Source organism: Vulpes lagopus, chromosome 8 (assembly GCF_018345385.1).
Source record: "Vulpes lagopus strain Blue_001 chromosome 8, ASM1834538v1, whole genome shotgun sequence".
Taxonomy (NCBI): domain Eukaryota; kingdom Metazoa; phylum Chordata; class Mammalia; order Carnivora; family Canidae; genus Vulpes; species Vulpes lagopus.
Genome location: NC_054831.1, coordinates 130109238 through 130248994, shown reverse-complemented (window position 1 = coordinate 130248994; position 139757 = coordinate 130109238). Strand labels below are relative to the sequence as shown.

At 55.0% G+C, this 139757-nt stretch overlaps 2 protein-coding genes across 5 annotated transcripts; both read left to right on the top strand.

Moving 5' to 3' along the window:
• Window positions 1–26767: 26767 nt before the first annotated feature.
• Window positions 26768–97887, top strand: PADI1 (peptidyl arginine deiminase 1). Of its 4 annotated transcripts, XM_041767995.1 has the most exons (17): window positions 26768–27272; window positions 33370–33449; window positions 76112–76292; window positions 77485–77557; window positions 78168–78229; window positions 79513–79630; window positions 79758–79883; window positions 82257–82429; window positions 82580–82683; window positions 83604–83727; window positions 84126–84233; window positions 85540–85691; window positions 89495–89639; window positions 90507–90600; window positions 92169–92248; window positions 93046–93171; window positions 95822–97887. In XM_041767995.1, the coding sequence occupies exons 1-17, from the start codon at window positions 27219–27221 to the stop codon at window positions 96053–96055; spliced, it is 2034 nt and encodes a 677-aa protein (XP_041623929.1). In that variant the 5' UTR covers window positions 26768–27218; the 3' UTR covers window positions 96056–97887. The 4 variants fall into 4 exon arrangements, with proteins under 4 accessions (XP_041623929.1, XP_041623933.1, XP_041623932.1 ...); XM_041767999.1 differs by lacking the exon at window positions 33370–33449 and having other exon boundaries at window positions 26781–27272; XM_041767998.1 differs by lacking the exons at window positions 26768–27272; window positions 33370–33449 and adding an exon at window positions 35366–36159.
• A 2143-nt stretch (window positions 97888–100030) lies between these two features.
• On the top strand, window positions 100031–127188 carry PADI3 (peptidyl arginine deiminase 3). Its single transcript, XM_041768000.1, has 16 exons — window positions 100031–100134; window positions 107677–107857; window positions 110133–110205; window positions 111589–111650; window positions 112644–112761; window positions 113774–113899; window positions 115426–115604; window positions 115815–115918; window positions 116034–116145; window positions 117908–118015; window positions 119111–119262; window positions 120823–120967; window positions 121076–121178; window positions 123198–123277; window positions 125248–125373; window positions 126844–127188. The coding sequence occupies exons 1-16, from the start codon at window positions 100043–100045 to the stop codon at window positions 127075–127077; spliced, it is 1995 nt and encodes a 664-aa protein (XP_041623934.1). The 5' UTR covers window positions 100031–100042; the 3' UTR covers window positions 127078–127188.
• The last annotated feature ends 12569 nt before the right edge of the window (window positions 127189–139757 follow it).

Sequence of the window (139757 nt, the reverse complement as noted above, 5' to 3'; positions counted from 1 at the left end):
GGGATCACAGCCTGAGCCAAAGACAGGCACTTAGCCGCTAAGCCACCCGGGCTGCCCAAATCGAGCAACTTTTAAAATAACTTTTTGAAATTACCTTTAAAAATGATGAGTGTTTGTTTATAATCTTGGTTAAAACATACGTAAACACTTTAAGCGGAATATATAAGCTTAATATATTCAATTTCTGTTTAAAATACTTCACTTGCCTTAATGACAAACAAAACTTTCTTAAGCGCTTAAATAGTTCTTGGAAATCTAATAATTTATGTTAATAAATATGGTGAGTTTAAACTCTCAACACTACTCTGATGCTGTTGACAAACTCGGTTAGATTTCAATTTAAAAATCCTAAGTCTAAATCAATCTATGATTCGTTTGCACATTTTCAATTAGAACCTTAAGGCTGATCCGTTATACCCATAGAGCATATTCTCTTAAATATTATAAATACTCAGAATTCTAAACATGCACCCATTATTTCTTAACGTTTCTATGCCACTGCTATATGTTTGATTCCCTTAAATATCTTTTTACTCGATTCTTATCAAGCTTAAGAAAAAAGTGGGCTCAGGAGACTATGATTTTGTCACTCCAACAAGTATTGGGGTTAACTTCCCAAGCCATTTTGGGGTTATCTCTTCTAGGTTCTCTTTCTTTCTTTCTTTCTTTCTTTCTTTCTTTCTTTCTTTCTTTCTTTCTTTCTTTTTCTTTCTCTTTCTTTCTTCTTTCTTTCTAGATTTTATTCATTTATTCATGAGAGACACAGAGAGAGGCAGAGACACAGGCCAAGGGAGAAGCAGGCTCCCTGCAGGGAGTCCGATGTGGGACTCGATCCCAGGACCTGGGATCACGACCTGACCCAAAGGCAGATGCTCAACCACTGAGCTCCCCCAGGTGCCCTCTGCTCTAAGATTTCTTAATATCCACAGAAATCGCAGGCTTAGATGTAGATTTTTGCCCATGACCTCGATGGGACATGAGTCCTGTGTGTGTCACTTGAACAGGATTTCCCATGACCTGAAGGGGAGTGGTCCTGTAGCCTGGTTCCTGTGGGTCCCATCTGCATATTCTCAAGTCATATTTGAGGTTAAGTGTTTGCGTTTGGGTTTTGGTTCAACTTGATTTACTGCCTGAATCTATTCTGAACCCCGTTCGAGGACTTCCTCTTAGGGCCACCCTGTTACAAATATTTAAATGACACTCAGCTGAATCTTTCTGCTTTTGTTTGGCTCCTAGGGACAATTCTAAGGTGTTTTACAGTGACACTGAGTTGAGGTTTAAGAAACCTGCGTGCAACTGAGGGAACGGGGTGTGGGTGGGGGGCAGAGGTGGGGCCCGGGGCGGGGCTTCCTCTTCATCCTGGCCTCAGCTTCTCTGACCTTTCTGGCTAAAGTAGACACCCCCCACCCCATCACGGTCTAGGATGCCCATCACCCTAGCTTATCTTCTTAGATGATTTGTCGCCGGCTGAAAATTTCTTTTGTGAACAAATGAAAACCCAAGAGTCAGTTAGATGTGGATTTCAGATAAACGACGGATAATGATCCCAGGTTCCAAATATTGCGAGGGGCATCGAAAACTATCCGAAAACTATTGTTTATTTGAAATTCACATTTAACTGGGATCCTGAGGTTCACCCGATGAGCCCACCCTACTTTCGTGTTGATAATTGCCTGTTCGATACCCTCTCCCCAACTAACACTGTAAGCCTGTGAGCGTTCAGTCTGTCTTTTTTTTTTTTTTTTAGATTTTATTTATTTATTTGAGAGAAAGAGAGAGAGAGAACGAGTAGGGTGAGGGGCAGGGGGAGAAGCAGACTCTCCATGGAGCAGGGAGCCCAATGCGGGACTTGATCCCAGGACCCTGGGATCACAAGCCGAGCCGAAGGCAGACGCCTAACCAACTGAGCCACCCAGGGGCCCTCAGTCTGTCTGTCTTGTTCACTGCTGTATTCCTGGGACCCAGCACGGGACCCAACTTATGGTCTCCCCTTTTTGGGGAGGTTGCCCTTGGTGATCCCTTGAGAAATCAGAAATGAGCCTCCAGGCTGAGTTCAAACCCGGCTGGGTTCATCCTAGACCAATTTTTTGAGTGTGCTGTTTGGGTGTCTGTCCTGTGATGGAGTTTGGAGCTGGGAGTGTCAGTGTTCCTGCCGCTCCTCTCGGCTGGGACCCGTCGGGGACCTGGGGCAGGTGCCTCTGAGCCCCGGTGATGTACCTGGTCCACCGGTCCACCGGTCTGAGGCCAGGGGATGGCTGCCTACAGCAAAGCTGAGCGGAGGGGTGAGCCACTCACTGGTCCCACTTGTCCCCTTCCCAGGGCCTGCTCTGTGTGCCCGAGAGAGAGAGCGGGGGTCCAACATGTGGCCTGCAGGAATGTGCTCTCCTGGGCCTGGTGGTGACCTTCCTGCCCTCACAGCCCTTGGGGGCTCCAAGGAGGGGCCCCGGGGTCCCCAGAACCTCTCTCACTCCAACCGGGATGGGAGGGGTCAAAGCCTCAGCCTCTGTCCCCTTGAACCAGACTCCTGGTCTCAGGACGGATGTGCTGACCCTTGCTCTGACCCAGACGAGCTCGTGTGCACACACTCAAACACGTGCACACCCGGGAGCTCATCCTGCTTTGATCTCATGGACCCGGCACGTGTCAGCTCCCCAGAAGCCTCCCTGGGACCCTGCCCCCTCTTGGGGGGCATGCCTCACCCTGAGTGGCAGTGAGGGGCTGGGAGGTCTGCCCTCGGCGTTCAGGGACCTCTAATTCATCTCGGTGTCTGGCGCCTGGCCCAGGGCTTGGAAGTGCTCAGTAACCACTTATGGAAGGGCCCGAGCACAGGCCTGGGCCCCGCCCAGCAACAAAATTAAGCACTGAGACATGCTTCAAGCCAGGCACTGCTCTAAGCTCTTTAGCTCAGTGCTTAGAATTCTCTGAGTGCTCTCAGTGAGCTTACGAGGCGGGTACTACCCTGACCCTCACATTTCTGAAGGGGAAACTGAGGCACAGCAATTCAGTGAAGCCAGTGGTGAATTCATCTGAGCCTGTGAGCCCGACAACTGTGAAGGTTGAGACCCCCACACACACCTAGTAACTCCCCTTATCCACATGACTTAGCTAAGGCTCACAGATGTCCCCTGGTTCCCCTAGGACCAGGCCAGAGCAAACCCTCCAAACTCCCATCCTTTACCGGGTCAATGATTAGCCTAACTGCTTGTCCTCACCGAGCCATCGATCAGAACAAGGCGTGTACTGGCCACGCTGCTTTCCTTCCTGCGCTTCTGGCCCACGGTCAGCACGGGCCAGCTACAGGCCCCCTGGAAACAGTCTGGCTCTGGGGCACAACCGGTCTACCTTCCTGTCACCCATGGTCCACCCCACTTGCCACCCCGATTCCTCTTGCCTCATTAAGCCCTTTTTGCCTGCCTCTTAGGATGCTTGTAGAACATTCCACAGAGCTCTACCTACTGCCAGCGGACCCCCGCCCATGAAATCGTCCCTTCCTGCCCCGCAATAACTGGTATTGAAGGCCGCTCCCTGCAAAAGCTGGGCTTGTCGGATTTTATTTGGCAGTAACTCGCCCAAGCTCACATGGCTAGCAAGGGGCAGAGCCAGGGGCAGAGCCAGGCCTTCTGCTCTGGGAGCTGGGAGCTGGGAGCTGGGAGCTGGGCTCCAGATGCTCCATTCATTGGCCTGTGGTGGCTGCTGCACCCTCCGTACCTCTGCAGCTACACACACACACACACACACACACACACACACACACGTGAAGCTCACCTCCATCACCCCCTTCCTGCACGCAGGCTCACATACGCACCCACCCTCACCCACCCTCACCCAGGCATGTACACCCCCCACGTGCATGTGTGCACGCACCCATCCTCACACAGGTCTGTACACCACCGCCCATGTGAATGGGTGCACGTGCTTACTTCATACAGGCATGTACTCCCCGCATGTGCATGTGCACATGTGCTCATCCTCACACAAGCGTGTATCCCCCCATGTGCATGTAAGCACGCGCTCATCCTCACACAGGTGTGTACCCCACCCCCGTGCATGTGCGCACACGCTCAGCCTTACATAGGTGTACCTCCCCCACATGCACGCACACTCTCACTCTCCACATCTCCCCCGCGCACCACTGCGGTTCTTTGTGCCAGGAAAGGAAGGTGAGTCTGTGGAAAAGCTTATCGCAGGCTTTGGCTGTGACCCCCCTCTCCCTGCATCCCTCCGCGGCCTGCTGGGATCTCCTGAACCGGACCCCTACCACCATGCTCTCCCAAGGCACCTGCCAGGCTCATGGCATGTTACTCTCCACCTGCTGTGATTCAGGCACCTGCAGGGAGGGAGCTCGAGCAGGTGGAAGATCCAGTAGATGGATAATGGAACTGGGGTAACGTGGGCCCCGGCACTCAGGAGCTGGCTGGCAGATGTCGAAGGAAGCCTGGAGCCGCACACATGGAGGCGTGCCTCCCTGCCCCTCCCTCTGAGAGGAGCCTCTGCTCCGGGTTTGCTTCTGGGTTTGAATCTTTGCTGCCTGCCAGCTGGATGGCCCTGGACAAGTTACTTAACCTCTCTGAGCTTCAGTATTTTTATCTGTTACATGAGGGCAGAGAGGACAATTCAATGAGATGAGCTAACACTGTGTGCCAAACACTGGGCTAGGGAAGTTAGGCGGGTTAATTTATATGATCTTCTCAGTAACCTGCCAGGTTAGACCTTAGGTCAAACCCTGCGAAATTGCCATTTTTATAGGTCAAAAATAGTCAAATGCTGACAGATGTATTGAGTATAGCCTTTCGCTATCATCCCTGTGTTACAGGTGAGGAAATGGAGACTCAGAGAGGGGACAGGACCTGCCCAGGATCACACGGCCTCAGAGCTGGGGTTTGGACACTGGTCCACCTGGTTCTTTTTTTTAAGATTTTATTTATTTATTCATGAGAGACACGGAGAGAGGCAGAGACACAGGCAGAGGGAGAAGCAGGCTCCCTGCAGTAGGGGGGGAGGGCTGATGCGGGACTCGATTCCAGGACCTGGGACCACACCCTGAGCTGAAGGCAGACACTCAACCACTGAGCCACCGGGTGTCCCCCACCTGGTTCTTCTGTTAAATGTTAATGCTGGGCCTTGGTGAGGACCAAACCAGCCCAGGTCAAGTGCTTGGCATGGCACCAGGCACGCAGTGAGTGCTCAGTAAATACACTGTTTCTTTCCTTGTTCCTGGGGTGACTTCTCAGCTAAAATCTGAACCCCTCATCAGGCTAGATGACTGACTCCCCCATTCCTACCCCAACCCCTCCCTCTGGCCTGTCACTCACTCCAGTGCTGGAGTGAAATCATGTGCTGGCCTCACCCACGCTTGACCCTTGTCCTTCATCATCATCTAAATGCTTTCTGGCAAAGGCAACCCATCTTCTTTCAGGGAGTCTTCCTGGATGGGCACCTCCCTGCCAGGTGCACACTCCCCTTCTTCCTGGGCTCAGGTTCAACACCGCGTTCAACTGGTTCTGCATTTGCCTGTGGAGGCTGTGTGCCTGCAGTGCTCAGCAGGGCTCTGGAGCCGGAGGGGCCCCCCCTCCCCCGAGATCACCTGATAATGTTATGTGTGGGGCGCTAGGCTAAGTGTTTTTTGTGTTCTCCAATTTTGTTCCCATAGCAACCCTTCAAGAGGGAATACTTTTTTATTCTTTCTATTTTGCAGTTGTTGAGACTGGGGCTTTCAGAAATAAAGTGACTTTCAGGCTTGAGGTGACTCTGAGATGGAGGGGCTGTGACTTCTGCCCAGGGGAACTGAGGGGAACCGAGGGGTACCTCCTGGTGGAGGTGACATTTGGGAAGTCCCTTGACAAGGGGCTAGCCTGGCAACAGGCAGGCAGGGGTGGGGAGGTGAGAAGAGAGGAAAAGATGAGCCGGGAGGAGGAGACCATGTGAGCCAGGGTTGAAGACACAAGCAACCCTGGGTGTCTTCAGGGAGTCAATCCTGGGGTGGGCGGGAAGCAGGGTGGGTTGCGGGGGCTCATAGCATGACCGGATGGATGGTGAGACTCTTGGGATTGAGGTCAGGCAGGAAGAGGAAGGCTGCTGGGGCTGGGAGGGGAGTCATGGCCCAGGTAAGAAGTGGGTCCTGACCGTCTAGGAGGTCCCTCCACCCAGGACACTCTGATATTCCACCGTCCCAAACGTCTGCGGTTCTCATCTACCGCAGGCTGATGAGGCCACCTTTTTTGGTGTTTGTTACTTTTAACAAGTAGCATCCTGAGAGTCCCTAATCTTGACATTTTAATTGTCTAAGGTCATGCGTTTCTTCCATCTAAGCTTCTACTAAAGCAAGAGCTTAAAAGCTTGGAGAGTCTATAATTCATACCTGCTGAGGAGCCCTTTGCATCTCAGATCCAGTGATTTGTAGATTCTATGATTAATTTCAGGAAGATGCTGAGCGTGTGGGTGGGGAAGGCAGGGACAGGCCTGGTGCATAAGCATCAACCCCTTCCTTGAGTGTCAAGTTCCCAAGGGCTGGGTACAGAAGAGGAATCAGGAAATATTTACAGAATGAATGTTTGGGTGAGAAAGGACAAGGCCAGCTCAGGGGTGGGGGCTTGGGTGGTTCTGGGCCGGGGACGGGGCTGGCGTTGGTGCAATTAGGAGGAAAGGGCCAAGTGCATTTGTGGGAAGTGCACACGAAGTTGCAGATAAGGGTTGAGCATTTGAACTTGTGTTTGAGACGGGAACCGTGCCAACACTGGCACGTAGTGAAGTCAGATTTGCAGCGCGGCCCCATGGCTGCTGTGAAGCCACGATAAAGCCAAAATGGGGGTGGGCCAACCTTTTTCCTAGATGGCCAGCTAGTAAGTATTTTAGGTGCTTTGGACCAAGATATGGTATTGTTTTCTTTTAGCACAGATAGAGTGTCGTTGCATAAGTACGCCTTGTCCCCAAATTCAATAGCAAAATAATACACACGCTCCCCTGTGCCGTAAAGTGTGACATCTGACCATCCGCAGTTGGAGGGATCATCATGTTGTAGTAAACACACATGTTGGAATACTATTCAGCCTTAAAAAGGAAGGGAATTCCAGCATCTGCTGCAGCATGGATGGAACCTCCAGGACATTCATCCAAGTGAAATAAGCCAGTCACAGAAGGACAAATGCCCTATGATTCCACTTATACGAGGTCCCTAGAGTAGCCAGATCCACAGAGACAGGAAATTGAATGGCGGTGGCGAGGGGCTGGGGTCGGGGTAGGAGGGCATGAGGAGTTCGTGTTTAGTGGATGCAGAGTTGCACTTTTACAAAACGGAAAGTTCTAGAGGTGGATGGAGGTGGTTGCACAACAGTGTAAGCGTATTTAGTGCCACTGAACCGTACACTCTGAAAATGGTTAAGACGGTTAAATTTATGTTGGGTGTATTTTATCACAATAAAAAAAATTTTGCAGCATTCAAAAAGTCTCCTTTTTTTTCCATGTTTTGACATGATCGGAATGTACCAGTTAAAAAAAAAAAAAAGAAGGAGTGTGCTGTGGCCATACGCACGCTGCCGCCTTCTCAGCTGTGTCACTGTGATCTGTCATGCTCTGAGCGGCCACCCACGGCGAAGAGCGGCAAGGCGGTGCCACGACTCAGCTCCCAGGTCGTGGGGCGCAAGCACCATGGACAGCGTGTAGCGAACAGGCTCGATTGTGTTTGGATGATTGTGTTCGGCTGAAACTATTTATGGACTAAATTTCATTTAGTTTTCATGTGTCATGGAACATTCTTCTCTTGATTCCCGCCCTCCCCCCTCAAGATCAATGTTAAAAAGTATTAAAATCCTTCTTAGCTCCTGGGCTGTAGGAAAATCAGCCGTGGGCCGGATTTGATTTGTGAGTTGTAGTCCGTCAGCCTCTGGTCTGAAGCATTAGATTTCTTCATAATTTGGCCAGAGGCTTCCTTGGAGCATTGATAATATGGTGGATTGACTTTTGGTCTGTTTGCTCGGAGTCACTTGTTCTGCTTCCACGGGCAGGGACGAATTCGGGCCACTTGGAGAGATGGGTGGTAGAAGGAGCTGGTTGGGGGGGTCACTGGGGAGGAGGGCTGGAAAAAGGGCTCAAAGGAAGAACGTGCCACTTTGCCTGACAGCTCGCTCTTGGAGGAGAAGGACTCCGGGTGCCCTAAACATCTGGCTAGGATGCTGTGGTCCAGGTCAGCTCCCTGGGGGAGAAGCTCGGGGGATGAAGTGCGGGGCAGGGTTTCAAGGCTGTGTCCCAGAGAGGAGCCCCGCTACCGTTATGCTCTTGGATGTTGGGCACCGAGGGCTCATTGGTGTCCTCCACCAATATGGTAGCTCTGGGACTCTTGCTTCCAATCCCAGTTACCTCCTCTGTGAAACGGGGTAAGAGGGGATGTCCGCTGTGGGTGGCACTGTCTTCATTGTTAAGCAGAGAGCCTCTTAGGTGGGGGTCAGGATGTACACTCAGCGACGAGCAGGTACCTTGTGGGGCTGAATGTGGCTAAGAGCTAGGGTGGGGATTGGAAGGGCCTGGAGCACCCAGGTAGCTCCCACCTACATCACTGATGACCATTGGCGACACCATCCCCCAAATGGTGGCATGTCTCCTAACTTTGCAATTTTTGCCTTGTCCACAATTTATGACATGATTACTACTTGGATTACCATTTACCTGAATAATTATTTACTTCATCTTTTGTCTTTGTCTCACCTTTTCTTTCTTTCTTTTTTTTTTAAAGATTTTATTTATTTATGAGAGATGGAGAGAGAGGCAGAGACACAGGCAGAGAGAGAAGCAAGCTCCATGCAGGGAGCCCAACGTGGGACTCGATCCGGGGACTCCAGGATCACACCCCAGGCTGAAAGCAGGCGCTAAACCACTGGGCCACTGGAGCTTCCCTCCTTTTTTTTTTTTTTTAACTCACTTTTTCAACATGAAGTTATTTAAGAAGGCCGGTTTATATCGCTGCCGTAAGTAGGAAAGCAGCATGACTTGCCCTCAGTTGATTCCTATAAAATACATATAAGGGAAGTGAAATCATTTTTATTAAGGTCAAGCAGGAGACATTAGCTTGGCATAGGTTCGTGAGCCTGAGACCTGATCCCTTCTTGCCTGAGACAGAGGTTGGCAAGTGGTAAAGACTAGGTAGTGCCAACCCGAGACCCCCTCCTCCACATGACCAGAAGGAATGAAGAGAACTCTAGAAGGAATTCAGTGCTACTTCGTGCTGGGTTCATTTCCCTGCGCCTCCTGAAAAGCATCTGGGCGACCACGAGTGGCATTTTGATCACCTTGGGGAATGGGACAGTAAATCACGGGCCTGCCTTGAATGTGTTACCTCCAGGGCTAGGTAACTCCGGGAGCATTATCAGAACAGGATACTTGAGGGTAAATGATTCTGTTGGTTCCCTCCCCACGGCTGCTGGTAGGGTGAAGGGAGGAGGAGAGATGGGTGGTAGCAGGAGCTGGTTGGGGGGGTCACTGGGGAGGAGGGCTGGAAAAAGGGCTCAAAGGAAGAACGTGTGTGTGGAGGGAATGCATCGGTCGGGAAGCACTGAGTTTGGAGGATCTGCTGCTTCTACAGCAAGCAGAAAAGGAAGCCAGCTTCGTCCTAGGGGTGATCTCCCCTCATCCCCTCAGTTGCTTGCTGCAAACATGAGCCTGAGACATGGCCTGGGTAAGGAGCAATCAGGACGCTGCAGTTTTGGCAGAACCAGCAAGAAGGCAGAGACGCTTCAGGCCCGTGGCCAAGGGCCTCTCCTGAGTGATATGGGTCCGTGTAGATCTCCCCGGGAATGGGGAGAGGGAAGAGGCTTTTTCCATGACAGAATTTCATCTTGCTCTTGAGCTATAGGAGCACTTCAAGTCTGCTTTCCAGGATGACTTTCACTCCCCGGGCCTTTCTGGACACGGCTGATCATCCTTATCAAAACACGCTTGCTCCTTCGGTTGATGAAGGGCTTACTGAGTATCTGCAGTCTGCTGGGCACTGCACTGCCCCTGGAGGTGCACCTACCATGTGCTGGGTGCTGTGCCGGCCATCGTGCGGACCCTGGGAAGGGTCTGAGATCTTACCCTCCCTTTGAGCTAATATGCCACCTGTCATAGTTGCATGGACGCTGGCCTTGGGGCTCCTTAAGGAGTTAAAAACAGGGGCACTAATACAGGTTTCAACCCAGTACCTACCAGAGCAGGAGGTGCCAAGGAAGGAGCAACAGGGGGGGGATTTGGGAAGGCTTCCCAGAGGAGGTGGTATTTGAACCAGGTACTGAAGGTCATGCAAGAGTTTGCCAGGCAGAAGATACAGAAGGGTGTGTCTAGCAGGAGGATGTTGTATGCATCTGGAGATGTGAGCAGTCCAGAATGTTCCAAGGAATGGGTCTGGCACATTGGCCCTGGATCTAGAATCCTGCTCATTTAGCCACTTGCTTATCCTGTTACAGCACCTGTGAGGCAGGAAAGAGCCCAGCAGAGAAGGTTGGAAGCCCCTGTCTTTGAGGATGCCGGAGCTCTGCCCAGCACAGCATTAAATTAACTATTTCTAGGGAGGGGCCAGATGAGGGACAACTGGTTAGGGAACACTGTCCAGAGGGAGTGAGTCACTTTATTTTAAGAACTATTTTAAAAATTATTATTGCATATAAAATGCGTATTTGTTGTAAAAAAAAAATCAAACAATTCTGAACTATATAAAGTAAAAAAGTGAAACCTCACTCTCCCCCACAATCCTCCTCAGAGGTGACCACTTTTAGCCATTTGATGTGAACCTTTCTAGAGTGTCATATATATAAAATGAATTTTTTCCACTAAAAATGGGATCATACTAATATATATCTTATTTTGCAACTTGCTTTTATACACAATCATTATTTATTTGCTCAGTAAATATTTATTGAGCGCCTACTATAGTCCAGGCGATGTAGGCTCTGGAATGAAAGCAAAGATCAGGTCAGGCAAGGTCATTGTTCAGGTTGAGCTAACTTTATACAAAGAGATGAATGATAAACAAGCAAATGTATACATAATTACAGGGGAATTAGAAGTGCGTAAAGGAAATAAGCACAATGCTGTCACAGAGACAACAGAAGAGACCTATTTACGTAGGGTAGCCAGGGAAGGCTTCTTGGAGGAGGTGACGTTTAAAGTGAGACTCACCGGAGGAGCAGGAGAAAGCAGCTGAAAAGCCAGGAAGTGAGATTTAGGCAGAGGGAAGAGAAGCACAAAAGTGTATGACATGTGTCCCCTGAGCCCAAACACGGGGAACTGGCATTACCTGAGTCTTATCACGAGGACGCATCAGATAAAACTGAGGGACAGCAAATGAAGAAACTTTAAGAATGTCAATGTCGGGGATCCCTGGGTGGCTCAGCGGTTTAGCGTGCCTGCCTTTGGCCCAGGGCGTGATCCCGGGGGTCCTGGGATCGAGTCCCACGTCGGGCTCCCTGCATGGAGCCTGCTTCTCCCTCCGCCTGTGTCTCTGCCTCTCTCTGTGTCTCTCATGAATAAAGAAATAAAATCTTTAAAAAAAAAAAAGAATGTCAATGTCATGAAATACAAAACAGGTCTGAGGAGCTGTTTCAGATGAAAGGGAACCAAAGAGACGTGATGACCGGATGCAACATGTGATCTTGGATTTTCTTTTGCCGAAACAGACGTTATTTTGACAATTACTGAAATCCTGGTAAGATCCGTGGATCGGGCAATAACATCATATCAGTGTTAACTTCTTGACTTTGATAATTGTACTGTGGTTATGTAAGAGAATTCTACACTTTTAGGAAACCTGTGAACAAATGTGTACTTACAGTAAGGACATCATGCCTGTACTTATAGTAAAAGGACATCATGCCTGTGGCTTACTACAAAGCAGATTGGGGAAAAATATATATAATATATAGAAAATATGAATATATATAGAGAGGGAGAACACTAACGTAGTAAGATTTTTTTTCTAAGATTTTCTTTATTTGTTCATGAGGGACACAGAGAGAGAGGCAGAGACACAGGCAGAGGGAGAAGCAGGCTCCATGCAGGGAGCCGGATGTGGGACTCGAACCCAGGGCCCCAGGATCATGCCCTGAGCCGAAGGCAGACGCTCCACCGCTGAGCTCCCCCGGTGTCCCAACTAATGTAATAAGATGTTAATATTTCAGGTATGTAGATGATCCAGATGGAGGGTATCTGGGAATTCTTTGTATGATTTTTACAATTTTTCCATAAATCGGAAATCATGTCAATAAGAAAAGCTTAGGACAAAGTATAGGGTTGATCATTCTATTCCATTTTATCTATATATTGATAGATATTGGGAAGACCATACCCTTTATCCTTCTCGCCTGTGGTGGAAGAAAGGGCTTGTCTCCCCTCTCCCCCAACCCATGCTAACACGGAACATCAATAATCTTAAATCTCTGACACTGTGATAGATGTGATAGATGTATCTCATGTGTTTCATTGGGCATCTCTTCTACCTGGGGCTGAGCACCTTTTTCTCTGCGTGCTGCTCATGTGCATTTTTCTTTTGTATAAGTAGGGAAGTGAAGGGGGCCCAGGACCAGAGCTCCGGCCCCTTTGAGGAGGAACAGAGAGGTTGACAGAACCCAGGGAAACCAAGTAACTCAGGAAGCAGGGAGGCCAGCTATGTCCAAGGCTGCTGAGAGGGCTGGTAAGGTGGGGACAGAGGAGTGGCCCCTGGAGGCCGCAGTCTCGGTGGCATGTTGGGATGGAAGCCTAGTCACAGCAGGTGGAGGGGAGAATGAGAGGTGATGTTTTTGGAGACCAGCCACCCCCACATTGCTAAGAAGGTGAGACAGAGAGATGGGGCAGGAGCAGGAGGGGAGATGTAAGGAGGGTGACACTCCTTGTGTTCGCTCATGGGGACATTCAGAAAAGGGGGAGGACTAGTGGCACAAGAATGGGCAGAGAGAGCAGGAGTAATGTCCATCAAAAGAGAGGGGACGTTACATTCCCCTGGGTGACCTCCTAGCCAGACACCAGTGACTCCCAATGGCAGCCCCTCTCTTCACCCTAACTGCTTCCCTGAGCCCCAGGCATGGCCATACACCTGCCTGCTTGATAGCTGACCATGGGTGGCCAGTGGGCATTCAAGTCCAACTGGGCCAGAAAAGAACTCATGACTTTGGGGTGTCTGGGTGGCACAGTCGGTTAAGTGTCCAATTCTTGATTTCAGCTCAGGGTCACGGGGTCGAGTCCCATGTCAGGCTCCCCACTCGGCGGGGAGTCTGCTTGAAGATTCTTTCTGTGTCTCTCCCTCTGCCCCTCCCCCCAGTCTCTCTCTCAAATAAATAAATAAATAAATCTAAAAAAAAAAAAGGAACTCATGACTGGATATGTTTCGTAACTACTCTGGGCTACAGTTTCCTCATCTGTAAAATGGGGATGATAATAGAGCCAACCTCATGGGAATTTGTGGCAATTATTTTTTTTCTATTTATTTTATTTTATTTAAATTCAATTAATTAACATACAGTGTATTATTGGTTTCACAGGTAGAGGTCAGTGATTCATCACTCTTACATAACACCCAGGGCTCATTATATCATGTATCCTCCTTAAGGCCCGCCACCCAGTTACCCCTCTCCCCTCCCTCACCCCTCCAGTGACCCTCACTTTGTTTCCTATGATTAAGAGTCTCTTATGGTTTGTCTCCCTCTATGATTTTGTCCTGTTTTATTTTTTTCCTCTCTTCCCCTATGATCTTCTGTTTTGTTTCTTAAATTCGACATATGCGTGTGATCACATAATTGTCTTTCTCTGATTCACTTATTTCACCCTCTAGTTCCATCCATGTCATTGCAAATGGCAAGATATCATTTTTTTGATGGCTGAGTAGTATTCTGTTGTGTGTGTATATATATATATAATTTTATATAATATATTAATATATAATATATCATAATATAATAAATATATAATATATATTTTATTTATAGAAAATATATTATATATCAATATATTATATAAAATATATTTTTTTATATATATGCATACCACATCTTCTTTTTTTTTTTTTTTACCACATCTTCTTTATCCATCATCTGTCAATGGACATCTGGTCTCTTTCCATAGTTTGACTACTGTGGACATTGCTGCTATGAACATTGGGGTGCAGGTGCTCCTTCGGATCACTACATTTGGATCTTTGGGATAAATACCTAGTAATACAATTGCTGGGTCATAGGGTGGCTCTATTTTTAACTTTTTGAGGAACCTCCATACTGTTTTCCAGAGTGGCTGCACCAGCTTGAGTTCCGACCAGCAGTGTACAAGGGTTCTCTGGGGATTATTTTAATTTATTTTTATTTTTATTTATTTATTAATTTTTATTTATGATAGTCACAGAGAGAGAGAGAGAGAGGCAGAGACACAGACAGAGGGAGAAGCAGGCTCCATTCACCGGGAGCCCGATGTGGGACTCGATCCCGGGTCCCCAGGATCGCGTCTTGGGCCAAAGGCAGGCGCCAAACCGCTGCGCCACCCAGGGATCCCCTCTCTGGGGATTATTATGAGAGAATCCGTGTAGAGCAGCATTAACTAGGAGTGACTTCCCCCTCCCCCGGGGGTCATTCAGCAGTGTCTGGGGACAGTTTTGGTTGTCCACCTGTGTGTGCATGTGTGTCTGGCATCCAGCGGGTAGAGGCTGGGGATGTTGCTAAACATTCTATAATGTGCAAGATGGTCCCATGACAAAGAATGATCGAGAGTACCAAGATTAGGAACCCCTGATGCGAAGCTTGCCAGGCACAAAGGAAAAGCTTGGTAAGTGTAAGATATTACTATTATTTAAAACTTCTGGGGTGCCTGGGTGGCTCAGTCAGTCAAGTGTTAGACTCTTGATTTTGGCTCAGGTCATGTTCTCAGGGTTGTGAGATCGAGCCCAGCATTGGGTGTGGAGCCTGCTTGGGATTCTCTCTTTCTCTCTCCCTCTTCCTCTGCCCACCTCCCCACCCCCCCGCCCCCACCTCACTCGCTCTTGCTCTATCTCTTTCTCTCTAAAAACCAAACCAAACCAAAAAACAAACAAAAACTTCTAGAGTACCCAGCTGGCTCAGTTGGTGGAGCGTGTGACTCTTGATCTTGAGGTGGTGTGTTCAGGCCCCATGTTGGGTGTAGAGATTTCCTTAAAGAAATAAAATCTTTATTTTTTTTTAATATATTTTTTTAATTTTTTAATTTATTTATGATAGAGAGAGAGAGAGAGAGAGAGAGAGAGAGGCAGAGACACAGGCAGAGTGAGAAGCAGGCTCCATGCACCGGGAGCCCGATGTGGGACTCAATCCTGGGTCTCCAGGATCACGCCCTGGGCCAAAGGCAGGCGCCAAACCGCTGAGCCACCCAGGGATCCCCAAAAAATAAAATCTTTAAAGAAACCAAACTTCTGTCTGAACCAGCTTCTGTTCCCACCTTCTGCCATTTTCCCCTTCTAAGAAAAAGCACGACCATCAGCCCAAGAGTGGGGGACCTTGTCTTGTTCACGATGTACCTCCGATGTCTACAACAGTGCCTGACATACAGTAGTTGCTCAATGAATAATTGGTGACTTGATTTTTAAATTATGTGGCTTGTCTTTTCATGACCTTTACCGTTTTTCTTCCAAGTTTTACTCATTTGTAAGAGCTATTTGTTTATGAAGGCTATGAGCACCCTGTCTTTTGATTTCTTAAAAGGTGTTTTCTGGAAATGGTACAAAGTTTTAACTACGGTAGCATGAACTCCAACTAGCTGGATTAACTGTTCCAGCCTCAGAATATACAGAGCAGAAAACCAAACAAAACAAAATCCCACTAATGGACACTTAAGAGTTTGCCAACTCATAGGCAGAATCAAAGGGAGGGACCAGTTCCCCTCCTCGGAATGCTGAGGAGCTTGGACTCCCAGATCCTTGCCCTGACTTAGCGAGTGGCATGAGCAGGTGACTTTTTGGCATGTTTCTTTGCCTGAGTTGAGTCACTCGCAAATTGGGGATAATGATGTTTGTTCCTGGCTCGTCAGCTTGGGGGTGTTTTAAGCTTTTCAGGTAGAAGGGTTTGGTGTTGGATCAGCAGGCCCACAATTATCGAGTGAGTTCCCTCTCTGCACCGCGGCCCTGATTGAATAAGACATAGTTCTGCCTTTGAGGAGCTAAAAGTCCACACAGGGACAGAGACAAGTACGCCAATCACTATAGTGGCTATGGGAAATGGTGTGTGTGTGTATGTGTGTGTGTGGGGTGTGTGTGTGTAGAGCCCCAGACATCATACCCACGAAGTGGGTGGCTGCCTAGAGGGAGGGCAAGAAAGGCTTCCCAAAGGAAAGGGTATCTGAAAGGGCTGGAGGGGATAAATAGGGATTTGTCGGACAGGCAGGGGGCAGGGTGGTCAGAGAGAGGGAAGTGCAGTTGCAGAGGCTTGGAGGTGCACAACAAGACAACGGAGATGGGGACACTGCACCTTGTGGGATTCCTCCTCTCTGGCTGACCCAACACTTCAATTACTTCTTTCCTTTCTGGACTTTGGCCTGAGCCAAGTTGGTCTTGGCGGGCAGGAGGCTGACATGTGACGGCGGCAGTGCCCAGCCCCCCCTGGGGAGGGGGAAGCAGTCCTGTTAGGAGGCTCTGCTTGGGGGAGCAGGCCTTTAGGGGGCTGGTCAAGTCTCCTTTCTCTGCACAACAAGGAAAGAGGCAGAAGGAGGCTCTGACCCATGGCTCTCCCATTTGGCCCGGGAGTCTCAGCTGTCCTAGGGGAGGATTGTTTTCAGAAGCAGAGAAACCACAGGGGTGGGGGCTCTGGGGGGAACTAGAAGATATCGGGCTGAATGGCAGAGCTGGGGAGAGTCTGAGTTACCTTAGTCCGGGGAGGGCAGAGCATTTCACCTCCCTTGGTACCTCTGTCCTTGGTGCTTGGTGGCCGCTGGGAGTGACGTATTTGAGGCTGAGATGTGTTTCAGCAGGAAAGTGTGCTGGGATCCATTAGCAATGTCTGCTCTGGGTGCTGGAATTGCATGTTCCCTGGAAGTTTTTCTGCAAAGGAACAGCCCCCCAGAGGAGGACTTGGAGTGGTGTCTTCTCAGGGAAGCTGTGAGCTGACCTGGGCAGAAAGGCCGAGAGCAGGCTCAGGCAGCAGGCTGCAGGAGAACTGACTTGGCCCTTTTCAAAAAGATTAACTAAAAAATATTAAATAGAACGGAAGGGCCACAGAACCTCAAGTCTGAAAGCCTTCAACAGTTTAGCAGGAAAAAACCAACCAACCAACCAACCAACCAAACCCAGACCTGTGTTCAAACATCAACTCTCTCTCTTTCTAGCTGTGTGACTTTGGGAAAGTGACCTAACCTCTCTGATTCCATTCAGTTTCCTCATCTGTAAAAGACGAGTAATATCATCCCCAGCTCAAAGGTTTAAATGAAATATGCAAGCACATTGCCAGCCCAGCGCCTGACACTGAAAATAGGAGTCCCCATTTTACAAAGTGGAAGAAAAAACAAAAAAAAAAAGAAAGAAAACCCAGCAACTTCAAGTTCCAAAGACACTAGTGTCCCTATTTCCAGCAAGTAGTAGTCTACAATAGGCACATTTTACTGGTCTTCCATGCCTTCCAGGATATGCGGTGCCTTGGCTTCTCCCACAAAGTCACCAGTTGAGAGTGGAGTTCTGGAAGGACCCCAAAGGCCCCAGGGTTCACCCAGCACCTACTACCTGCAAAGGCCTGGCCTAAGTGCTAGGGCCTGATTTTAGTGTAGATGGGAACAGGGAGTGACAGTAGGTGACCAGGGCTTCCACAGGGGTGTCCAGCTCTGCGGCCCGGGCCAAGTTCCTTCCTGCTGGGCCTGTTTCCCCATGTGTGCCTGGGGGATGGGATGTAGGCCTGGACCAGTGGGCCTGCATGGGGAGGGGAAGGAGGGGGTTGGCTGTTGCCGTCGGGGCTCTGGGGATGGGAAGGGGCGAGCGAGGTGCGCCCACCTGGGCTCTGACCCGTGACCCCGGCCCCAGAGTGAGCCCCCCCGCGAGGGTTAGGGAGTCATTAGCCCGGATTAGGGCGGGTGGCCCAGTGACTAAGAGGCATTTGCAACCTGAGCTCCCGCCCTGGGCACCCGAGCGGGGTGGCGGGCACCCTCTCCCTCCCTAGCCCTCCCTGAGATGGCCAGCGTTGGCTGGGGATAGATGGTTGTCCCTCCGCACAGACCCCACCCCAGTCCCGCCCAGCCCTGCTCCTGGCTGAGATCTGCACTTCCCAAAGCCAAGTCTTGCCCCCCAAGTGGAGCCCACTTCTTGGGGTGTCCCAGGCTTCCCATTCGGCGGCAGCCCGCTGTGCTGGGCCCTGAGTTCCAACCCCACCCTTGCAGGTAGCCTTCTCGGTGACCTGGACACGTTAAGGTCCCTGAGCTCCAGGTTCCCTACGGGACTGTGGTAAACTCATTGTTAGGAAAAACCGCAGCGAACACTTAGCAAGAGGCCATGCAGAGCGTGGAAGCTGCTCGCGTGGGCCGTGGACCAGCAGCACCGCACCGCCAGTAAGCTTGGTAGAAATGCAGCGGCTGGACCTCAGGCAGATGCCCAACCTGCTGAGCCAGCCTGCATCCCCCCCCCCCCCAAGATTTTATTTATTTATTCATGAGAGACACACACAGAGAGGCAGAGACACAGGCAGAGGGAGAAGCAGGCTCCATGCAGGAGCCCGATGCGGGACTCGATGCCAGGACCCCGGGATCATGGCCTGGACAGAAGGCAGACGCTCAACTGCTGAACCGCCCAGGCGCCCCTAGCCTGCGTTTAAAATAAAAGAGATTTATTTAATTAATCTATTTGAGAGAGAGAGTTGAGTGAGGAGCCCAAGGTAGACAGATCCAAGACCCCAGGACCTGAGCGGAAATCAAGAATCAGAGGCTCAGGGATGCCTGGGTTGAGCATCTGCCTTCAGCCCAGGGTGTGATCCTGGAGTCCTGGGATCGAGTCCCACATCGGGCTCCCTGCATGGAGCCTGCTTCTCCTTCTGCCCGTGTGTCTGCCTCTCTCTGTGTGTGTCTCTCATGAATAAATAAATTAGAAAAAAAAAAAACCAAAGGAATCAGAGGCTCAGTAGTCTCGGCCCCCCAGGCGCCCCCGGCCTGCATTTTAACAAGATCCACAGGAGATTCCAGTGCGCTCCGGAGTCTGCCCAGCGAGCGGAGGGGGGGGGGGCAGGACCTGCCTGCAGACCCTGTCTGCCTCCTACCACGCACTCACCTTGGGCACGTTACGGGGCGCACTTTCCTCCTCTGTAAACGTCGAGAATAAGAGTGACATAGTGTGCTTCTAGGGACTGTGAGCATCAAACAACTGAAAAATGAAAAAACACTCCTCCCCCCCCAATCACCCCACACGGCAGAGGGCCTGGTACAGAGAAGGACTCCCTCGAGGACAGTCCAGCGTAAGGGGCTCCCGCATCTGGCCTTTGTTGCCTCTCCAGCCTCCGCCACTGTCCCAGAAAGCAGCGCCCTGCCCTGGTACCACCGTCCTTCCAGAGACCCCGTCTCCCTCTCTCCGTGTTCCCCCCGCAGGGAAAGGACACGTGTCCGCCAGTGTCCACCACCCTTAGGGCTTTACACACAGGAGGTCACTAATGAGCACCTGTCCCGCCTGGGCTGACCCGCCCTTGTTGCTCTGTGTGGGGGCAGGGGGGCTTAAAGGGAGTCTAATGACAGCCTGTATTAAGTACTTGCTGTTTCTAATCCTTGCTGCATACTTTACGTGGTTATTCATTTAGTGCTCAAACAGCTCTGAGTGAGGGACACTCTCTTATTATGCCCGTTTTTCTGATGAGGAAGTGAAGGCTCAGGGAGATGAACTCAGTGGTCCAGGTTCCCACCGCTGGCAGGTGGCTGACCTGGGATTTGGCTTTATCTTTCTGCCCTGCACTGTGACACTGTCTCTTCTTTATTTTTTTTTTTTTAATATTTTATTTATTTATTCATGAGAGACAGAGACAGAGAGAGAGAGAGAGAGAGAGAGGCAGAGACACAGACAGAGGGAGAAGCGGGCTCCCTGCATGAAGCCAGAAGGGGGACTCGATCCTGGGACTCCAGGATCAAGTCCTGGGCCGAAGGCAGGCGCTAAACCGCTGAGCCACCCAGGCATCCCCCATCTCTTCTTTATTAAGTCTCGGGGTGGGGGAGGGCCGAGAGCAGTGAAAGGACTGGGGTGAAGGGAATCTAACCTGGGCCTGGACTGAAGTGGGGTCAGAGGTTCTCCTTTGCCTGCCCCGTGGGGAGGGATTTAACCATGGTATGGGGTAGGAGGGAGGGAAGGGAGGAGTGGGAGAGAAAAGGAGGATGTGTATGAATGGGAGTTGGTTATTTCTAGAGCTCTTCTAGCTATTTCTAGAGCTCTTCTTCCCCGTTTTCCAGATGGGGCGAGCGAGGCTAACTGCCTTTCTGGGAGTCCCACGGTCAGAAGCTGAGCCTCCCAGTGTGTTTCCCTCTCCCAAGACTTTGGCTGCACCCGGCATCTGGGCCAGGACCTAGCCCTGCCCCAGTCTCTTCCTGCCCCTCCCAAGACTCTCCCTTAATCCCTTCTGCTTTGGCCTGACCAGGGGAGGTGGCTCAAGATCAAAGGCCCAAAGGAAAGCTGGGGGCGGTGTTCGGCCAACATGCCTCACTCAGGTGGGGAGACAGGCTTCCCAGGCGGCCAGCAGAGGGTGAGCCCCTTGCCCTGCCTGCTCGAGGGGAGACCCCATGTGAGTCTGGATTCGAACCCTGGACTTTGTGATTTTAGGGATGGGCTCCCAACCTCTAGTTCTCCCAGGATTCCAGGGAGGTTGGTCCTGTCACCTATTCCCAATTGGGGAAACTGAGGCTGAGTGTCTGTATTTGTTTCCTGTGGCTGCTGTAACAAATTGCCAGAAAGCTGGTGGTTGAGCAACACGCATTTATTATTTTATAGTCCCGGAGGTCAGCATCCTGACATGAGTCTCACGGGGCTAAAATCAAAGCGTCAACAGGGCTGCATTCCCTTCAGGTAGCTCTAGAGGAGGATCGTTTCCCTGCTCTTTCTAGTTTCTGGAGGCTGCTCACATTCGTTTGTTCCTGCCCTCTTCCCCCAGCTCCAAAGTCAGCAGCGTTGCGTCTCTCTACGCCGAGGAAAGCTTCTCCTCACCCAAGGTCGGCCCACCTGGAGAAAGCAGGTTATCTCCTTATCTCAAAATCCTTAACTATAATCCCATCTGCGAAGTCCCTTCTGCCTTTTTTTATGAGTTCCAGGGATTAGGATGTGGACCCGTTGAGTGTGGGGGTGGGTGTTATTTTGCCTAGAACAGAGGGGTTAAGTGATCTGTCCAAAGCCACACAGCCCAGGAGTGGCAGAGCTAGGACTTGAACCCAAACCCCAAGCCCCGAATCCTGGCGACCTCTCCTGCCACACTCCTCTGCTGCTGTGGTTCTAACCTTATGGATTGGGTGAAGGTTTCCTCAAAAGTGTCAGGAGGCTTCTAAATTAATAAATCACTTTATAAATGAAGATGTCGCAGTAGACAGGTGCTCAGTAGACACCGTTAGTTGGAGGACAGAAATGCCAAAGGTACATGGAGGAGGAATTGTCCCGTCCCCCCCTCTGGTGTCACTGCTGCTCTCGAAGAGTCAGTCTTTCCTCCGAAGCTGGTGAGAAACAGGAGCTTGTTTGTGAGAGACGTGCTTCCTCTCAGATGACAGTAGGAGGGCTGGCCTGGCTCCAACCAGTCTTCCACTGTGGGTGCTTTAGCTCGGCCTCCGGCCTCCGTGCTAATCCGGTTGCCTCTAGGACTTCCCCCTAGATTTGCATCTTGGGGTATAACCATCAGGTTTTCTTTAGGAAAAACTGGGCAATAGGGATGGAGCTGGAGGGGGTGCCTTGCTGGAGATCTAATGATGGGCAAGGCAGATGCGGTCCCTAACCCAAAGGGCCTAGTTTTCCAAGTGTGCGAAGTTGTTGTTACCATTTTGTAAAGATGCTAGTATCAGAGGAGCCTCTGGGACTTTCCCAAGACCACACAGTGGTGGAGCTGGGACTTGAACGTGGAGCCTCCAGCTCTCTCCAGGATGACCCCGGGCCTCTCCCTCCCCACAGTAGCTACCTTCTGGTTAATGGGCCAGACTTCCTTCTGGTGCGCTCAGGAGCCACGTTTGATGTTGCTCTTCCTGGCTCCAGGAGCCGACAGGCCCTCCTCAAATTACCGCTGGTAATTGGGGTGGAGAATTAATCACAGCTTTGAGGTTCCACTTTCCCCTCCGGCAGCCCTGCACTGCTGCCCAGAGAGGGAGGCGGAGCCCCAGCACCGGGTAATGATTTTGTGTTCTGGGATGAAGCCATCGGGAGGAGGGCAGGCCAGCTCTGCTCTGTGTGTGCATATGTGTGTGGGCGCATTTGGGCGTGCAGCGTGTGTGTGTGTGTGTGTGTGTGTGTGTGTGTGGTGGGGGTCTGTGAGTGTTAGAAGTAACCCTGGGCAGGGTTGGGGACTCCCCACTGGAGACCTTGTTCCACCTGTCCCTAGCTGGGTCACCAGGGCCTCAGTTTCTTTAACTGTAAAACAGGAGTGATCCTTGCCTTGGTCCTTCATCTTCCTTAGGAGATGTTTGTGAGCAACGTGTAAGACCACAAGGACAAAACTGCCTGGGGGGAAAGGGAAGGATGCCCTGTAGAGACAGAATGGCCTGTGGTTAGGGTGCAGCCTGCTTCTGTTCAAGTCCCAGATCCCCCGCCTGGGTGGCTCAGGTCATGATCCCAGGGTCCTGGGATCGAGTCCCTTATCAGGCTCCCTGCGTGGAGCCTGCTTCTCCCTCTGCCTGTGTCCCTGCCTCTCTCTCTGCGTCTCTCATGAATAAATAAATAATATCTTTAAAAAAGTCCCAGATCCTCTCTTCACTAGCTGCATGCCCTTGACTTCACCTCTCTTGGCCCATTTCCTCATCTACAAAATGGGGAGAATGTTGGAAGCGACCAAAATTCATCAGATCTAACACTTCCGTAATTGTCCAACACCAGCATATCATGTCCCATAAATCAAGAAAAAAGGCGACCAACTAGGACACAGTGCTTCCTTGCGCTGAGGTTAGATTTTATTTTTCCTGGAAGAGCTCTTTTAGACGACATTCTTTATCATAAGTCAGTCTTGTGGATTCATGACAAGGAATATACACATGAAATATAGGCAAGTCGGTTAAGATATTCCTCAAACATCTTCATATTCAGAGTCCAACTTTCTTGGATCACTTTTCAGCTCAGACTTGCCAGGGAACATGTTTTCCCATGACTTTGTCCTCTGTGCCAGCAGGAGTGTGTGCGGAGGTGTTGGCAGCATCTTTAAAAGAGAGCTTGTCCTACAGTGCAGTTCCTTTCAACCCCTTGACCCTCCTGCATCCCCGGGGGCCCTTTGCCATCAAACTGTGCCACCTTAAGAGGCGGAGAGATTCAGAAGAAAGGTGACAGGTTGCAGCCCCTCTGCCACCTTGACAGGGCACGGTGACTACGGGGATCCGAGAACAGACTGGACATGAGCTGGGAAACAGTAGTTCCCTAAGGAAGATGTGCAGTGGCACTGTGGGGTCATGACAAGGGGACATTGGGCCAGGGCAGCCAAGACTTCACAGCTGGAAACCAGGCAGGGATGCAGGGTCCTCAGGATGGTCAGGAGCCACATGGCATGATGTTCACCTCTGATTCTGCCCAAGTGCTGATGGCCCCAGGTCTGGTCAGCAAAGTTCTAATGTTGTATTTATTATTTTTTTAAAGATTATTTATTTGAGAGAGAGAGAGAGCGTGCACAAGAGAGATCATGAGCAGAGGGAGGGGCAGAGGTACAGGGTGAAGCAGACTCCTCCTTGAGCAGGGACCTGATGCGGTGGCATGATCCCAGGATGTTGGGATCCTGACCTGAGCTGAAGGCAGACACTCAACCAACTGAGCCACCCAGGCGTCCCTATAATGTTATATTTAAGTCATTAACTAGGATTTAAATACTACTAAGAAAGGAGGAAGGGGTGAGGAAAGGGGAGGAATGGAACTCACCCAGATGGATGGAACTCACCCTGATTTGCCCAAAGCAGACAAATCCTAAGTGGCTGAAAATAATCTGATATGACTGAGGTTACCCGTTGGGTGGCTTAGGTTTCCACCAGCAGGAAACAAGGAGCTGGAGACATAAACTCCGTCCAGTTGCAGAAAAACAAAATGTTTCTTGCATATGTGAGTTTGTGTCCTGGGAAATCCACACGCATTGCATGTTCAAACGCACACGCCTACGTATGCAGATGGGTGTTCATGGCCATATTGATACATGCAGGAAAAAGAATCAAAGGAGAGACATCCAAAGGTAACGGGTGTCCTCTGCATGGGGGCCACCTCGGTTTTTAATCCATCGGCACACGGGCTTTGTTGTTGTAACAAAGGCCAGAGAAACTGTAGTTCCCAGGAACGGGTGCAGGACATGGACAGTTCAGGACGGACGTGGGTGCTGGTTGACATTTAAGATCCCAGGCTCCTTCTGACTTGTTGCTCTGCCCTCCCCCATATTTGGCTTCCACCTTAGGACCTCACCTGGCTGCCCAGGTCCTTCCCTCACATCTGCATTCCGCCTGGTGGGAAGGCAGACTGGGATAAGGAGGACAGATTTTGTTCTTTCTTCTTTTTTTTTTTTGTTTGTTTATTTATTATTTATTTATGATAGTCATACAGAGAGAGAGAGAGAGGCAGAGACACAGGCAGAGGGAGAAGCAGGCTCCATGCACTGGGAGCCTGATGTGGGATTCGATCCCGGGTCTCCAGGATCGCGCCCCGGGCCAAAGGCAGGCGCCAAACCGCTGCGCCACCCAGGGATCCCTTTTCTTCTTTTTTTTTTTTTTAAGGGCACAATCCCAAAGTGGCGCATGGCGCTACCTGTCACGGGACTCAGATGTAGCCTGGTCACATGGTCTTGATGGCTACAGGGGATGCTGGGAAATGGAGTCTTTCCTGGGCAGCCACGTGTCTACTCTTCAAAGGATCTGGATGAGGGACATCTAGCAGTCGGCCGCATGGGTGGCCTTCTGTGTTCCTTTCTGTCTTCCACAGTTAGTGAAATCATCCCGCCCTGTACTGCTGATGCCATTTTTACCTGGTTTTTCCTTCCTTGCCTGATGGGAGGCAGTGTGGGGTCTGATCTGGGTTTAAATCCTGGGTTTAAATTTGCCACCATCTGGCTGGGAAACTTAAGACAGGTGCCTTCAACTCCTTGTGGTGGACACTGTTGTGTGCTGCCCAGATGCTCCCTGCCCCTGCAAAACCAAACAAAATCCTGAAGCGCACGTGCCCCAGCTGTGAGGAATATTGGGTGACCGAGGGCTGTCCTGTGGGTCCCTCTCCAGGAATTGCCCTTAGCCAGAGGGAGCTGCCTTGCCCCAGGCTATGCTGCTTTCCTGGGGCAGCCCCCATGCAGTGACATGCCAGTGTGGGGGTACAAGGCCCACCCGTCGCCTCAGTGGAGGACGTCTCTGAAGGACATTCCAGCTGCAGAGCCTCCAGTGGGGTTGGCCGAGGTCTCTGTCGGGGATGCCGTCCAGCCCAGCTTCTCCCTCCACCCAACCCAGCTCTTTGGCCCCCCGCCACCCCACAGGTCCGGGCTGCGACCACCCCTCAGTGAGCTCCCTTTGTGCAAATCTCCATCCCAGAGTCTGCTTCCCCCGGGAGTGACTCTTAAGTCACTCCCTGGATTCCCTGGATCTGTGGAGTTGAAACTATTACTATGAGGTTTTAAGTGAAGCCGCCCGGCACATAGTAGTTGCTCAGTAAAGTATAACACCAGCGAGCACTTCAGTGTCTAGCACGGACTCTGCCAGACTGTGTTCCACATCGTACACGCCATGACGTCATTCACTCTTCCCGACGAGCCTGTGAGAGAGGTACCACGCTTACTCCCACTTTACAGATGTGCAAACAGCCTCAGAGAGGTCAAGTAACATGCTCCAGGCTCCCAGCTTGCGAATATTCAGACGCGGCACTGTCACCGGTCAAGTGGTGGGTCAGGATTTCAAGGCCAGGGCCAGGAGGCCAGGCTCAGTGACACCAGGCAAGGAGTGTCTGCTGTCACCTCAAGGCTCCCTCCCGTGCCACCGAGGATGGAGGTCTCTGCGGGCGGGAGCGCACTGGGCACCGCGGGGGCGGGGGCTCATCTCCCCGTGGCTCTTATTCCCACGAGGACGGCTCCAGTGCGGCCTGTACTCACCGTGTGCCGGGCCCGCATTGAGCCCTCAACAGGCGTCATGTCAGGGACTCCCCCCCCCGCCCCCCGCAAGGCACCCCGGCTGTTCCTGTCTGTTTTATAAATGGGACAGTAGAGGCTCGGGGAGCTTAAGTAAATTGCCTCAGTCCCAGAGCTGGGAGGCGGCACCGTGGGTCCAGCCCAGGTCAGTGTGAGTCTGGACGGTTGTCGCTCCCCGTGAGGCCTTCGTTGGGGTGAGTCCCTGAAGTGACTGCCCTCAAACAGACCCAAATAGAGAGCATAAGTTTACCCGGGCTGGCCAGTGTCCCGGAGTGGGTGGGGGGTGGCGCCCAGGGGTTCCCAGCGCGGGGGGCGGGGGGAGGCGCAAGGCCACCCTGGAGGAAGCCCCCAGTGTGACGGGCAGGCTCGGCTTCTCTCCGGGCAGGGCCGCTAGTCTGAGAGGGGAGGTCCAGGGGGAGCACCTGCCGTGGGGGGAGGCACAGGCCCTGCCTTAGGGGAGGCCCGGTCTGATGAGGAAGGCTCAGGCCCAGCCCTTGGCGTCCGCGCTGGGGAGCTCAGGTGCCAGGGGCCCCCGGAGAGAGACGGTGCCAGGAAGGCGCCGAGGGGGGCTGGAGCAGGAAGCTGGCTGGAGGCCAAGCCCAGGCCAGTCTCCCCCAGGCGCAGGCCGCGCCAGCAGCTGGGCGCCGGTCACGAGGGCATGACGGGGCCTCCTGGAGAAGCCACATGAGCTGGCGCAGCATCTGCTGACTCGACGTGCCCCGGGTCGGGGGTGCTTGCCCGGCTCCAGTGCCCTGGGCCACTTCTTTCCTCCCTGGGCCTCAGTTTCTCTATCTGCCAACGGGTCGGGGGCTTCCCACCCCACCACCCCTCTGTGTGGGAGTGTGGTGCCCTGACCCCTGGGCCCTGGCTCCTGGCCCACTCCCCCGCTCCCGGCTTCTCAGCCCCCCGCCCTGCACGCAGCCGTCCTGAGGACACGCTCGCTGCGGAGCACCTTGGCCTTCGGCTCCCGCCCCGGCCCGGGGTGTGGGGGTGATGTGTGGACGCCCCGCCGCGGCACTCAGCCATCTGCTGCGAGAGCAGTCCCAGGTGCGTGTCCAGGTGCCCCCCCTCCCTGCAGGGGTCCCCGCCCTGTGGGGTAGCTTCCTCGATGCTCACAGCAATTCCCCGTGCTCTGTCCGGAGGTGCTGCTGGCCTTCCCTTCTGCACACTCACGGCTAGTGAGGCCTTCACATTCCCCCGCCCGGGCGTTCGTGCCTGGTCCCCAAAGCCAGGCGCCCCTCAGATGGCGTGAGCCGTAGAGCTGGGATTGCGTGCATGTCTACCCCAGTTCTGGACTCCAGCCCTGGCATGGAGTGGGTGTTCAATACATGCTCCCCCCCCCCCAAATACATATAGTGACTGGATGGTGAGGAAATGCATGAGAGTGTCCACATCTGTACGGTGGGACTGGCTTCTTTATGTATTTGGGAGGAGAAATGAGAAATGCCTGTGGGGGGCTCACCCAGGAAGTGCCCAGTGCGTGTTGACTGTGACCATTATTATCTGGCTATAATTTGGCAGGACCAAGTGATAGGAACTTGCACTTGCCGTCCTGCTAATCTCTTTTAGGCCTCCATTTAGATTCCTGCCCACGGTTCTTTTTTTTTTTTTTTTTAAAGATTTTGTTTATTTATTCATGAGAGACAGAGAGAGAGAGAGAGAGAGAGGCAGAGACACAGGTGGAGGGAAAAGCAGGGAGCCCGACGTGGGACTCGATCCCGCGTCTCTAGGACCAGGCCCTGGGCCGAAGGTGGCGCTAAGCCGCTGAGCCACCAGGGTTGCCCCTGTGGTTCTTTAGAGCAAGTCTAGGCCAGTGTCTGATAGAGCTCAGAACTGCTGAGTCTCAGCCTCCAACTCCTGGGGACTTGTGGGCCCCCCGAACCCCTGTGTTGTTGTTGGCCAGTGCCCGCAGCCGTGACTGGAGGGCAGCCTGTGACCTGCAGGAGGACCCCATTTGAGAGAAGAGAGGCGAGCGAGGCAGGACCCCGCACAGAAGGTGATCCCTGAGGTTGCAGCAGCCTTTGGATCGGTGTCGGACTCTCCGCTGTGCACCTGCTGTGTGCCTCCACCTGGGAGGGTGTGATCTGAGTGAGATGTGGGAGGCAGCAGCTTATTGGGAGCCTGGAGTAATATACTTGGGGTCCAGTCCTAATGGGGCAGTGGTGGAGAAATCCCCTGACCTGTCTGAGCCTTTGTCTGTAGGCTACAAGCTGGCCCTAAAGGCGAAGTGAGCACAGAGCACAGCTTTGGACGGTTCTGCGGCCGGGCGTGGTCCGCACCTGCCCACCTTGTACACCTAATTATAGCACGGGGTCTTGGCCCTTCAGGATCTTACAGTCCAGCTCAGGAGACAGGTGAGAAGCAGGCTGGGAGGTCCAGAATTTCAGCTATGATGTGCGTCCCAAGGGATAAGCATCAAAGGTGGAGACTCACCTGGGTTGGAGAGATCTGGTTGGGCTTTCTGGAGAAGGGGGTCCCTGAGCCAAGCCCCAGGGAGAGACAGGCTGTGGACTGGTGGAGGCGAGAACGGAGGCGTCCGGGCAGGGGAATAAGGTGCAGGGGTCGTGGCGGTGGGTGGAACGGCATTAGGGGTGGCAGTGGTTGGCCTGAGGGCTGCCAAGGACACTTCGGGGTGTAACAAGAGTGGGGTGGGAGGCAGGGCCCATGGTCTTCGGAGAGCAGGAGAGGTTGCTGAGTGGGCCTGTGTAAAGAAAGCTTTTCCCTTTCATCCGTCACAGGGTAAAGAGCTGGTTATAGCAGGTCGGGGAGAGACCAGGGGCTGCAGCCTCTCACATCTTCAGGATCAGGGCAAGCCTCTCAGCCTGGCCCCGCTCCCCCGGGGCCCTGGTGACCTGGCCTCTTCCCATGTCCCCGGCCTGAGCAGCCCCACCCAATCCTCTGGCCCTTTGGAAGCACGCCCCGTCCCTAAACCTCGCCCTGCTTCTGAGGCCTTTGCTCCACTGTCCTCAGCCTGAACTGCCCTTTCCCCCACACCCACTTGGCAAACCCCAGCTAATCCCTTAAGACCTGGCTTCAAAGTCACCTCCTCTGTGAAGCCTTCCTTGAACTGCGCAGGAGGGACAGACTCCTTTCTCCTCTGTGCCCCACAGCACCCCCTGCCTTCGTTCATCACAGCAAATGCATTTTGCTCTGCCAATTAGTGGCCGTGTGACCCTGGGCAAGTTCTTAAATGTCTCAATGCCTCACTCACTGTCCTCCCCAGTAAAATAGGGGCAGTAATAATAGTACCCACCTCGAATGGGTTAACACTTGTAAAGCGTCCAGAACAGTGCCTGGCATTTAGTCAGTAGTAAATGTTACCCATGATTAAAATAATTACTGTTGCCTCATCGGGCTGTTACGAGGATTAGTGAGTTAATGCATGTCAAGTGCTCAGCACGGTGCTGGGCACCCGGTGAGCCCTTAACAAATTGGACCTATCATCCCCATTGTCACTGCCATCCCCCCATCGCCGTCATCATCTGTAGGCCCATCTGCCTCCCCCACACGGAACCCCTGAGGCACTGCCATGACCTGGCCATCTTTGATCCCAGTGGCCAGTTCAGAACCAGTCACACGGTAGGTGTTCAGGAAGTGTGTTAAGTGGCAGCGAGGACAGGGTAGAGATACTCAGAGCTGGATGGAGAGGACTCTGGGGAGCCGTGTTGCCCTCCTTGGAACATATATATATATATACTTTAAGATTTATTTAATTATTTTAGATTGAGAAAGAGAACATGGGCGGGATGGGCAGAGGGAGAGGGACAAGTAGACTCTGCTGAGCACAGAGCCCGACGTGAGGCTCTATCCCATGACCCCGAGATCACCGTCTGAGCTGAAACCAAGAGTCTGACACTTACTGACAGTGCCCCCCAGGCACCCCCCCCGGAATATTTTGTTTTATGTTTATTTTATTTATTTAGTTAAGAGAGTATACAAGCAGGGGGAGGGGCAGAGGGAGAAGGAGAAGCAGGTTCCCCTCTGTGCAGGGAGCCTGGGGCTCCATCCCAGGACCCGGAGATCACGATCTGAGCTGAAGGCAGACGCTTAACCGACTGAGCCACCTGGGTGCCCCTCCTTGGACTATTTTAAAGGTAGTCCCACTCGAGGCTTGGAGACTTCTAAGCTGTGACCTTGCTCCAGGAGGCTGTCCTGTAAGGCTTTAGACCCAGGCTACCCAACTCTGCAAGCTAGCAGCCGTATGGCCTTGGCAAGTCCCCTACCCGCATAGGGCCTCAGGTGCCTTCTCTGCTTAATGGGGTTGGTGACAACCAGGACGGCGTTCCTTGAGGGGCGGCCCCTGCGCTAGTGCTTTACACATAGGGGAAACTGGATCCTCACGGCCACCCGCGAGACGGCTGCTAGTGAACAGAGGCGCAGAGGATTCTGCGTGGTAATGCTGCCCAAGCGTTGGCACGGCGTCTGGCCCTGGGGAGCACTCTGCTCTAGGAGTCGCCAGTGAGGGGCCCCTGGCTGGCTCAGCTGGTAGAGCTAGAGCGTGTGACTCTTGTTCATGCAGGGCCTAGTGCTCATGTAAAAAAAAAAAAAAAAAAAAAGATTAAATCTGCATAAAAAAGAAAGAGAGGGGTCACCTGAGGGGCTCAGTTTTTGAACGTCTGCCTTTGGCTCAGGTTGTGATCCCGGGGTCCTGGGATCGAGTCTCGCATCGGATTCCCCACAGGGAGCCTGCTTCACCCTCTGTCTGTGTCTCTGCCTCTCTCTCTGTGTCTCTCATGAATATATAAATAAAATCTTTTAATGAAAGAAATAAAAAGAAAGAAAAAGAGTTTCCAGTGAAATGGAGGGAAATCTATCCCCCTTGAGGAGAGAGCCCAGGCCCTAGGACCCTCTCTGGATGCTGACTACTAGGACCAAGTCAGGATGGGATGGTCCTCAGAGTTCTGGGCCCTGACACCCGCCTGTGCAAGGGGACGTCGGCACATGCCAGGACTCCCTCTGGAGCCTGGTCAGGCCACCTACCTCTCTCTCTTGCTGTTCCCCCCGGCGGTGGCATGAGTCATGCCGTGCCGCCTCCCTGGCTGTAAGCCTGGCCGGCTACCTACTGTGCATCACGTTTTGATGTCAGGTAATTACAGCCATTACTGTCATTATGAAAAAGTTACGTGATCGTGCAGGTCCAGGAAGCCCCAAAATGCCCCGGGGGAGCTCCTCTCCACGGCTGGACTGCTCCGGAGGAGGATCCTCCTTGCCGGCCAGTTCTGTCTTCCTCCGTTGGACGAGGAGCTCCTTGAGGATAAAGAGGGAATCTCCCTCATGGGGCCGGAGCTCTGGACACAAGATCTAAAAGAATGTTTTAAAATGCATGACTGAGCTGGCAAGAAAGGAAAAGGAGCACTCAAAAGCCAAAAATAGGTTAAAAAAATTAAAGATAAAGTAAGAAAGGCTGTGTACACACATCGAGAGGGGAAGGTGAGCCCCGGACTGGTAAGTCCCCCTGAAGGATGCCTGTAAACCGGGGCTTTGTTAGTTCGTCAGTGGCAGCCAAGTTTACAAAGCAGGACAACTTGCCTCTTTTAGCATCAAGGTCTTTGAATCGTGACAAATGCAAAGACAGTTGAGCCTTGAACGGCATGAGGGTTAGCGATGCCGACCATGCCTCGTCCTGCGCAGTCGAAAATCCCAATATAAATTTTGACTTCCCAAACCCTAGCTACTAAACAGCCTACTGTTGTCCAAAAGCCTTCCTGATAACAGTCAATTAACACACTTGTGTGTGTTCTGTGTACTGCCTACTGCATCCCCACAGTAGAGTCGGCTAGAGAAACGAGAATGTTATGATCATTGTAAGGAACAGAAAATACATTTGCAGTCCTGTTCTGTATTTATCAAAAAGAAATCCAAGTAAAAGTGGACCCACGCAGGGTCCTTCGAGGGTCAACGGTAGTTGTGTCCACATTACCACGGTCAAGATCTACAAGGGTCTTCTCCTCTCAAATCTCCGTGTCCCTCTGTAGTCAACCTGTTTTCTCCTCTCCGGCCCTTGGCAAACTCTGATCTGATTTCTGTCCCTATGGTTTTGCCTTTTTGCAGGATGTCATAGAAATGGAATCCTGTAGTATGTCACCTTTTGTGGGTTGGCTTTTTTTTTTTTTTTTAGCATAAAGCATTTAAGATTGATCATGCAGTTGTGCAACTGGTAGTTTATGTCATCGTATCATGTACCACATTTTGCTTATCCATTTGCTTGTTGAGGGACATCTGGGTGGTTTGGAGTTTCTAGTGATTATAAATAAGGCTGTTACACACATTCACGAACAGGGAACGGTGTGAATGTAGGTTTTCATTTTACTAAGGTAAATAGTTAAGAGTGAGATTGCGGGGTTGTATGGCATGTACATGCTAGACTTTATTTATTTATTTATTTATTTATTTATTTATTTATTTATTTTCATGCTAGACTTTATAAAGGACTGCCGAACTGTTTTCCTAAGTGGCTGTGCCACTTTGCATCCCCTCCATTACCAACACTGTGGAGCTTTATATATATATATATATATAATATATATATATATATCATATATATATATAATTAGCAGCTTTATTTTACGTTCTGTATCAAGTGTTGTTTTTTTTTTTTAAGATTTTTGATTTATTTATTCATGAGACACAGAAAGAGAGAGGCAGAGACACAGGCAGAGGGAGAAGCAGGCTCCATGCAGGGAGCCCGATGTGGGACTTGATCCCGGGTCTCCAGGATCACACTCTGGCCGAAGACGATGCTAAACCACTGAGCCTCCCGGGCTGCCCGCTTTATATATATTTTAAAGATTTTATTTATTTATTTATTTGAGAGAGAGAGAGAGAGAGCAAGCATGTGGGAGTGGGGGGAGGAGCAGAGGGAGAGGGACAAGCAGATTCTGTGCTGAGCACAGAGCCTGACACGGGGCTTGATCCCACAACCCTGAGATCATGACCTGAGCTGAAATCAAGAGTCAGATGCTTAACTGACTGAGCCATCCAGGTGCCCCAGGAGCTTTGCTTTTAATAGATGCACATGGGACAGAAGACGTAGCCCAAGACCTGACCAGGTAGGAAGGGGGATCCGAGATCCCCCATAAAGTCAGAACCTCTGCAGACAACCTCTTCACTGAAAGGGTAAACTTGAAAAGTATCTATCTTCCAGGACATGGAAAGAAAGACGTTAATCTTGGCTTTGACTCACGATGAATGGGAAAATAAACTCTCCTCTGAACCAGCCCTCAGGTAAGACCAGAGCCCAAGTTCCTACTTCTCACTTGGTCCAGAAACTTCCAGCTGTGAATTTTTAAAATTATTTATTTATTTATTCATGAGAGAGACACACAGAGAGAAGCAGAGATATAGGCAGAGAGAGAATCAGGCTCCTCGCAGGGAGCCCGATGTAGGACTCGATCCCTGGACCCTGGGATCACGAGCTGAGCTGAAGGCAGACGCTCAACTGCTGAGCCACTCAGGCATCCCTCCAGCTGAGAATTTAAAATAGTTCCTGGTGGATAATGCTCCCAGGTCTCTAGCAAAAACAAACTAAAATCCTTTCTGGAGGGAAACATGTCAATGAAAGCCTTATAAAATTCCCACAGATAGAGTCCTAATGATCATGAGCTCACAATGAAAAAAATTTAAGAACACACAAAAACCAAGGTTCCATGGACAAGTTTTAATAGAAACAAGAAGCAGCAGAATCAGCTCTGCCAACACTTCAGGGATGGGATCTAGAGCATTCATTTTAGGAAAGAAAGGTGCTAAATAATTTAAACAAGTAGAAGAAAGTATTGAAAGTATAAACAAGGAACAAGAGACTATCATGAATGACCAGGCATGGTTTCTTATAAAATTAAACATATACTTAGCCATATGATCCAGCAATTGTACACCTAGGTATTTGCCAAAGAGAAATGAAAACATGTGGGTGCCTGGGTGGTTCAGCTGGTTAAGCATTTGCCTTTGGCTCAGGTCATGATCCCAGGGTCCTGGGACGGAGCCCCACGAAGGGCTGCCTGCTCCCTGGGGAGCCTGCTTCTCTCTATGCCTGCCACTCCTGGAAAAATTTGTGCATGGGATGCCTTGGTGGCTCAGTGGTTGAGCACCTGCTTTCAGCCCAGAGCGTGATCCTGGATTTCTGGGATCGAGTCCCACGTCAGGCTCCCTGCATGGAGCCTGCTTCTCTCTCTCTGCCTGTGTCTCTGCCTCTCTCTCTCTGTGTCTCTCATGAATAAATGAATAAAATCTTTAAAAAAATTTGTGTGTGAGTGCTCATAACAGTTTCTAATGGCCCCAAACTAAACAACACAAATGTCCATCAACAGGCTGATGGAGAAACAAATTGTTGCTTTTAATAGATGCAACATGGGGATCCCTGGGTGGCGCAGCGGTTTGGCGCCTGCCTTTGGCCCAGGGCGCGATCCTGGAGACCCGGGATTGAATCCCACGTCGGGCTCCCGGTGCATGGAGCCTGCTTCTCCCTCTGCCTGTGTCTCTGCCTCTCTCTCTCTGTCTTTGACTATCATAAATAAATAAAAAATTAAAAAAAAAATAGATGCAACATGTATGTAGTGGATGTAGATGCAACATGTATGTAGCTTTTAATAGATGCAACATGTATGTAGTGGAGTGCTACCTAGCAATAAAAAGGGATAAACTACAGAAACTTTCAACTACCTGAATTCATCTCAAAAACACCATGTAGAGAGAGAGAAGCTAGAAACAATGACACACTGTATGATTTAATTTTTATGAACTTTTCAAAGAGGCAAAGGCTAATCTATAGTGACAGAAGGCTGATTAGTGGTTGCTGGGGGTAGAAAGTAAAGGAGCAAAAGGACACGAGGGCCTTTTTAAAAAAATTTTTTTATAATGGAAAAATTCTGTATCCTGATTGTGGAGGTGGTTACATGAATGTCAAAACTCATCAAACTGTACACATCATATAGATGCTTTTATTGTGTGCAAATTATACAACATAACCGCACCTCGGTAAATTATGCTTCAGTAAAGTTAATTTAAATAAAGCAATAAATTGGGGCACCTGGGTGGCTCAGTTGGTGAAGCGTCCAACTTTTGATTTCAGCTCAAGTCATGACCTCAGGGTCGTGAGACTGAGCCTGGCCTTCCACTCTGCGCTGGTGTGGAGCCTGCTTAAGATTTTCTCTCTTTCTCTCCCTCTACCCCTCCTTGTGGACATGCACGCTCTCGTTCTCAAAAGAAAAAGAATTAAAGCAATAGGCAGGCAGTGTGAAAAAGACTTAATCTGAGCTTCTAGAGATGAGATATACAAAACTGAAACAGAAAATACGACAAATAGGTTGCATAGCAGACTCAGCAGTGAAAAGAGCTGAGAGGAGAATCCATGAACCAGAAGGTTGGTAAATAAACACCCAGCGAGGAAGGACAACGAGGTGGAGACGATGAAGAGATGTGAAGGATGGGGTGAAAGCCTCTGAAACAAATGGGCTCGCTCAGTGTTCTAGAAAGGGACAGCGGTGGAAATAAAGGAGCAACATTTTTCAAAGGGATAAAGGCTGAGAATTTTCCAGATGAACCTTCATACTCAGAAACCCCAGCAGGAAAAATGAAAAGAAATACACATCTTGACGGTTAGATTGAAATTTCAGAATAGTAAGGATAAAGGAAAGACTCCAAGAGCGGTTAGAGCCGTTACATCGCCTACGAAGGGACAGGGACAAGGCTGATAGGCCACCCTTGATCAGAGACAGCAGAAGCCAGAGGCCACGCCCACAGGAGAGCTCAGAGGAAGAACAGATGCTTCGCGAAGCTTTCCTTGTGGAGCCAGAGGGAGTTGAAGGCAGTTTCAGATCCGGAAAAGCTGAGCGTGTGTACAGTTTCAGAGGAGACACATTTGGAGGAGCTCGCCAAGGATGTGCTTCAGAAGGAAAGAACATGATCTTAGAAGGAAGGCTGAGCCTCAGATGGAATTGTGAGTAATAAGCATCTCAGACCCGTGGCTAAATCTAATTAAACACCAAATCTATAATTAGTGCTAATAATGTCTTTTTTGAGGGCTTAAAAAAATAAAGTGAAAATACCAGACAACAGTAGCACATTAAGTCACGAGGGGGTGACGGGATTTAAAGTTGTCTAAGGTTGCTGTCCTGTTTTGGAAGGAAAGTAACTGTAGGGATTTATGTACATAGGCTTCAGGACAGAGGCCTGCAAACTGTGGCCCTTGGGCCAGATCAGGCCCAGCGCCTGTTTTTATACATAAAGTTTTATTGGAACACACCATGTTCATTCCTTTAAGTATCATTTATTGCTGTTTCCAAGCTGCCTATGGCAGCGGAGTGAGTGGTGGCGCCCAGAGAGCTCCGTGCGCAAAGCTCCTACTGGGCGCTTGTAGGATGCGTTGGCCCTCGCCTGCTTCAGGGTAGCTACCGAAAGAAGAGAAACAGAGGCTATGACATTTAAACAGTTGAGGGAAAACAGAATGAGGAGAAAACTCAATTCAAAAAAGAAAAGAAGAAACAAGAAAGATCTAAGATGGGGATCCCTGGGGGGCTCAGTGGTTTAGCATTTGCCTTCGGCCCAGGGCATGATCCTGAAGTCCCGGGATCAAGGCCCACGTCGGGGTCCTGCATGGGGCCTGCTTCTTCCTCTGCCTATGTCTCTACCTCTGTGTCTCTCATGAATAAATAAATAACATCTAAAAAAAGAAAAAAGAAAGATCTGAGAAAATCAAGATAATAGAGAGTGTAAAGCAGGATGTCGGAGTTGGGAGGCCTGGCGGGGGTCAATCTTTAGTCCTCTTCTTAGGCTCATCTGCAACATTTCATGCAACTGATGCTGCCCCTTCCTGAGACACTCTCCCTTCCTGACACAGCCACTCACTCTTGGTTTTCCTCTCCTGCCCTGGCTGCTCCTTCTCGGGCTCCTCTGTTGTCCCCAAGCTCTGGAGGACTGCAGGGCACGGTCCCTGGGCCCCATGTCTCAGTTGTCTACACTCCCAGGAGCGCTCATCCAGCGTCCTGGCTTCGAACCAGCCCTGCAACTCCTACAGTCCTACCTCCAGCCCAGCCTCGCCTCTAGACCCCAGCGAGGCGGCCCACCACGCCTCACCTCGTGGAGGCCTAACTGGCACCTCAGTCTCAACACCTGCAAACCAACCTCCTGATTTCCAGCCCCATGAGCCAGCCCCTCATCCAGGGTCCCCATTTTAGCCAGTAGCAGCCCCGGGCTTCCGTGACCCACACTCAAATGTGGAATCACCTTTGGCTCCTCTCTATCTCTCACACCCCACATTTGATCCATCAGTGAACCCTGTTGTCGGATCTGTCTCCAAAACCAATTTCAATCTGACCACTTTTTACCTGCTCCACTGCTAGTTTCTCATCAGGGTTATCATCACCGTCTCCGACTGGTCTCTCTGCTTCACGCTGGCCTCCCATGAGCTGTAGTCAGCAAGGCAGCCAGAGGGATTCTGTTAGAACCCGGGCCAAGTCATGTCTCCTCTGCTTAAACCCTTCCTGGGGATCCTCCACTCATGAAGATGTGTGAGACCCTTCCTCTGTCTTGAAGGTCAACATGAATCTACCTTCCCCCTTTCTGACCTCATCTCCTAACACCCTGTCCCTTTCCCTGCACCATGCGGCCACACTGGCTTCCCAGCAGGTCCTTGGATGTGTCTTGGGGGCTTTGCACACTCTGTTCCCCTTCCCAGCACTCAGATCCCCCAGATATCCCCCATTGCTTGTTCGCTTGCTTCCTTCCGGTCCCTACTCAAATGTCACTGTCAGAGAGGCTTCCTGGCACCTGTGCAAAACAATCGCCTTGGGGCGCCTAGGTGGCTCAGTCAGTTAAGCATCTGACTCTTGATTTTGGCTCAGGTCGTGATCCCAGGGTTGTGAGATTGAGCCCCACATTGAGCTCTGTGCTGGGCATGGAGCCTGCTTAAGACTCTCTCTCTCCCTCTGCACCTCCCCCTCCCCCCAAAAAAGCCCAAACCAAAACCAAAACCAAAACCAAAACCAAAACCAAAAAAACAGTGGCCTTGCCCTGCTCTGTGGCGTTGAGCACCACGTCTTACCACTGCTGGCGTTAACCTTGATCACCTGGCTAAGGGTGTGTTGGTCAACTTTCTCCACTTGTTATGAGTTGAATTGTATCCCACCCCATTCCCTAAATACATGCACTGAAGTCCTAACCCCCTGGTATCTCAGAATGTGACCTTATCTGGAGATGGGCCTTTACAGAGGGAAGCAAGTCAAAAGAGGTTGTTAGGTGGGCCTGAATCCAGTATGCCTGGTGCCCTCATAATAAAGGGGGTGACTTGGAGACTGACATGTGGGGAGAACGTGGAGGTGGGCCATTTACAAGCCAAGAAAGTGGCCAGGAAAGGTCCTCACAGCTGTCAGAAGAACCACTGTGCAGTCACTCTTTTGTCCCCCTTTTTGTGCTCTGTGCATTGGAAGAAAGTCATTATGTGCAGCCCATAATTAAGCTCTACCTCCCTGAGGTGAGAGTATCTACAGAAGCTGCTTGGAATCCTCATCCATGGACATGGTATGTGTTAGTCGTGCATTTGGTGTCTGTGTCCCTAACCAGCCTCTAGCTCCTAGGGCTTGATACTGGCTCTTTGGTTCACTGCTGTAGCTCAGCCTCTAGAACAGTGCCTGGCACACAGTAGGGACTTGAATATTTGAATGTCCAAAAGCAATGAGTCAGCAATGACAATAATTAGAAATGGACTGTATTATCTACTTTAAAGGCATAGAGGGTCCACGTACTAAAGAAACTCTCCATATATCAAATCACAGGAAGTTTGAAGAGTAGAATGGAAGAAAGACAGATGAAAAGAAATGCCAACCTAAAGGAAGCTGGTATGGCTTTAACAATCTCAGATAAAATGTTAGTTATTAGAGGGGCGCCTGGGGGGCTCAGCCGGTTAAGCATCGAACTCTTGATCTCAGCTCAGGTCTTTTTCTTTTTTTTTTTTTTTCTTCAGCTCAGGTCTTGATCTCAGGGTTATGAGTTTTATTTATTTATAATTTATATTTAGTTATAATAATGTTATTATTTATACCAGAGAATAATTGTAAATAAATAAATAAATGTATAACGAAGGAGGTTGTCCTGTAATGTTAAAAGGTTTGATACTTTGGAAAGCTGGAACAATTCCGAACTTGTATGATCTGATGTAACGAGCTCAAAATATATAAAGCTGAGTTTCCTTTCCTTTCCTTTCCTTTCCTTTCCTTTCCTTTCCTTTCCTTTCCTTTCCTTTCCTTTCCTTTCCTTTCCTTTTCTTTTCTTCTTTTCTTTTCTTTTCTCTTCTTTTCTCTTCTTTTCTTTTTCTTTTCTTTCTTTCTTCTTTTTCTTTTCTTTCTTTCTTTCTTTCTTTCTTTCTTTCTTTCTTTCTTTCTGTCCTTCTTCTTTCTCTCTCTCCTCTCTCTCTTTTTTAAAGATCCTATTTATCTATTATTTGACAGAGAGAGAGAGAGCACAAGCAGGGGGAGCAGTTGAGGGAGAGGGAGAAGCAGACTCCCTGGTGAGTGGGGGAGCCCTGTGTGGGGCTTGATCCCAGCATCATGGGATCATGACCTGAGCCAAAGGCAGATGCTTAACCAACTGAGCCACCCAGGTTCCTCTTTTTTGCCTTTCTTTTGCATATCCCAGACTAGGTACCAGAGAAGGTAGCAACCCACAAACATCAACAGGCGCAGACAAAAAAAAAAAAAAAAAAAAAAAAAGCCCTGCAAAAGTCTGCTTTCTCCAGTCAAAGAAACAGAAAAGAGACAGCTGAGCAACATAGAACAATAAACAGAGTTCCAGTCACACACCAGAGAATGAACTGTCTCTGGTATCATCCCACCAGCAAAATTGAAAAGAATTGAAATCATACACAGTGTGCTTTCTGACCACAATGGAATTACAATGAAAATGAAGAACAGAAAAGTAACACAGAAATCCCCAAACTCCTGGAAACTAAAAAAACACACTTGTCAATGATCCACGGGTCAAAGAGGAAGTCTCAAGAGAAGTAAAAAAAAATATGTTGAACTGGATGAAAATTGGAATATATCATATCAAACTGTGTGGGATGCAGTGAAAGTGGTGCCGGGAGACAAATCTATACTAAATGCTCGTGTAGACAGTAATGTAGAAGTCTCAAATCAATACTCCAAGCTCTGGCCATAAGAAGCTAGAAGAGGGAAAGAAACCCAAAGCAAGCAGAGGGAAGAACCTAATAAAGTTAAGAGTAAAAATCAATGCAGTTGAAAACAGAACAATAGGGAAAAATCAATGAAACAAAAAGCTAGTTCTTTGAGAAGGTCAGTAAAATTGGCAAGTGTTCTAGTCAGACTGACAAAGATGAGAGAGAGAAGGCAGGAATTGTCAACATCAGCAATGGAGCCAGGGATATCCATACAGACCCTGCGGATATTAAGAGTGAAGAAGGGAATGCTACAAACAACTCTACACACCTCACTTTGACAACTGAGATGAAATGGACCACTCTCTTGGAAAACACAACCAAAATTCACCCAGTAAGAGATAGGTGATTTGGCCCTGTAGCTATAAAGAAATTGAATTCATAATTGAAAAACTAAAGAGCGTGCAGCTTTTGGTCTTGGGGTTGTGGGTTTGAGCCCCACGTTGGGTGTAGAGATTACTTAAATAAATAAAACTTAAAATACATACATACATACATACTCCTAAAAAAGAAATCTGGCCCAGGTGGTTTCCTTGGAGAATCCTCATTGAGAGAATTAATTCTGCACAATCTCTTCCACAAACAAATTCTGCACAATCTCTTCCAGAAAACAGAAGAGGAGCAGCCATTTTTCAATTCACTTTAGGAAGCCCGAATCACACCTGAAAATAGAAAACAATAAAAAGATGACACCGTATCAAAATACAAAAAATAGGGATCCCTGGGTGGTGCAGCGGTTTAGCACCTGCCTTTGGCCCAGGGCGCGATCCTGGAGACCCGGGATCGAATCCCACGTCGGGCTCCCGGTGCATGGAGCCTGCTTCTCCCTCTGCCTGTGTCTCTGCCTCTCTCTCTCTCTCTGTGTGACTATCATAAATAAATAAAAGTTAAAAAAAACGAAATACAAAAAATACTAAAATCACAAAAAATATGTGAAGGTAAAATGGATTGAACTCTGAGCATTGGATGGGGGGGGCAGATTTTAACACATCTCATTAATTGATGAGGTAGACAAGAGAGTCGGTAGCCAAGAGAAGGTTTGAGAAGCACAAATAATGGGCTCCATCCACTCAACGGACGTGTAGCACTGCGCATCGATCATGGACAGACACCCATTCTTCTCGAGTGCAGGGAACAGAAGTGACAACTGACCATGTGAGGCCTGTGCAGAAAACAAGGCTCAACGAAATGGAAATAAATTGTATCATCCCGACCACATCCGACTCTAGTGCAATTAACTTAGAACTCAGTAAGGAGAGTAAGAAAAACACATTCGTTTGGAATTTTTAAAAATTTATGTATATTTATTTTACAGAGAGAGAGAGAGCGCGCACGCGCACATGTCAGGGGAAGGGGTGGAGGGAGAGAACCTTCAAGCAGACTCCTTGCTGAGCCCCGAGCGTGGAGCCTGTCTTGCTGCAGCTGTGCTTGGAGGCTGATGTGGAGCTCGATCCCATGGCCCATGAGATCTAGATGACTGAGCCACCCAGGTGCCCCTTGTTTGGAAACTTTTTTTTTGGAAACTTCTAAAAACAGCCTTTTTAAAATAACTTATCAGTCAAATGGAAATTATGAACTGAACACCAGTGAAAAGGCAACATCTGGAAACAAGTGGGCTCAGCGAAATAGAGCAAGATGCGCATCTGAAATGTCGATGGCCGGAAATAAGGAAGGCAGGAAATTAATGAATTAGTCACCCTCAGATTGAGAGGTTAGGAAAACAACAAGATTAACCCAGAGAAAAGAACAAGGAGTAGAAATGTGGGGATTGGTGAAATAATTAGGATTTTAAAAAAATCTGAATTTGGTTCTCGGAAAAGATGAATTCAGTTGGCAAAGTTTGGGCAAGATTCATGAGGATAAAAAGGGAAAGGCATGAATAAAGGGACTTAGAGAGGCTGATGATGTGGAGTAGGGGACCCAAGGAAGCCACGTCAGTGCCTGGAGGGAACAGGCACCGTCTCAGATCTACTGGCTTTGGAAGGACCCCTAGAAGGGGGTCACCCACATCCTGCCATCTTTTGGAGGACGCAAGCCCGTGCCTCTGGGAGCTTCACAGTCCCGCTTGCAAACATGCAGGAGCTTGGGCCTTCAGGGAGGGGCCCGCTTCTTTTCTGACAGAAGCTCCCATGGCAGGAACCCCTTCCTTTGATGGTAGCCAAGGGTCAGATTACCACACAGCTGCCCGCTGATTCCAAAGCAGCTACACCCCCGCCAGGTGTATGAGGGTTCCAGTTTCTCCACATCTTTGCCAACACTTGCTGTTATCTGTTTTTTGGACGGTAGCCATCCTAGTGGGTGTGAGGTGGTCTCTCATTGTGGTTTTGGTTTGCATTTCCCTACTGACCCCCGATGTGGGCATCTTTCATGTGTCCAGTGGCCATCTGGATGTCTTCTCTGGACACATGTCTATTTAAATGCCCGGGGTGCCTGGGTGGTGCAGTTGGTTAAGCATCCCACTCTGGATTTCGGCTCAGGTCAAGGTTGCGGGGTCATGAGATGGAGCCCTGAGTAGGTCTCTGCCCTGGGTGTGGAGCATGCTTAAGATTCTCTCTCTCCTTCTCCCTCTGCTCCATGGGCTCTCTCTATCTCAAAAAACAAAAACAAAAACAAAAACAAACAAAACAAAACAAAAACCGCAGAAAACCTTTGCCCATTTTGTAATTGGGTTGGCTTTTTGCTGTTGAGTCGTGAGAATTCTTGATATATTTTGAATATTAGATGCTCATCAGAGCACAGTTTGCAAATATTCCCCCCCCCCTTCTCTCCATTGTCTCTCACTTTTTGGATATTGTCCTTTGAAGCACCAAAGTTTTAAATTTTTTTAAAAAAGATTTTATTTGTTGTATTGATGAGGGACACACAGAGAGAGGCAGAGACACAGGCAGAGGGAGAAGCAGGCTCTATGCGGGGAGCCTGATGCGATCCCGTCACGGCCTGAGCCAAAGGCAGGTGAGCCACCCGGGTGCCCCAAAAGTTTCAAATTTTGATGAAGCCCAATTTATCTTTCATTAGTTGTTAACATTAAATTTATTTATTTTTTAAAAAGATTTTATTTATTTATGAGAATACACAGAGAGGAGAGAGAGAAACAGAGACACAGGCAGAGGGAGAAGCAGGCCCATGCAGGGAGCCCGACGTGGGACTCGATCCCGGGTCTCCAGGATCAGGCCCTGGGCCGAAGGCGGCGCTAAACCGCTTGAGCCACCCGGGCTGCCCTAAATGAAATGAAAAATATAAGCCTAATAAGTGTGAAAACTCAGATGTAACGGACAGATTTCTAGAAAAATATAACTTATCCGTACACCCCGTGGTGTGCTGGTCAATGCTTCTTTACTGGCTTCCCAAACCGATAAAATACACAGGCGCGCACACAGAACCCCTCTGGTGGTGTTACCAGTCTCCGTGCTGTGACTCTTCCCGCCGTGACCGGGGTCAAGCCACGAGCATGATGTGGCTGAGGGCAGAGGTGCGAAGAGATGCGCACGGTCCGGCCTCCAGCGCCCCGCTGAGCCGCGACACAGGAAAGAGACACCTGCCGTGCCTTCGTGCACGTGAGGCCCCCCAGCCCCCTGCACCCCAGAAGAGCCGCGGGGGCTGCAGCTAGCGAGGGGTGGCTGGCCCGGGAGCTCCCGCCTCTGCTGGCCCAGCTCCCGCTCTGACGGTGGCCGAGCCACGGTCCTGCCTGAGCCTTTGAACCTCACCAGGCGTGTGTAGACTCCTGCATCGCAGAATGCCAGCGACCAGCTTCTGGAAACTGAGGCTCAGAGAGGCCCAGCAACGTGCCCAACGTCACGCAGCAGGACACGGCAGGGTTCGTCTGGGGCCTCAGCCTGCAAACTCCCATCCCGGCTTCGGGACTGTGCAAACTTGGGTGTGGCCCCTCGTGCTGCCTTGCGCCGCCTGGGGGTCCCCATGGGGTCGGAGGGACCCCCAGGTCAGGTGCGGCTCTGGCTGCCCTATTGCCTCGGGCGGGGAGCTCAGGGAGCCCTGGGGGCCGCAGGTCAAGTCTGCGGTGGGGGCGGGAGGCCAGCTGGGAGCCAGACAGGCCCTCTATCCTGCGACGGAGGCCGCAAGCTCTGAGCACTCCCCAGAGGAGGCGGGCAACCCCTGGGACCTTTCTGGAAGCTGCGGGTGCAGAGGAGGAATAAGGCGTGGGCTCCAGAGGCAGACAGCCCGGCTGGCGTTCCGGCTCCCCACACAGGTGCCGCGTGACCTGGGGTGAAGTGTCTCAACATCCTCGAACCTCCATCTCCTCTCGTCAGGGTGCCCAGGCCGCCGTGACGAGCGTGTTCCTGTCCTTCCCCTAGTTTTCTCTTCCCTCCTCAGGGGATGCCGCTGGCTGGCCATGAGGGGCTGGAGGGAGGGGTCATGTGATCCTCCATGCCCCCTGCCCCCCTCCCCGGGCCCGCTCCGCTCGCCCCGGGTCCCCAGAGTCAGGGGTGGGGAAGGGGGCTTCAGCCCCAAGGCTGATCCTCAAATATCCCCAACACAGATCTTTCTGATACGGGCTTGTTCCCACGAGGGCAGATTGGGGTGCAGGGCCGCCCTACTTGGCCCCAGTGCCGGGAGAGTCCGAGGCTCTGGGACTGGGGAGGTGCTGTGTGACCTTGGGCTAGTCCTTGCTCTGCCTCTGGTCCTCACCGTCCCTTTCTGTACAAGGCAGGGGCTCGGGCCAGCTCAGCCCTGGGGTCCCTCTGGCTCTGACCGTTGGAGATTCCTGACATCGGTTCATACAGAAGCCGCGCCCCAGGCTCCCTGGGCCAGACCAATAAACCAGGCTCATAAATGTCTGGCGGGGCCGCAGGCCTCTCTCCAATAAAAACTGTTTCCCAAACAGGATTGAGAAAGGCTAGCTCTGGGCGACCCTGAGTCAGGCCGTCACGGGGGCACTGGTCCCCGGCCAAGGGTACAGGAAGCCAGCTCCCTTAGTCATGTGCCGCTCTTTCCTGCCTCCTTCCTCCCCTCCTTCCCTTTGGAGATAAACTTGGGCTCTCATCCTGCCTCCCTGTGTGGTCTTGGCCCTGTCACTTTTCCTTCTGGGCCTCAGTTTCTTCATCTGTCAAACAGGGAGGCCAGTCCTCGGCTGGCCTTGCTTCTAGATGATGAGAAGGCCCAGGGAAGACAGTTCCTGAAAGCTTTTTGCCAGAAGGAAGCGAATGTGGGATGTAAGAGTGACCCTCACCCTCCTTCCACAGACAGGAACAGAGTTTCTTTAGGTTCTTCCCCCAAACCATAGATTGTTCCAGGACAGAACTGTGCCTCCCCCCTTAGATCAGAGGTTTGATAAAGAGGGAGAGAGGGGCTTTGCCTAACCCTACGAGGCAGGAGCCGTGTTTCCCCCATCAGACTAGCTGATCCGTGTGGTCAGAGGCTGTGCCTCCCCATCAGATTGGAAGCTTCTCAGGGGAAGGGGCTGTGCCTCCCCCATCAGAGACACAGCTCCCGAGGGACAGGCAGTTTGCCTTGTCTCTGCACTCAGTCTGGGGCTCCCGCAGAGCGTGGTCGGTGCCTACCCCTTCCGACTGGGGGCTCCCCCATGGCCTCTGCTTTTCTCCTTGGGGGCCAGCACCCAGGATGACCGTGTCATGGGCGGCTGCTGTGTGGGCGGCTGCCCCCGGGGACCTGGGCTGGAGGTCAGGGGAACGGAGGCCGCCGGTGGACTCAGGGGAAAGCGAGCAGGAAGTAGAGCCAAGCAGGGGCTCAGAACCTGCCAGGCCACGCTGGCACCAGGCTGCCCCAGGGCAGCGGACCAGGGCGGGCTTGGTCCGTCTGGCCCAGTTGGAGCTTCTGGGCTCTCAGACGTGGCCAAACCCTGGCCGGCCTCACTGTGCCTTACCTGGGGGCCCCGTGCGGTGGCGCAGGGCTAGCAAGAGCTGCGTGCCTCACCTGCCCTCCAGTCGGTGCCGGCGGTGCTCTGAGGGGCAGCTGCCCGGTCCACTCGTACAGATGGAAAGACTGAGGTCACGGAGTCGCTGCCTCAAGCCACCCCCCGCCCCGGCCAGTCTGCACACAGCATGTTAGCACCAGATCCTGGGGCTCCTGACTCCTGGCCCAGTGCTCCTTCCACTCCGCCAGCCTGCTTCTTGCAGTTGAGCTCTTAGGGGGCCTCCCCTCCTCTCCCAGGATGAATAGAACCCCCCTCCCCGCACCCCCAGTGTTAGCACTGAGCCTGGATAACTCAGGGGAGAGCACACGGGCCGGTCTGGGAAGACTCGCTGCACCTCTTACCTCTGCTCCCGGCGTCACCCGGCCTCCTTCTCTTTTCCCGTCCCTGGCTCTGCAGCCAGGCCCCTCTTTACAGGAAGCTTTCCCAGACTGACCCTGAGTAAAGGCCCGGGTGGATGCCTCGGGGTGGTGGTGGGGCGCCGGGGTCCCAGACCCCGGGGAAGCCAGCGGTGAGCACAGACTCTCTTTGAAGGCTCCTGCTTAACGTCGTGGCACGTGAGCGTCGAGGCCCACTCGACTTGCCACACGGGGCTGGTGGTTTCTCTTTTGCGTGTTGATTTATAGGCAGGTTTCATACAGGCTGTGAGTCCTTTGTCAGATATGCAGGTTATGAGTATTGTCTCCTCTCTGTGGGACTTTAATTCATGTAGCCACTGGCCATCCAGGAGCCCCCGTGATGACTGGCCAGGCCCTGCCGGTGCCGGGGCCTGGGACTCGCCCCTGCCCTCAAGAGAGCTCCCCTCTGGTGGAGGAGACAGACATGCAGAATGGGAGAAGAGGCAGTTATTGAGAAGCCGGTTCCTCTCGCCAAGCTGACGTGATTTTCTTTACAAACGTTTTACCAGGAGAATGTCTTCCAAACTCAGGTGGCGTGAAAAGAAAGGTTTCCCTGTGTTTGTTTTCTGGGCTGGGTCTTTAAATCCTTTGCAGGGAGCACTGCCTCTAGAAGCTTCCTTGGCTCCACAAGTCCCAGTGGGTGGACATGTGCTCACCTGGTGACCTCTCCACTGGCTTCTGACCTGGTTTGGTGCCTTATGGCTGGACCGACCCATCAGGACATGGTGGGGGAGCCTGAGGACACGCTTAGCTGATGTCGGTGAAAGTTAGGGGTGTCTCTTGTCCGTTCCACATGGGAGTCCGGGTTGGGAGGCAGGGAGGCGGGAGGTGGAGGTGCCCTGGTGAGGGCCTGGCCTCTAGGAGATAGGACAAGTTGGGGGGGGGGGTTCCTGAGCTTCCCTTCCCAGAAAAGACAGCAAGAGGTAAGCAAGGATATGGCAGGGGGTGTTGACAGCTTTTAGGGTATTGGCTACAGGCCATCTGGTAAGACCTGGAACCTGTTTGCCAAACACTTAATGAGATTTACTTTGGTTTTTTTTCACAGCCGGGCAAAGTGGCAGAGGCCCTGGCTTTAAGCTTTGGCTCCGTGGCTGGCTGCTGTGTGACCCGGAGCCAGTCACTTCCCCTCTCTGGGCCTCAGTCTCTCTGTCCCTTGCCCTTCCTCCTGCACCCTGGCAGTGGGGAATCCAGTTTGCTTGGCTGAGTAATCTGATGGCTCCTAGCCTCAGTTTCTTCATCTGCACAGTGGGGATAAACACTATATGGGACAGGTCAGCGGGAGGGGGGGGCATGTCCCCAGCACCAGGGGCAGGTGCAGAAGGCAGGGGGCTTGGGGAAAGAGAGCCCCTGGGGAAGCAGGAGGTTGAGAGGGGACTCTCTGGGCTCTGGGACTCATGGGGCTCCTGGGTTCTCATCTGCCTCGCCCCGGGCCTCTTTCCTGCTCTCCCATCGGTGTCTCTGTGTCTCTTATTCTCTCTTATTTTCTGTCCCTCCCTCTGTCTTTCGATTGTCTTTCTCTGTCCCTGCTGCTGCAGGGTGTCATCCCTGCTATGATGCTCTTCCTCACTTTTGTCCCTTTGTTGTCTGTGTTGGACTCTCTCTGTCTCTGCTTCTTCCTGCCTGTGCCTTCCCCTGTCCCCTCTGCCCCCTACTTCTCTCTGGGGGCCCCTCTGGCTCCACTGGCCAGTGTGGGGAGGAAGCTAGAGCCTGGGTCTGACCACACTGCACGCCCCGAGGCTGCCCGGCCCAGCCCCACGGTCAGGGTGATGGACCCAAGGGCTGCGTCAGGAGCGGCTGGAAGGCCTCCCTGGGGACTGGGGCTGCTGGGTCGTGGTGGGTGGGTGGCTGGAACTGCTCTACCGCTGTGAGTCTTGATTTTTTCATCCAAGCCAAGCTTCCTGATCTCCCAGGGCTGAAGGCCCTGCCACTCCCTGTTCCTGTCCCTCTGAAACAGGCAGTCTTGCCAGAGTGATGAGGGAAGTGGTTTTAAAACAAGTGGTTCCCCAGGGGCAGAGCCTGGATGGGGGTAGGGGGGCTGCTTAGAGAACAGAACATTCCCTGGGAGCCAGAGGCAGGCATGTAGGACGGCTTCCTGGAGGAAGCAGACTGCGAGGGGCCTGGAGGGAGACTAACGTGCATGGAGTGCCCGCCAAGGGCCTGGCCCATGCTGCGTGCTTTGCAAACATGACCTTGGAGTCTTCATCTGCAGAGTGGGGCTGAGCACAGCCACCACCTGGGGGGGTGTCACAGGGAACATGCAGAGCCCAGCACTGGGGTCGAATGTGCACATAATAATTGTGCAGATGAGGCCAAAGCAGTCCTAGAGGCATCAAGTGGCTGCCCGTGGTCACCCAGCCGATGAGTGATGGGCTGGAGCTGGCCTGTCACCTGGACCCATGTTCCGTCTGCTGTCGGTACAGCCTGTCCAACTGCTGACCCCCCTACGCCCCAAATGCTCCTTCTCCCTTCCTTGGAGGGGGAAACAGAAGGGGCTGTGTGTCCTTAGACAACTTGCTGGCCCCCTCTGGGCCTATTAGTGGTGACAAATCGAGCTGGTGGCTTTCTGAGAGGATCTGCAGAGCCCCAGGCTCCTGATCAAGGGCTGCAGGTACTGCTGGGTGGGAAGGGTGAGTGGGTGGGCTTCAGGCCCCTCTGGTGCGTGGTCCTGAGTGTCTACTCTTCTGTCTGTTTTCAGTGTACACCCCTGAACTTCCAGCTTATCTCGAAAGCCTCCTCTTTCCCTGACTTCTTAGCAGTGTATGTGCCCCCCACCGCAGCGCAGCCATCAGAGCACTCCCCAAGGTGGGAGTCTGCCCCTGGGCTTGCCCCCAGCCCCAGGGCTCAGGCCAGGCCAAGGCAAGCAGGGGCCAGATGGCTGGGGCCCGTGTCATGGAAGCTTCCAGATTTGAAGGGGCCAGAAAGACAGAGTTGGGCAGCTGGAATCCATGGTCTTAATGGTGTGAGGCATTTGGGACTCTTGAGTCCTGTCGTCTGGCCTGTGCCAGACATGGGATAGCCTGGCGTCCCCAGGGCGGAAGGTGGGGGTGTGTGTGATGTCACAGGAGGGGCGAGGCCCAGTGGCCCCTGAAGCCAGTAGGCACCACCACCAGCAGAAGGTGGTGCACACGAGCTCCGAGTCCCACGACGGGGCCGCGGCTCTGTTTCCATCCCCATTAGCAGGAGACCTCAGACTAGGTTTCCTCCTCTGCCAAGCAGAGGCAAGAGCAGAGTGCTGCCCAGGTCCGCTCCAAGAGTGCAAGATGGTGCCCCAGAAGTGCAAAGCACCCGGCCGGCACCCTGTAAGTGCTCAGTGAACTCTGGCCCCCGTCATTACCATCCTTCTCTCCACGCATGCGTCCCGGGCCTCAGCACCTGTGCCTACTGGGGCTCTTGGAAAGCTTCCTCGTAACAGCACTTTCACACGCCCATGCTCCCCGATAAGGCAGGCTGGAGCCCGGTCTTGTTCCGCTACTCATGCCCTGGGCCACGGTAGAGGTGCCCGAGAAATCTTTGTTGCACGAGTGAGCGAGTGACGTGCTGGGCTCTTCTGTACAGTGGTTTCTCCACTGGGGGTCTGGGGAGGTGCTGTCTCGCAGAGGTGGTGACAGCTGGGCAGGCCGGATCTAGATGGAGGGTCCCTACTGGACAGGGTTGCCCTATAGGAAAGAAGAGCTTTTCAAGAAACCCTATCAGGTGGCCTGAGAATCCAAGTTCCAACTCTGAGCTTGATTCCTTGTCTTCTACTTCACTTGGCCTCCATGGGGCTGTGTATCTTGAGGCAAGTTGCTCTCCCTTGCTGGGCCTCTCTGTCTCCACGTGCTTGATAAGGCAGGTGGACCACGTTTTCTGGGGTGCCTGCAGAGACATGAAGCGTTAGGTGATGCCCAGCAGAGGTACTGTCCCTCACCCCCTTTCCAGGAATGATTCCCCAGCTCTGAGTGAGCCAGTAGAAGGTGCCAGGCCTCAACTGCAGCCAGGTTGGCCAACACTGGGAGATACTGGACCTCTACTCTAGCAGCTGGGAGGAAGAGCCATCATCAGGAAGGGAACCCCTAAATTCCCCGCTACTCCTCATTTAATCAAAGGCTTGAATAAAGTGAAGAGTATTCACGGAGGAGGGTCTGAAGGGTACCAAGCACATTTTTCATTAGCACCCAACCCCAAAATATGACTTTGGATCAAGCCAGATCCAACCATAAGGATACTGTGGATCATGTAGTTCAAAATCCCACACTTGCCCCATTTGGTAAACTCCACTCAGGGATGGGAGGGGGATGTCCCTTAGTTTTTCAGGGCCCAGAAGAGTTGGGCTTCTCTTCTTCAATTGGTTTAGTTGTATCTTGTGAGCACCATGATTCAAGAAATCGATTCTATTTCCCTCTTCTCGTGGGCCACCAGGGAACTCACAGCTAGATCTACCGACCATACAGATGTCCACCCCTGTCTTTCATTTTCTTTCTCCACCCTTTGACCTAATTTTCTCATTTGAAAAATAATTTTATCCAGGGTGTGTTTTGTAAGCTGTCTCAAACTCTTTCTACTAGGGTGTGGGGTAAAAATCCACAAAAGAAGTAAAAAGGTCGAGTCTTCCCTGGAGTGAGCACTGGAGGCGGGGAGGTGGAAGTAGGGGAGGGCAGGCAGGAAGGCTGGAGATGGGCAGAGCTTTATGGAGGCCCCCCCACGGGTCAGGGAGCAAATCCCCAGCAGGGGCAGTGAGCAAGGGTTAAAGAAATATGATCAAAACAGGGGTCGGGCACCGAGTGAAGAAGCAGTTGTCAGGGGCCTGGTCTGGGGGGGCCCTGAAATGCCAGGCGAAGTTTCTATTTCTTGAGGATCACCTTTCTCCCAGGCACTTTACATACGTCATTTTAAACTTCTCCATTATTCCCGACTTTACGGATTAGGAGACTAAGTCTCAGAGAAGTTAAATCATTTGCCGAGGGCTCTGAAATCTGAGAACTGGCTGAGCCTAGACTGGAACTGCACAGGCACAGTAGGGCCCCAGCGTCTAGACTTTTCCCATCCAGCCACCCTCCTTTATCGGGGGCCACAGGCCGCTGGAGCAGGCTTGTGGGGGGAAGGGTAGATCAGGTGCATGCTTCAGACGGGTCACTACTGGCCGCGGGGCGGAGTGAGGTGAGCCCGGGACTGGGGGAGCTGGAGGCTGCTCAGGGCTTGGCTGGAACTCAGGTGGGGGTGACGGTGAAGGGCAAGAGATGGGGCCAGAAGGGTTTGGGAGGTAGAGCCGATGAGTCAGGTGGGGTGACTGGATGCTGGGGATGAGGGAGGGGAAACTGGAGAGGCACCTGGGAGGGAGGCCGCCCCATTTGCTGAGATAGGGGTGCGGGAGGAGGGGAGAGCCGGCGGGGGGCAGGGAAGGAGGCGCTGTGCCTGGGAGGCTGCTGAGTCGGCCACTTGTGGGGTGGGGCTGAGCGCACCTGACCGCAAGCCCCCTGGGCCCCTAGCGCCGGGCCCAGCCCCGCATGTGATGCCATGAACGCCACGGCCACGTGGAGCCTGGGACGTCCCGGAGCCGAGGAGGGAGTCAGTGATTCCTGAAGGTCCGGTCCGGGGTGCCCAGCAGAGACCTGGGCCTGGCCTTCAGGCTCTCAGGGGACGTGCAGATTGAGTTGGGTGACTCACGGCCCTCGCCACTTCCTGCGATTAGAGCCACCGGCCCCAGGCCCTCTGGCCCTGCGGGAATCAGTGGGTCCCCTGCTTTCTCGCAATAGTTGATTCAGAGCCCCCGAGGCCCACAGGGGGTCCGGGATCCTTCCCTGTCCGGGAAGGGATTGGGGCTCCCTGGGAGATCCCAGAGGGTGAGTCAGTGAAGGAGCCGAGAGGCCTCTACGGGTGGTGAGCTCTGTGACGCCCAGAGCGGCACCTGCATACCAAAGTGCTCAGGACACGTTGTCTTCGATCAATGAAAACCTTGAACCCAGACTTGGCTCCTGTGCCTCTCGTGTGCCGTCTTGCGTAAGTCATAGCTCTGCTCTGAGCCCTGGGTTTCCCGACTGGAAAATTAAGGGGTCCAAGAGGCCCTTCCAGTTTGCAATGGGTGCATCCTGGAAGGCAGCTGGGACTGACCTGAGGAAGGCCACAGGCCACACCCCCAGGGCCATCCTAGGGTAAGCTCAGGCACAGGCGGTGTGGGGGTGCTGAAGAGGGGTCCCCCACATAGAAGAGCTCACAGCTGGTGTTAGCAACCATGGGAACAGCCCAGAACCCATTCTGACTGCCCGGGAGGCCTTGCCACGATCCTGCCAAGCAAGGCTTACCCGGGCCCAGGTAGCTTCCCCTCCTGGGCATCAAATAACTTCCCCAATAACTCATATTGGGATTATCCCTTCCCACCCCTTCCTTATCCACCAGTTTCTAAATCGTCCATGTTGGGCTCTCAACAATGGCCCAAGAGCCAGGTCCGACTTACACGGGAGGCCTGACCTATAGGGTTCTAGTTTTAAGAAATACTCATATTTCATGCATTAGGCAAAGCAGGTTTTGTCCCTTTGCCACAGTCCCACCCCTCCCTTTTATGTTGCACCTGGCAGCTTCCCTCATTTGCGGTCTGCCCAACCCCGGAAGGCATCTGAGTCTGGAAGCTCTGCTCGAGCTCCTCAACCCCGTCTTGGGGATGGGGAGATGGGAGGTGGGGGCTCCCGGGTGAATGCGACCCTAGGTTCCTGAGGTCAGAAGAGCCCTGGAGGGCCCTGAAGTCTGCTCTTGGGATCTCTGCTCCAGCATCATTTCCCCAGCGAGGCCTTCTGTGATCAGCCTACTCGAACAGCACCCCGGGCCCTCTGCCCCTCTACCCTCTACCCTGCCTCACCGTGTCCCATCGCCTCCCGACACCCCAGGCTTGGTCCTACATGTAGTCCCTGCCTCCCTTGCTCCTCTGTACGTCCCATGAGGGCAGGGCCTCGGATTTATTCACGACTCTACCAGCAGTGCCAAGAATAATGTCTGGCGCACGGTAGGTGCTCAGAATTGTTGCAGGATGGGGAACGTGAGTTCCCAGACATGGTAGCCTGGGCGCTGGACATTCTCTCTGCTTTGGTGGCCCTGGGCCATTCCGGAGACATCCTGGAGTCATGCTAGGGTCCCACGGTCACTCAGCTGCTGACAGGCCTCTCCCCGTGTGCGGCCGTGTTTGAGGCTAAGGCGGGCAGGCCCTCCCAGCTGAAGCTTCCACTTGCTGGAGGGGAGGGGGGGCAATGATGTCACTCAGCTCCCCCACCCCTGCTCCTCCCAAATTGGACCAATCAAGCCTGAAATTCCAAGTTCAAATAGACGACAGCAGGGGTGTACAGGATGTGCCTTTTGTGGGTTGTGGGCAGGGCAGGGGCCCAGGCAGGTCATGGTGCCTGTAGGGAAACGTTCTCGGAGCTGGAGGAAAGAGGGAGGGAGGCCTGGAGCAAAGAGCAGGGGGTGGGGGGTGGAGGGGGGTTGGGGGGGGGAGGGAGGCAGGGAAGCCAAGAGCAGCAAATGCTTCTTCATTTTTCTTACAGAGAGATTTCATTTTTTTCCAGTAGTAAAAACGTTTGCTTACCAAAATTTTCAAACAGTACACGCAGGCATAAGGAAGAAGGTAAACAACAACAACAACCAGCGAACACAAAACCCTCTCATTCTATCTCCCAGGGATCCGGTCAAAAATTATGAGCCAATCCAGGGTCCGATGGCCTGGGCTCAAATCCTGGTTTGACCACTTTCCAGGGTCAGATCTTGAGAAGGCCCCTTAGCTTCTCGGTGCCTCAGTTTCTCCATTTATAAAATGGGGCTGCACAGATGTTCCTCTCAGTATCTCTGTCCATTCTTTGCTACCCCCCTCCCTCTTTCCTCTGGCTACAGACACCATGACCTGCCCGGGCCCCTGCCCTGCCCACAACCCACAAAAGGCACATCCTGTACACCCACGCTGTGGTCTATTTGAACTTGAGATTCCCAGCTTAGTTGGTACCTGCCACCTGATACTGGCAGGTGGGTGCCAGTGGGTGGGTGAGGCATGGAAAGGGCTGGAAAGGTGGGTGCCAGTAGGTGGGTGAGGGCATGGAAAGGGCTGAGCACGGTGCCTGGCACACAGTGAGACCAGACAGGTGTCTGCTGGCATCTCATCCCCTTTGTCACCATTATCACCGTCATTTTTGCAGATAGCTCTTGATGCACCAACCTTCTTCCCTTCCTCCCTTTTTCCCGTCCATCCATCCATCCATCCATCCATCCTCTCCTAATAGGCATATACCCATGCACTCTTCGGGAGCTGCTTTTTATGCTCCACACTACATTACATATGAACAAAATGACCCAGGCTCTGGTTTGTAGGGGCAGCAACCAGGGCTGTGCGCCCCTGGAGTGTTGTGTTGCTAGATTCCGCGTCCACCGGGTAAACCTAGACACCTTTGCATCGGTGCCATTGAATGTAAAGAACTTTGCAGACCGAGGACACTTGCCCTCGGATGTGCTGGCAATAAGAAAGACGTTTCAGGAAGACCTTCAAAGTGAAAGAGTAACCAAGTAAATGCTTATACCATTTTTATATTTCCTGTCTTCTTCATCGGGCTGGGGGCAGGGGGGTTCCCGGAGCAGAGACTGGGTCCCCCTCCTGCCCCGTCAGACTGGCAGTTCCCCAGGCAAGGATGGTGCTCCTTTCTCCCTCTTTCTCTCTGCCATCCTCTCCCCACCAGACCTGTGGACGGTGGCAGTTCTGGTTGTGTGTCCTTACTCTGTCCTGTGCAATGGCTGCCTGGGGGCTGGAGGACCCTGCGGCCAAGGGGGTGTCCAGTGCTTCCCCAGGGAACTCCCCTCCTCCTCCTCCTTGACACCCAGTATGAAGGGAGCATGGCACCTGTCAACGCTGCCTCCCTGGCAGGCCTAGTAGACACTTCCTGTCTAACTGGGAGCCCCTGCCCACCCTGCACACCCCCAGCCTTCCCCGTCCCTCTGAGGCCAGCTCTCTTATTCCAGCTGCCACGGCCTGAAGCTCTCCCGTCATCCCCAACTCCCCTCTTTCTCCCACACCCACATGCAACCCTTCCCTGCCCCGTCCTCAAGAGCATTGAGAATCCTGCCTTCTTCCCCATGTTCACGGTTGCCCCTGGGGCAGAGCCACCGTCGTCTCACCTCTTATGGTGGCTCCCAGACCAGAAATGCCTTCAGAGCAGGGACTGCGGTCTGTTCTGTTCTCAGCTGCGTCTCCATCGCCTGAAGGAGTGCCAGCCCCTGAGTAGGTGCTCTGCAAACTCTTGTCAAGCAGGCCTGAGACCAGGCAGGGCTGCAAAGGAGGGATTTTGAGAAACGAATCAGGCCTCCCCAGCCCCTGGCTCTGAGGGGCCCTCCCCCCTGGTGCTGGCCTGAGGGTGGCCTTTGCCATCTCCGGAGTCGGGGTCCGAGGGCAGGCGCTCACCTCCTGGGGGTGGTATAGCGGGCCTGGCGGACCTGGGGGCAGGCCACGGCTCTCCCACTTACTGACAGCGGGTCCTGCAGCCGTGAGTCTCTTCTCCAGAACGTGAGGATCCCGAGAAGAGTCCTTAGCGTTTCCGTTAGTGAATGTTTGCTGTCAGGCACTGCACCCAGTTCCCGCAGCCCCACAGCAGTCACCGGGACGGGCACAGCTGCCACCGGACACCGGGGAAATGAAGCCACAAGGGGTAGGGTAACCGCCCAAGGTCATAGGTTGTAAGAGGCAGAGTCAGGATTCGAACCCCGGAGGTCTGACTGCCCTGTGCTTCTGGGCTACCTGATTTCTCAGCACCTGAGATCAGATCCGCACCTGGCGCTTCATCAGCCCTCAGAAAATGCTGACGTCATTACGTTGGCGCGTTCAGACAACCAGGAGTCTGAGGATAGAGGCAAAGCTAGGGGAAGGAGAGACAGGGCCGACGGGGAGCTTCGGCTGGCAGCTGGGCCCTGCTCCCTGGGGACCCCTGCCGAAGCCCCCATTTCCCATCCTTCTGGGAGGTGCCTCCTCCCCTGGCCTCCTGGATTGACAGGCCTGAGTGAGAGGGCTGGGCGGGGAGCCAGGAGGTGGGGACTCCGGCTCAGGCAGCTAATCAGGTCACAGGGTGAAATTAAAAGGGAGGAGGAAAGCTCCGACCCATCAGAAGGCAAACTCCTTCCTGGCGCGGCTTGGTGCCCAGGAGAGGAGCCGGGGCCATAGGAAGTGCAGAGGCCGGCGGCCAGGGGCACGGGATGGCCCCGCAGAGATCTGTGCGGCTGTCCCTGAAGAAGCCCACCTACGCCGTGTGTGTGGTGGGGGTCGAGACGTCTGTGGACGTTCACAGGTGAGAGCTGAGAGGTACCCACCTGGCTGCAGAGGGCTGGGCCACGGGGGAGGACCCCAAGGCCACGGGGTGGGCGCCCGGTGGACAAATCGAACATGCTGGTAGGAGATGGTTCTGACGGCAGGGCAGGTGGAGTGGGATGGAGAACTGGGGCTAAGGTTTCAGGCCCATCTTGGGGTTCCATCTCCTGGGCACCAGGGTCAGGTCTTTGGCCTTGAGGCCCCTGGATAAAGGTTCTAGCTCTGAGCCCTGGGCTCTGCGTTCTGACGTCAGCATGGGACTTGGGTGCAACACCAGAACGAACTGGTGCTCGAGACAGGGAGCGGGACTGGGCCACCCTGAATTTCTCCCTCTGCCTCTTGCCAACGACCCATCTGACTGAGGTGGAGAGGTGTGGGGTGTGTGGCAGCTCGATCCTTGGAGGCCCGCCAGGGTGATTGGGATCAGGAGGGAGTGTCAGAGGGATGATTCAAGGAGTTAATAAAAGACAAGAACCTAGAATAAGACCCGGTCTCATGTTTGCCACCGTGATGACGATGGTGCTGGTGGCGATGGTAGCCCTGGTGACATCTTAGGAGCCCCAGAAGAATCAGCTTCTCCCTTTGGCCTGAGTCCTCTCTGTCCTGGCTCTGCCCAGATGGGGGCCCAGGGAGCTGGACTTGGGGGGTCTTGGGCAGCGTTTCCGCTCTGACACTCTCTATAGACTCCATCCCTGCTGGATCAGATGGGGCTGGAGCCCCTGCAGATAAGGGGCTCAGGGTGGAGGCCCCCCTCTCCGAGGAGGTGGGGGCTGGGGAGACTGAGCTCCCGCTGTGCTCCTGGATCTCGGGTGCTGTGCTGTCCCAGTCTGGCTAGTGAATGCAGGGCCCACTCGGCCTCAGGCGAGCCTGTGTCCCGGAAGCCCTCCTGACCCCTCTGACAGTGGCCTGCGGCCCCAGGGACAGGGCTGAGGAGGGGGAGCCAGGATGCATGGAGGCCGGACCTCGGCTCTGAGTCCTGTCGGAAGCCCTGGTGTGGGGCTGCTTCTCTGGGACCAGCCGTGACCTCGTTTTCTCCTGTCCCTTCAACGTAGTGTTTCCCAGGCTTAGCAAATGGGAAACCAGGGAGCCCAGTTAAGTACGCTTTTGAGACAGACAACAAAGAATTATTCCAGCATATTGTCTGGGTCATCCTTATGTTTTTAAAAACTGCTGCTTAGCTGAAATTCATATTTAGCTGGGCCTCCAGCTTTGTCTGGCCACCCTGCTTTCACACCAAGGGCAAGGAAGGGGTGGCTAGTGGGCGCCCACGGTCCGATTCCAGACCTTTGCTCTCATCCCCAGGGGATGGTCATCCAGGCCTCTGCTCTCATCCCCAGGGGACAGGTCATCCAGGCCTCTGCTCTCATCCCCAGGGGACAGGTCATCCAGGCCTCTGCTCTCATCCCCAGGGGACGGTCATCCAGGCCTCTGCTCTCATCCTCATTTCAGAAACTTAGGCCTACATGGTGCAGCTGACTAAGGCCAGAAGCATTTTACTGGGAGCCCGGAGACACGGGTTCTGGTCCTGGCTCTACTGCTGACTTGCTGTCTGGCACGGGCCAAGTCACTGGCCCTTCGCTGGGCCTCCTCCCTTATCTGAGTCCCAAGAGGGTGAGCTAAGTCCCCTCCCTCTTGGGGAGGTCAAGCACCAGATTCTGAGCTGGACAGAGTTGGTTTGTCATCCTAGCTCCATTCGTGGCTGTATGCCCCGGGCAAGCCGCTGCCCTTCTCTGAGCCGTGGCTTCCTCAGCTGACAATAGCACGGACCTCCACGGGGCAGCGTGGGGAGTAAATGAGACCCTGGGTGTGTAGGGCCCCTGGAAGGCAGAGACGGTGCTCATAGCTCTGACAACTCTGTGAGCTCCCTGTTCTCTGGTCCGTTTTCCTCCCATCATGTCTCAGAAGGTCAGAGGAACAGAGGACAGATCGGGCTGTGTGTGGTGGGAACAGAGGGCTGTGCTGTCTGGGAATCCCTTTGGGATCACCAAGCACCTCAGCATCCTCAGATTCGGGACCTGGCCCAGCCATGGAGCATGAGGAAGCTGCCTGGGTAGGCCACAGCTGCTGTGCTCTGGTTGACCCTGGGAGGGGGCGCTACTTCAGTGCTATTTCTGAGTGAGCACTTTATTTTGTTTTATTCTATTCTATTCTATTCTATTCTATTCTATTCTATTCTTTTTTTTTTTTAATTTTTATTTATTTTTGATAGTCACAGAGAGAGAGAGAGGCAGAGACACAGGCAGAGGGAGAAGCAGGCTCCATGCACCGGGAGCCTGACGTGGGATTCGATCCCGGGTCTCCAGGATCGCGCCCTGGGCCAAAGGCAGGTGCCAAAACGCTGCGCCACCCAGGGATCCCTATTCTATTCTATTCTATTCTATTCTATTCTATTCTATTCTATTCTATTCTATTCTATTTTTAAAAGATTTTATTTATTTATTTATTTATTTATTTATGAGAGAGACACACAGAGAGAGAGTGAGAGAGAGAGAGAGAGGCAGAGACACAGGCAGAGGGAGAAGCAGGCTCCATGCAGGGAGCCCGACGTGGGACTTGATCCCAGGACTCCAGGATCAGGCCCTGGGCTGAAGGTCTGATTCAGCGCTAAACCGCTGAGCCACCCGGGCTGCCCTATTCTATTCTATTTTAAACACGGGGCTTGAACCCGTGACCATGAGATCAAGACCTGAGCCAACTGAGCCACCCAGGCGCCCCCTGAGTGAGCATTTTGAGAGATCCCCACCCAACAGCCCTTGAGGACCCTTCACGCTGGGCATTGGTCTTGACTAGGGATGTAGCCACGGAGGGTCTCTAGAAAATAAAGCTTTAATCTGCAGCAGTTTGGTTTAAGAGTAGATGTAAGGAAGAACTTCCCAGCCATCTGGTCTGGGATGGGTAGAGAAAGAGGCATGAAATTATCAGCCTGGGAAGGTTTGAAGAGAGCCTAAAGGTCACCCAGGGCCTGGGCTGCACACAATGATCAGTGTGGGGCCTCTCCACCCCCATTGCCAGGAGTCTGGCTCCAGCTGAGACCAAGCAGGGGTCTCTACTTAGCCTTTGCTGGTAAAAGTGGGGGATCCCCTGCCCCTACACCGAAGAGGTGGTTTGTGGGTCACCTGAGCTGCCGGGAGGCCAAGCCCCCCAGGAGGGCCAGTGGGTGGGCATGCGGGGTGACATCACAGGGAGTGATGAACTCCCCTGGTGCTGTGTGCACTGTGTGGAGCAGTTTGTCTTTGGGGTAACTGTGTGCCCCAGCCCCGGGAACCTTTGGAAATCGCCCGACTCTGGGTGTGCTAAGATTCTACACCATCCCCTCACTCCATGGCCTAAGTCACCATCCTGACCCGTCACCCCAGCACGCTGGCTCTCCATCCTGACCCTCCCGGTCTGGTCAGACTGCTCTGGTTGTCCCTGCCCGTGCTTGGAGGTGGCCCCCAGAGGCTGCACACCAAAGAAGAGGGGGTGGGCGGTGGGGGGGGATCGATTCGTGGTGCAGTCTCACCCCCTTTGTCTGCCCAGAGGCCAGAATCAGAGCTCCAGGCCAGAGGCGGTAATGAATGTTTACTCCCTGGCCAGGACGAGAAGGCTGGCGGGTGGGGGACACAGACATCCTCTCAGGTCCCAACCCAGCCTCTCCCAGTTCTGCAAAGCATCAGGGCAAAATAGAGTCTTCAGATCAGGCTGGCGGAGTTTGAGGTGCCCAGAGAGGAGGCCTCTGCAGGCCGCTGATGAGCCAGAGGGAGGCCCCAGGCTGCTGCTTTTCCCTGGGCTGCTGTGTCTTTCCAAAACCCCGAAAATGCCAAAACAGAGTTATAAAACCTGTGGTGTATATATTCTTAATGTTTACATTGAGTAAATTGATGCTTTTAACGTGCACAGAAGTACAATGAAGCATAATTGTGCTGCTCACGGGATAATGACAGGGTTGTGGAGACGCTAATTCGTATGACGGACAGGCCCCAAGAGCCGGGCCGGACCTGGGCTGAAGGGCCGGGTGAGGACCGTGTCTCGTCCCGGCTCCCTCCTGGGCCACACCGCATTCCTTCATTAGAAGTAATGTCACAGTTTAGACGTGAGGTGCTTGGAGACTTCGGGGCCTCCCTCGCGGCGCGGGTGGCGATCCAGGTGGAGTGTGGACACGGGCCGGTGGAGTGTGTCTCGGAACGGGAAGCGTCGGCATCGGGTGGTCCTCCGAGGTCAGCCGCTCCTCCATCCTACAGGCGTCCCTGCCTCCCTGGTCCGCCTGGCCACCTGCCATTTGAGACCACGGGGCCCTCCCCTCCCTGCCACTCCCATCATCTCTGGTCTTTGAACCCAGCCTCATTCTTTGCCTTCGGTTTTCCTTCCTGCCGCCCTCACTGCCAGCCCCCAGCTGCCCCTTCTCCGCCCAGTCCCTGCCCTTCCTCGCTCGGGGGCCGAGAGAGCACTCGAGACGCCAGGAATGGGAGGGTGGCTCACATATGACGTGGATTCCTCTCGACCCCAAAACGCTCTCCGTGTGACACGTCCTCAGCTTTGCGCCCTCCAGAGAGGCTTCCACTCCCTTCTTGGTGGCTGCTAAGCAGCTGTTTAGCTCTGCCAAGGGGTCCTGAGGCTGGCAGATGTTGTGGGCGGGATGTGGGGCTAGAAGGAACTGGCAACGGCCCCTGGGTGCCTCGGTTGGTTGGGCATCCGACTCTTGGTCTCGGCTCAGGTCGAGATCTCAACATTGTGGGGCCGAGCCTCGTGTCGGGCGTGCCATCTACTTGGCATTCTCTCTCCCTCTCCCTCTGCCCTCTCTCTCTCTCCTTCCCTTTAAAATAAATAAATAAGTAAATATGTGAATCTTTTAAAATAGAGAAAGAAAGAAAGAGCTGGCAAATTCCTCCCCAGCTGCGGGGGGAGCCCAGGAGGTGGGCCTCAGCTGTGGGCCTGGACGGGCGCCCTGCAGACAGCACGAGGGAGCTGGGACCATCTGGGAGCTCTTGGCGGGGGCCTGCCCTCTCCGGAGGTCGGGCGCTGTGTTCGGGCCTCCAATTGGCCCGGGGAGGCCAGTCACCCGCACTGGAGTCCACGGCCACATGGGGCCCTGAAGGTGCTCCAGCCACGGCTGTGAGCCCGCCCGCCCCCGGCGGGTCCCGGGCACCGCGCTGGGACGGGTGGGCTAAGGCAGGGCTGGAAACTCCAGGGTCAGACCCCGTGGCCGGTACAGCTGGTGCGTCTGCTGGGCCCGGGCGAGGACCGGGAAGGCAGGCCGGGCTCCATCCTCCCCGGGCACCGAGGGGGAGCTCTGTGGCGCTGGGACCATCTGGGAGTCTACGCAGCACCCGCTGCTGAGAACAGGGTGGCTGGTAGTCACGACCTCTGGGTGGGGCTCAGGCTTAGACTTGCAGGCTGTGTGACCTCGGGCCCGTGGCTTAGCCTCGCTGTGGCTGCTCCGCCCACGAGAGGTGGGGATAACATTGCTTGTTGTTCATACCTGTGGCTTTGGCCCCCATTTTACAGACGAGGAATTTCATAAGGCACGAAATGCATATGCACGGGCATGCATGGTGACCCCACGGGGAGAGGGAAGGAGTGACTCATGGGTGACTTCCCATCCACAGCTCTGGGCTCGCGCTCTCTCCGTCTCTGTCTCTCTCACTCGTGCGCGTGGAGAAGTTCTGGTCCCCAGCCCCTGTGTGCCTCTGCTGGGGAGGCCTGGCGCTGAGACTGGCACCCCCGGCCCAGCCCCCACTCCCAGGAAGGCACGGGGTCCCCGGAAGGCCTGCCCCGGGCGCGCCCTCCTTCTTTCCAGGCCCTGGGCGTGCCCCTCCGTGAGCAATGACAGGGCACAGGTTACCCACGATTGTAATCTCTGGGAAGGAAGGGAAGAAAGAGGGAGAGAGCACAGCCCTGCCCTGCGCCCTTCCAGGTTGAGGCGAGAATGTGCGCCCGTGATGGGGAGTCTGCAAGGTGCCAGACATTTGCCCTCCCCTGACCTCTGCCAGCCGCAGCCAGCACCCCGGGGAGGCCCAGGGAGAAAGCTGCACCGGGGTGGGGAAGCTGGGGGACCTTCTGCGGCCTTCGCCCCACGGTGGTCACTTAGCAGACGCCTCTGAACACCTGCCCTGTGTGCAGCTCCGTGCTGGGCTCGGCACTCGGCGGGGACACGGCCCAGTCCTGCCCGTCACGAGCTCCCGTCGCAGTCTGGGAGCCAAAAGGACTTCAGGATGCAGATGTTCCCAACCCACATGTTAGTGAAGGGAGGTACGGGGCTCCTCTTATCCACCAGCTCTCGCGCCAGGACCTGCTCGCTCCCCAAACCCCTGGCGACCGCAGGGACAGGGGCGGCACCGTAGCAAGTGCTCACTGCCTTATCCCCATGAAATGTCACAACAAACCTGTGTGGTGCAGACACCTCAAATGATCCACAAATGGCAGATGAAGAAAGTGAGACGCAGAGAGGTCAAGGGACTTGTCCAAAGTCACGCAGCCCACGAAAGGCTGGAGCTGGGATTTAAACCCAGGTTTACTTTGACCCCCAAAGGCCTCATTATCTTTTTTTTTTTTTTTTAATTTTTTTAAGGCCTCATTATCTGAGCATCTCCTCCGTTGCTGGGTCCGCTCGAGGGGGTGGAGTGGGGTCAAGGCTGAGGCTGGGCTTTGGAGTCAGTCCCCGGTGGGGTCAAATCCCAGCTCTGTCACTCAGGGCCCCGTGTGTGGCCTCCCTTTGAATCTCAATCTGTAAAATAAGGAGAGGAATATTTAACTTCCCTGCTCCGCAGGCAGGGGCCAGGCGATGGAATTGGAGTGGGATAGAAGTGCGGCGCAGACCGTGGTGTGGATCCGTCGAGGGCAGGGCCGGGGCGATTCCTCTCTGCTTTCACCGGACACACGGCAGGTGCTCGGGGAATGTGCGCTGAGGCCGAGCGGCCAGCGGCACTAACTGGACGCTCCATGATGCCCCTTAGGACGGGAGCCTGCAGGGGGCTGGTCGGCCCGCTGGGACTGTCGGCCACGGCGGGTCTGGGCCCCCAGCAGAAGCACCCCCAGGGCTGGCCGCTCCAGAGAGGACCGCCGGCTGGCATCCTTGTGGCTTCAGTCCAGAAAACTCCAAGTCTAGGACATTGGGGGGTGCACCTTGGGGGCATCCAGTGGGCAGGTGTCCGGTCAGGTGTGAGGGTGGCTATCGGCTTGGCCGGGCCAGGCAGCTCAAGGGCTGCCCACTGGCTCACTCCTCAGCTCTTCCATCTGATTCTACATCATTCTCTTCTCCTGCCTTTGCCTCTGCCCAGCACGGTGCCCTGGGCAGCCCTCCAGGGCGCACGAGTCCTTTGCCACCCTGCCCCATCCCCACCCACCCAGCTGGAGGCCGAGTCAGCACCATTCTGCCCTCCCTGCCCAGACCCTTAGGCTGGGAAGAGGGGCCCCAGACCCCCAGCTCTATCCCCAGGGGCTGGTATGATGGAGGGCGTGGGAGGGACTTCTCCACGACTATTGTGTTTCTCTTCTCCTCAGAGGCCAAGTGGTAAGTAAGGTGTGGCCTGCTGAACCCCCGTGGGAGGAGGCTTCCGGGAGCCAGGGTGCAGCTAAGCAAAGGAAAAGCTTTCTAATTACCTGAGCTGTCAAAACACAAAGGAGTGTGAGGTAGTGAGTTGTCTGTCACCGGAAGTATTCAAGCACAGCCCTTTTAAAAAAATTTATTTATTTATTCATGAGAGACACAGAGAGAGGCAGAGACACAGGCAGAGGGAGAAGCAGGCTCCCTGCGGGGAGCCGGATGCGGGACTCGAGCCCAGGACCCCGGGGTCACGCCCTGGGCTGAAGGCAGATGCTCCACCGCTGAGCCCCCCAGGCGCCCCTCAAGCACAGAGTCCTGCGGGGGGCAGCAGGCAGGCCAGGATGATCTCTGGGACCCTTCTCCGACCCGAGGCCTATGAACACCCTGCAGAGGACTCACTGTTTAGGGCAAGCAGGAGCCAGGAGGTCATGGGCGCTGGCTGCCCTCTTGCCCTGCACCGACCTCACCCCTGCAAAGTTCAGGTGCACGTGTGGCGAGGAAGGGACATGGCTTTCCTGACTCGGTGCCCCACACGCTGCCTTGGCCACCGCCTCCGTCCCCCACCCACTCCCAAGCAACCATGTTGAGGAGCTTGTGTTGCAAGGTTTCGACATTTCCCTTTTTCCTTCCTACATCTTCCCCAACTAACTCATCCTTCCGGTCCCCGCTGGGGGCACGCTCAGGGCACGCATGCTCCTTTTAACGTCAGCCAGGCCAGCACAAAATAGAAGACAAACCTGCTGCTCCCTCCTCCTCTGCCAGCTGTGTGACCCTAGGAAAGTTACTTAACCTCTCTGGGATTTCTTCGTGGGTCAAATGAGGACAGGAACACATACCTGGGAGGGTGCGTGTAGATGAGATCATGGGTGTCAAAACCCGAGCACATGCCTGCAGCATACCCCTCCCCACTATTACCCCCGGGATACCCTGTGCTTACGCCTTACCAGGTGGGGGGCACACACCTCGCCACAGCAGGTGGGCTGGGTTCCTACTGACTTGAAATCCTCCATCCCACCCTCTGCGCCTCCTTCTAGGAGATCCTCTAAGCATTGACTCTGTTCTCCTTGCAGCCTCTTTATGAGCCTGGCACACAGGTCCAGGCTGGGCACGGGGCACAGGGATGCGCAGGACGAGTCAGCCAGGACGCTGCTCTGCGTGACACAGACGGATGGTGGAGGGGCCCCCAAGGAAGGTCTGAACCAGTGCTGTGGGAACACAGGGGACGCGGAGAGCTGGCCCGAGTGGGCTGGGCTGCTGGGGGTCCCGGGGACAGTAACCGTACCGGTGGCAGTGGCACTAATGCCTATGAAACTCCTACTGTGTGCCAAGGGCTTGAAATGCATCATCTCATGGGATCCCCCCAACAGCCCTAGGAGGTAGCTCCCTGGGTTATGCCAGTAGAGGCTCAGAGCAGTTGAGTGACCGGGTTTGAGCCCACGCTCCGCACAGAACGCGCACTTCCCTCCGTGGAAGAGGTGGCAGTTGAAGTGGGTCTTCAAGAATGCAGAAGGTTCCACCGCCCCCATCCGCATCCTCACCCCGCGCCCCTGCAGAGGCAGGAGAAGGGCTCTGGGAAGCAGGGCAAGGTGAGGGCACCCGCCGGTGGGCATCAGCGTGGACGTGATGACAAGGACACGATGACTGCGTGCGTGGGAATGACGGAGACCCTCTCCTCTGAGGGGAGCTTTCACATGCTTTGTGTCACCTGCCTGTGAGGTTGGGGTGGGGCTGGGGGCTGCACCCAAGGGTGGCAAGCGGGCAGGTGTCAACTGGAGGCTCCTAGCCCACAGCCCCCCCCAGCAGCCCTTCATCCACGGCCCCCGCAGATCCGGGAGCCCGGGCCATGAGGAAGGCAGCGCGAGCCCCCCCCCACCCCCCCACCCCCCACCCCCCCCACCCACCCCCCCCCACCCACCCCCCCGCTTCGAGGCCTGGGCGGGTCGGGGAGGCCGTCAAGGGAAGAGAATCTGAGCTGCAAGTGCCTGCCCCGCATAACCCATAAGCCGCCAGGCATGCGCACCAGCCGGAAGCCGCAGCCCCCTCCCACGGTCCTCTCCTCCCCCGCTCCTCTCCCCCCTCCCCTCCCGCCTCCTCTCCCCCCTTCCCTCCTCTGCTAACCTTCCGTCCTCTCCCCCCCTCCTCCCAGTCTGCAAAGCTCCCGTTGGAGTCCCCTCAGCTCTTTCGCACCTTTTCCACCCTGAGCAGCAACCCAAGTGAAACCACCTGGGTGGCGGTGACAGACCAGGGAAGGCTGCGGGGAGCTGGGGGGGGGGGTGGGCTAGAGGGCGGGAGACACCTGCAAGGGCGGAGGCGGGGCCCTGAGCGTCCCTCCTGCCTGTCGCCCCCCCTCCCTGAGGCCCAGCCTCCGAGGGACTCACCTGGCACCTGCTGGCCCAGGACCCCAGGGATGGCAACAGCTGAGCAGGGGCGCAGGCGGCGAAAAGCGGGCTGGGCTTGGAAGCCCCAGGGCATTTGTTCCCGCTCCTGGCCCCTCTTCCTTTACCGTCGTTGTTATTACTGTTACTGTTATTTCTTACCCTAAATAGGGAGTGGGGAGCCAGGGCCTGTGACTTGGAAATGTCACCTTTTGCCTGAAGCTGGGGATTGGCTGCACGGAGCCCCACCCCCTCGAAAGGGCAGTGCCGGGGCTGGCAGGTCCTGGCTGGGCGTCTCCACCTCCGTGGAGCTAGAGCCCCTCTGCCGGCCCTCAGGGTGCGCGGGCAGAGGCCCTCGGGCCAAGGGGTCGGATTCTGGTCCAGCGCAGCCCCCCCGCTGCCCCCAGCCTGGCAGTCCCAGTTTCTGGCTTGCCCTGTCCTCATTGCTTGTACCCCTGGTAGGTGCTGGGCACCAAACGGGGCGCTCAGGTGCCAGTAGCGTTAGAGAGAGCAAAGTGGGGAATAAAATCCCTGCATTCCAGAGGGAGACACAGGAGGGAAAGGCAATAAGCAAATATGTCAAAATAAAGAGACTGTGTCAGGTGGAAGGAAGCTGGCTCACGGGGGAGGGAGCCTGGGCCTCATGGTGTCTTCCTCTCACACTGTCCTAAATTGGGCAGAGAAGACCTCTCTGAGAAGGAAATGAGGGCCGGGGACCCAATGGATATCTACCAGCTGAACATTCTGAGCGAGGGGAACGGCAGGTGCAAAGGGCCTGAGGTGGGCGTGAGCTGGGTGCGCTAGAGGCAGAGCAAGGAGCTGGGGAGGGTGGAGAGGGGAGCCAAGTGGGCAGGAAGCCAGTTTGGCTCTGTGGAAGGCTGATGAGTGGGAGGGACAGCATAGGACCTTTTTTTTTTTTTTTTTAAGAGGACCCTTCTACTTTACATCCAGAACAGACTGAGGGCCGCAGGAGTGCAGGCGGGAGACCAGCCTGTTGTAAAAATCCATGTAGAAGCAGTTGGTGCTCCGCCCCGGGGTGTGAGCCGTTGGGGAGGTGAGAGTGTCCGCTCTGGAGGCGACGTGAAGGTGGAGTCCTTAGGCTTTGCTGGGGCGCTGGGTGTGAGTGCGAGGGAGGGAGGGGACCCCAGGCTGAAGCCCAGGATGGAGTGGTTTAGACCGCGCAGGGGTGGGGAAGTGGGAGTTTGGTTTGGGACACTTTCAATCAATCAATCAATTAATCAATATTGCTTTTTAGAGTAGAACTTCTTTTACTTTTTTTAAAAAAGATTTTTATTTATTTAGTCATGACAGAGAGAGAGAGAGAGGCAGAGACACAGGAGGAGGGAGAAGCAAGCTCCAGGCAGGGAGCCGGTGGGACTGGATCCTGGGTCTCCAGGATCAGGCCCTGGGCTAAAGGTGGCGCCAAACCACTGAGCCACCCAGGCTGCCCTAGAACTTTTTAATTTTTTTTTAATTTATTTATTCATGATAGACAGATAGAGAGAAAGAGGCAGAGACACAGGAGGAGGGAGAAGCAGGCTCCATGCTGGACCCAACATGGGACTCGATCCCGGGACTCCAGGATCGCGCCCTGGGCCAAAGGCAGGCGCTAAACCACTGAGCCACCCAGGGATCCCCTAGAACTTAAAAAAAAAAATTATTCCAGTATCTGACATACGGTGTTATACTAGTTTCAGGTGCACAATATAGTGATTTGGCAACTCAGCGCTCATCATTTTAAGTGTGCTCGTTAATTCCCATCCTGCCCCCGGCCTCCCACCCAACCTCCCCTCTGTTAGCCATCAGTTTGTTCTTTATAGTTAAGAATCCGGTTTTTGGTTTGTCTCTTTTTGTCTTCATTCGTTTTGTTTCTTAAATTCTATATAAGATGATAATTATGGGATATTTGTGTTTCTCTGACTTATTCCACTCAGCATTATACCTTCTAGATCCATCCATGTTGTTGCAAATGGCAAGATTTATTCTTTTTTATGGCTGTATAATATTCCATTGCATATATAAAAATATATTTATATACTATAAAATATTGTATGTATATAGTATACGCATGTTTATACATGCATATTTATATATTTGTATGCATCTTTATACCACATCTTTTTTATCCATTTATCTATCAACGGACACATGGGCTGCTTCCATAAATTGGCTATTGTCGATAACCTTAAGGGTGCATATATTTTTTCAAATTAGTGTTTTCATGTGACTTGGGTAAACACTCAGTAGGGGAATTACTGGATCACAGAGTAGTTCTATTTTTAATTTTTTGAGGAACCTCCATACTATTTTCCACAATGGCTGCACCGGTTTGCATTCCCAACAGTGCATGAAAGTTCTCTTTTTTCTGCATCCTCACCAACACTTGTTGTTTCTTGTGTTTTTGAGTTTAGCCATTCTGACGGGTGTGAGGTGATTCCTCATTGTGATTTTGATTTGCATCTCCCCAGTGATGAATGATGTTGAGCATCTTTTCATGTGTCTGTTGGCCATCTGGATGTCTTCTTTGGATCCCGGGTCTCCAGGATCGTGCCCTGGGCCAAAGGCAGGCGCCAAACCGCTGCGCCACCCAGGGATCCCCTAAATCTGTAGATTATTTTGAGTAGCAGGGACACTTTAACAATATTTGTTCTTTTAATCTGTGAGCATGGAATATCTTTCCATTTGTTTGTGTGGTTTTCAATTTCTTTCATGTCTTATAGTTTTCAACATAAAGGTCTTTCATCTCCTTGAGTTTTCTCCTATTTATAAAATAATTTTTATTTATAAATTTTATTTATAAATATATAAATAAAAGGTATTTTTATTTATGGTGGAATTGTAAATGAGATTATTTTCTTAATTTCTATTTCTGCGACTTGATGTTTAGTGTATAGAAATGTGACAGATTTCTGTATATTGGTTTTGTATCCCGCGGCCTTACTGAATTCACTTCTCAGTTCTAGTAGTTTTTTGGTGTAGTCTTTAGGGCTTTCTATATACAGTATCATGTCATCTGCAAATAGTGAGTTTATTTATCCCTTACCAGTTTGGGTATCTTTTATTTCTTTTTCTTGTCTAATTGCTGTAGCAAGGACTTCCAATACTATGTTAAATAACAGTGGTGAGAGTGGACATCCTGGTCTTGTTCCTGATCTTAGGGGAAAAGCTCTCAGTTTTTTACCATTGAGTATGATGTTAGCTGTGGACTTTTATTTAAGACGTAAAGGTATGTTCCCTCTAAACCTACTTTATTGAGAATTTTTAAAAAGTTATTTAAATTCAATTTGCCAACATATAGTATAACACCCAGTGCTCATCTTGTTGAGGATTTTTATCATGAAGGGATGTTGTGCTTTGTTGAATGCTTTTTCTCCATCTGCTGAAGTGATCATATGGTTTTTATCCTTCTTGTTATGTGATGTATCATGATGATTGATTTGCAAATATCGAACCACTCTTGTATCCCAGTAATAAATCCCACTTGATTGTGGTGAATAATTTTTTAATGTATTTTTGCTAACATTTTGTTGAGGATTTTTGCATCTGTGTTCATGAGAGATATTGGCCTGTAGTTCTCTTTTTTGATAGTGTCTTTATCTGGTTTTGATATCAGGGTCACGTCCTCCTAGAATGAATTTGGAAGCTTTCTACCTCTCTGTTTTTTGGAACAGTTTGAGAAGAACAGGTATTAACTTTTGGTTAAACATTTGGTAGAATTCACCTGTGAAGCCATCTGGTCCTGGACTTTCATTTGTTGGGAGTTTTTTGATTACTGATTCAATTTCATTGCTGGTAATCAGTCTGTTCAAATTTTCTATTTCTTTCTGATTCAGTTTTGGTAGGTTGTATGTTTCAAGGAATATATTCATTTCTTCTAGGTTGTCCGATTTCTGACACATCATTTTTCATAATATTGTCTTACAATCATTCATATTTCTGTTGTGTCTGTTTATGTCTCCTCTTTTGTTTCTGATTTTGTTTATTTGAGTTCTCTCTCTCTCTCTTTCTCTTCGAGTCTGGCTAGAAGTTTATCAATTTTGTTTGATCTTTTTAAAGAACCAGCTCCTGGTTTCGTTGATCTGTTCTGTTGTTTTTTTAGTTTCTATTTCATTTATTTCTTCTCTGAGTTTTAGAATTTCCTTCCTTCTACTGGTTTTTAATTTTGTTTGTTGTTCTTTTTCTAGCTCGTTTAGGTGTAAGATTAGCTGTTTGAGCTTCGCTTCTTGAGCTAGGCCTGTATTGGTTATAAACTTCCTTCTTAAAACAGCTTTTGCTGCATCCCAAAGATTTTGGACCACTTTCATTTTCATTTGTCTCCATGTACTTTTTTATTTCCTCTTTGATTGCTTGTTTCATTGATCGAAACATTCATTGTTTAGTAGCATGTTATTTAACCTCCATATGTATTTGTGGTCTTTCTAGATTTTTTTTCTTGTGGTCGACTTCTAGTTTCATAGTGTTGAAGTCAGAAAAGATGCATGGTATGACTTTAATCATTTTGAATTTTTTGAGACTTGTTCTGTGGCCTAATATGTGATCTTGATTCTGGAGAAAGTTCTGTCTGCACTTGAAATGAATGTGTACTCTGCTGTTTTAGGATGGAATGTTCTGTATGTATCTGTTATATCCATCTGGTCCAACGTGTCACTCCAAGCCACTGTTTCCTTGTTAATTTTCTGTTTGGATGATCTATCCACTGATGTAAGTGAGATGTTAAAATTTCCTACTATGATCGTATTACTGTCAATTACTTCCTTTATGTTTGTTATTAGCTGCTTTATGTATTTGGGTGCTCCCAGGTTGGGTGCATAAATATTTACAATTGTTATATCTTCCTGTTGGATTGTTCCCTTTATCATTATATATGGACATGTTAAATTTAAAGTGCCCGTTAGACACTCAAGGGAGATGTTCAAAAAGCAGTTAACTATATGGGTCTGGAGATGGAAAGTAAGGGTTCTAAGCATATCAACATGGTGATCATCATGGGGGTGGGTGTCACCAGACAAGAGAACCGAGCACCAGTTAGGCTCGAGCCAGCTGGGGCACACTTACAGGAGTGCATACTAGGTGACCATGCCTGTTGCTTAGTGCTATTCCAATAATGCAGTCTGGAACTGGAGGGGAGAAAACCACAGAATGGAATCACAGGCCCACTGGACCCACTGGTAGCTGGATCTGAGCTAAACCCATTGGTCACCTGACCACTGCAAGCCTCTACCCTGAGTCTCCTGCAATTAGCCTCAGTTCACAGCTCGAGTCCAATATAGCTGGAAAAGGCTGATTATTTCCTTTCCCCCAGTGCATAGTCACCTGGTAAAGATTGTGAATTCCTTTGGAGAAGGCTAGGGGCGAGGTGAACAGTACACATTTTTAGCAGTAGCGCAGGGTCCTTCCCTAACAGGACCCAATTCTCCATTTTTTTAGGAAGTTTATGAGCCTGTTGCCAAACACAGCCATAACAGTATTTAAAATTAAACTCTATGTGCTTACAATCCAATAAATTATATTTAAAACAAAGGTAATAACTCAAAATGCACCACTTCCTTACTATTTTACTATACTCTACCATGATCTATGCTCTGAGGTCATTCACCTTTCTACAGTAGAAATTGTTATTTAGGGGGTGCTATTGTGCATTTCTTTGCCACTCTGAGTTCAATGACATTGCATTGGTAACTTGAAATTGGCCATTGGTGGAAGTCTCTAGAGCACAGAAATTGGCAAAGCCTACAAACCGGAACTCCATTTATTGTTTTATTGATGAAGGAAAGTAACGCAGATTAAATTTAAAAGTGTGTTACATTGTGATTAGCACAAAAAAGTGAGGTGTTTGTCCAGTATTACGCGGCTCAGCAAAGAAGTTGCTAGTATCACCAATAGAGTGAGGCCAGTCTCCGTGGCTTCGCTTTCATTTTATTCTTGAACACAAATGAAAATATCAATCCACATTTATGTCACGTATCACATTTCATGACAACATATCTACTGGGGAAAGAATGAGCAGATTGGGATGCGACTCCGTTTGTGGGGTTGAATGGCCAGCATGGTTTGGCTGTGGTTGCAGGTGGCATCTGTAAGAATTGGGGGTGGGGATTTACGGGATTTACAAGTAATTTTACAACGAAGAGTCACATACATTGTACTATTGTTAATATTCTGTGTGCTACACATCATTGGCATCAGTAACATTAATAATAAACTTAAACATGCACGCGCCCCACAATTGGTAGTGGTTAACGGGGGGGCCAGCCTGCCCCTGCCTGGGCACTCTGCAGTTAAGAGGGCAGGGCAGCAAGGGAGAAGCCCAGGGGAGGAGAGGAGAGCCTGTGTCCCACAGGCCAAGTGTCAAGGACGACAGCTGATCGTTTGGGTCCGAGGTCCCTGATGGATCTCAAGAGGAGGAAGACAAGGGACCTCTGGAACTGGCATGAGAGCGGTTTCATTGGCACAGAGAGGAGGAGACCCCGATTAGGGGCAGGTTACAGGGACAAGGGGAGACAGGATTGGGCAGCAAGCACACACAACTCCCGAGGCATTTTCCTGTAAGGAAAGGAGCCAAAGAGACAAAGGTGTGGTGTCCGAGCTGTCACCTCCCACCTCTCCACCTCGGGTTGGGTGGATCATAGGCGAGAAACAGAGGGAGAGACAGGGCGGCCTAGTCCTGTCCCCGTCTTGGGTACCAGTTCATTCTGATGCTGCACACAAGTTCCACCTGGATGTCGGAACTCACAGCCCAGACCCCAAAGCCTGGCCCCAGGACTTGGCTTATCTGCAGCCTTGGGACCAAAGACCCCAGTGCCCAGGAGATGGAGCCCCAAGATGGGCCTGAGACCCTACCCCTCCCCGCCAGGCTCTCCAGCCCCCAGAAATGTTGTGAGGCTGCCAGACAGTGGTAAGAGTCACTTGGGGTTGGCGGTCACGAACCTGAGTGGGATGTGGTCAGCTGCGGGGGTGCAGGTACAGAGTGGGGAGGGAGGGGGTCTTAGGGAGAGTGGGGGGGAAGGTGGGTGGAGGAGTCAAGCGGTGCCAGGGAGTGACCGTGAGGCAGGCTAGGGACTCTGAGCCTGTGAAGGGAGGAGACGACAGGAAGGGCCAGGGCTTCCCAGAGGGGATAGAGGTCTCCACCTTCCGTGGCTGCAGGGCCTGGTGGAGCTGGGGGCTGGATGGGGTTGGCGAGTTAGAGGAATGAGCTGGCAGGTTAGCAGGTGGTATCGGTGGGCTGCTGGTGGCAGGTGCAGTTCTTGGTAATGACAGAGTCCGGGGTCTGTCCTGGGCGAGGGTGGCTGAGGCTGGATGGGGTCAGGGTCGCCTGAAGAGGAGGAGGTCAAGCACCGGGGCGCCAGGGTGCTGGCCCATCATCCCCACAGCTACTGAAATAGGAAGTGGGGGCAGCAGCGCTGGAGGTGGTGGCAGGAGCCAGTCCCCTCCAGGAATGCGGGCAGAGGGACAATGCCGTGGAAATGACAGGGGGAGCACACCGGGCTCCTGCTCATCTCGGTGCCCGGCGGTAGGGGAGGTGAGGGGGAAGTGGCCCCATTGGCAGGGCTGCAGGGGGGCCCCTGCCCACTGTGGGGTCAGGCTTCTGTTGTAGCGCAGAGGTCAGGGAAACACTCTGAGATGTGGTTGAGGCCATGGTGCAGGTGACAGCATGTGGGACTGTCCAGGAGTGGGGGCGGGTGGGAGATGGGGTCAGATGAGAGGGTGAGCATCTGGGGTACTTGGGTTCCTAGGGTGACTGATGAAACCAGGATGAAGGGCAGGCAAGATAGGAATTCCTGAAGGTACCGGGCCCACGGGAATGAGGGGCCACGGGTGTGGGGTGGCGTGGGGGGGTCTTGCCAGCGGGCCCACGGGGCCCCAGCCCCTTCTCCACTCTGGCCGCATTTATAAAATGGGGATAATGATAACTGCCTTGCTGAGCCTCGGAGATCAGGTGCTGAGCAGGACTTGGGGTTGTTGTAACTCTGACCCACTGTCACCATTGTCATCAGAGGCAGTCTGATGGACACAGGTGACGGTGGTGGGGGTTACGGAGGGGTGTCTGGTTTCTCTAGAGGGTTTAATATCTCAGTGGGTCCTCAGGGGTCCAGGAAAGGATAGAGGCCGGAGGACACACCAGAGGACCCCTCTGGCCCAGCATCTTTGCAGTCAGGTGCATTTAGCAAGTGGACATGACCTTAAGTGGTGGCCTTGAGGCTGATGGCTGTCTGGGGAGTGGCAGGGGAGAGCCGTGACATGTAGGGGAGGGAGAAGGACAGACATGTCAGTGCTGTTGTCCAACTGCCCCTCTAGGGTATGGGCTCCCCATGGGGGGCCTAGCTTGAAGGATAGAGAGGAGGGGGAGAAAGTGGGGGCAAGGCACAGCATTAAATGGGGTGCTGGGGGGTTTCACTGAGAAGCCTTGAAGAGGGTAAGGAATGAGGCTTGTGGATATCTGGGGGGAAGAGCTAGTGCAAAGGCCCTGAGGCAGGACAGACTGGGAACTGTGTGGAACAGCAGGGAGGTCAGTGTGGCTGGAGCAGAGTGGGCGGTGGGGGGGGGGAGCTCTGTGGGGAGGAGAGGTCGGGAGGTGGCAGGGGCAGATCACAGGGGCCCTGTAAGTCCCGTGAGGCCTTTGCCTTTTACTGAGTGACGGAACCACTGCTTTTGAGGCAAGGAACAATACAATCGGCTTCAGCGGGCCGTGTGCAGGGCAGACTGGAGGGGGCACAGGTGGGTCCGGGGAGACCCCTGAGGAGCTGCCCAGCAATCGGGTGGCGGCGGTGGGGGTGGTGAGAGGTGGACAGCCGAGTGGGTTTCCTATCGGGTCGGGGAATTTGGAAGTCCAGAATGGGAAGGCTTGGGGTGGGGTGGGGGTGGGGGTCCAGAGGTCTGCTGCCTCTGCTCTGGGAGCCTCGGGGACCGCTGACGGAGGGGGGGGTACATGCCTGGGTTGGCCCCACACCCTGCTCCCTTTGTCTGCCTCATGTCCTGGGTGCTGTGTGGGATCCAGCGAAAGGGCCCTGTGCCTAGGGCGAAGCCGCACGGCCAGTGCTCGGCTCCCACTCCTCAGGTTACAGATGGGGAGACTGAGGCCGGAGGACAGAACAGGTGCCCAGGGTGGGTCACATCGAGCAGGGAGGGAGCCCAGGCTGCCCGGTGCCAGGCCCCTCCCGCTCCCCAGCCCAGCCGTTGGGGGCGCCGCTGTGGGGTCTCCCTCAGGGCCCCCTGGAACTTTTCTTCTCTCCTTTCTGGCAGTGATGTGCCCAAGGGGGCCGAGACCTTCGGGGTCGCTGGGAGCTCTGGAGTGGAGGTGTTCGTGGTCTACGACCCAGCACGGGTGACGGTGCCCCCAGACGAGTCCCGCTGGCCGCTGGCCGCCGACGTGGAGGTGACCCTGTCCGTGGATGCGGCCAGTAAGGACTTGAATGATCTCAAGGTAAGAGGCCACGTCTCCGCGGCCAGGGGCTGCGTCTCGCACCCCCGCCCAAGCACAACCCCATTCACCCATCACCCTCCTTGGCCAGACCCCACGAGGCTCTGATGCCGACACCTGCAGAGCACATCTTGGGGCCGCTCCGCAGACACCCCGGGTCGCGCAAGCCCACCCCGAGCCTGCCACGTCCCCCCGCCACGGGTAGATACTCCCATGAGAGCAGCCTGCAGACTCACCCGCTCAAGTTCGCAGGCGCCCTCGCGTTGGTCCCTGTGTCCTGCCCACGCACAGACCTAAAGCAAGCCCTACGTGTGGCAGGTGGGGCTCTGTAGCCACACCCCGTGCACACACACACGCACGCACGCACACGTGCCCGGAGACACGGGCGCCTATCCAGATGTCGTGTGTCCCCAGTATCGAAGAAGAAAGGCTTCTCTTTCACGGACAGGCCCCTTGTCACCCGCCCCCAGGCACCCACCACACACACAGACACCCACTGGTCCGTTGACACGGCCCTTCCTCCCCCGACGGGGAAAAGGCAGAGGCTGTGCAGCTGTTGAGAGCCGGGGCCCTGGGGCCTGCCATGGGTTCAAATCCTGCCTCCCCTGCTTCCGGGCTACGTGCTGGCAGGGAGCGCGAGAGCCCTCCCCGTGAATGGGCCCGGTCTCCTGGGACCATCTTGGGTGCTCGCTGAGATGGCCTGGGTGGAGCGCTTGGCGTGGGTTCTGGACGGTGGGAAAGACTCTGTGGCCGTTGAGGTGGGGGTGGGGAGGGCATGTGGTCACTGTTCCCGTTTTACAGATGAAGAAACGGAGGCCTACCAGGCTGAGTGACTTGTCCGTGTCAAAGGCGTCAGCTGCCCCTTCCCTCATTCCTCCTCCCTGACCTCTCCGTGGGCTCTGGAGGGTCCGGCTGTGTCCTGTGGGATCCACCCCGCCCTACTCAGCCCTCCTTGCTCCTCAGCCCAGCCTGGGGCCAGGGAGCATGCCCAGCCTCTCTAGCTGGGCGAGGCGGCTCTGAGTCCAAGCCAGGAGCCTAGAACTTTGGACCTTCTGCAGCGAGGAGCACCTAGAGATGCCCAGGCCGCCCCTGCCTCTAAGCAGGACTATCGGGGTGACTCCCCACGCCCCCTGCCACTACCATCTCTGAAGGGGTGGCCGTGCCGGCTTAGGGCTGACCGTGTCTGTCCCCACAGGTCAAGGTGTCCTACTTCGGGCAGCACGAGGGCGGTGCCCTGGGCCACAGCATGCTCTACCTCACTGGCGTCGGTAAGCACCGCCTCCCTGGCTCCCCGCGAATCCCCTCACCCTGCACATTGCCCGCTTGGGGGTCTCAGGGGGCCCCCTGGTGCCAGGCTCATGGCCATCTTCCTCCACCTTGAGGAGCTTCTTCAGAAGCCTTCAGTTGACCCAGGGAAGGAGACCCAGCAGTGCTTAGGGCCACCAGAATCCAGAAACGGCACTGCCCACGGCCCAACAGCTACACCCACGTGGGCCTCCTCCATCCCGAGTCCCACCTGCCACCCCCTGGGCCCCAGGGGGCCGCAAGCCGCCTTCAGCCAGAGCCTGGGCAGGTGGCTCTACGAACTGCAGAACCAGCACCTAGAACCTCAGGCCTCGTCCCCATCGGCCAGAGAGCCAGGGCCACCAGGAGCCAGCAATCCAGCATCCGTAGATACGCAAGAAATTCAAGGGCCAGATACTCAGGCTCCCCAGCATCCAGGGCCCCAGGGGGCGGCCACACGGCCTCCCAGGCATCGGTGTGGTCCCCAGATAGGTCCTCCTGGGTCCTGTGGGCACAGCTCGCCGGGGCCCCGGCCTCAAGGGCGTGAGGACAGAACTGGCTCCGGCTCGGCAGCTGCTCTCCCTCCCTTTTCAGACATCTCCCTGGATGTCGACACGGCTCGCAGGGGCAAGGTGAAGAGGAGCCACGGCGACAAGGTGAAACTCTGCTGGCTCGCCCACGACGGCAGGGCTGGCAGGCGGGCCCGCCTGGGGGCGATGGGTCCGACCGTGTGGGGAGCCCATCTGCAGGCTGCCAGGTTGGGACAAGGGGGCGTAACTTAGACTGTGTGACCGATGTGCCGGGCGACTCGTGCGCGAGCCTCCCTGAGTCCATCTGCTCCGCTTAGGGCTTGGGGTTGGCTCTTTCGCTTGATGCCTCTTCTACCTCCTTCGCTGTATTTGCACCCCCCTCCCCCCGACACGGTAAGTGCCTCATGGAAGGTGACTGGCTGAAGTTGAAGCCTGGGAGAAGACAAGGCCTCTGGCAGAGAGGCTCGGTGGACAGGAGGGTGGGGTGGGCTCGAGGCATGACCATATGGGGAGTATCTGAAGCCATCCTGGAAGGGGTAGAAGGTGTCGTTTGTAGGGAAAGAGCCACGAGGACAGGCTTTGAGGACAAGATGAGGCCGGGCAGCCTTGGGGGTTGTGCGGGTGGCTCACTGCACAAGGTTGCTTGGCTAAGGTGGTGCGTGGGGCCGTGGCACAGGTCACGTCTTGTGCCCTGGCATAGGGCAGCATTTACTAAGAGAGGTGGACACGTGTGTCCCATGGGCTAGCAGTGGCCCTGTGAAGTCCCCCAGATGAGCGTGAATCCCAGCCCTGGGACTGGGAGCTGAATCCCAGAGCCTTCCTTTCCGTGACGCAAGGCAAGCAGGCCCTGCCCTGTGGGGCGTGCGGGGGGACTGAGCGGAGGTGTGTCAGGGGGAGCTGCAATCAGAGGCCGGGCTGCAGCATCCTTCCACCTCAGCTTAGGCCTCCTTGCAGGGCCTGCGGAACTGAGGGTGGGTGCCAGAGATGTCTGCGGGACACGGCCCGGGAGAGTGCTGAGAGGGGGGACGTTTCCCTGGGATTATCCAGCCAGTGAAGTTCAGGGCAAGGCGGCCTCTGTCCCCCAGGCAGGGCCAAAGCTCAATGGGCTGGCGAAGGTTTTTTCTGGAATAACCTCCCTCCTGAAGGCATGACACCACCCTTCCTCCTCCAGGGCGATGGCCACTGTGTAAGGTTGCACAGGTTGTTCACTGCAGAAAAGTGGGGTGGATCTGGGTCAAGAGACCTGGAACTCCAGTCTCCAAACCTATGATCCCTCCTTAAATCTTGAAGCAAACCCCAAATACGCAAGTCTCTGTGTTAACAAAGCAGCTGGCACTGGCCAACTCCAGAGCCCCTTCCCAGGCCCTCTGGGTCCCACTGACCCCCAAAGCCTCTTGTTTTTATTATAGAAAACCTGGCGCTGGGGCCCCGAGGGCTATGGGGCCGTCCTGCTGGTGAATTGTGACCGGGACAGTGTCATGTCCAGAGGGCCCGACCTCACCGACAGCCAGCTGACGTCACTGGACGGTGCGGGACGGAGGGTGTGCGGGGTTGGCCAGGGCAGTGGTGTGGGCAGCAGCGGCTGGGGGAGGCGCTGGGGGCGGCCTGTTGGAGGGGCGCAGGGAGGGTGGTCTCAAGGGCACCCGTCCTCCAGACCTGCAGGACATGTCCCCCATGGTGCTGAGCTGTGACGGCCCAGACAGGCTCTTCGACAGCCACAAGCTGGTCCTGAACGTGCCCTTCTCGGACTCCAAGCGAGTGGGGGTCTTCTGTGCTAGGGGTGAGTGGCCTGGTGGGGCTGCTTCCTCCCGGCTCCGCTCATCCTCGGTTCCCCAAAGCCTTTCTTCTCTTACCCCAGCCCCATCTGCCAGCATCTTCCGTAACTCAGCTCGCAGCATGCCACCTAAGAAGGAGGTTCCAAGACGAGTCCCAGGTTTATAGACGGGGTAACAGGCTCGGATGCACGAATCCGCTGTCTGGCGGAGCAGGGATCCGAACCCGGGTCTCCCAAGCACCAAGGCTCCTGCTCTTTCCACGGGTGCCCCATCCTCTACCCAGGGGGCCGGCTCGAGGGGGAGCAGGAACTCGGGAAGCGGAGGCCCCGGCCAGCCCTGAGGACCCGGCTGTTCTGCTAAGAGATTTTATGAATCACAATCTGTGGCTTTAAAACAAAACAAAAAAACCAATCCTTAACCCTGACCTGCCCGTATTCATTTTTATAAATAGCAAGAGGCTTCTCCTGCCCTCATCTTTCTCCCCCTTCACCTCCCTCTGTGCAAACGGACCCAGAACTCGTTGTTCTGGCCACACGAGCCTGGCAGGAGCCAGAACCTTCCTCCCAAGCCCAGTCCTGGGAGGTTAGGAGGAGGCGCTGCTTGGAGACACTTCCCGTGACACCAGAACATAAGCAGCGTCTCCCTGAGTGAAGGGATGACCTTTCCTGCTGAGAAGAAGAGCCTGCCAGGGGGACATTTCCCGGGCACCCCTCGGGAGGACAGACGGGGGCACAAGTCCTACACGCCAGGCACTTTTGCTTTTTTTTAATTTTAATTTTAAGTTCTTCAGACCAGGCTTATTTATTTATTTATTTATTTATTTATTTACTTACTTACTTACTTATTTTTAAAGATTTATTTATTCATGAGAGACACACAGAGAGATGCAGGGACACAGGCAGAGGGAGAAGCAGGCTCCACGTAGGGAGCCCGACACGGGACTCGATCCCAGGACCCCAGGATCACAGCCTGAGCTGAAGGCAGACACCCAACCATTGAGCCACTCAGGCGTCCCTTTCAATTTATTTTTAAAAGCGCCTGATCTGGGGACCCCTGGGTGGTTCAGCGGTTGGACACCTGCCTTTGGCTCAGCGCGTGACCCCGGGGCCTTGGGATCAAGTCCCGCATCGGGCTCCCTGCATGGGGCCTGCTTCTCCCTCTGCCTGTGTCTCTGCCTCTCCCCACCCCCCTCATGAATAAATAAATAAAATCTTTTAAAAAACCCCTAATCTTCTAAATAAATATATAAAAATAAAAGTAAATTGAGGTGAAATGCACATAATTGCAAGCAGCCACTTGAACACGGACAGCTCAGGGGCGCTCAGTGCATCCTCGCTGCTGCGCGACCACCACCTCTTTCTAGCTCCAAGACTCACCCCCACATAAAGCCTCGGGGCCGTCAGCACTCAGTCCCCATCCCCTCTCCCCCACCCTGCCCCCCGCCGCCCCCAATCCTAGGCAACCAGGACTCTGTCCCTGTGGACGTCCGTACCTGTGTTGGATATTCCCTGTAAATGGAATCACATGATACGTGGCCTTTTGCGTCCGGCTTCTTTCACTGCGTATAATATTTAATATTTTCAAGGTTCCTCCCTATGGTAGCGCGTGTCAGTACCTCGTCCCTTTGCGTGGGTGAAAAATATCCCTTTCTGTGGACGGGCTATGTTTTGGTTATCCATTGTCCAGTTGATGGACATTTGGGTATTTTTCACCTTTTGTGCCAGCTGCTTTTATCTCTTTACCTGATTTTTAAAAAGATTTTATTTTATTTATTTATTCATGAGAGACACACAGAGAGAGGCAGAGACACAGGCAGAGGGAGAAGCAGGCTCCATGCAGGGAGCCAGATGTGGGACTCAGCCCTGGGGCCAGGATCTCACCCTGAGCCAAAGGCAGATGCTCGAGTGCGAGTGCTCGATTGCTGAGCCACTTAGGCATCCCTGGAAACCAGTTTTTTTTGTTTTTGTTTTTTGTTTTTTGTTTTTTTTGTAAAGATTTTTATTTATTTATTCATGAGAGAGACACAGAGGGAGAGAGGCAGAGACACAGGCAGAGGGAGAAGCAGGCTCCATGCAGGGAGCCCGCTGGGGGACTCGATCCCGGGTCCCAGGATCATGCCCTGAGCTGAAGGCAGACGCTCCGCCGCTGAGCCCCCCAGGCGCCCTCTTTATCTGATTTAAGGCTTACTCTGACCTCATGAGACACAGATGAGGAGGTGAGGCTCAGAGAGGCTGAGTCATTGAGCCAGGGTCACACAGCCTGCCCGTGCCAGGGCTCGAGGGGAGCGCAGGTGGCTCTGGCCAGCTCCCCGGCCTCTGGTCTCCTTCCTCCCGTCCGCAGTCCCAGCACGGACGGGCCCTGACTGTGGTTTCCCGTAGGCGGCAATTCCCTCGAAGACTACAAGCAGGTGCTCGGGCCTCAGCGCCTGTCCTATGACGTCGAGCGGCAGCGGGGGGAGCGGAAGATCAATTTCTTTGTGGAGGGACTCGCCTTTCCTGACGCCGATTTCTTGGGGCTGGTGTCCCTCAGCGTCAGCCTGGTGGACAAGGGGGTACGTACCGCGTTGGGGGGCTGGGCTAGGGGGGCTGAAGTTTTAGGGGACCAGCCCGGAGCCTCTAGGGCCGGTGGCTGGAGGCCTGGGGGAGCTTGAGGCCTGATGGGGCTCTCTGCAGGGCCCACCTAGTCCTCATTTCCCCCCCAGACCCTGCCTGAGGTGCCCCTCTTCACAGACACCGTGGCCTTCCGCGTGGCTCCCTGGATCATGACCCCCAACACCCAGCCCCCCCTGGAGCTGTATGCGTGCAGGTGAGGCCTCACCCCTCCTGCAGCAATCCCACCATCTCTGGCCTCGCAGAGACAGGAACAGAACGTTCCTGCCTGGACAGAGGCACTGAGGTCACCCGCGGGAGCAGGCTGGGGCAGGGGGAGCAGGAGGCTGGCTTGGGCCGGTCAGCCCCACCGTATCCTGTGCAGTGAAGGCCCGGCTGAGGCCGGGGTCCCAGCCTGTGCAGCCCTAGGATGGCTTGGACCTAGACCGGGTGGCGAGGCCGGGCTCTGCTGAGGCCGCGGGCAGGTGCAGGAGACCTGGGTGCACCCTGCTGTGGGTGTGCCGATGGGCCTGCAGAGAATGCGGGAGCCCAGCCTCCGCATCGGCTGCGGGCCCCCACCCAGCCCCGGACCCTCGTGCTTCTGCTGTCTCCTGGGTCCCCTGTCAGGCTTGGGCAGGTGAGACTTGCTTGGCAAGGCCGCTTCGGGTCCCTGCGTCAGAGGTCAGACCAGTGGACAGGCCTGCAGCCGACCTGGAGCCTACGTCAGGAGGCAGGAAGGTGTGGAGACGTAGGCTTGCTGCGCAGGCGTTCAGAAGAGAAGTCTTTCTTTCCCTTTGCTCACTGACTGCACCCTGACCCCTGTGCGTAGGCCAAAGGAGCAGGGGTGGCCGGGGCTCCTTGTCCCTGCCCTGCCACCTTAACCCCGTCTGCGGGCCACCTTCTCCCTGGCTGCCCTACTGGCCGTGTGCCCGGCCTTCGGGCTCCACACACCTGGGCTTGCCCTTCCCCTTGCACCCACCCTGATAGATCTGGGGACGCGATCCGCATCTGCCTTCCTAGGGTAGGGGCTGTGTTTGAAACCCTATACCCAGGGACCACACGGGGCCGAGCATGGACGGGACCCAGGCCACCACGGTCAGAGGTCATTGTCACGTCCTCTCTCCCGGTGTCTTGCAGTGTGGTAGACTCTCACGGCCCAAATAAGAAATTTCTGGAAGACATGTCTGACCTAGCGTTGAAAGCCAACTGCAAGCTGGTCATCTGCCCTCAGGTTGAAAATCGAAATGACCGCTGGATCCAGGTGGGTGCTGGAGCAGTGGAGGTGGCCTGGGATGCCTGGGTCCCCCTTCACCCTGACTTTGGGAAATGGGGACTGCACAGGCTCTGAAGCATCCTTGGTCTCCTGATAGAAGCCAGGCCTCGGTTGGGATGGGGTGGCGAGGTGCAGGCAGCTTAGGGTAACGCCTGCCCACTGCCCACGTCACCCCAGTCTCTCCCGTTTCCCCCAAATGCTTGGGTTCCAGACAGAGTCGTCTCCCAGTTGGGGTCCTAGGAGGCCTCATCCACACCCCCGAGGCATGTACCCCCAGGTTTTAGGGGGCAGCTGGGGCCCCATCGTGGTCCAGGTCCGAGGGGATCACCCCATTAGGCAAATCACACTCTGGGACACCGCTGTGATCTCTTTTTCTCCCCTCCCAGGATGAGATGGAGTTTGGCTACACGGAGGCCCCTCACAAAGCCTTCCCAGTGGTCTTTGACTCCCCCCGAAACCGAGGTCTGAAGCATTTCCCTTATAAGCGGATCCTGGTATGTGGCAAAGGGCAGAGTGGGGGTCCCTTGGGTGGCTCCTCCTATAGCACCCTGCAATCGGCCTTCCCTGGTCCTGGTCTTTGTCCTTAGGGGGCAAAAGGGACACAAGTGGAGGGCGTGCAAATGACATGCAAATTATGTGAGCGTGACATGCAAATAACATGCAAATCCCCCCTGTTCCAGGAGGGGCAGGCCAGTAAAGTCCTCCTGGGGAGCCCTCCTCCCCCATGTGGGTGGGGGTCAGCAGGGGAGTTAGCTCTGGGGAGACCAAACTGCCTTTTGTGGGAGATGCACCGTTCGTGAGCTCTCACGACTGGCTTTCATGAGGGGGGGCCTCTTCCCAGGTAACAAGTGTTTTCTGAACACCTGCTGCTGCCAGGCCCCATGCTGCCTCTCACGCACAGGATGGGGACAGAGCCGCCCCGGCCACCGAGCTAGCGTGCGTTCCAGGCCCCCGGCCCTAGCTCTATAGGTCACCCCCCCAATCCTGAGCCCTGTGGATAGCTGCTGTTTTTGATCCCCTCTTTCCCCGAGGCCCGGAGAGGTTAAGTAACTCAGCCTGGGCCACGCAGCTTGTGGCACCGAGATGCAAAACCAAGGGACTGTCTCCGCAGCCTTCCCACTAGACGGCTCTGCCTGTTTACGGGCTCCCACACCCCCGGCACCAGCACGGTGCCCCTGTCCAAGTGGGGGCTGTGAGCGGGGAGTCCGGGAGCTCATGATGGGCACCCAGAGCGGGGCGCTGACCTCAGCCAGAGGGGCCAGGGCCGGGTCCCAGTGCAGGTGACAGCGAGCCCTGCGGGGTGACTCTGTATCAGCCAAGGGCCTGGCCCCAAGCCCAGGCTGGCCCTGGCCTGGATGTCCCCTGCTGGTCTCTGCCCTCATCGTTACTCCCTCCCTCCTCCCCCTGTTCTGTGCCTAACTTGCTGTTCTTTGCCTGCCTGGAAGCGGAGGCAGGATTTTCTGACCCTTTCTCCTCCTAACACGGGTGCTCAGAGCTGCGGCTGTTTCCGAGCGTGCAGCCTGGCGAGCACCTGCAGGGGCCGGTGAGCTGCGTGCTTGTCACCTCTCACTTCAAAGTAGTGTCTGGTTTCTGCTTGGACTTCTGCGTTGACCTATGAGTTCTCTAGAAGCAGCGTGTTGCCTGGTTTCCCAACAGTCGGGGATTTTTCGAGTTACCGTCCTGTTTCGGGCTTGGACTTTAATTGCACCCCCACCCCAGCCCCTACCCCACAGCTGTCACTTCCTGTCCTAACTGACCCCTCCTTCTGGGGTGGGGGGGGGCTTGCTGGTCCTCCCCTAGGGTCCCGACTTTGGATACGTAACCCGGGAGATCCTGTTCGCCGGCGCCTCCAGCCTTGACTCTTTCGGCAACCTGGACGTCAGCCCGCCGGTCACCGTGGGCGGCAAGGAGTACCCCCTGGGCCGCATCCTCATCGGCAGCAGCTTCCCCAAGTGAGAGGCCTGGCGGGAGGTGGGGGGCGCGTGGGGACCCCCCTACATACACCCTCCAGGTCTCCGGTCTGAGAAGCAGTCTTAATTCCCGTGAGCGGTCCTGCAGTCAAAGACTGAGACCTAGAATCTTAGATTTGAAAGCTTCTGGAATCTTTGGAGAAAACTCACAAACTAGTGACTCCCGGTCTCGGGCCTGCCTAGTATTCCATGAGCCTCATTAGTCACCCACTACGTATGTAGGGGGAGGCCTTACGTAAAACAGCCTGATTTCCAGTTTCTTCTGAAACATCGGACTTGCCAGATGGTGCAGAGGCAGGAGATGCACCCGGTGACCCGTCCCAGGAGGAGGTCAAAATAGCTGCTGTTCTAGCAGCAGCTGAAAGGGCTCGTAGGTCACTATGTGGCTACAGGCGAACGGCACGACACCAGGGCGGTGGAGGTGACTTGTGGGTCCCTCCCTGGACAGCTGTCATCAGGCAGGACACAGGGGATTTAGAGGTTAGTGCTTAGACAGGTGACAGTACCTGCTAAATCCCGCCGAACAGGCCCCCACCCTGCCTGCGGGCCGCCCGACAATGGGGTGCGTGGCGCGGGGATCCTGGGGGCACAGTTTGTTTCCTGCCTGGGGCGTCAGCCCACGCCAGGCACCAAAGGCCGCCTTCTCCTTCGGGTGTGGGTGGGCGTGGAAACCAGGTGAAACGTGAAGCCCTGACTGACACCCAGGGCGGCCAGGCAGTGACAGGAAGGCCACTCAGCCTTGAGCGGTGGCCCTGGTGGCCTCAGGGCTGCACCCAGGCGAGGCGGGGTCTCCTGGCACCGACACCAGGCACGTAGCTGGGTGGCCAAGCTGGGTAGAGCAAGAGGAATGCTCACCTTGCAGGTGACTCATGCTCAGACACCATCCGGGACCCGATCCGCTGCCCCAGAGGCGGAAGGACCTTGGGGCCTCTGCCGGGTGCTGGGTGGTCATCCCGCGCTCCAGAGGGGGACCCAGGAGGAAGGAGCGCAAGCTTCGGAGCATGCGTGGACTTGGATTTGAGTCCTACCTCTGCCACATGCGAGTCACCTGTTTTTGGGGTCTACCACCTAAGCAGGCCTGACGACAGTGCCTGGTATGCAGTGGGTGCTCAACAAACTCATTCGAAGCTATTACCCTCATGCCCAGGATGTGCCAGGCACGCTGGAGGACACGGGGGTATATTATATATTAGCGCACGACAGATATGTTATGAGATGAACATGTTATTTTATACCCCTGCCTCAGTTTCCTGCCTGTGAAATGGGTCTATTAAAAAAAATCTCTGTGCTAGCTGCATAATCAGCACGAGTGTGGGCGAAGAATTCATGATAACCGTCTTCTGAACGTGCAGGTATTGTTTACCTGGGCCCCGGCCGGGGGTCAGCCACGCAGCAGGTTGGAACTCATTGGACCACAGGTTATTAATCAGCTACTACTACGTACCGGGAACATAAGGATTTACCCGTCACCTCATTTAATTCTTGGAACAGCCCTATGAGGCTGGGACGATTCGTATTCCCATTTCACAGATGAGGAAGCTGAGGCTCGGAAAAGCGAAGGGAGTGCACTCATTCGTGCGTTTGTTCACTGATTGCGGAAATGTTTCCTGAGCTTTCCCACATGCCAGGTCTGTGGCCCTGGATGAAAGAAATGTTCTAGAAGCTACCGGGCTCAGAGCAGGGGCTGGGGATAGGGACGGGGTGGGGGACCTCCAGCGGCCCAGCCCACTGGCCGTTGTGTCGACACCAGGAACGAGGTCCTCGGTAAACGGAGGGGGTGAGGCTCGGAGAGTGACAGCCACCGCCCAGGGTCCCAGGGTCAGAATCCAGAGCTCCCTCGGCCCAGGCTCATGTAAAGGTAGCGCTCAGCCTGCCGCCCCGGGTGCCTGCCTCGACCTCTTCCTGACGTCAGCCGTGGGCAAACAGACACCCCACGTCCGTCCTCGCAGGGAGGAACAGACGGCGGGCGGGCCTAGTAGATGGGTCGGTGATGTCAGGTAAGGGAGGCCCTGCCGAGAAGCTGGCATGGAAACCGAGCCCCGAGAGAAACGAGGGCCTTAAAGATGTGGGTATTTGGGACGGAGAAGCGCCAAGGAGCGGAGGTGGGCCGTGCAAAGGCCCTGAGGTAGGAGTGTGCAGGACGTGAGAGGGGCCACAAGGAGACCTGCGGGCTGGAGTGGCGTGAGCCAGGAGGGGCACGGGGGGGGGGGTGGTCAGAGAGCTCGGCAGGGCCCGCTTCAGGTCATGACCTGCGCCTGGTATTTGTAGGGATGTCGGGGCCTCAGGCCAGCACCCCCTCCACCCTCTGCTCCTGTATCTTAGATCATCTTTAAGCAGGTCTGCCCCCTGGTGGTGACTCGGAGGGCAGGTCAGCCTCTGCTGGCTGGGGCCCCTGCCTCAACCTCCCCGAGTTCCCTGCTCAGGAGCGGGTTCTGGAGCCTCACTCTTCACCCTCTCAGTGTGTTTAAGGCGTCATTTTAACTCGCCGGCACTGCCTTCAAATAACAGGAATATAAGAGATGTGTTTGCCCGCAATCCCGTCCCCCAGATCAAGTCAATGTTGTCATTTGTCACTGCCCAGCGTCGAGTCTATGACATGATTGGGTGACAGGGACCAGGGACTGTCCCTCCCCCCAGCCCCCTGGGAGCTCACGTTCTGGTGTCTGACACCAGACAGCACACAAGGTGTCAAGCGTGCTAGCTAGCACCCCATACGGTAAAGAAACACAGAGCCGGGAAGGGGATTAAGGGATTGTAGCAATTTTCAAACGTCTCTTAGAGAAAGAGGGTGACATTTGAGTTCAACCTTGAAGGTGGAAGTGACCATGGGGAGACGGGGCGTGGGCAAGAATTCCTGGTACAGAGGACAGCATGTGCAAAGGCCCTGAGGCAGGGCTGTTCCCGGTATGGTCAAGGGGCAGCAGGAGAAGGTGCTGTCCCAGAGGAAGGTAGAGAGGGCCCAGAGTATACAAGACATCGTTCTGACTTTGGACAAGTCACCCCCTTGAACTTGCGGGGCCTTGGCTGCCCCATCTGTGAAATGGGGACATGGCCTAGCCCCAGGCAGTGTTGAAATCCCCACGCATGTGCAGGGAGCTTTCAGGTGACGTCTCCTCCCACAGCCCTGAGACCCCAGTTCCTGAGATCCCCTCCCTGTCCCCTCCCTCTGCTGGTCAAGGGCTCATTTCAGGAAGTGCCGAGGATCAGACAGGCGGTGTCGCACACAGATGACGGGGCAGGGGTTCTCTCACACGCGAATGAGCTCAGGGGCTTTGTGGAGCGACAGAGCCCGTATCCTCAGACGTGCCACGTTCTCAAAGACTGGGATGTGCGGGAGGTCGGGCCCGGGAACCCGCCACCCGCGTCTGACTCCCAGGGGGTGCAGGGCCCCACTTTGGGAGATGCTGGGCGGAGGGAGGAGCTGGGCGTCTTGGGTGCAGAGGCAGGCCCTCTGAGTCCCGGGACGTTGGGTGAGGGTCTGTTGTTCCCTTTAGCAAGCTGAGCTCGCTTGTTGGAGTCTCGAGTGGGAGGAGCGGCCAGGGCCTTCCCGGCCTCGGGGAGGATGCTTTGCAGCAGGAGGGGGCGGACTGTCTGGGATGATGCTCAGGATGCACAGTGAGCTCCTGGGAGCACCGGGCAGGGGGGCAGGAAGGGGGGACAAATGAAGACTCGTTCGGAGGGATGTCATGAAGCTCGGACAGGGGTGGGGGGCTCAGGACGTGCACCCGCGGGGAGCCAGCAGCCCGTCGGCCTGAGCTGACCCTGCTCTCTCCCTCCTGCCCCAGGTCCGGTGGGAGGCGAATGACCAAGGTGGTGCGGGACTTCCTGCAGGCCCAGCAGGTGCAGGCGCCCGTGGAGCTCTACTCCGACTGGCTGTCCGTGGGCCACGTGGACGAGTTCCTGAGCTTTGTGCCCACCTCTGACCAAAAGGTGCGTCCCCTCTCCTCCTGCCTGGGCCACCCCCGCCCCTACCCAGCCTGAGGGGATGGGAGAGGGCAAGGCGGCCTGGAACCAGCTCACCGCCTCTGTGCGTAGTGGGCTTAGAGCCAGGGCACCCTGGGAACCAGATGGTGTTAACCAGGGGGGGGGGGGGGCTTCCTGGAGGAGGTCAGAGCTCCTCAGGAGGGCACTGATGGGCTCCACTGCTCATACACTCGCTCTCACGTTGCTCTGATCAGAGTGTTTGCTCTGATCCAAACCTCTCAGCCTGGGCCCGGGAATGACAACGCTGATGATAATAATTCGTAACATGTAGGGAGCACCTATGATGTGCATGTCCTTTTATTTTATTTTATTTTATTTATTTTATTTTATTTTATTTATTTTATTTTTTGTTCATTTGCTTTAGTTCATTTAATCCTCTAACAGTTCCATATGATCATGATCCCCATTTCGGAGATGGAAAAACTGAGGCTCAGAAGGGCAATTACGGGTAGGGTCAGATTCAAAACCCAAGACAGAGGGCTCGGGACCAACAGCTTCATCACTCAGCTCCACCCCCTCGCAGAGTGGGGCCCAGGCCTCAGAGGGCAGGTGGCCCGGGAGGGGAGACCTCCCAGCGACCCCTGGCTGAGTTCCCTGGGAGACAAGGGCAGCCAGGCAAAAAGAATGGCTTGGACAAAGGCCTGGGCCATGAAGCAGCTTGGAGGATTAGGGGAATTGCGGAGAGGTCTTTGTGGCTGGTAGGTGGGACCCATGTGTGGTCTGGCCTCTGAACTCAGGCCCCTCCTGGGTTTGGGGTCTCCTGCGTCCAGGGGGATCCTGTCCACTGAACAGTCCTCCCTCCCTCTGTGCCAGGGCTTCCGGCTGCTCCTGGCGAGCCCCAGTGCTTGCCTCAAACTGTTCCAAGAGAAGAAAGACGAGGGGTACGGGGAGGCAGCCCAGTTTGATGGTGAGTGCCAATGACCCGGTCACCGTGGGGACCCCGCCCTCTGGGGGCCAGCCCTGGCCACCGGCCTGCCTTTCGTGGCTAGGCCTGTTAGCAGGCCCTTTGCCTTGTTCGTCAGCTCAGAGCCGGACCTCGCTGTTCTCCCGACATCCTCACCTGGGAGCTAAGGATGAGGGCCGTGGGGCTGCCCTCTACTGGGCCCGGCAGGGAAGCCAGGAAGTCAGTGGACTGGCCCAGGCACACTCAGGGGGTGGCCTCCTCCGCAAGACTGGGCGGCTCCTGGCCACACCCCAGGAGGGGCACCACCGGAAAGAGTGTGCACCCCGCTGATCTCGGACCCTCCCCCATCCCTTTCCCCAGAGGCTCCGAGAGGAGTGCTTGGCCCAGGACTTTCCCTGGGATGCGGGATGAGGGATGCGGATGCAGGATGTGGAATGTGGATGTGGGATGTCGGACGTAGATGTCAGATGTGGATGCGTGATGTGGATGTGGGATGCGGGATGAGGGATGTGGATGTGGGATGTGGATAAGGATGCAGGATGTGGATGTGGATGCGAGATGTGGGATGCGGGATGCGGATATAGGATGTGGGACGCGGATGTGGGATATGGGATGCGGAAGCGGGATGTGGATGTGGATGTGGATGCAGGATGCGGGATGTGGGATGCAGATGCAGGATGTGGAATGTGGATGTGGGATGTCAGACGCAGATGTCAGATGTGGATGCGTGATGTGGATGTGGGATGCAGGATGTGGGATGCAGATGCAGATGCAGGATGTGGGACGCGGATGTGGGATATGGGATGTGAGATGTGGGATGCAGATGCATGATGCGGGATGCGAGATGTGGGATATGGGATGTGGATGCGGAATGCGGGATGCAGATGCAGGATGTGGGAGGCAAATGCAGGATGCGGATGCGGGATGCAGATGCAGGATGTGAGAGGCGGATGCAGGATGCGGATGCGGGATGCAGGATGCACAGGGCTCTGGGCTCAAGAGTGGGAGAGGCGAGAAGCCAGGTGGGTGGGCAGAGCCCCGCTGCGGACCTGCCTCTGGGAGCTGACAGATGGTCCAAGGGCCTGACTGGCCCCCTTGCGCAACCCCCATCCCCCCACGGATCACATCACTCTCACCTGGAAGGGATGTGGCAGTGCTTCAGGACCTGGGTTCGAGTCCTGGTCTTGCCGCTAGTGGCTGCGAGATCAAGATTGCATTCGAAACCGCTCAGTGCCTCAGTTTCCTCTTCCCTGAATTGGGGGTGATAATGAACCCACCTAGCCTCGTTTTGAAGATTAATCATAACCTTAGTGGGGTGCCAGAGAGTGGTGGGAGGTCAGTGACGGTAGCTGTGCTGTAATCACGTAGTACCGAGCCACGACCCCCTGCCCGAGGAGCTCCTGCACTTGCAGCCAGAGCCCGGGGCAGGGTCCCCAAGCTTTCTCCGTCCTAGCTTCAGCCCCCGGCCCTGAGGCGGGAGAACAATCCTGGCCCAGGTGCTGTGGCCCCAGGCCCGAGATGGCCCTGGGCAGTCCACCCTGAGCCCCTGTCCTGCCTTCTTTCTCTCGCAGGGTTAAGGCACAAGGTGAACAGAAGCATTAATGAGATGCTGGCGGACCGTCGCCTCAGGAGCGACAGTCTCTATGTACAGGTGAGGCGGCCCTGCCGCTAGCTCTTGAGGGTCCCCACACCTCCCAGCAGAAGCTGCCCCAGGAACTGCTGGGGCGGGGGTCAGGGGCTCAGCCCCAGGGCCTCTGACTGTCCTGTGGGTAGGCTAGGGCCTCTGCCGCAGGGAACCCCCAGTCTGATGGAGGAGACAGCAGGGGTCTCAGGGAGCGCCCAGTCTGATGAGGGAGATCTAGGTCTACTGGGGCGGGGGGGGGGGGGGAGTGATGAGTTTCCGGGGAAGCAGAGTGAGATGGGAGAGATGTGGTGGAGAAATGGGGCCCCGTGGGGGGAGTGGTGGGGTGGGTAGGAGTTAAGGGGACCTGGCCAGGGGACACCAGGCGGGAGGGGGTCTCTGGAAGGGGCAGGGCTGGAGCCGGCCACATGCAAGGTGCAGGCCGGGTGCAGAGCTGGAGCTCGGAAACGGAGGAGGCCCTTCGCTTCTCCTGAGTGGAGCCTGGCCCTCTCCCAAACTGCCGACATGGACAGGGGTACGCGCCACGCCGTGGCCGGGGCAGTGTGGTGTAGCAGCAAGCGCCTTTTGGAACCAGAAACTGTCAGGATCCAAATCCCAGCTCTGCTGCCTCCTAGCTCTCTGCCCTCGGGCGGATCACTTGTGACTCAGTTTCCCCATCTGGGAGTGGCACACAGCTATTGGGAGGACGGATGGAGAGTGCCGGGGTGCCGGGCGCTCTGTGTGGGGCCTGGCACGCAGTGGGCGTCCAGCCAGCTTTAGAGGCCCCCTGGCTCCCCGGGTGCGCCCCCTCTCTCCCCCTCCCCCAGAAATGCATCGACTGGAACCGGGAGGTGCTGAAGCGGGAGCTGGGCCTGAGCGAGCGGGACATCGTGGACATCCCCCAGCTCTTCTCCCTGAAGGGCTCCTATGCAGAAGCCTTCTTCCCTGACATGGTGAGAGCGCAGAAGGAGGTCGTGGCCTGTCCCTGGGGCCCGGCAGGGTCCGGAGAGGTGTCAGTAGGGGTTCCAGGGGACAAGCGCCTCCTGCCCCACGCAGACGGGCACAGAGGCTGGGGCGGGCCTGGTGGACCTCTCCCGCGTGTGTTTGGTTTCTGTGCAGGTATAGAGCATCTCCATCGGTGGCTCTCAACCGGGCGATTTTGCCCCCTCGAGGGCATCTTATTGCCACAGGGAGGGGCGTGCTGCTGGCATCTAGTGGGTGCAGGCCAGGGATGCTGCTAAACCTCCTTCGGTGCCAACGGCAGCCCCACAACTTAGGCCTCTTTTCCCTCCCAAGTGGAAAAAAGAAGCGTGTTTTGGTTTCGGTGTTTTCAGGCTTCCAACTGTGGGCCTCAGCTGCGTGCTCTTCCCCGCACCCCGGCCCCCTGCCAGCTGCTCCGCAGTGCGGCTCCCGGGGCGGGCAGGCCGGCGCAGGGTGGCGGCTTCCCTGGCTGTCATTAAGTCGGGCCGCTGACAAGCAGATGCACAGATGTGATCTCACTGGGGTGGCCTCTGGGAGGGGCCGGGCGATGCTATCTGCCCTGCACTAGCTAAACCATTAACACCTTGGGAAAGGATGTCAGGGTGGTGGCAGCTCGTGGAGTGGCTCCCCAGGATGGGAGACCTTCCCTCGTCAGCCTGGGCCCTTTCATCCCTGTCACTGGACAAGCCGAAGGGTGGGGGTGCGTCCTGACTGGAGGCACGTATCCCGGGTGGGGTTTCCCTGCCAGGATTTGCACTCACTCCTGATTCCTCACTGTGGGGTCCTGGTAGAGACCTCCAAGGCAGGGCTTCATCACCTTGGCTCTGCTGATGCCTGGGCCCGAATCCTTTGCTGAGGGGCTGTCCTGTGCATCATGGGATGGCTGAGTGTCCCTGTCCCCTGCCCACTACATGTCATTAGCAGCCCCCTCATTGTGAACACCCAGATGTCCTAGGGACAAAATCACCCTGGCTGGGAGCTGCTGCTCGAGGGCGGTGCTGTCTCTTAGAAGTGTCTCGGATGATGGAAACGTTCTGTGTCTGCACAGTAAGACACGGGAGCCCCCAAACCGCATGTGGCTACTGAGCACTTAAAATGTGGCTAGTGTGGCTAGGAATGAAATTTATACTTTTATTTCATTTAAATTTCAACCGCTGCATGTGGCCAGTGGCTGCCCTACTGGTCAGGGAAGGACTAAGGGGCATCCAGGCTCTGGTTCCGGCTGAAGGTCAGGGGAGGGCCTGGGCCAGAGCCCATGACCTTGGCCAGCCCTCTCTGGGCTGTGGCCTTGCCCACACCAGCTGGGAGCCCCCACCCCAACACGAACCCCTCTGCGGGGATCTCTGAGCTTCGGTCCAGACCCCGCTAAAGGATCCCAGTACGTCCTCAGGGAAGAGCCCATGGGGGACACTCGCTTAACCCCCTCATTTGTTAGATGGGGAGACAGGCCCTCCGAGGAGGGTGCTTGCCTGGCCTGAGGTCACTCAGCACATGAGGAGCCTCCCATCTCCTGAGTTCTCATCTAGGAAGAAGCAGACCTGGGCTGGCTCCCCTCCTGGCCTTTTGTGCCTCTACATGTCCCACTTCACTCAGCACATCCCAGCCCATCAGGGGGCACGTGGGTAGCTCAGGGCCAAGGCCCCGGCACTGACCCCAGAGGATCCTCCAGCTTCGTGACGGCCCTGCAGGGCAGAACTGACGGTGACAGGGCCACGGCATGGAGAATGTGAGAGCGCAGAGTCTAGGGCAGCCCACCCCGTGCTGAGATGACCCAGCACTACCCTCCAGACAGCAGGTCCAGAGGGTCCCCTTTGAACTCCAAGCACAGCTCCTCTGGCCATCAATGTAGGGCCAAGGTCTCCTCTGAGACACTTCCATACCCTGCCCTGGGGAGACCTCCCCTCCGCAGGGTTAGGGCCCTCAGCCAGGGAAGCAGGAGGTGCCCCCAAGGGCTCCTAGCCCCTCGCCCCAACTCCTCAGCTCCCCCAGGCAGCTGCAGTGCTATACGTTGGTGGAGTATAAAGAGTGTGAGTTTGGGCATGAGTTAGACCCACGTCGAATTTTAATCTCTCCGTTCTCTGATTGTGTGGCCTGGATTATGTTACTAACCTTCCCCAGCCACTGACTCAGAGGGAGGAGTGGGGTTTAGTGATGATGTATCTGGCACACAGGAGATGTTCAGTAAACCATAACACTTATCAGGGCTTCCCGGGAAAGGTGAGCAAGCTGTGCACTGCACAAGGGCTCCACGCCTGTAAGGACGTGCACGCCGTAGACCTCGTAGGTATTTGTTGTCTGAAGTTTGTGGCAGATGATGGTAAAATTTTGTTCTAACTAAGTTGTTGGAAAATTGACCATTTTCTGATAGATGGAAGAAAGTATTGGAGGAACACTTTCATTCCTATAAAGCTGCCATGGGTGTTCCCGGCAGCCCCACCTGGTATGAATCCTCTCTTCCAACCACGAATCCGTTTCTTCTCTCCATAGACCCTAGTTTTGGAGCAAGTGCCCATCCTGGTGGCCCAGGGATGCCGATGAGGATGGGCCAGGCCTGGGGATGGGTCCCCCATGTGTAGAGCATCCCCAGCCAGCAGGGCTCCCCTCTCGCCTTCTCTTCTGCAGGTCAACATGGTGGTCTTGGGCAAGTACCTGGGCATCCCCAAGCCCTTCGGGCCCATCATCAACGGCCAGTGCTGCCTGGAGGAGAAGGTGCGGTCCCTGCTGGAGCCGCTGGGCCTCCACTGTATCTTCATTGACGACTATTTGTTCTACCACGAGCTGCTGGGGGAGATCCACTGCGGCACCAACGTGCGCCGGCGGCCTTTCTCCTTCAAGTGGTGGCACATGGTGCCCTGAGCCCGCCTCCACCTGCCATCCTCTGTGCCCACCTGCCAGGGAACCCCGCCAGGGTGAGGGCGAGGAGCCTCCACCCAGCCTCCATCCTCTCAGGGGAGCCTCGGGTGCATCTTCCCGGGTCCTGGACACGTGCTGGCCACCGCAGGCCCCGGGGTACGGCCACAGACACCATGCACCCTCATCCCTCGAGTGGCCGCCCCAGCCCAAGGACTGTCCTCATTCTTCCCTCCCTCTTCCTGATCCGAGGTTCTGGAAAAGAGCAACCGCCTTAACATATTCAAGGACGGCCGTGCGTGGTCATGGTCGTGCTGGGTCCTTGCCCCTCTGTGCTGATATTCCTTTCGTGTCTGCACCAGGAATGGGGCCCAGAGGGCCTGAGCTCGGGGGTGGGGGCCTGGGTCCAGGGCACCTGTGGTTCTTGTCAGAGCAGGAGCAGAGAGGTGGGGCACCCCCTTTTCTCTCCCAGCTGTCGCCGCCACGCAGGGGACCCTCAAGCTGTGACCTCCTGGCACCCCTCAGCCGTATTTATAGAGGCCAATAAGCACAGGAAGGCCGAGCATCTGAGGGCCTGTCCTAAAAAGAAAAGGCAACAAAACCCCTTTAATGCCTGACTCCAGCCTCAGAAGGGTGCTTGTTACCTGTGTAGGAAGCCTTTAATTACCAGTGCTGGCAGCTTCCGGCCCCCAAACGCTGTGAGGCCAGAGAGAGGCCTCTGGGGGCCACCCAGAGGAAGGCTGGCAGGCGGGAGGCCAGGGTGGCGGACAAGCCTCGGAGCCTGGCCTCTGTGTCCCAGGTGTCCTCGCTTCGGGTTTTGCACCCTGAATGTGAAGGGGGGCTGGTGGTTCCAGATGTCACAGGGGGCAAGGGCCCAGAGGTTAGGAGAGGGTGGGGGGGCCATTAGGTTATCTCTGAAGGTGGGGTTTAATTTCCTTTAATTGTCTTTAATTATTCCCCTTGGTCCCGCTGGCAGTGGGAGGAACGGCTTGCCCAGTCCCTCTTGGCAGCCCCGAGACCCTGCGCGTCACCTGGGTTTCCCTATAGAGTGACCCCCCTCCTCCGGCAGGCCTGTGTCCCCTCCCAGAGAGGGGAAGAGAGCTGCTACCAGGGTGCGGGGTGGCTAAGAGCCTGGCCCCGGGTGAGGTCACCAGGATGTGTACAGGCAGGTAGGCTCGGCCGGTGCCAGGCGAGAGGTATCCTTCTCCAGCCCCAGGCAGGCATGGGCACAAAGGACCCAGCCTGCCCCCTCCCACCATTGCCTCTGGGGCCATCCTGGTGGCTCTCGGCCCCTGGCCTCCACCACTGGGGCTTTCCAGGAGCCCCTGGTAAGACTGGGGCCGGGCCAGCCAGCCCCTGTTAAACTCTGTGAGCCACGGACTACTTAGCAATCAGAAACTTCCATGGAAACCCAAGATCTGAAGCGGATAAAATCAGGACTGCTATGGTTTAAGGCGGTGGGGGTGCTGTACTGGGTCTTCCCCTTCCAGAAGACTCTGGGGACCCCACTCACAAGCCCCTGGTCTAACTTTTGCACTTTCTGCTCATAACCATGACCCAGCCTAGACTGAGCCAAGGAGAGAAGGGAGCTCTTCGGGGGCCAAGGGCCTGCAGCCAGGGTTGAGGTTCTCCAGGGAAAGGCTGTGGGTGGAAGGGCAGGGGCATTGCAGAGTGATAGGGAGGGTGGGGAGCAGGCCTTCTAGAGCTGCCCTGGGCATGGGAAGCTCTGGAATTGCTGCTAGAGTTGTCGGAGGGCCCTAAAGTCCCCTCTGAGAATGTTCCGGATGACTGATCACCTCCTACTTGATTAATAAAAATGTCAACATGCATTTCTTCAAGTGGCTGCCTCCTTAGTGTCTGTTTGTTGGGCTGTAGGGAGGAGGGGAGGAGCGAGGGGGGCCCTCCTTCCAGTTCTCCCCACCGTGCCCCAGCTCCCTGGCTCAACTTCCGCTGGCCACGGGCAGTTCCTACCTGGCTGGGAGAGCCCCAGGGCCAGTCAGTGCCAGGCAGGCAGGCAGGCAGGCTGATTCAGCAGGATGGCTGGCACAGGCCCATCGCTCTGAGGCCAAGTGCCCGGCCGAGATGGATATCAGGGGAGGGGTGGGGCCTGCCTCTTCTTTCCCTAGGCTATCTCTTCCATCTCTCAGAGCCAAGGCAGGCTGGGCCCTACTGGCAGAGGCAGGAGATCCTCCAGTGGGACTGGTGCCCAGGGCCGAAGGCCACTAGGATTCCCTTTCATTCCTGCCTCTAAAGCTTGCAGGTTACCCAGCCTCAGTGGTCTGATTTCAGGGACCTGGAAATATCATCCCCTCTCATCCTACACACTGGCTGCTGCCTCAGATTCTATCCTCTGACACTCACTCACTTTATTTTGCCTTTTGTTATGGACTAAAAGGCAAAAAGCTGCTGCCCATCAGTCATCGACACTTTAGTCTGAACGAACCACAGATGTGTTTCTAAAACCTGGTATTAACAGGGGCGAGGCGAAGGCTTGGGTCTATCTCTGAAGGGAGATACAGGGCTCTAAGGTGGAAGCTGGTCCTGCCCCCAGCACTGTGGGCCAGTCCCCCGGAGGAAGCCCCCACTTTCTGCAGCAATTCCCCACCTGTGCTCATAAGCGGGTAGGGAGACTGTTTGGGGGCTTCCTCCTGAGTCCAGATCTGAGTCTGCCATCAAGCCATTTTCTAGCCAAAGTAAAGCTGTCATTGAATTCAGCAGCCCAGCATCTCTCCTGGGAACACCCTTCCCAGACTCTGGGATAGAAGAGCACCATTCTTAGAGTCCTGCTGAAGATCCTTGAGCTGCTGGGCGTGCACCCACTGGGGACACTGGGAAGCAGGTCCTCATCCCTACCCTGCCTCAGACTGGCAGCATCGCCAGAGAGAAGGGAGGAAGCTTCTATTCAGCACCTTTGGAGCTTGGCTGGGTAGGGTGTGTCCCCGCCATTATCTCTGCCGGGCTGGTGATTAGCCACATTTTCTACAGATGAGGAAACCGAGGCTCAGAGAGAGGGAACCTACCACCCAAGGCCACGTAGCTGATGCATGGTGGAGTCGGGGTCCCCAAGACCCCTCTCCTGAGAGCCCTTGCTCCTGCTGCTTCAGGTGGCCAAATGCCTCCTCTGGCCTCAGTTTCCCCCCCTCACAAGTGAGCCTTCCTGCTCCGACATTCTAAGTTCTTCCTGGTCAGAGAGGGCCACCACCCCTTCCACGGGCTTTTGCCATGTGGTCAGAGTGACAACGCCAGTAATAGAACGAGGCCGGCTCCACACTAGAGCTCTGCCCACGTGGGCCCATGTGAGCCCTGCAACAGCGTTTTCAGAGGCGGCAGGTGAGGCACAGAGCAATGAAGCCACTTGTCCCCAGCCACGCAGCGGCACGAGGCTGAGGCAGAGCTGCCTCCAGTCCTGCTTCCACGCTCCATGCTCTTAAGAAAAAGGCAGGTGTTTCTCAAAGTTTCTCACGATGCTTTGGGGGTGCTTCTGAAAAAAAACCCGATGCCAGGAGGCACCCCTTACCGGCTGCGTCAGGCTGGAGGTGGGGCCTGGGAGCCTGCATGTTCACCAGCTCCCCCAGCAGGGTGGAGAAGCTCCCCGCTAAACCGTATCAGCTCTGGAAATGCAGGAAAGGGGGGTGAGGAGGAGGAGTGTGGAAAGTGAGGAGGGCGCCCAGGTCAGCGCCCCACATCTTCGGCCCCCCCCACCCCCCAGGCCCTGGTGCCCCAGCCCCGGTGCCTGCGGGGACTCGCTCCCTTGGAGGGAGAAACAAACTCCCTCCGTGCTGGGGGCGGAGCAACAGGCTCTTATGCAAATGATGGGTTGCTTCTGGCCAATCCTGAGCTCCCGGCTCTGGGAAGGGGCTGGGCTTCCAGGACGGGAGCCAATGACCTAGCAGCCCGGGCCGGGGAGGCGGGGCCAGGGCCTTTTAAACCGCACGACCTGGGATGTGCCCGGCAGCGCTGGGTTTGGTGGCCCAAGCCCCGACCGAGGCCAGCATGTCCCTGCAGAGGATCGTGCGTGTGTCCCTGGAGCATCCCACCAGCGCCGTGTGTGTGGCTGGCGTGGAGACCCTCGTGGACATTTACGGGTAAGAGCCAGAGGCCCCGGGGTCTGCAGGCCCTTGGTGCTGAGCCCCTTAGGCTCTTGGGGTCTTGAGCCCCTTGGGCGCCGGGGGTCTGCAGGCTCTTGGTGCTGAGCCCCTTGGGCCCTTCCCTGGGCAGGGCTTCCTCAGGGCTCAGGCCTGGCCTGGCCGCCCTCTCCCAAGCCGGGGGACTTGCAATGGTTGAGCTCTGGCCCAGGGCCTTGGAGGGTGCTGGTGTCATGGGGGCTTGGGCACTCTAGAAGACCCTGCAGGCTGGGGTCACAAGGATAGGAAGAGGTGTGTACCCGGAGCCCTGGTCCCCAGCCTATGAGCTCTGCAATGAGCATCAGTCGTTTCCTTAGAAATCATTGATGCATATGTAGCCCTTCCTATGTGCCAGGCGCCGTTCTAAGCTGGGCAAGCTTCTTGAATTTAACCCTTGAACTTGAATGCTCCAGTTTAACGTTCACAACTGCCTAGGAGCTAAGCTTGTCAACTTCGTCTCACTGATGGATGAGGAAACTGGGACAGAGAGGACAAGCCATTTGCTCAGGTCACACAGTAACGACGGGTCAATGCCAGGGTTCAAACCCATTTATGATCAAGTGTCTTAGGCTTCTCACTGCCCCTTCAAGAGGAGGATCTGGTCTCCTCCAGCCAGTCAGAGCCCACATGGAATTCCCCCACTGTGTGCCATGGCCATGTCCTTAAAACTAGTGGCTGGAAGTAAGGCCCTGTCTTGTCTCTCTCCCAGGAAGAAAAGGAGAGTTTGGGCAGGGTCTTAGGAAGTGGGCTGTGGGAACCATTTAGGGAGCTGACTCCTTAGGCTTTTGGGGAGTCTCTGGGGGTCCAAGCTCCAAGACTGAGCTGTTAGGGGATGGGGAGGAGAGAAGGAGAGCCATGTCACCCTTCCCCTGTCACCGGTCTCCTACCCCCACCTCTGACCAGGTTTTGAAACCTCAGCACTACTGACCTGCTCATTCCCTGTGGTGGAGGCCATCCTGTGCACTGTGAGATGTGGAGCAGTGCCCCTGGCTTCTACTCACCGACGCCAGTGGCACACCCCCACTTGTGACAGCCAAAAATGTCTCCAGACATCGCCAAATGTGCCCTGTGGTGGTGGTGGGGGGGTGGAATCACTCCCAGTTGAGAACCAGTATCCCAGACTAAGACTTGAAAAATTGGAGTGAACTTAGTTGGAAGCAGAGCTGGGGTCGGTCCCAGAGCGTTAGGTAAGCAAGGGTGAGAGGCTGGTCTTGGGAGGGAACCAAGCGTGGAGCAGGCCCAGCCCAGCTGGGCACCGGGGGCTGAAGCGTGGGTGACGGTGAGAAGTAGGGAGGGCACTGGGAGGAGGGGCAGCACAGAGGCTGTGCCAGGAGGAGGGATGAGGGCGGAAAGGTGTCCCTGCTCCTGGCGCCACCTCCTCCTCCCGTGCTGCGTGCCCATGGGGGTGACTCACCTGCGTCGGCTGCCTCATGCCCGTCAGGCAGATGTGCCTCCAGTCTGACCTGGCCCCTCCCCTGCAGCAGCGCTTCCTTAGAGGATGGAGCCAGCGGGGCAAAGGCAGCAGTGTCTTGGGGTTACGTGAGTGCTCCCAAGGAGGCCAAGAGGGGACAGCCCGAGGGCGCGGGGCACAGCCTCAGGCACCCTCAAACGAAGGATTCTGGGGCCTCTGTGACTGGACCACCTTGCAGGAGGCGGAGGGCTGCTGGTTCATTCATTCATTCACACATCCATCAAGTATTTCTTTGGGGTCTAGTGTGGGCCAGGCTTGGGGACACGATGGTGGTGGCAAGCAAGGAGGCAAGGTCCCTGCCGTCTGAGAATCCTGTCCCTTCAGAGTTCTATCACAGGCTGGGTGGCCCCGTGCTCTAGGGAAGGATCCCGTCCCTTCCAGCTTGGAGATGTCGTGATTCAGCAATCCTGGCGCTCACACCGCGGGCCAGCCAGGGAGGGGGCAGCGGGTGTGCCGGCCAGCGCCGGGCCTGGGCCTTAGCAGCCGTCTGACTTCGGGAGAGTCACTTGGCGTCTGTCCTTCATGTGTAGGGTGGACACGGTCCTCTCAGCCATGATCCTCAGAGACTGCTCCGTACCAGGCGCCGCCCTAAGTGCTTGATGTTTAGTAACTAACTCTCAATCCTGCGAGGTGGGGACTGTCATCATCCCCGTTTTATAGATGAGGACACAGAGGCACAGAGCAGTTGAGGTACTGGCCCCGTGTCACACAGCCCATGAGGATGGCAGAGCCAGGCTGCAGCCTAAACACGTCAGCCTTCGCGTCAAAGGACTCGGGTGTTGTGTGTAGAGCCCGTAGGCCGTGCCTGGACGTGGTGGACATTCCATTGTGGCAACTGCCACCACCACCAGCCCTGCCACCACCACCCACCACCAGCACTGCCGCCACCACCACCAGCACTGTCATCATTTTAAGGCTCTGTCCCGGCCCCTTGGACAGCCTCAAGGGTCCCCAAACCTGCCATCCACAAGATGGCTGGGGGACAACCTCTGAACCCTACCCGGAGAAGGAGATGAGAAAAGAGGAATGAGCATTAGCCGAGGAGTCGGGGCAGGTCTCCTGGAGGGAGGGCACCAACCGGGGCCTTGAAGGATGAGCACAGGCAAGACCACTGGGGCGCTCCGTCTGTGGCAGTGGACTGCACCCTGTCTTCTTGCCTTCCGTTGAGTTGGAGATGGCCCAGACTTGGTCAGGGGGCCTCGCTTTCCTGAGCAGGGGCTCGCAGGGCGAAAGGGAAGGAAGGGAGATACAGGGGTGTGCTGAGCCACATCCTGGGGATGAATGTGCAGCCAGGGTTGAAACCACTGCCCTAGTTGGACAGGCCAGCAGCTCGGGTCGCCTCTTGCTCAGCAGAGGCAGGTCAAGGGAGTGAAAGGACAGAGGGACCCGGGAGGCCCTGAGTTTTAGTTCTCGCTCTGTTGTCCTTTGCTCTCTCCTCTTGAGCCCTTTCTGCTCCTTTCTGGTCCTCAGTTTCCCCTTATGTGCCCTGAAGAGGTTGGCATAGAACAGCGGGTGGCCAGCTCTGCTCGTGGAGGCGTCTGAGCCCCCTCCCTGGTTTGACAGAGCAGCTCTCCCTCTGGCTCGTGATCCGTGAGAGCGCTCCCCTGCGTGGGCAGAGCCGGGCCGCGAGGCTGATGCATCGTCCGCTCTCCTAACGAGCTGGGCTGTAGGGAAGCGGTTCAAGGGGCCACCATTTCTCAGGGGCGGGAAGAGGGTGGGACGAAGGAGGGACTGTGGTCTTCTGACCCTGGGGACGGTGAGGCCAGAGGACTTGGGGTCTGGGAGCCTCGCTGAACAGGGCGGGGGTGGGTGGGGGCAGCTGCCACTCAGAGCCTGCACTGGCTGGGTCTTGCTCTCCTCTGCCCCCGTGGGCCACATCAATGGGGACCGTGGTGGTCACTTTGTCAACCTGTCTGGTTGCAGCCGCAAGGACCTCTCCCATCAGTGTTTTGGCTCTGAAATGTCTGGTTCTGTTTTCCCAGAGGCCCCGGCCCTGAGCCCATGAAAGGAGAGGATGGGTTTGGGTCTGCAGGGGAGCAGGGCCTGAGTCCCGGCTGTGAGTCTTGGCTCCATCACCGAGCAGCTGTGTGACTCTGGGCAAGTCCCTGTCATCTCCGAACCTCTTCCCTCATCTGTAAAGTGGGGATAACAGGACTGATGGTTGTGTGTGGCTGTGGGGGCTGCTTTGTCACCTTTGTCACCATCGTCACCATCATCGTCCTCACCACTGAGAGGGTGACATGGAGCGTAAAGGAAGACTGACTTGTCTGGGTTCCTAGGAGGGGCGGGCTCACACGGAGTCACTCCCACGCTGCTGGGGAGACAGCCCCCCTTAGCTACGGTTCTCAGATGTCACTGGCTCCGTGCAGGGAAGGTGCACGGAGGGCCTTGGCCTGTCCTGTGCATGGACAGGAGGGGAAGCCCGAAGCCCCCAGGGGCGGGACTGGAGGCCCTGTCTGGAGCAGCAGGGTGGCAGCATGGGGTGGCCGGGCCGGAGGAAGAGCTTGGGCCGGGCGAGTCTCTGGCTGCTTCTCCATCCTCCACAAGATGGAAAATCCAGACCCTCCTGTACCCGATGCAGGCTCTTGTCCCAGCAGCCATCCTTCTCAGCCTCCCAACAGCTGCTTCCCTGATGGGGCGTGAGCACTGGACGGGGAGTCTGGAGCCCTACCTTCTGGTCCCTCCTCTGCTGGGTCTCAGTTTCCCTAGAACGAAGTGAGGCATGGGTTCGGGTGCCTCCAACTTTCCCTGGTCTTGAGCGTTTACACACATCGATTCCTATAGTCTTCTCCGCCTTATAGACGGAGACACTGAGGCAGAGGGAGGCCAAGCGTCTCCCTCAAGGTCACACACCTCGTGGGTGGTGGGCTGGGATTTGAACCAGCATCCACCTCAGTGCCCCTCCTGATCAAGAACCTTCGCTGGCTCCCCCTTACAGCCTGAGTTTACCCTTGGCCTCCTGAGGCTCCACCGTGGAACTGCCTTCCCCTAGGATGAGTCTCCCCCTCGCCCTTGGCTCCCCCTGCCTCCCTCTGGGAAACTGCCCCCCAGCACCCCCAGCCCAGCCTCTCAACCTGCCTTCGTTTGCCCTTTTCCTGCTTCTTAATCAAACTGAAGACCCCACCCCCCCCACCCCCACCCCCATGGGTGATTTTCCAAGCCTTTCCCATTATGGCATCTGAGCCTTGCCATGGCCCGTGAAGTTGACCAAGTAGGTGTCATTATTCCACTTTGTCGGGAGGCGAGGTGATTTATTCAGGGTCACCTGGCTTATGGGCGACCCGGCCCAGTCTAGAGCCTGACTCGACTCTGAGCACCACTGAGCTCCCGGGTCCTTCCCCCTCAGGCTGGAAGGATCTTCATCAGGAAGCCCCCAGCATCTCATACAGGGAAGTGCAAGGGAGCTGGGCCGAGATATCCCAAACCCAGGGGCTGGTGCTGGGGAGCTGGGTGCGGTTCCGTGCCTTCTGCTCCTTCAACCTCCAGGTCGTGGGCACAGGGTCCAAGCAGCAGGTTGGGGTTGGGGGGAGTTTCATAAAAAGTTTACAAGCCTCCTGGGGAGTGGGAGGCCAGGTGACTCAGGGAGTGGGGCTGAGGGTTCTCCTTGGGGTGGAGGGAGCTCTCCACACCCGGTCTATCTCCGTGTGTGTCTTTCTGGCTCTCCATCTCTCAGGGTTTTCTGTATCTCTTTGTCTCTCTCTCTGTCCAGGCTCTTTATGTCCCAGGATGGGCTGGCCCGCACACCCAGGACACCCCAGGACCGAGGGCTCCACCAGCCCTGGAAATTACAGGCTTTGGGAATAGGGTTGCCAGATAAAACCCAGGATGCCTAGTTAAATTTGAAATCCAGATAAACAATTAGTATTTTTTTTAGTGCAACCATGTCCCAAATACTGCACGGGACATCCTTATACTAAAACAATGATTTGCTGTTTATCTGAAATCTGAGTCCAGCTGGGTGTTCTCTAGTTTTATTTGCTAAATCTAGCAGCCCTGCTTGGGGGGAGAAGCAGGTGTGTCTGCCCCACCCAGCTGCTGGGGACGCCCGGGAGGGCCACGCGCTCCACCAGGACCCGCCTGACAAGTGGAGCCTGGGCTGGGCTTACTTCTCTATTTATAAAAAAGCCACTTTGAGAAGTTTCAGAGTCGTGCTGGTGGAGGAGTGGAGAGGGCGTATTGAAGGAAGTCTGCGCTCCTCCAAGTGGAGCAGGGAAAGGAAGAGGGCCCGGAGTCGAATTGCCGGCTGTGCAACCGTGGGGAAGTCTCTTGCCCATCCTGAGCCTCTGTTGCCCCACGTGTGAATGAGAGTCATAATCCCCTCCTCCAGGGCCACGGTGAGGATGAATGAATGCTGTTTGGAAGGCCTGCCCTGTTTGGAAGCGTGCAGGGGAGGGGGCCCTCGGGCTCGGGGGCTATGATTATCATGACTCTTTTTTTTTTTTATCTTAAGATTTTATTTATTTATTCTTTTTTTTTTTAGTTTCTTTTTTTTTTAAATTTATTTATTTATTTATTTATTTATTTATTATTATGAGAGAGAGAGAGAGAGAGAGAGAGAGAGAGAGGCAGAGACACAAGAGGGGGGAGAAGCAGGCTCCATGCCGGGAGCCCGATGTGGAACTCGATCCCAGGACCCCGGGATCACGCCTTGAGCTGAAGGCAGACACTCAATCACTGAGCCACCAGGTGCCCCTATCACGATTACTCCTGGGGAGGTGGTGGGTGAGAATATGGACTCAGGATCCAGGAGGCCTGGGGTGGATCCCAGTCCTGCCACTTACTAGCTCCATGACCTTGGGCAGTGTGCTTAACCTCAGTTCTCCCATCTGTAAAATGGGAAACGATGGCAGTAGGCACCTCCTAGTTTAATGGGAGGATTGCTTTCCGTAACACACCTAAGAACCTTGCACAGGGCTGGCCTATAAGCAAGAACTCAACAAATGTCAGCTACTGTTTATCTCCCGGGCACACACGTGTGTGTGCTGCTTCCTCTAGGAAGCCTTCTGGTCTCGCTGGCTCACAGGGGCCTCTCCCTACATGGGATCCCACAGACCACGGACTTGTGACCGTAAGCCCCACCTGGCTGCCCGGCAGTGCTGTTTTTAACTCCCTGATGGGGTGGAAGGCTCTGGGGCAGCGGGGAGAGTAGTGGGTGTACCTGCCTCTGGGCACAGTAGGCACCCCAGGGCACCCCACAGACAATCAGAGGGTCGACAGACTGATTTCAAACAGGACTCCCAGACCAGCTGGAGTGGGGGGAACACAGCCCCAGGGCCAGATGACTTTTGAAAGGTACTAATAATGCCTGGTTGCTTGACTGAATCTGGCCAAGTTTCCCAGGTGACGCTGCAGGGCCATGGAGAAGCACAGGCGCTGTGTCAGAGCCCCAAGTGCAAACCTGGCAGCGCCATTCCATGCCGTGTGACCTCGGGCTTGGTACTTGACCTCTCTGAGCCTCAGTTCCTCACCTTTCTGATGGAGATGATACCACTCACTTTGCAGACTTGTGAGAATAAAAGGAGCTAGGAAATACAAGGTGCCTGGCACCCAGTGAACACTCTACAAAATTTAGTACCCTTCCCTAGGGGAGACCCCAAGGGCATCTTCTTGCCCGCTAAAGAAGGGTGCAAATGGGACTCGGAGGGGAGACTGCTCTTCTTAAAGCCATGGGCTCAGAACTGCAGGGGGTCCATTTGCAGGCTGGTGTCCACTGAGCTCTCTGCACCCAGCTCTGCACTGGGGGCTTATAAAGCACTCAACCGGGTCCTAACTTCCCAAGAGCTTGCAGTTTTGTTGGGAGTTAAAATAACTCACAAGGGAAGTGTTAATAAATACAGAGCCTTGGAAGGTGAGAATGGGTATGCATTTGTGTGGGGTCCAGGCTTCACTCCCAGGAGCTTGCCGTGGGGGGCTGAGAGGCCTGGGGTGGTCAGGGAAGGCTTCCTGGAAGAAGCAAGCGTTTGAGCCAAAGCTCAAGCATCTGAATAAGAATCCACACATTAGTACCTCCCATGGCTTCTTGTCCTTCCCAGGTCGGTACCTGAGGGCACGGAGATGTTCGAGGTGTATGGGACTCCCGGTGTGGACGTCTACATCTCTCCTAGTATGGAGAGGGGCCGGGAGCGTGCGGACACCAGGCGGTGGCACTTTGATACCGGGTTGGAGATCATCGTGGTCATGAACTCTCCCAGCAACGACCTCAATGACAGTCATGTGAGCAGGTCCCCTGGGTTGGGGTGGGTGGGGCAGCGATCTAGCACTGCAAGGGCCAGCACCCTCTCTTTACCCAGATGGCAGGGTAGCACGATGGGTAAGTACCTGCCCCAGAACCAGCCAGCTCTGCAACTTCCAGACATAAGCCGTGTGTCTGTTGGCACGTCATATCAGCCCTCTAGGCCTCGGTTTCCCCATGTCAACTGGGGATGATCACAGCGCCCTCCCCCTGGTGTTGGTGTGGGGTGGAACATGAGCCAACATTTACTGCTTTTCTTGTTTCTCAAGACCCCATTGAAGGGAGGTATCCGCATCTTTCTGTGTCGGGCCTCAGTTTCCCCACCTGCAGGGTGAGGGTTGATTAGGTGATCTCTGCTACTCTGAATGATGGAGAGAAAGCAGAGGTGAGGGGATGCCACTGCCTGGGGAGACCCCCTTCTAGGAGGCACCTCACCTCCTAATCCACCCCCTCCCTGACCGCATTCCCTTCTCAGAGGCACGTAATTTCTCTTCCTCCTCTCTGCTCACTCAGCCAAGGGTGAGTTTAACAAGCCCCAGCCGTAGGCAGGGTTCTGGCCTCAGGGCAGGGATGGGACATGGGAGAAATGGGGTGGCCCTTGAGCTTGGCACAGGTGATGCCCCCTTTAAGGGGTGACGGAAAGCAGGCCCGGCGTGTGGGAGTGGCAGGTTCCTGCTCCATGTCAGGAGCAGCATTTCAGGAAACTGATCTTTTAGGGACCACTGAGCAGAGGCCACACCCGGGGCAGCCACGACGTCATGCAGCCCTGACAACAGCTCAGAGAGGCAGGGTCCGATCCCCATTTCGTAGGTGGGGCCACTAAGGTTCAGAGAAACTGTGTCCGGGCCACAGAGCCAATCAGTAAGAGAGCTAGTATTCCACACAGACCTGCTGACACCTGGGGCAGGTTCCCTTCATCACCCCCACGTCTTTTCCCGTCCATGTATCTGAGATGAGCCTCTCCACTGAGCTCTGTGACTCAGGTGGACAGGGAAATGAACTCATTTTACAGATAAGGAAACTGAGGATGAGAAGGGGCGTGGCCTACCTGAAATCACCCACCTAGTGAGTAGCAGAGTTGGTGAGGGGCAGGACAGAGGCCCCCGGGGCAGGGCAAAAGGACCAGCCAGCTGATGAGGGGGCCCCTCCTGGGTGCCCTGCTGAGCTGGGGGCTGTGTGGGTGCCAAAGACCAAAGGGATTGAGGAAAGGCCCTTCTCCTTTCCCCACCTTTGGCCTGGATCCATTCGTTGTATGCCCGAGGCCAGCATCGTTGCTCGGGCTTGACAGATGGGGGTGAGTGATTGCGGGATTTAGGGGCTCCCAGCACTGAGGGGTGAAGGGTCTCTCTATAAGATCCTGAACCTTCTGGCAGAGCTGAGGGAGCCACGTCAGGAGGGAATGTGTAAGCAGAGGGCTGGGGTTGGAAGGGCCTTTGATACATGGTCCTTGGATTATGTTCTCATCACTCTTTGTCAGCCAGACCTTCAACAGCTATCGGGGCTTGCTGCAGCCGAGCACTGCACTGAGCATGTCACACACCTCCCTTTTTTTGATGGTCACAACCTACAATCAACCCTCTGCAGTAGGGACTATTATTATCTCTACTTTACAGCAGGGGACACTGAGGCCCCGAGAGGACAGGTGACTCTTCCCAGGGTAGTCACAAGTGGTGGATCCAGGCTCCAGCTCACACAGTGCCACCTGCCCTCTGTTAACAATAGCTGGCATGTCTTGAGCCCTTCCTGCGGGGGCCAGTCTGGTACATGTATTGTTTCTAAGCAGCGCTACAATCCTCTGCAGTAGGGACCTGTGTGTTCAATGTTCTGCAAGTGAGGAAACCAGACAGCTCAACCAGAGGTGAAGGGCCTTGGCCAAGGTCACAGAACCCAGAGGTACTGGGCTCAAGTCCAGGCCTGTCTGAATCCTACAGATAGGAGAGGGTCCCTAACCCCACTTGTCAGACCTCCTCATTTTACAAATGGCAACACAGAGATCCAAAGGGGAGCAGAGGCTTGCCCAAATCACACGGTAGTCATTGGCAGCACTGGGGCCCTCACAGGTAGTTCCCATATTACAGCAAGGCATGGAAAAATAAATGGCACAAAGACTAAAAGGAAGAGCTGGGTTGGTAAACTCAACTTCAGTACATAGAGGTTCCTGAGACCCTGACTCTTTCTTGCCAGATCCCCCAAACCTGTCCTTTGGGGTGGGGGCTATTGGCTTCAGCTGGTTGACTCTGGGCCCTTTCTCCACAGGTTCAGATTTCCTACCACTCCAGCCATGAGCCTCAGCCCCTGGCCTATGCAGTGCTCTACCTCACCTGTGTTGGTGAGTTGGTAAGCTGGCCCTCATTAGGGCCTGGGCCAAGGGCAGGGGGTGGTGGTTGGGAATGACAATGAACGAGGGTCTTTTCACAAACATCAACTCATTTTTTAAAAAATTAAAATAAGTGTACATTTAAAAAATTCAAGTGGTATAAAAGAATATATATTGCAAAGTAAACCTCCCTTCCTCCCAACCTAAGACTTCCAGTTCCACAAACCCAGCATCCTTCTAGAGATCTGCTGTGCTCATGCAGGTGGACATGGCATACTTGTATACTCCCCCCTTTTGTAAGCAAAGGGAGGCACCCTGTAGGCCTGGAACTGGACCTTGCTTTCTCCACCTTAAGTTTTTTGTGCCAGTTGTCCACAAATTGATATATAAACTCCATGCGAGATAACTCAGATTGGTTAAGACGTTAAAGGAAAAGGTGGATAACATGAATGAACAGATGGGGAATTTCTTTTTTTTTTTAAGATTATTTATTCATTCATGAGAGACAGAGAGAGAGAAGAGAGAGAGAGGCAGAGACACAGGCAGAGGGAGAAGCAGGCTCCACGCAGGGAGCCTGATGTGGGACTTGATCCCGGGTCTCCAGGATCACGCCCTGGGCTGAAGGCGGCGCTAAACCGCTGAGCCACCCAGGCTGCCCCAGATGGAGAATTTCAACAGAGACATGAAAACTATAAGAAGGTGTCAAGTGGAAATGCTAAGATTAAAAGTCATGGTAACATTTAAAAAAATGCTCTTGCTGGGCTGTCTTGGTAAACTCGACATGGCTGAGGAGAGGATCAGTGACCTTGAAGATAAGGCCCTGATAAGTTAGACTATATTACATTTTAAAACTTTCATACAAGGGAGGACAAGTAAAAAGTCAAACTATGGGATTGCCTGGATGGCTCAGTCCACAGAGCACGTGAATCTTGACCTCAGGGTTGTGAATTCAAGCCCCACACTGGGCACAGAGCTTACTTTAAACAAAAAAGGAAGAAAAAGTCAAAATACGGACGGGAAGAAGAAATTTGCGATGTATATGGCTGATTTGGTGCATACAGATTATGGAGAACTCTGATCAATTGGGAAAAAAAGACTAACTAATGGAAACAGGGAAAAAATATGAACAAGAAATTCACAGAGGAGAAAGCTCCAGTGATCAGAACCTGAAATGGAAAGATGCTCAACTCAGTGTTGCCAAGGATGTGGAACCGGGGAGCCCCTTGACAGTGGGTGGGAGTTTGCGTGGGTACGAGCACCTGCAGAGCACTTAGCAAGAAAGTTGAAAATGCTCTGTCTGCAGGAGGCATTGTTAGAAGCAGAGTGTGCATTGTCGGACCTGTGCTGGACTCCTGGGAACCCCACAGTGACTTACTGTCTCCCCTCTCCTTGTAGACATCGCTCTGGATTGTGACCTGAACTGCGAGGGCAGGCAGGACAGGAGCTATGTGGACAAGGTAGGCCATCTCGACCTGGGCCCAGAAAGGGGCGTGGAGTTTGGAGTTGACCTAGGCTGGGTTAGGAGGGGTGAGGCCATTACCGGTACCCCCTGCCTCCTAGGAGGGGGTAGGAGAGCCAAATGGGAACCAGGCGTGGCTGGGGATCTTCTTTCACCAGGAGAAAAATCATTACCAAGGATTATCAAGCATATACGTGCCCAGGCCTGGGCTAGGCCTTGCCTTGTGGGGAAAAGTCCTTCTGGAATTTTAGTCTAGGTCAGGGGGTCAACGAACTTTTTCTATAAAAGTGAGATAGTAAACATTTTAGGCATTGCAAACCGTCCTTGTTGCAGCTCTTCGATTTTGCCACTGTAGTGCGAAAGTGCGAAAGGGCTAGAGCCAATCCAGAGACACGTGGGTGTGATTATCCCAATAAAACTTTATTTACAAAATGAGGCAGCGGGCTGTATGCGGCCCCTGGCCCTGGTGTGCCAACCTCCTGATCGAGGCGAAAGGGGGATTATGCCAAGCATGAGACTGTTAAAGAACTTTGGGCTGAATTGTGGTGGCACTTAGTGCGTCGGGAGTTCAGAGCAGGTCGGCGGGGCCGCATGAGCAAGGAAGCCTTCCTGTGAAGTCCGCTTGAGCTGGGCTCTAAAGCATTGCGGCGGGGGGGGGGGGGGGGCGTTCTGGGTGGAGGGGTAGCGGGGCAAGGCCTGGGTGGATCCACGAATGGATCTGTAATCAGGAAGTTGCCCGTCGAGAAATAGGACGTTGGCTGGAGCCGGCTCACAGTTGGGCCGTGAGACACAGCTGTGTGGTTCGGACTTGCTGGTGCGGGCAGTAGAGAGCCACTGCCATGCCTGGCACGGGAAGCGCTTCGGGGAGAGCGGGCCTATCCGCCCAGGGAGGGCAAGACGAGGTGAGGTTAGGAGGCTGGCCAGGAGGTTGCTGGGCGAGGGCACGGGACTGGTCCGCGCTCCATCACCGGCTGCGCTTTGCCATTGGCAGCGGCAGTGGGTCTGGGGCCCCGGAGGGTATGGAGCCGTCCTGCTGGTGAACTGTGACAGGGATGATGTGACCTGTTATGACCAGGACAACTGTGACCGGCACGTGAACTGCCTGCAAGGTAAGGGGGGGGGGGCGCCCAGGGTCACGGCTCAGCTACCCCACAGGGGCAGCTCTGAAGGCTGAGCCTGGGGCCAGGGTCCCAGCTCCTGGACACACTTCGACGTTGCTCAAGACCTGCCTCAGGCTGCAGCTAGCCCCTCCCAGACTCCCCCAGCGCCAGCGAGCTCTCACATACTGGGGGGCTGGGGTGGGGGGAGCTCTAGAAATGGGCTGACCCGCCTTTCTCTCCCTCCAGGGGAGCAGGGGATGCTGACATTTATTTGGGTGCCTCTGTGTGCCAGGCCCTTCTGCAGATTCTTGTTTAATCATCCAAGTGGGAGGGCAGCATCACATCACCCCACGTAGGGATGAGGTGTCGAGGCCGGAGGTCAGGGGATCCCCGAAGTCAGTTAGCCTGTCTGTGGCAGGTCCAGACCTTCCCGTCCGACCCTCGAATCTGGCCTCCCCACCAGGCACCTCTGGCCTGCATTTCAGGGCACCCCATGTTCTAAGTCCCACACTTTCCCCATGAGGGAGGCCACAGTCATATCTTGGGGAGCCAGCCACGTGCTTCATGCACAGGCGGGCACGGCTTCTCTGAAAGTGGGCACAACCGTCCCTTATTTCAGACAGGGGAGCGCTGAGGCTCCGGGGGGCTGCCCGGTGTGAACGGAGGGATGCTAGCGCTGACACCAGACTGTCCCCGGCGCGCCGCCCGGGTGGCCTGCCGACCCCACCCTTGTCACCTGTCAAGAGCACTGAGCAGTCGCTCTGCACTTCCCGTTGCTCTGGGGGGTGAGGAAGCGGAGGCCCGGAGCGGACGTGTGGGGCTCACGGGCACACGCTCAAGACGCCCTCATGGTTCGCTCTTGGTGGTTTCCAGTGCCTTCCAGTGTTTTCTGATGGTGGGCAGAGCTGGAGCTCAGAGACCCAGATCTGGGCACCCTCTGCCCTTGGAGGGGGGTGCAGTGGGCAGGAGAAGATGCCAGTGCCGCAGGCCCCTGAGCTGCCGCCCCTGTCTGGCCCCACAGACCTGGAGGACATGTCCGTCATGGTCCTGAGGACGCAAGGCCCTGCCGCCCTCTTCGACGACCACAAACTTATCCTCCACACTTCGAGCTATGACGCCAAGTGGGCACGGGTCTTCCACGCCTGTGGTGAGTTCATGCCCATCCCTCCCCGCCGCCCCTCTGCTGGAGGGGGCCTCAGTTTCCCCACCATGGGCCAGAGGGCAGGCTGCCCTGGGGGTCAGCTGTGGGAGCCGTGAGGCGGGCGGGCTGCCTTCCCAGAAGAGCCGTGACCCAAGGTCATTTGATTTGATGAATTAAAATAGAATTAGGGGCACCTGGGTGGCTCATCAGCGGCGTCTGCCTCCAGCTCAGGGCATGACCTCAGGGTCCTGGGATCGAGCCCCGGGTCCAGCTCCTTGACCAGCAGGGAGTCTGCCTCTCCCTCTCCCTCTGCCCCTCCCCCTGCTCTGTGCTCACTCTCTCCCTCTCTCTCTTTCTCTCAAATAAATAAATAAAATCTTTTTAAAAAAGACACAAAATCTTTAAAAACATTCTTGAGGGGATGCCTGGCTGGCTCAGTGGTCGAGCATCTCCCTTCGGCTCAGGTTGTAGTGCCAGGGTCCTGGGATCGAGTCCCACATGCTTCTCCCTCTGCCTGTCTCTCTGCCTCTCTCTCTCTCTGTGTGAGTCTCTCATGAATAAATAAATAAATAAATAAAATATTTTTAAAATTTCAAAAAATCAAACAATAGAGAGATACATAAGGTAGAAAATGAGGGTTCCTCATCCTCCCCCCTAAACCTGACTCTTAAAATGTGTTCACTGTTAACGAGTTGCAGTGTGTGCAACGCCCCGACTTTTCTGAGGATGCGCTAAGTGTGTGGCGTGTACATGCTCTGCTTTCCAGACACTTTCTCCCATCGAGTGATCTACCCGACGGTGCTTTCTGTACTCATGCAGCTCGGCCCCCAGCTTCCCGCCGCCGCGTGTGTTCCGAGCACGGATGTGCTGTGACGTGCCCGGGCCCCCGACCACACGGCTGTTGGCAGGGGCGGGGTTCACCGCGGCGCAGGGGGCCGGAAGGCAGGGGCCTTGCTCACGGCCGTGTCCTGAGCCTCGAGCCTTGCCTCGCAGGTGCAGGGTGGGTGCTCACCTGTTCCGCAAGTGGACAGCCAGTGAACACCCCGTACGTGTGTTTGTAGCCGAGACACCCAGAAGCGGAGAGGCTCGTTGGGAGTGGACCCTACTCTGTGAGACGCTGCCCACTGTCCTGAACGGCAACATTAGAAAGGCCGGGCCGGGGCAGCCCGGGAGGCTCAGTGGTTTAGCGCCTGCCTTCAGCCCAGGGCGTGATCCCGGGGGTCCCCGGATCGAGTCCCATGTCGGGCTCCCTGCATGGGGCCTGCTTCTCCCTCTGCCTGTGTCTCTGCTTGTCTCTCTGTCTCTCTCATGAATAAATAAATCTTTAAAAAAAAAAAAAAGAAAGGCAGGGCCTTTCCCTGGCCTCGCCCACACTGGGCATCAAGCATCATCCGTCCTTCGCCGGCCCGACGGCAGAGGGGGGCTGCGGTCCGGCCCGAGGGGCCTGGTGAGGCCCGCACGGCCCTGCTCTGCAGCCATCGTGCTCTGCGGTCCCTCCGGGGCTCACGGCCCTCCCTCCCGCCCCCTCCCAGGTCCCGAAGACTCGTGTGAGGCCTACCGGCACGTGCTGGGCCAGGACAAGGTGTCGTACGAGGTGCCCCGCTTCCATGGGGACGAGGAGCGCTTCTTCGTGGAGGGCCTCTCGTTCCCCGACGCCCGCTTCACGGGGCTCTTGTCCTTCCACGTCACTCTGCTGGACGACTCCAACGAGGTAGGGGTGGGGGTGGCCCACGCACAGAGGGTCCCCGGGATGGACGGGCACCACTGGCACCAAGGATCCCAGGCTTCTGGACCACCCCCCGGTGCCTCTCTAGAAACTAAGGGAAGTGGCGGTTTGCTCAGGGAACCGCACGAACGAGCCAGGCCTCTGGACTCCAAGGCCAGTGCTCTCGCCCTTCCTTCCACTCATCTTCCCCTGTAGGATTTCTCCGAGTCCCCGATCTTCACTGACACCGTGGTGTTCCGCGTGGCGCCCTGGATTATGACGCCCAGCACCCTGCCGCCCCTCGAGGTGTACGTGTGCCGGTGAGTGTGTTGCGGGGGGGCGGGGTGGGCGATGGGTGTCCTGCGGCCCCCGGAGGCCCGTCTGGTCTCCACACCTGGCTCTGCCCTGAGCCCCTCTCCCCGGGCTTGTGTGCAGGGTGCGGAACAACACGTGCTTTGTGGACGCGGTGGCGGAGCTGGCCAGGAAGGCCGGCTGCAAGCTGACCGTCTGCCCGCAGAAGGAGAACCGCAATGACCGCTGGATCCAGGTACCACGGCCGCCGGGCAGCACCGACCGGGCGGCATCGCGGAGGGGGAGGCTGGGCTCCCCCAACTGGGGCGCGGGGAGGAGGAGGCTGTGAATATCCAGAAGGACCTGGGGGCTCCGACTGTCCTCCCCAGGGCACTCCTTTTGCTCATTCTAGACCGAGAGCTCCCTCCCTCTCTCCAGAACTTTTTGGAGACCCAGGCACACGCTGCATTGGGTTGGACCCCATTCACCTCCCACAGGGTTGGTCCTGAAGGGAATGGCAGAAGGATGGGACATACTCCCTGCTCCCAGAGGCCTGGTCTGTGGTTCTCCATGGAAGGCCTTGGTCTCCCAAGGGACACTTGGCAGCATCTGGAGACATTTCTGGCTGTCACACTGGAGGATGGTGGTGCTACTGGTTTCGAGTGCGTAGAGCTTGGGGATGCGGCTACGCATCCTACAGTGAATGCACAGGGTGGCCCCACAACAAGAATGATCTGGCCGCGGTGTCACGAGCGCCAAGGCCGCTGTGGTGACTTATTGCAACAAACCTCCCGCTCTTGCAGTTGAAGGTGTAGCAGGGGTGCCAGCAAAGTGCCAGCAGGGTTTGGAGGAAGGTGAATACAGATGTCCAGGAGGAAGGGCGTAGGGTGGGACCAGGTGGCGATGGTGGCTGCCATGAATGAGGCACTTACGGTGGGCCATGCATCACGGTGGGCCATGCATCACGGTGGGCCATGCATCACGGTGGGCCATGCATCATGCCGTGTCGCCCTCTCAACACCCCCCTGCTCTTACCCACCTGAGGAGCTCTCAGGGGCCCGTGCCCAGGGCCGCAGAGCTGGTAAGGGCCGTGCTGGGGCTCAGTGGACGGCGGTCCTCACAGAGGACCAGCGTGGGCAAAGGCCCCAGAGAGGGGAGACGTGAGAAAGATGGCCTCGTGCTCCTGGTGGCCGGGGCCAAGTTTCTGCGAAAGGCAGGAGCTGAAGTGGGAGACCGTGAAAGCCAAGCTGAGAAGCTTTCGTGGCTGGAGGCTCATCGGAGGAGACGGAAGTTCGGGGCTGGCTCTGGAGCAAGATGGGCTGGTGTGATCCCGGCTGGGCCACTGACTAGCTGTGTGTCCTCGGACAAACAGGCCTCTCTGTTTGTCACCGTCCTTCTCTGTAACGTGGGTAATCATCGTGCCTCTGCACGAGTGTGCGTGTGAGGAGGATTCATGGGGTTAATATTTATAAAGAGTTAGAGCGAGGCCAGGCGCGTAACAGGCCGGGCTTCTCATCGGCTATATGGTTCACCCGTGCTGGGCCGTCTTTGCCTCCAGGACCAGGGGGGTTGGGAGACCTGAGAAGGAGGCAGATGGATACGTCCTGAGGTCCCCTCCCAGCCCTGTCAACCCCTTGTGACTGCGGGTGGAGGCCAGAAGTGTCGGCTGATGTCCAGTCACTTGTTTGTCCAACTCAGGCCACCCTGAGCCCCTCTCTGGGGCCACCCTGAACCCCTCTCTGGGGCCACCCTGCCCTGATCTAACACAGGTCCACCCCCAGGGTCACGTCCATGTTCTCGTTCATTCCCCGCCTGTCTTGCTGTGTGGCCCTAGGTAACAGCACCCTCTGTCCGAGCCTCCGGGCTCTCCTTCAGCCACAGGCATCGTGAACCCCCACCCTCTTCACCCCAAAGGGCAAAGCAGGCCCGAGACAGAGAAATCCCAAGAACGTTCCTCCTCCAAGCGCTCAGTGCCAAACGAGTGTCGATTGTCCACAGGGTGTCTCTCTCGTTCGCAGGACGAGATGGAGCTGGGCTATGTCCAGGCGCCACACAAGACTTTCCCGGTGGTCTTTGACTCCCCCAGGAACGGGGAACTGCAAGACTTCCCTTACAAAAGAATCCTGGTGAGTGGTCCGGGCCGCAGGCCGCAGCCTGGCTCTGAGGGCCGAGGGACACCCCAGGGTGTGGAGTCCAGGGGGGCAGCACCGGGGACCGCGTCCTTAAGGGACAGGAGTGACCACCTGAAATACGGGAGACCCTAGTTACGTTCGCGTGTGTTCCAAACCTCACACGGGACTTTGTTCTACTAAAAATGTGGTTTGTCTGAAATTCAAATTGAACTGGGCACCCTGGATTTTTATTTACTAAATCTGGCAGCCTTCGGTAAGGGGTGGGGGCAGCGCTGCCGTTGAGAACACAGGCTTCGGTTGTCCCGGCTCTGTGGCTCAGGTGCTGTGTGACCTGGCCTGCGTCACTGCCCCTCCCGGAGCCTCAGCGTCTTCATCAGCAAAAATGACATTGTGAGGCTTCTCTGTGCCCGGGCAGAGGGAGCACGCAGCCCCGTTAGACGGGGCTGTGACTGGTGATAAGGAGCACTGTGAGGATGGTGGGTGTGGACCGGGACCTCCTTGAAAAAAAGAGGGGAGGCTCCCTTGGTGCTGTAGAGACCGGGAGGCCCTTGCAACGTCCTGCTGGATCCCAGAGGCGGTAGGAGGGGTAGGAGCTCTCTCCTGGCCCTCAGTGCTGGTTAAGTTCCTTCCAAGCGATGGCCCTGGGGAGCTCGCCCCTTTGCCAGAGTTGAAAGACTGAGGCTCCATCCCCAGTCCCTTGGTCCCCAGGAACAGCCAGGTACCTGCCTTGGACTGCACTTGGCAGGGAGGCCGTTCAGAGGGTAAGAGGCAGCGGGGCATAGCCTCGGGCTTCGTGTCTACCGGGGCCCACGGGCAACCAGGGCCCTTCCTACTGTCTCCCTGGGACCACGGGGCATAACGTGCTCCAACACGGCAGCAGGGCCAGAGCGCCTGTGTGTGTCCCAGCGTTGGCCCCTACGCATGCGTGAAATATTGACTAGGTCAGATCCCTGTCTTTGACTCAGTATTTCCATCTGAAGAATGGGCAGCCGCTCCTGCGCCATCCTCAGGGAGCTCAGAGCCCAGCGAGTTGGTTCAAGCTCTTTCTGGTGACCCCCGCCCCTCGCCTGACTCCGTTTCCCTTGCCAGGGCCCAGATTTCGGCTATGTGACTCGGGAACCGCAGGACAGCTCTGTGAGTGGCCTGGACTCCTTCGGGAATCTGGAGGTCAGCCCCCCAGTGGTGGCCGATGGGAAAGAGTACCCCCTGGGGAGGATCCTCATCGGCGGCAACCTGCCTGGGTGAGACGGGAGCAGGGAGACGGGTTCCGGGGGTGGAGGGTGGTGGTGGTGATGAGGGGCCACTCCATCCTGGGAGAGAACCAGAGAGGAGTCCTCAGATCCTAGTTCTCGACGGGGGCCGGGGGACAGTGGGCTGATCACCGGACACCGTCCACACGTACCTTGGCGGATTCGAGAAGCCCAAAGTGAGCAGAGGCCCAAGAGATCATTCAGTCCAGCCTTTTCATTTCACAAGGGAGCCCAGAGAGGGCGAGTGACCTGGTACAGGTCACACAGAAAGCAGCGCTGTGACTAGGCTTTGGTCTTAGGATTCTAGAAAGAAATGATGTTGCCAATAACAGTCTATTAATTAATAGCTCTAGAAGAAAAAGCTTTAAGTCTCGACAGTCCTGGAGGAATCACATTTCAAGAACCTGTTCATACTATGATGTGAATGACCGCCCTCAGATCTTTTCCTGAGAACAGGAGAAGGAAGGACTAGGACACGAAGGAGGAGACGTCGTAGCACGCAGGCACACACAGCGAGTAACAGATTGGTTGTTGTGCCCCATGTGACACGGAGAGACTGATGCAAGAGAAAAGGAATATCACGGTAATGGTTTTTCCCTGCGGAGTCGATCAAGACACGGAGCCGACCAAATTCCACAAAGCAGTTAGGACAGACTTGCAGTCAAATAACAGGTGAATCTAGAGGCTTTGGAGGGGACTAACTGCCCTCCACACGGGATCCCACGGGACGAGGAAGTTTGAGGCACCTCGGTGGCTCAGTCAGTTAAGTGCCTGACTCTTGATCTCAGCTCAGGTCTTGATCTCGGGGGCCTGAGTTTAAGCCCTGCGTTGGGTTTCACGCTGGGTGTGGATCCTACTTAAGAAAAAAAAAAAAGAACAAGAGGACGTCTGGGCCATGGCATCAGATACGTATGCAGAAGGCCAAAGAAGGATGGGGTTTAAGTTCACGAGCACAAAATGCTGGGGCTGTGTGGCCCTTTGGGGGTGATCTTGTCCACCTCCGTCCCCACCGATGTGCAGAAGGTGAGGCCCCAGCAAGACGGACAGAAGTTAAACTCCAAGAAGAGCCGCCTGGCCCCAGGGGACGGGATAGGGGTGAATCAGTCTGTCGGAGAATGTGAGGATGAGTCAGGGCGGCTCTGAGCATCTGCCTGGATGGCAAGACCCGGTGGGTCACCGACCGGGTGGGATTGAGCTGTCCTGCATCTATCTGCTCAAGAGCTCAGCCTGAGCAGAGTTTAAAGGACGCAGTGCGTGGGGCTTTCTTGGTTTGTTTGTTTTTTTTAATGAGATACTGCAGAAATCTTGAACTCTTGTCATTCCATTTCTTTTTTTCTTTTTAAAAAGCTTTTATTTATTTATTCATCAGAGACACAGAGAGAGAGGAGGAGAAGTTGGCTCCCTGTGGGGAGCCCGATGCAGGACTCGATCCTGGGACCCTGGGATCACACCCTGAGCCAAAGGCAGATACTCAACCACTGAGCCCCCTAGTCTTCCTTTCTGCATAGACTTTTTAAAGTTAAGCAATTTTTTTAACCCCTTGGGCCCCAGGTCCAGCGGCCGCCGGGTCACCCAGGTGGTGCGGGACTTCCTCTATGCGCAGAGGGTACAGCCCCCAGTGGAGCTCTTTGTGGACTGGTTGGCGGTGGGCCACGTGGATGAGTTTCTGAGCTTCGTCCCTGCGCCCGACGGGAAGGTAAGGACGGGGGTAACATGCCTGTCCCCGGAGCCTGGGTCAGAGGATGAGCTCCAGGGAGCTGTGCTGAGGCCAGGGAGCTCAGGCAGGTCTGCTCTGTCCATGCAGGGCTTCCGGATGCTCCTGGCCAGCCCCAGCGCCTGCTTCAAGCTCTTTCAGGAAAAGCAGAAGTGGGGCCACGGCAGGGCCCTCCTGTTCAAAGGGGTTGTTGGTGGGTACCTGTCTGTGTCCCTCACCCCAGCTTCCCACCCCCTCACCTGATGCAAGACGCATCCGGCTTGAGAGAGGGGTGGCCGAGTCTATAGCAGGGCTGTCCCCCCACTCAAGAGCCTCACTGCCACTGCGCCCCTTGCCCCGCCAGCCCCCACTGCCCACGGCTGGGCCGGAAACATGGCCAGCTTCATGGGCACATGACCAGTGTCGTCAGAAGGCTTAATGCTTTGCCACCACTGTCTTGAAATTCTTAGCAATTTGTGCTTTGTGAGTGGATCCTCCTGCTGCTTCCCAGGGATGAGACCCCCATGTAGCCCCCTCACTCCCTAGAGCCTCAGCCCACCAGACCTCCCCATCCAGTGATTGCTGCAGCTGGAGCCTGGGCGTGGAGAGGCCTGGGTGCATGTGCCCCTCAGCATCTCAGGGGGGGCCTGGTATTAATTGTCCCTGCCCTGGGCTTGCAGCGCCCCCGGGCATGTGGGGGGCAGCTTGCCAGGGGTGAACCTCTACGCCCACCCCTGATCCAGGTACCTAGCACACCCCTGTACAGAGGCTGCGGCACCCCTTGGAGACTGCCCATTTGCCAGGGCTCGGGATGGCAGGCCTGTGGGAAGGGGAGCTGCCTGGCTCCGCGTGGGTCCTGAGGCTCGTGGGCTCGGGTGCCCGGCAGCCGGTGGGCTGTGCGCATGCGTCAAGTTCTGGGGTGCTCCCAGCGCTTCTTAGGTGTGCACTCACCACACAGGTGTGAGCTCACCACACATGGGACACATGGGCAAGGAAGCGTGACATCAAATAGTGTGTAAAAAACCAACATGACAGCGGGAGAGAGACCATGGAGGAAGGAAAAAGCTTCATGTTTTTAGTACCTTTAGTGATACTTTTTTTTTTCTCACTGTTATTTGAACAAAGTGCCCCACATTTTCATCTTGCTTGGAAGGAATTCTGAGAGCGATTGCTGGCTGGGGCTGGAGCAGGTGCACAAGCCTGCTGGAAGGGCTCCATCCCCGTCCCCACCTGGATGGCACGAATCCTAGTGAATTCTGAGTTCTGCGGAAGCTCTCAAGTAGAACTTTCCAGTCCCTTTCTCCCCACTCACCATCCTCACCCCCTTCCAGGCACCACCCTGGAGCCCCAGCCGTAAGGTGGAGGAAATAGTCTTCCCAACCCCCTCGTTCCCATAAGGACCGTGGCTAAGCGCCTTTGAGTCCAGGGCAAACCTTAAAAAGCCTCAGATCCAGATGTTATGTACCAGGTGGAGGGAAAGCCATTGTCCCCTTTCCCAGGAGCCCTCTCTTACCCCGTGGTCAAGGCTTGCAGCCCTTCGTGAGCCCCGGACTTGGCTTTGAATCACACGCCCCGTTTCATAGCTGTAAGATCCTGGGCAAGTCGTTTGGTCTCTCTGAGCCTGAATCTGCCCACCTGTAAATAGGGTGATAACGCACACCTTGTGGGGTTACAGTGAGCTTAAATGAAGTGTTGAATGTGGAGAACTGAATTCACAGCCTGCCCCTGGTAAGAGCTTGCTGGCAGCTCCGTGGATTGTGAATCTAACCCCCCAGCCCCCTTCCCCGTGCAGCCCCGTCTCCAGCAGGCAGGCAGGAAGCTGGGCAGTCACCTCTTGGAGGGCAGGGACAGGGTCCCTTGTTCCCTCAGGGCTGGTGGATGATGGGTGGGTGGCCCAGCCTCCCTGCTGCTGGCCGGAAAGAAGAGGGACAGCACCCAGTGCCCTGGAAGGGGCCTACGTTTCCAGTGAAAGGCATCACACTTGCAGGGCACTCAGATGAAGGTCTGAAGGACGTGGTGCTCAGCCACCTGTCCCTGTCACCCGTCCCACCCCCAGGCTTGCGCCGCAGGGCCTGCCGTGGTGCCTACCCCATGTCCAGAAAGGCCAGAGAGCTACTGACTCCCAAGACCAGGAGCTGTGAACTTGGCCTCCGCCCGGCTGCCTCCCAGAGCCGGTGACCCTCTCTCTGGCGTCGCCCCTGCCCCTCCTCTAACGCTGCTCTCTCGCTCACAGGGGATAAGCCGGTCCACACCGTTTCCATCAACCAGGTCCTCTCCAATGTAAACCTCATCAGCTACAATAAGTTTGTGCAGGTACAGGCCACGGGCTGTGAGTAGAAGGTGGGCACGGCTGGGGACAGCGACGCGGACGGAGTCTGAGGCTCCGAGTCCGTGAAGGCCCAGGCTGGCATGGGCCCAGACAGAGGGGCTCCCAGCCCTCCTGGGACCCAGGAGAAATGAGGGGTAAGCCGTGTGCGTGTGAGGAGGACACGCATTCAGGCAGAGAGAACAGCACAGACGATGGCCCTGGGTAGGGGGAGGGGCATGAAATATTGAGGATGAGCCGAGGGGTTCTGGGGAGGTGAAGGGAGGCTGGGATTGGGCAGAGGAGGGACCCAGGATGGCCCTGCTGAGAATATGTCAATATTTCATAGCCGGGGGTGGGGGGCGTGACATGAGGTCCCGGTGAGAAACCCATGGCACCGAAGCTGGATAACTCTGGAGTTTAATGAAGGGAATATTACAAGGGCAGAGGCAGGATTTGAGGAAATTAGCAGGGGACTGTGCAGTGTCCCCAGGCTAGAGAGAGGGGGACACTCTAAGCTGTCACCACCCCTAGGCCTGACGGAATTAGGGAGAAGTCATGTTACTGAACGTGGAGAGGTCGCCATGGAAAGGGGGCTTTGGGGCAGGAGCCGTGACCTTCCTGGCCAGTGCGCAGAGGCTTGGCAGTGAGGAGCTGCGGGAACCCAATACCCCGCTGCCCTCGGCTACCACCCCCACCTCCTGTCAGGGCTCCACTGGCTGAGCCCCGCCAGAAGCCAGGGGGCACAGGAGCCCCTGATCCCCAAGGACCAGGCTCCCAAGGCCCAGAGCAGAGGAGAGGGCTATACGGAGGGTCCAGAAGGGCAAACACGACACCCAGCACGCCGTCATCTAAGGAGCAAATGCCAAGATGGAGTTAAACATGCGGGGATCCTATTAGGGCCAGTGTCTGTCCCCGAGAAAGAGGAGGGAACTGGAGGGACAGCAGACCCTGGGTGGGCGAGAGGCAAGGCAGGCTGAGGGAAGCATTCTGCGCCTCCATTCCGTCTCAGCCTCAGCAAATCTGGGGGGGGGTCCTCAAGCCAATGGTGGCCATAGGAGGAGTCCCCTGGCTCCCAGAAACAGGTCTGCCTCAGTATCCTTGTCGTACTCAGCATTGCTGTTAGCAACTGGTGGGAAGTGTGGTCCCAGGCGCAGACACAGGAAGGATTTCAGAGCCAGAGCTCGGGCTGCGAGGGTCAAGGCCGCCCCCACAGCTGGAGGCCTGCGAGGATATGGTGGTGCCTGCCACGGGCCTCAAAGGCAGGAGCAGCAAGGAGACTGGTTCGGAAGCCACTGTTAACCAGGGGGATGGCTGTCCACCAGGTGAAAGCAGTAGAGGTGGTGGCAGGAGGCCAGACGGGGGAAATCGTTTAGAGGTGGAGCTGAAGAGGGGTGTGAGGCGAGGGGGAAGGAGGCAGCGGCCTTGGACGCGAGCAGAGCAGGTGGCTGCACCTACGATGCCGAAGGACTCCAGCGGGACGGGGGGAGCATGCAGATGTGAAGAGCTTGTTTGGGAGCCTGATGTGCCAATTGGCCATCCGGGTGAGGGTGCAGAGTGGCGGTTGTATGTGCCAAACAGAGACTGGGAAAGAGGGTGGGCTCTCTAGAGAGGCTGGGAAATAGGACTGTGGGAGTCGTCGGTGTGTAGACGGTGTCCGAAACCATGAGACAGAAGGAGATGCCCCCCTAAGGAGTGGAGGATCTGAAGAAGGGAAGAGGGCCAAAGATGGGACATTCTGGAACACTCACTAAAGCAGATCGCCGTGGAACACTCTGGAACTAGCCCAGGGAGAGGGGTGGGACTGTGAGAGGTGGGACCCAGAACAGGTGCACTCTGACGAAGGGACGCATAGATAAGGTTTGCGTGGAGAGTTGGACCGTGGACACTTGGGCAGCCTGTCTCCTTAACCAGACGTGACCTCTTGGGTCCCCCCAACACCCCCTGGCAAGGTCTCTCCAACTCTACCCCCCACCAGAGCTGCATCGACTGGAACCGGGAGGTGCTGAAGCGGGAGCTGGGCCTGACGGAGCGGGACATCGTGGACATCCCCCAGCTCTTCAAGACCGAGAGGAAAAAGGCGGTGGCCTTCTTCCCTGACTTGGTGAGGCCATGTGCATGACTTAAATCCGTTTCATCAGATTAGGCTCCAGGCTCCTGCTCCGCAGAAGGGCAAGACGCTTTGTCGCTGTCATGTGTGGGCTGGTGGTGGCCCGTGGGGGTGGCAGAGAGAATCGGGGGGCCCCATGACGGCCAGCGGAAGGACTGCCCTGGTCACAACGGAATGCTCACCGGCCAAGCCCCTTGCTCAAGGGCCAGGAGGGAAGGGGCCTTCCCTTCCTCTAGGGACCCACTCGGTATTTGTGGAGCGAAGCAGTGATCACACGCACGAGGCCCCGTGCGCACAGCAGGCAGCGTCAGCCCGGAGCTCCCGTGCGCGCTCCCCCTGTCCACCCAGCCCCGGATACTTAGGGTGCACCGTCAGGGAAACCACCCAGGTTGCTCCCTGCCTTGGAGTTCCAGTCTCATCTAGTGGGAGGGAAACTCTCTTTACCTCCCTCAGGGCGTGTTCTAGTCAAGATCTTTTTTGTATAATAAAGTCACGGGGCAGCTGAGAGGTAGGACAAAGCGCATCCAGCAGGAGAGGTAGGACTGGAGATGCGAGAAGGCTTCCTGGAAGAAGCGGCCTTTGGTTGAGGAGGGAGGGCTTGGCCTCTGGAACACCTGAACTGCTGCCCCCCCCCCGCCCCCCGCATTGGTTCTGATTCAGCAGGTGGCGCTGAGGCTGCTCCCCGAGGACCACGCTTGGAGTCGGGCTTCTGTAGATGACCCAACTCTCCTCCTCCGCCTCCCTCCCCTCCTCCAGCCCCCCTTCACCTCCACCCCCCAGAGGAACTCAACTCACCCAGCATCAGAGCCTTACAGGGGGCCTGTCCACACCGTCATTGCTTCATCCCCCGCCCCCCGTTTCTCTTCCCCTTTCTGGCTAACCTTCTGGCCTCCTCCCCATTTGCAAAACTCGGTTTCCCCTCCTATTATCCCCCTTCCTTCCTGCATGTTTAAGGCGGATGTGCAATTACGGAAGTGCCTCCAGGGTCTGCAGACAAGGGCCACCCATGCCGGCCTGAGCCAGAGCAGGAGGTTTAAGGTGGCACAGCCACGCACAGATGCACACAGAGGCAGAGGCCCCGCTGCAGATAGAGCAGAGAGAGACAGAGAGAGAGAAAGAGAGAGAGAATCTGATTGGTCCGGCTTGGGTCAAGTGTCTGGTTCAATCAGCTGCAACGAGGAAGTGGGCCTTGGGCGGCCCCCAAGATCCCCCGGGAAGGAGGGCAGCCCCGGGAAGTTAGCTGCCCCTGGGAGCTCTGCAGCTGCTCCCATGGGATCGCAGACGCCAGAGTCTCAGCAGCCCAGGTGCCTCTCCCACTGCGCGCAGGATGAGGGGCTGTGTTCAGGGCTGCCCGCGAGACAGGCGCAGGCCCTGCCAGGTGTGGTGCAGGTGTGGAGGTGGAGCTGCTGATGGAGTGCTGCCCTGAGCTGGCCCCCCCCCCCCCCCGCCGCCACTTCCTTGCAGGTGAACATGCTGGTGCTGGGCAAGTACCTGGGCATCCCCAAGCCCTTCGGGCCCATCATCAACGGCCAGTGCTGCCTGGAGGAGAAGGTGCGGTCCCTGCTGGAGCCGCTGGGCCTGCACTGCACCTTCATCGACGACTTCACCCCGTACCACATGCTGCACGGGGAGGTCCACTGCGGCACCAACGTGCGCCGGCAGCCCTTCTCCTTCAAGTGGTGGAACATGGTGCCCTGAGCCCGCCTCACCCGCCCCCATGATGCTCTCCCCCGGGGAGGACATCTGCCGGCCTTGAACAATAAGCATCAAGAGACCCCCAAGGTTCCAGATAGCACGGGGAGGGGGGGCGACTGTCTCTCTCAGAAGCCTTTTCCCTAGAAGTGTTCACACATCACTTGCAACCGATTTGGTTCTCGGACTTGATTCCTGTTGGCCCTCCCAAGAAGAAAGACCTCACTTCTTGCGGCCTCTCCTGAGGATCAACATGACTAATGGGGACTCCTCCAAACCTCCCCCTTCTCGTCCCCAAATCCTCCATGTGGGATCTTATTTACTTTGGGATCTAAAAACATTCATGCATCTCATCCGCCATCTTGACCCCTGCGTCCTAATCGAGGAAGGACCTACAATTCTGCTTGGATCTGATTGCTTCTCACTCTTACAGGGGAACAGCATTAAAGTCAGATCCCTCCTCCCAGGAGAGAGTCTACTTATAGCTTTCCCCAGAGGGAAGGAGGTGGAGCCCATGTAGATCGAGGTTGGATCATCAGTCTACCTGCCAAGCTTCTGACCAGATGTTGAGCTCCCTACCCCACCCAGTGCCCAGCATGAGCTTTCACATAGTTGGTCCTTCCTAGATGTGTGTTGAAGGACTCTTGGCCCTTAATCTTATAAATGCCCCATCATCTGACATTCAGAAATCCGAATTTGTGCAACCCCCCCCCCTGCCCTGAATTCCCTGGAGATGAATATATGTGGGAAATTCTTGGATTTGGGGAAGTCTGTGGGTGCAAGGGTGAAAGAAGGCGTCCTTCATAATGTGTAGGATGCTTCCTTGGCCCCAGATTTCTCTCTGCAGGACGGGTGACCTCTGGCAGCATCAGTCCTAGGTTTTCTGTTGCCGTCTGGTCAACATTTCTAGGTCCTGCTGTGCCTCAGGAGAGGGGCCCCACAGGGGCAGATCCACTGAGACAGCTCATAACGGGCCAACTCTGGGACTGAACCACTCTGAGTGTAAGGGGAGGGGGCAGGGGGTGGGAGGTCTTCTCCAGATGTCTGCCAGTTACGTATCTGTTCTGTATGGGTCCAGCAGGGTTTCTATCATTGGCTAATAAATCTACAGGACACGAATGGTTTGAGTCTAATTTGGGCCTTTCTTAGGGATTAGAACATGACAGTAAGGACAGAGGGGTTGTTTGCAGCTGAAGCATGTGCTCACCTGGCCCCTGAAGAATTTGGGGCTCAAAGGCCCAGATTTTGGTAAGATAGTGAGGTTGCTCCATGTTGGCCACAGGATGAGTTAGGGCTGCCATGGACAGTTGTGATATAGCTACATACATGCAAGCCCAGGGGTCAAGGGCCAGGCTGCCAGGGCCAAGTGAGTGGCAGGGCGAGGGTCTGGGCTGTGGCCGGAAGGTTGCATTGTGAGTGTGGCAATGGGGGAAGCTGAGGTGTATAGAGTGTGGGGCACCTGTTGTGTACCCTTATCAGCATCCTCCTTCCTGCCCATGGAGGCCATGCACCCCCATAAAAGGCCAGGTGGGCTTGCTCCAGAGCCTCAGGAAATCACTCCCTCTGCTTGGTATCCTTCTAACCCCCACCAAGGTGCAAAACAGAAACACACTCAGGCTGGCCCCAGAACTGGGCTGCTTCCGGGTGGTTAGAGGAGGTGCTACAGGCTCTCCCACAAGCCTCCTCTTCACCACAATTTACTTAGGTTCTCTGGAACAGACTCCCAATGACCCTACGTGGCCAGATTTTATCAGAATAAGCTCACCTCCAAGGGAAGCTGGTACAAATGATGATGCTGAGAAAATCCTATTTTTTTGAAACGGTGGGCAGTGGGGAATGTGACTTTCTAGAAGCCAGGGGCTTAAAATCAAGAGAACTAGGATGAGGGATCCCTGGGTGGCGCAGTGGTTTGGCGCCTGCCTTTGGCCCAGGGCGCGATCCTGGAGACCCGGAATCGAATCCCATGTCGGGCTCCCAGTGCATGGAGCCTGCTTCTCCCTCTGCCTTTATCTCTGCCTTGTCTCTGCCTCTCTCTATATATATGACTATCATAAATAAATAATAAAAAAAAATTAAAAAAAAAAAAGAGAACTAGGATGAGTTTGCCAGCAGGCTTTTCTCGACCGCCCCCTGCCCCTTCACCCTCATGCTTTCAGGCTGGACCCCACAGAAAGCCCTGGAAACTTCTCGCTTCTCCAGTTTGCCTCTTGTGCTTTAGGCTGGTGTGAGTGGCACCACTGAACAGCCCCAGGAACCTGACCCCGAGGCAGAGAGGAAGCAAAAGAAGCTCTCATTGGGGCCACCAACCATGGCGCTCACCTGTCCCCACAGCGAGGGGTAGCGCTGGTACATTTGTTGCCCACTGCTGCTGTCCTGAGTTACCAGAAATGCTGTGGCTTCAAACAACACATTTATTATCTTACAGTCTGGAGATCTGAGGTCTGAAATGGGTCTCACTAGGCTCATGTCAAGGTGTCAGAAGAGCAGGGTGTCTTCTGAAGGCTTTAGGACAGAATCTGTTCTCTTGTCTTTCCAGCTTCTAGAGGCCGCCCACAATTCTTGGCCAGTAACCTCTTCTTCCTCCATCTTCAGAGCCGGCAACGTAGCATCTCCAACTATTGCTCTGATTCTCTGCTTGCCTCTTCCACGTCTAAGGACCCTTGTCATTACATTGGGCCCACCTGGATAAGCCAGGCTAATTGGCCATCTCTGGGTCAGCTGGTTCAGAACCTCAATTACAACCACAACACTGATCCCCGTCTGCGTGTGAGATAAAATATTCACAGGCTCTGGGGATTAGGACGGGGACGTCTTTGGGGGAAGGGGGCCTTACTCTGCCTACCGTGGGCAGCCAGGCTCTCTGACTGGGCTTTCTGGTCTTCATGAGCTGGACCACGTACGTCCTCTCTGAAATCCAGCTCGGCTCCTCAGTGAGTATCACAGGGGCAGCAGGAGGAAGATGCCATTGCTGTATCCTCTGTCGGGACTGGTGTTTAGTCCTGGACCCTTGTGACACTAGGCTAAGACCCAGGATCCCATGAGTTCAGGCTGGTGGCTCTTAAGAGCACTGGGGCTTGTTCATCAAACCTGAGGACCAGGGCCTCCCCAGGCAGCCACCCATGCTGCACTGGATGCCTGGTTCTCAGCCCTGGAAACCCCCAGGGGGACCAGGATGAGAGCTGGGTTCTTGTAGGGGCAGCCCACTTCCCCACAACACACCATGGTTTCTCTGACACAGAGGTCAGCCTTGACCCTGAAGGTTAGGGTGGGTGTCCTAGGGGAGGCTGAAGGCTGCTGCTAGATTGGGCCAGTTGTTGATACCCCAACAGAAGCTTTCCCAGCACCCTCATATAGTCTTCATTCATTCAAAATCTATTCAACGACCATCTGCTGTTTGCTGGGCAAAATCTCTAACCTCGGTTTATATCTCGGGAGGCAGCACGTAAAGAGATACAGATCACTAGAAATTTTTTTTAAAGATCTTATTTATTTATTCATGAGAGACACACAGAGAGAGGCAGAGACACAGGCAGAGGGAGAAGCAGACTCCCTCTGATGTGGGAGCCCAATGTGGGACTCGATACCAGGACCTGGGATCAGGACCTGAGCCAATGGCAGATACTCAACCACTGAGCCACCCAGGCGTCCCTAGATCACTAGGAATTGTGACAAGTGCCACGAAGGAGAGCACAAGGAGCGGGGAAGAGGGGTGGGGCCTGCTTTAGCAGGTGACGGACTCTATCCAGCAGTGGAGATATTTGGGCTGAGACTGAAGAATGTCATGGTTGGGCCAGCGAGGGAATAAGCTTCCAGCCACAGGGGCAGGAGGAAGCCCAGAGGTAGGGGAGGTAGGGGAGGTAGGGAGCATTTGTGGCATAGCGGGATGAAAAGAAGACCCGGACAGGGTGGGGGTCTGGAGTGGGGTGAGTGAGGAGGCCCGTTTCCCCAGAGCCCTACCATGCCCACCTCAGAGCACACTGCCCCTCCCCGCCCCCTGCCCCAGGGTCGGACTTGGGGGTGGTCAGGGTGGGGTAGAGAGTGTCCAGACACTCTGCCCACACAGCGCAGTTCCTGGGCAGAGCAGCAGAGCACAGTGGAAAGGCCACGCGCCTCGGGGATGGACGGTCCGATGCTGAACTGGTGCTTCTCAGCACCGAACCTCTCTGAGTCTGTTTTCTCCTCTGCGAAATGGGCGTAATAATTGTGCTCACATGGTTTCAGTGAGATGCTCAGCACAGCATCTGACACATAGTAAGTGCTCAGTAAATGTTGCCTGTTGTGTAAGATCCTCGGGCTCTCCCCAAGCCACTGCTGTGTATGCAGCCCCTAATCCCCGCATTCTACGGGGACAGAGACCCTTTGAGGCCCAGAGGTCAGATTTGGGAGGAGGGGAAGGGAAAGCCATCCTGGCAACACTCAGACGATACCCTGCTGCTCTCAGCTGCGTGAGACTGACCCAGGAGGAGGCTCCGGCCCGGACAGGAGGCGAGGGCCCGTCTTTCCTGTGCGGACGGACAACTCTGGGCGGCGCTGGGCCCTCCTGACTCCTGCTCATTCCAAGTAGGAATAAGTAACTGCAAGGCCTTGGCAGGAGGTTGCCCAACTCTCAGGTCTCCCGCACCTCTGCCGGCACCCCGGAGGACGGAGCATCAGGATGGGGCAGCTGGGGCTCCCGCTGGAGGACTGGACAGTCGGCGGGAACCACCGTTCCCTGCAAAATCGTCATCCTGCCGTGTCTCCCACAGCCTAATGGCGGTGAGTGTGGGCCATGTGCCAGCATGCGCCAGACACCTGCCACACGTCACCTGGTTTGCTCTTGACTACAGGCAAGCAGTTACTACCATTACCCTCACCTTATAGACAAGGAAACGGAGGCACAGAGAAGTGAAGGAACTTGCCTGGGTCCCAGAGCCATTAAGTGGGGAAGACAGTCTTGAGCCTAAACAGGTGACCCCCCAAACCCTGTCAGTGGTTCTGCACATGAGAGTCACCTGGGAGGCTGGAAACCAGCAGGACAAGGTCTCCATGCTTGGAGGGACACTGGGATGTTGCACAAAGCTGCCCAGGGCTTCTGACCTGCAGCCGGCGTAGAGCATCAGTGACCCAGGCCATATCGCCTCCCCAGCCTCTCTGTCCCTCCTCCTGCCTGGCACCCTTCTGCGGCTCCTAGAATCAGCAAGTTCAGGGGGCCCTGGGGTCCCACACCACTCAGGCTGTGGTGGCACCTCCAACAAGCAGATGGTTCTTGCTACATTCACATTTTCTTGCAGAGCCGGTGCTTCTTAGAGAGTCATTAAAAATACAGATTTCTGGGCACCCCCCCCCCATCCGTTGGGCTGGCCCTCCTGAGCCACTCTCCTGGGTCTAGCCATCTGGATATTTAAAGCTTCCCAGATGGGCCCGATGGTTCTCACGGCTCTGGGTTAAAAATGTTAACCGTTTTTTGTTCACCGTGGCAAAACATCTGGACACAGCATGAAGGTTTATCAAGAGGGTGTCTCTGAATTCTGGTGTGGTCGTCACCTCGGACTGTAATACTGTCATTTAGCAAGAATGAGTGGAAACGACCCCGACTGACTCGGAGGGATTTCCACAAGACCCTGAGGGAGAAGCGCAAGACGTGGAACAGTGTGGACGGCAGATTGTCAGCGGGGTCACGGTGAATCTCAGAGCCTCCACCCCCCGTGTGCACATGTGTGCGTGCACATCGCTTTATGACTATATGACCACGGGGATGGTCATACACGATGTTGTTATACACGGGGGGTCATACACGGGGAACACACGATGTTGTTAACATGGGCATGGCGGGTGGAGCCAAGCAGATAAGTAAGGGATGAAAAATATACTAAGAGGTGGGGACGATTTCACCACATGTGTAATTTATTATAATTACATGTGGTATGTATATGTATAAAAGCTATTTATTTATTTATTTATTTTTATAAAAGCTTTCTTTAAAAAAAAAAAAAAAAAAGACTGTGCCCATACTGGGAAGTCGAAGCATAAGTTGAAGTTTCAGGACAGCGTGCTGAGGAAAATGGTGCTCATGACAGCTGAGGCCCCCTAATAGAGGCTCCTCCGTGGAGCTCACATTGTGGTGTCTGAAGCAGCCAATGCAGTAACACAGCACCCAATAATGCTCAGGTCATGAAACAGGGCACGTGGCTGGGAGCCCCGGGGGCCCTCCCTTAGACAAGTGGTCAGGGGGCCTTCCAAGGAGGGAGACATCTCAGACTGGATTGGAAGATGGGAAGGAGCCACAGTGGAGAGAGCAGCTGGTGCCAAAGTCTTGGATGGGGGCTGGCTGTGTGTTCTAGAACCTGGCCCAAGGCCTCCGGGTGGGAATGGAGGGAGCAAGCAACCATGGGAGGGTGCTGGGACAGAGGGCAGGGCCCCATCTCTGCCGCAGGGATGAGCTTGGCTGTGGCTCTGAGACGAGCGAAGCCCTCCACGCAGGGTATGATGTGGTTTGGTCTACATTCTTCGAGAGAATGCTCTAGATGGGGAACAGGTTTTGGGGTAAGAAACACAGGAGGAGTGGATCCCTGGGTGGCTCAGCGATTCGGTGCCTGCCTTCAGCCCAGGGCCCAATCCTGGAGGCCCGGGATCGAGTCCTGCGTCAGGCTCCCTGCAAGGAGCCTGCTTCTCCCTCTGCCTGTGTCTCTGCCTCTCTCTCTCTCTCTATGTCTATCATAAATAAATAAATAAATCTTAAAAAAAAGAAAAAAGAAAAAAGAAACGCAGGAGGAGAGGGCAGAGACACGGGTCAGGAGGCTGTGTACTGTCAGCCAGAGAGCAGCGACTGTGTTGGGTTCACCGTCTGGGTGGAAACCAGAAACAACAAGGCTGCTGCTGGGCAAGGCCGTGGGAAGGGGGAAAGGCAGGTCCTGAGTGACTGCCAGATTGCCAGGCCGATTGGTTGGTTTGCCAGGAAGTAGATCATCTACAACAAAGTCTTTAGAATGTTTCTGCAGGATTGAAAACATTAATTATGAAACGAAAACCTGGGTGGCGGGCACTGTTTTCTAAAAAGAGAGCTTTCCAAGCCCGTCTGCAGGCTCGTGGGGTGACCCTTCCCTCCCCTCTCCCACACCCAGGGGTCCTCACCAACCTGAACGTTGGGTTTGCCATCGCTCACCCCCTCTTTATCGTTGTGCCACGAATGGCAGCATCTCTGGGCACCTACTGGTCAGCGCCGCCCACTTTTGCAGTTTTCAGCCTCGCGGCCACACTCACGGCCTCAATCTGCGACTCGCTCTTTTCCTCCAACACTGTTGGCGGGATTCGCACAGGGTGCGTGTCCCCGGCGCTCGTCCTTTTCCACGGCTCTGTAGGATTCCGTTTCGTGGATGGAGTTTGTGTTTTTCTGTCAGCGGCCGTTGGGTCCTTTCCATGGTTGACTGTCCCAAACAGCGATGCTACCAGCACTCCTGCAGGTGGGCGCGTTCATGAGTCTCTCTGGGATACTATCCAGGAGGTCTCTAGCCTCGTTGGCTGGGGGATGGCGATCCCACGGCGGAGAAAGGGAAAGGACCATTTTGGGGCGGGGACGTATTCGTTCAGGGAGGCTAATTGTCCCAGCGAATGGACTGGAACTTGTGTAGGGCTCAGACACAGCCTGTGTTTTCTTCTTACCTGAGCTGACAGTCTAAGGTGTGCAGGGGTGGGGTGTGTGGGATGCAGTGGGGAGTTCTGCTCCACACAGTCACTCAGGGGCCCAGGCTGGTGGAGGCTCTGCTGTCTGCCACCCCTGCTTTCCAAGGTCACCCTGGGCGTTGGCCTCGAGCCAGCAGAAGAGAGAAGAGCGAGGGAGGAGATACGACATCACGGTGGGGACGCGGTGCCTGCGTGTGGGTGCAAGGGGCTCTGGGAACACGGTCCTTGCTGGGGCAGCTGCCTGCCAAGTCGTGACCACATTACGGAAGAGGGCAAAGGACCCCTTGCTGCCCGCTAGCCTCTTCAGACCTAGAGGAGCAGGAGAGTAGGCCGAGAGAAAAGGCTCTAACTGAAGAGACGCCCCAGGTGCCAGCAGTTAGCTTCCAGCCCGTTCCTCCTCTCCCCCGTCCCCGGGCCCAGCCGACGGGCAGCTCTGGATCTCGCCCGCAGGTGGGAGCACCGTAGGCAGCTTCCTGGGCAGAGGTGAACGAGTCAGGGGTTCCTTCAGCGGAAGCAGACGAGCGTCCTGCGTTGAGGACCTGCTGATGGCTGAAGCTGTGTGCGGCAGTGCCTCTTTCTGTCTTTCCTGCTTCCTTCTTTGTGGCGATGAGGCGACTGGTGTGCCGACACGGACGTGGGCTGAGGTTTACCTGCCCGTTGCTCACGGTGGGCACTCCGCAGGTGGGCACTTTCATTGAGCCTGGTAGGGGTTTACTGAGCACGTACTATGTACCCAGGCAATAAGGGGCAATGGTGGTAGCATAGTTAAGAGCACGGACTTGGGAGCCGGGCTGCCAGGGTTTGCTTCCTGGCTTGGCTATTGCCAGCTCCGTGACCTCGGGCAGGTTACCTAACCTCTCTGAACTTGACTTTCCTCGTTGGTAAGATGGGGAGAGTCATAGCACCTACCTCGGGCAGGGGGTGTGAGCAGTGTAAGAGATTGTCTAAAGTGCTTGGCGAAGTGCCCAGCACTCAGTAAACTGTAGCTCCGTGATGGGGGGCCGCAGCTCGAAGTAACTTAAAAGACAGATGTGGGGGCGGCCCAGGTGGCTCAGCGGTTTAGCGCCGCCTTCAGCCCAAGGGCCTGATCCTAGAGACCTGGGATCGAGTCCCACGTCCGGTTCCCTGCATGGAGCCTGCTTCTCCCTCTGCCTGGGTCTCTGCCTCTCTCTCTCTCTCTCTGTGTCTCTCATGAATAAATAAATAAAATTAAAAAAGAAAAAGACAGATGTGGGGGTGCCTGTCGGTTAAGCATCTACACCTTTGGCTCAGGTCATGATCCCAGGGTCCTGGGATCGAGCCCCATGTTGGGCTCCCTGCTCAGCAGGGACCCTGCTTCTCCCTCTCTCTGTGCTGCTCCCCCTGCTTGTGCTCTCCGGCTTTCTCTCTCTCAAATGAATAAATAAAATCTTAAAAAAAGAGATAAATGTGGTTTGGCTCTGAAGCCTTGATTTTTCTGCGTGGCCACTAAGGAGTCTTTTACTTACCTTTTCCTAATTAGAGATTTTTTGTTTTGTTAAAGATTTTATTTATTTATTCATGAGAGACACACAGAGAGAGAGAGAGAGAGAAAGAGGCAGAGACGCAGGCAGAGGGAGAAGCAGGCTCCATGCAGGGAGCCTGGCATGGGACTTGATCCTGGGTCTCCAGGATTAGGCCTCAGGCCGAAGGTAGTGCTAAAGCGCTGAGCCATCTGGGCTTCCCTTGTTTTGTTTGTTTTTAAGGTTAAAAGTTGGACATTTAGGAAGTCTGGCTACAGCAAAGCTTTGATGAACACAGCAGATCTGAGCAGTCTCTGCCCACTGGGAGGTGGGCTGTGGTGTCTCCCATTCGCCCACCACGATGTGCCAGTGGCCACCCCCCTCCCCATGACTTAAGCTGAATAAGCAGTGGGCAAGTTTTCATGAGGCCAGGGTGGAGGGGGGCTGGCTCCCTGCTCCTCCAAGTGTGCCACCCCTGCCTGGGCACTGGACCGGGGCCTCCTGCTTCCCAGCATTTTCTTGTTATGTTGGTGGTGAGGATTTAAGGAGGTTTTTGATGGCATATCAGAGGGCAGGAGTCACCCTTGGAGTTCCTAGAAAAGAATGCACACTCGAAAACCTAAGGGTGAGTGGTATTGATGTGAGTGCTCAATGGACATGTGTGTGTGTGTGTGTGTGTGTGTGTCATCACCCAGCAGATGAAAAGAAACCACCGTTAAGCCAACTCTCTGAAGCAAGGCCATCTTTGAAGAGTTTAAGACCAGCAATGAAGTTCATGCCATAGTTTCTTTTTTGAACCTTCTCTGGGTCTTTATATGTCTCAGCATCCTGAGAAACTGCATCTCAATGTTAATTATCTTAATCTGAAACATCTCAATCACAGAAATTACAGCCGCCCCAGGGACTTCCCAGGGCTCCAGCAAGCAGGGACCTGAGCAGGGCTGGGCGGGGCGTGATTCAGAAATGAGTTTTTATGTGAGTAACCACCCACAAGGGTACTGGACAGCTCACTCATTATAGGTACTTCTTTTCTTTCTCCCTCTCTCTTTATTTTTATTTCCTTGATGAGAATTATTCCTCAAGGGATTTGAGACCATTTATCATAAGGAGACACTCGGCAAACTGATAATTTAAAAATAGAGGCACCAAAGCAGGAAGGTTTTAAGAAATAAAGGCCACAGGAAAGGACAGACAAACGTATGACAGTGGGGACCAAGCTTGTGAGCATGGTTGAGCTGACAATTAGGATCTGAGCTTCCCAGCAGCCCATGCAAGAAGCAGAACCTGCCATCTCCTCCTCATAATCAGCAGGAAGGCAGCGTTGCCAACCGATTCCCAGCACACTCAGGCTTGGAGCGGTCAATGCCCGCAAACCCCTGCAGCAGCAAACCTGAGGAGAGAGCTCCTAAGTCTGAGCCTCCATTTCTCACCTGTAAAGTGCCAACGGTGCTTATCTTCCCAGATTGTTTGAGGGCTAGAGCCATGCCTGGCAGACCGTGAGCATCCAACAGATACTCATTTCTTTACTTTCCATTCTCCACCTCCTGTAGGATTTGTGCCTTATTCATCCTCCTGACAGCGGTTACTTAATCCTGGCTCCTGTTTTATATGGGCACAATCATCCCTGCTTGTGTATCCAGCTCAGTGGTAGATTCTGAATGAGTGGGTGTCGACCCTGACTTCACTCAGCTCGCAGATTAGTAGTGGAGCACGGTGGACAGACAATTGCAACATGACACGACAAGTACAATGATCTGGGCCGAATAATAATGTCCGTATTTTAGCACTTAATCTGAGCTAGGTACTGTCCTTGATGAGAACAGCAGGAAAGAGGAAACTTGTGGGCACAGTAATGAATTCGTAAGTACAAAAATTATAAGCAGGGGCACCTGGATGGCTCAGTCGTTGAGCGTCGGCCTTCGGCTCAGGTCATGACCCCCGGAGTCCTGGGATCAAATCCCGCATCAGGCTCCCTGCATGGAGCCTGCTTCTCCCTCTGCCTGTGTCTCTGCCTCTTTCTCTGTGTCTCTCATGAATAAATAAATAAAATCTAAAAACAAATTATAAGCAAAACGTTAGCAAACTAAATTCAAAAAGGATATACCATCAGATCAGATTAAATGGATCCCAGGAATGCAGAGTTTTGCCTTAGAAAATCAATTCGACGGATTAATAGATCAAGGATAATTTACACAATGATCTTGATAAATCAGGAAAAAACGGTTGATAAAATTTCCACTTGTGACTAAAATAAAACTTAAACTAACCTTAAAAAGGAGCTCCTTAAAAAAAAAAAAAAAAGGAGCTCCTTTAACCTTTATTTTATTTATTTATTTATTTATTTATTTATTTATTTATTTTTATTTATTTATTTATTTATTTATTTATTTATTTATTTTTCCTTTAACCTTTAAAGAAAGATTTACTACAGGGCTTCTCACAGCAAGGTCCCCAGACCAGCAGCGTTCAGCACTGCCAGGGAACTTGTCCAAAAAGAAGCCCTCAGGCCTCTCCCAGACCTACTGGATCTGAAACTCTGGGGTCAGGGTGTGGAGGTGGGGAGCAGCAGGCTGTGTTTTAATGAGCCCTCTGGGTAACCCTGGTATAGCTGGACTTCAAGAACCACTGGCCTACAAGAAACCCACATCAACAATTACACTTAATGAGTGATGTTGAAACTACCCTCATAGGATCAGAGAGGATCAAGGCGAGACAAGAGCCCTATTGTCATCACTTCTACTCTGCATTGAACCGAAAGTTCGTGCAGTACAGTCAGGCAAGAGAAAGAAGTGCAAGTTCTAAGGACTGGAAAGGAATGATTACATATAGAAAATCCAAAAGAATCTATAAGCTGTAAGAGCTAATAAGAGAGTTTAGCAAGGCTATTGCTATCAAACCAATACACAGAGATAAATTGTATTTCTTTTAAAAAATATTTTATTTATTTATTTGAGAGAGAGAATGAACAGGGAGAGAGGCAGAGGGAAAGGGAGAAGCAGACTCCCCGCTGAGCCTGGCCGAAGGCAGACGCTTAACCCAGGCGCCCTGATAAATTGTATTTCTATATACCAAACAGTAAGTAGAAAAATTTAAAGTTAAATATGCCAATCATAATAACAATAAAAAAGTAAAAAAAAAATAAAACAAAAACCAGAAAATAAATCTAACCAAAGATGTGCAAGTCCTCTATGGGGTACGCTACACAACAGAACTACAAACACTGGAGGAGGTCTGAATGAAGGGAGAGAGATGCCGTGCTCATGGATGGAAAGTTCCATATCGAAAAGATGTCCCTCAGGGGCACCTGGGTGGCTCTGTTGGTTAAGCATCTGCCTTCGGCTCAGGTCATGGTCCCAGGGTCCCGGGATGGAGCCCTGCTCAGGGGGGAGCCTGCTTCTCCCTCTCCCTCTGATCCTCCCCCTGCTTGTGCTCTCTCTCTCTCTTGCACTCTCTCTCTCTCTCTCAAATAAATAAATAAATAAAATCTTTAAAAAAAAGAAGGATGTTACTCCTCCCTGAGATCTACAAATTGATGCAAACCCGATC

What these genes read in the sequence shown, in the direction of transcription:
- PADI1 (XM_041767995.1), top strand. Translation starts at nt 27,219, where the DNA reads ATGTGTGGACGCCCCGCCGCGGCACTCAGCCATCTGCTGCGAGAGCAG. An exon ending in TGCTGCGAGAGCAGTCCCAG is followed by an intron (nt 27,273 to 33,369) that starts GTGCGTGTCCAG and finishes TCTATCTTCCAG; the next exon opens with GACATGGAAAGAAAGACGTT. An exon ending in GCGACAGTCTCTATGTACAG is followed by an intron (nt 92,249 to 93,045) that starts GTGAGGCGGCCC and finishes CCCCTCCCCCAG; the next exon opens with AAATGCATCGACTGGAACCG.
- PADI3 (XM_041768000.1), top strand. Translation starts at nt 100,043, where the DNA reads ATGTCCCTGCAGAGGATCGTGCGTGTGTCCCTGGAGCATCCCACCAGC. An exon ending in ACGACCTCAATGACAGTCAT is followed by an intron (nt 107,858 to 110,132) that starts GTGAGCAGGTCC and finishes CTTTCTCCACAG; the next exon opens with GTTCAGATTTCCTACCACTC. An exon ending in TCCCTTACAAAAGAATCCTG is followed by an intron (nt 118,016 to 119,110) that starts GTGAGTGGTCCG and finishes TTCCCTTGCCAG; the next exon opens with GGCCCAGATTTCGGCTATGT.